A 144,179-nucleotide genomic window follows, 5' to 3' on the forward strand; every position below is an offset into this window, starting at 1 on the left:
AAATAGTGTGTGAATGTTATCAGTAGTCGATCGTTCCTAGGGAGGTATTGCAGACTCCCTGGTAGTCCAGGTTAAGGCGTCCGATCTGACTAGGGAGATTTCAGTTGACTTATCCTGGTAGGCCAACCAGTGTTAAATCCCGTTTACGAAACACACAATCCTGTCATAAGGGGTTAAATCATGACATACAGCCATCAAGGAAAGTTTTCATAGTTATGTATGTATATATATATATATATATAGATTTATAAAAAACAACAGTTATACCTATAGATACTAAAAGTATGATTATATGGAAAGTTCAGTAACAGTTGAATTTTAAAGCTACATAGGTGTGAGTTTTATTATATATTATGTTTCATGTTATCTCAGTTTCAGTTGATTAAAAATACATTGTTCATGTAAACTCAGTTGTCACACACTAGTAATAGCATATTTCGTCTTACTAAGAGTTGTCTCATCCAGTAAATTAACACATTTCAGGTAATCCAATTAGACAAGCAGATCAGGCTCGGAGATAGAAGGGACATTTGTACTGTCGTGTTTGAAGGGTAAGTGTTTTTTAGGGATGTATCTATTAGTAGTTTTTAGGAGATCTGGTGGAGGATTTTTGGGAAGATTTGTATGTTTATATATTTTGGAAGAATACTGAATTCTGGTATTGTAATTATGGTTATATGATTTTATATTTTCCGCTGCATAGGTGTCTAATCTTATGAACAGGAATTCCTCAGTGCCACTTTGGGATTTCGATGTTATAGTAGATTTTATCAGGGGTATCAGAGTAACATAGTTTTACAGCTTTTATATATATATATATACATATGAGGAAAAAATAGTATGAATTTTTGCGTCATTGCAGCTTATCTATCAACTTATGAGCTGGAGTCATCTATCGATTTATGAACAAGACTCATTTATCAATTTATGAGCAAAGGTCATCTCTCGCATATAAGTAGAGCTCGTCTATCAATTATGAGTAGACCTTATCTACTACTTATATGTCATAACTCATTTACCTATTATGAGTAGAGCTATTTTTATTTTTATTTTTTTAAGGAAAGCTCGTATATTACTTGTGAATAGAGTTCATCTGTTAATCCATCAGTGAAGCTTATAATTTGTCAAATTCGATTAGAGCTTAACTATTTGTTATGAATAAAATTCATTTGTCAATTTATGGGTAGAGTCCATATGTTGATCAAGAGAATTGATCATATGTTAGTTAATGAGCAGAGTTTATTTGTCAAGCACATGACTATTTTTTATTTGTACGATAAAAAATTTTGCAATGCACATGACATTATTGATTATAAAAAATAAATTTATTTTGAAGCTATTAATACTAGTTTTAAACTAATAATGTATTTATTTTTTGATACAAAAATATATTTTTTTAGTTTAGACAATTACATGAAATGAAATGTTAGTCTTTGACTAACTTGTTATTTAATTAGTTTAAGCAACAAAAAAGATTCATTAATCTTTTCATAATTTAAGACAGATAGTCACTAAACAATTAGTTGAGAAAATAATAAAATCATTGAATTTATTTCCCTACATATTCTTTGACTTAGCACAATCCTCAAAGCTCATTTGCTTAATTTTAAAACATTTTTTTTCATGAGCTATAGTATATAATAATAGGAAGTGATCTAGAAAAATAAAATGCGATTCAGATCAAAATGGAATTGTGAAGCCGAGATCTTGGGTAGAAATGGTTGATATTTTAGTAGGTAAATTAACACCTCAAATGGCGAAAGGATCTCGTGTGTACTAGAGATCAAAATGGAATGTGAACCCGAGATCTTGGGTAGAAATGGTTGATATTTTAGTAGGTAAATTAACACCTCAAATGGCGAAAGGATCTCGTGTGTACTAGAGGATAAATTATTTCGATTCATGCTGGGTATTCAGGCAACCATTTCAAAGGAAACTTGTTTAAAACTACTTATAAGTGGTAGAGATCGAGTTATTGACGTGAGATGTGCTAGCATCGAAGGAGCCCATAGGTGGGCTTGATACACATGGGTGAACACCAACTTGACCCAAAAGCTTAAGCCTATTGGGTCTTGGGCTCAACCATGTATATAAGCACTCATCATCCACTTAATTTTTTCAATGTGGGACAAACTCACAAGTGGAATCCTCAATAATATCCCCCTCACTTGTGAGTTCCAACTCCTCCCCCTTGAACGGAAATCATCTCCCTCATAGGACTAAGCCCAATTCCTCAAATGTTGTTCAAGTGGGGCTTACCACTAACACCTTACATGACTCGGATTGCATTCCACGTGCCTCCAAACCAATCCCACCTCCCATGCCTTGACCCTATTCGGATTCATCTCGAGCCTAGATGATCCTTTTTGGCTTCAGTCACACACTTGGTCCTTCAACTGTTAACATGTCAAGAGAATTAGTTTCACGTCTTGACTTTTACAATGTCGCTCACCCAGAGTTACGAATCATCGGCTCTAATACCACTTGTTAGCAAGCTTTTGGCTCAAGTTGGTATTCACTCATATGTATCAAGCCCACACATGGACTCCTCCGATGCTAACATGATAGAGTTAGAAAAATAAGGGTTCTAGTTATTTATCGTGGTTGTTACATAAATTTATTTTTTATTTGTTAATTGTGTAGAAATTTTTTTATTAACGACTATAATTTTTAATTTTTCAAATATAAAAAATTAGCATTGTGATTTTCTAGTTAAAGACAGACGCTTATTTTATTTTCACACATAAAACTAATAGAGACGCATATAATACGCAGGGTTTTGACATTATAAATTTTAAATGCAATTTCTTTGTTATTTTCTTATTTAACTAATGAAAGAGTTGATCGCTCAATTCAATTGAAATAATTAATATAAACTAGTAAATTTATGTTTGATCATATTATGGAACTAATAGTTCTTGTATTAGGAAAGTACAAGAATGTGAATGAAGAATAAAAATTAAATTAGTAGACTTAGGATAATGTTTGAGCAAATCTTGAAATTAATCTTTGAGTCAATCACTCAATTAATGAAAGTGTTTATATAGAAACCCGAACCAGGAAAATAAGGAAATTAAATAAGAAAAGGAAAAAGGGCATTTCAGCAAGCTTCGTCAACGAAGTCCATTTTCTCGTCGACGAAGGCCCTTATGTGGTTCATCGCCGAAATTCAGACCATCGTTGATGAAGAGATCCAGAACGACCGAAAATATCAGGCTTAGGGGTCGTCGATGAAGCCCTTCTTTCATCGACGAACGGCCTTCTATAGTTCATCGACGAAGGCGTCATTTCGTCGACAAAGCTGACCAGGTCAAGGGTTTATAAATAGATTTTCAATTGTTTCTTCATTAAGAAAATGAAATCTCTCTCTCTCTCTCTCTAACCAACGCCCATGCTCTCTCTTTCTTCGATCTTTCTCCAATCATTGCCCGTTTCAACAAATAGAAGTTACCACGAGGATCAAGGGGTGAATCTCTACAAGTCTAGTGAAGTAGATTCTTGAACTCGGGAAAAAGTTAGGATTCGGTTTTCGAGCGTCTTGGGTCGTTTTTCAAAAATAGGTAAAGGGAATAAGTTAATGCAACATTATAATGATTTTGAATCGATTGAAATATGATTTGAGTTTGTATATTATGTTTTTAGTTATCCTTTTAAAAATTGATCGTTCAAAATGAGTTTTTTTTCAAACCTAAGATATATGATAAGATATTTTGAGTAGAAATGAACGGTGGAAAGCTCAGTTTGATCCTACAAACCATTTATACAGTGTTCTTCTTGTTTGCCTATGGGCTATGTTTTAAGTGAATACTATTTTTGAGAGTTATGGTAATACCAGAAATGAGAATGTTCGTGAAATACTGAACTATTTGAGAAATGTATTGGAACTGTTTGAGAAATACAGGGATTTTTATGAAAGAGCCAAGGGCCGAGTTTAACCAGACCGCCAAGGGTTGAAGTTTTATTCAGCAGTTGAGAGCTGAGTTGTAACAAAGGGCCGAGGCTGAGTTTGTATTAAACGGTGCGAGGACGGGGTTTATAAAATGACATACTTAATGAGAAATGAGTTTAAAGTTCAGTTTTAATTACTTAAATTGCATGATATGCTTTAGGAACCTTGAGGATCCAGTTGTTATGCACATGGTACCATTGCTAAAGAGAGTTTCACCAATTGACCTTATGCACCCACATTGTACTCAAGAGTAGTGTTGGGTGGTCCAGCCGATTGACCTAGGTAGAGGTGTTACCTTCCCTAGAAGTATGTACCAAAAAGTGGTAAGGCAATCGGACCCACAAGCGAGTTGCGGACGCCTATAGACCTAGATAGCAGGGAGTGACTTGGTTTGGGTTGATCTCCCAAGTTTTAGTCCAGCCTTCGAGTAGCACAACCCTAACCATAGGGGTTTATACATGGCGTTTAGTTCCAGGGAGAGTCTTTTATGCATATCTGTATATTTATGTAAATGAGGTAATTGTTTTAAGTACTGATTTATACTGTGAGAAATGAACAATGAGTATACATACTATTTTCAATTAAAAGAGAGATGTATGTTCTATATGCACTGAAATACATATTGACCACATATTGTTATTAACTTAATCTTCCTTATTGAGAGGTGTCTCACCCCGTTATACAATGTATCCTTTTAGGGAATCCAAGAGATCGAGTTTAGCAGAACCAAGGGGTGGAAACTAATATAGTTTTTTTTTTTGGAGTTTCAAGAACTCAGATGTGAGTAGTTTATGTTATAAGCATCTGGGCTTGTATTATGGTCATATGGACCGAGTTAGTTGACTTGTTAGTTTGAGATGTAATATGAGAATGGAAAGACGGTTAAGGGGTTGACTAAAATAGCACCTCGGGCCCGCAAGGGGTTCGGGGCGTTATAGATGGTATCAAAGCCTAGGTTTGCTAGGTTCTACAGATTTAGACGGTTAAGGATTACCAGAGTGTAGGTTGAGATGAGATGAGGATAAAAGTCAGTAAGTTAGCTGGGTTTTAGTCTAGAGGTGGACTTCCTTCGACGGTCTTCAGTGCTTTTCCCATAATGACGATTTCAGGAAAACCATGGTAAATCCATCGATGGTTTCATTTCGGGGTTGAGGGGCTAACACTTGAAATCTAAGTTGAAACTTTAGGTTAAGTGAGTATGTAATTATCTCGGAGTAGGGATTAGAGAGATGGTTTGCGAATGGAAAACCATTGACGGTTTTGTGTTAGGATTGCTTGACTCATTCTTTAAAATTGAGAATTTACATGTTATGGTATTTCTTCATCAAATAATTGTGTTCCACATGATAAGAATGGAATATTGAGCTGGTTTCTATTCCATTTACTGGATGGACTCCAGGGGAAAAAATGTGGATGTTAGGGGAGATAACCATGTGGACACATCCAGTGAGGATGATGTCGATGCTTCGGTGGTGCTACACAGTATAGCGCGACAAGCTAGGAAGGAAACCCGGAGGGATTCCAAAGAGCAAGATCAGCTAGCGGCTGACAGGGGCTATATGTTCCAGTAGTTCACCCGAACGAATCCACCAGCATTTTTAGGAGGGCCGAACCCAATTGCAGTGAAGGATTGGGTTCAAGAGATGGAGGAGCTACTAGGGGTGCTAGAATGCACCGAGGAGCAGAAGGTTTGGTTTGCCACCTTCAAGCTAGTGGGGGAGGCAAAGAGGTGGTAGAGATCGGCTAGACTAGTGGAGGAATAGTGTTCAGGGTATGTATCTATTACCTGGAGTTGTTTTAGGGAAATCTTCTTCAGCAGGTACTTCCCCATTGTCACGCAGGAGGCGAAGGCTGAGGAGTTCTTACATCTGACCTAGGGGCCCATGACTGTACAGCAGTATACGACCCGATTTGTGGAGCTATCCCAATTCACTCCACATATGGTCCTGAATGAGCCAAAGAAGGCTCGAATGTTTGAGAGGAGGCTAAGACAAGCAATACGTGCGTAGGTGACGGCGCTATTGGCTCAAAGATTTACTAAACTAGTGGACAGTGTCATGGCAGTGGAAGACATCATTCAGGAGGGGGAGAGAAGGGAAAATCAAAAAAAGAGGCCCTTGCCTTGGAGTTTTCAGTTCAGTACTAGCCAGGGCTCATGGAAGTGACTTGGTAGTTTGTCAAGCCAGCAATAGGTGATGCAACCTCGAGCCCATCAGGGGAATTCTCAACGCTTTACCTGTCCCAAATGCTATAGGAAGCATGCGAGCGAGTCTAGGAGTGGTTTTACAAGCTACTACCAGTGCGGTAGTGCGGGACATCAAGTGCGAGATTGTCGTGCGGAATTGAACTACGCGCCTCCACAGCAGCATATGGGGGAGGTAGTCAGGCAACCAGAGGTGGTCACAAGGGGGCACCGCGCAGGCGCGAGTGTACTCATTGATGTCGGGTTATGTAGAGAACACCGACAATATGGTGATAGGTACAATTTCAATTATGTCACATAATGCCATTGTGTTATTTGACTCAAGTGCGACCCACTCGTTTGTATCTTGGGAGTTTGCTAGAGTATGCAGAGTTGAGACTTGATTGTTAGGGGTCAAGTTAGGTATGGTCACGCCGACAGGGTTGGTTATTGTATGCAGTAAGGTGGTTAGATACCACCCAGTGGAGATTCAGGGGAGGAGGTTTCCTGTTAGTCTAATTGTTCTTGATATGTAGGGATTTGATATTATTTTGGGGATGGATTGGTTAGCATTCAGCTATACAAGCATAGATTGCCGAAAAAAGAAAGTAGTGTTTAGACCTCCTAGAGAGTAAGTGTTTAAATTCATCGGGTCGTGTGTGCAATCTACACCATAGATCCTCTCAGCGATGCAAGCGAGAAGGTTACTCCTGGACGAATGCCCAGGATACCTGGCATGTGTGAAAATGATACCAAAGGAGGGGCTGAAGTTGAAGGACATTCCAGTGATATGGGAGTTTCCGGACGTGTTTCCCGAGGACTTACGAGGATTGCCTCTAGATCGTGAGGTGGAGTTCGCTATTGAGTTAGCACTAGGGACAGCACCAATCTGCAAGGCGCCTTACGGAATGGCTCCAGTAGAACTAGAAGAGCTAAAGGAATAGCTGCAAGAACTTCTTGATAAGCGGTTCATCAGACCGGGTGTATTACCATGGGGAGCGCCAGTATTGTTTGTAAAGAAGAAAGACGGGTTGATGAGGATGTGCATCGACTATAGGGAGATTAACAAGGTGATGATGAAGAATAAATACTCGTTACCTCGTATTGACCACCTGTTTGACCAACTGCAGGGCACCTAGGTTTTCTCTAAGATCGATCTGTGATCCGGATATCATCAGTTGAATGTGAAATCAGAGGATGTACCGAAGACAGCTTTCCAAACCCTATATAACCATTATGAATTCTTGGTTATGCCCTTCGGATTGATGAATGCACCTGCAACATTCATGGACCTGATGAACAAGGTGTTCTACGAGTACTTAGATAGGTTCGTGGTGGTATTCATTGATGACATCCTAATTTACTTGAGGAATTTTGCAGAGCATGAGACTCATTTGAGGCTGGTACTTCGGGTACTCAGAGAGGAGATATTTTTCTAAATTCAAGAAATACAAGTTTTGGCTGGATCAGGTTGCATTTCTAGGACATAGTCCAGGGAGGGAATATCAGTGGACTCGAGCAAGGTAGAGGCGGTAGTTAGTTGGGTAACACCAAAGAACATACATGAAATTAGAGGTTTTTTAGGTCTGGCAGCGTACTATCGCCAATTCATCGAGAGCTTTTCTAGGCTATTAGGTCTTTTGACACAATTTACAAAGAAGAACAGTAGGTTTGACTGAACTAATGAGTGTGAGCAAAGCTTCTTAAAGCAACATCTAGTCACAACCCTAGTGTTGACCATTCCATCACTGGATGGTGGTTTCGTGATCTACAGTGATGCATCCCAAAAAGGGTTCGGGTGTGTTTTGACACAACAGGGAAAGGTTATCGCTTATGCTTCTCGCCAACTCAAGGAGTACAAGAAGAACTACCCTAAGCATGACTTGGAGCTAGCAGTTGTGTTTTTTGCATTAAAGATCTGGAGGCACTACCTATACGGTGAAAGGTGCAAGATCTTTACAGACCATAAGAGCCTCAAATACTTCTTCACCCAGAAGGAGTTGAATATGAGGCATCGCAGATGGCTTGAGCTGATTAAGGACTACGACTGCACCATTAGTTACCACCCCAGGAAAAGCTAATGTTGTAGTTTATGCATTGAGTCGAAAGTCAGTGGGTGCATCGGTTTCAGCAGTTGTTGTACAGCATTAGATCATGATGGATCTGGAGAAGTTGGGAGTAGCGTTGGTGGACAGGGATCCACAGGCGTTCATATCTAGTTTAGTTATTCATCCAACATTACAAGAGAGAATCAAAGCTACTTAGATGAGAGACGCAGAGTTAATGAAAACCGTGGAAAAGGTGCGGAGTGAACTGCAGAAGAACTTAAAAGTTTCTGCGAATGGAGTTTTCAGATTTCACATCAAATTATGTGTTCCTGACAATGCAGAGATCAAGAGGACGATTCTGGAGGAAGCTCATCGCTCTCTCTATATTGTTCATCCAGGAAGTACGAAGATGTATAAATATTTGCGAGAATCGTTCTGGTGGAGTAACATGAAGAGGGAAATTGCTAGATTTGTGGAGCAGTATCTAACATGTCAACAGGTTAAGGTAGAGCACCAGAGGCGAGCAGGACCACTTCAGCCATTTGAAATCCCAAAGTGGAAGTGGGAGACCTTTGTAAAGGTCGAGCTTGTCAAAGAGAGGATCAGAGCAGCACAGAATTGGCAGAAGAGTTATGCAGATACTCGCCAACGGGAGTTAGAGTTCGAGGTTGGGAATATGATATTCCTGAAGGTCGCCCCAATGAAAGGGGTGATGAGGTTTGGGAAGAAGGGGAAGTTAAGCCCTCGATACATTGGGCCATTTGAGATCCTGGAAAGGATAGGTACAGTTGCTTATCGAGTGGCGTTTCCCCCAACACTATCCAGAGTTCATGACGTGTTTCACATATCAGTGCTGAGGAAGTACATGTCAGAGCCTTCACACGTGCTAAGTTATTAACCTCTAGAGATCGGGGATGCGTTAGCATACGAGGAAGTATTGGTTCAGAGTCTGGATCAGAAGTTACAGAAACTGCGTACTAAGGAAATACCATTAGTGAAAGTGTTATGGCAAAACCATGCAGTAGAAGATGCTTCATGAGAGTTGGAGACAGAGATACGTCAAGTATCCTCATCTTTTTAGAGACGCTTAGAGCTAGTCAGGTATGTAGATCAGCAAGTAAGTAGTTTTATGTATGTATAATGGTTAGAGTATTTGGTTATGATTTAGTGTATGTGGGGTCTTCGGGAGAGTTTTGTTTGGATATTGTAATCTCTCAAGTCATTATGTGTAACCACAGTATTCCTCCGCCATAAGTGAGGGCAGGTAATAAATTTGGGACGGGGCTGCTATGTGGGTGGACGTTGGCTCTTCCTATAGTCAAAGCAGTGATGGTTTAGATGATGTGATAGAAAACAGTTAGCAAATTTCAATAACGAAATTATTATAAGGAGGGGAAATTGTAGAGACCTAAACCGGGAAAGTAAGGAAATTAAATAAGAAAAGGAAAAAGGGGATTTCAGCAAGCTTCGTCGACGAAGTCCATGTTCTCGTCAATGAAAGCCCTTATGTGGTTCATCGCCAAAATTCAGAGCATCATCGATGAAGAGATCCAGAACGACCGAAAATATTAGGCTTAGGGTTCATCGACGAAGCCCTTCCTCTCCTCATCTGGCACCAAATATAGGGCAAACCGGAATAGGTCGATGAATTTGGCTGTATACTATTGTACCGTCATCGGCCCCTATGCTAAGTGCAAGAACTTTGCTGCCTTCGCACTCCTAATAGTAGCGAGGAAGCATCTCTCGAAAAAGATCCCCCTGAAGCGGCTCCATGTCAACGCTATAGGATCAGGTTTCTGCTCCTCTAATAATCTCGCTAATCTCCTCCAGCGTTTAGCTTCCCTAGTCAATTTGAATGTCGCAAATAGCACTTTCTGCTCATCTGTAAATGAGAGAATTGCCAACATTTCTGCTATATCCTGAACCCAATTCTCAGCTACTAGTGGGTCAAGTCCCCCGGAGAACGATGGGGGTCTCATATGCGTGAAACTTAAGCAAAAATTGGACCTACCCTTAATCTTGAAAAGGCTTCGACCGATCGAACTCAGGATGTTGAAAACATCTCGATCTACCGAATAAGTAAGAGTCAACAAAGTTAACTGTGGTCTGGGGGACCAAACCCAAAATGAACACACTATTCACTGTCGACCGAACCTAAGGGGTGTCACTTTTCACCTTCTCCGGGCGCCCAAACTCTAAGTTCAAATATACCCCGGGTGACCGAAGTATGACGTTCGGCAGACCAAACTGATAACCGGGCGACCGAACCTCAAGCGTTTGGAAAATCGCCTTGGCCCAGCCACCCAAACCTTCACTCGAACACCCGAAGTTAGAAAGTAAACTTTTCTAACTGTGTTTGTTGGGACAACCGACCCGAAGGACCAGACAAACGAAAGTCTTGAGTTGCCATATTTTTAACTGCGATAATTGGCTTTAAACCGGGGTTAATTGTTATATAAACTTTTCAAAAATTCTCTCTGTGTCGCTAACGTTCAAAAATTAAGAGAATTCTATATATACCCCTCACTTGTCTAGATTAGCAAATAATTAGCAACATAATTAGACAAAAATTCTCTCTGATTTTTCCTTAGCCTACATTGCATATTTTTCATATCTTCAAGCCTATACTTCATACTCTCATATATTTTTGCTTGAAAAATCTTTTCAAAACTAGAGAGTAATTTTTGCTTACTCCTTTCTTGCAAACTAATTGCAAGTTAGAGGGAATTTGATTTTCATTTGGTGTGTGCCTACACAGATTCGTTCCTAAAGCTCATTACTCTCATTTTCATGTATTGATTGATATTTTTCTTGGAGAGTAAAGTTAGGGTTCTTTCTCAATATATTTGATTGATAAATATCTTTTTCAGAAGAACCATTGTTAGCTTCTGAGTCTTGGCATCTTCATTGCCAGATTCAAAAGCTTGCTTGCATTTTCGATAAAATACTTTTGAGTAAACTTGAACCTTAATTTCGTCCGTGCTTATACTTGAAAAATATTGTGTTGAGATTTTCTCTTTAAGATTCTAAGTTCCTTTGATATATACTGATTTTATTTGTCTTGAATCAAAGGTAATTACTCTCACGTATACGCACATATATACATTGTTATTGAGAGCTGAGGTAGTGTTTTTGCAAATCTCACTTGAACATTAGATCTTATCATTTGTAAGTGCATATATTTTAGATCATAATATTGTACAAATCTGCTTGTGCTAGAAGCATTGAAATTGCACACAAAATTGTATTGATTATCTGTTGTATTTCAGGTGTGGTATGAGGGGGTGTTGATCTAACCCGTAAGGATTGGTTATAAAGGTTGAGGTCAGCCCTAGTAATTTGACCTGGTGTTGCATACAGTGTCGCTCCACCCGTTAAGTGAGTAATAGTGGAATCTTCGGGCTTGCGAGCTAGAGACGGGGACGTAGGCAGTATTGGCCAAACCCTGATAACATATCTTGTGTCTGCTCTTAAATTCCTACACTTTAATTTCCTGCACTTATTTGCTTATATTTAATTTATTATCAATATGTGCATGATTTAAATATTGTGAATGATTGGGATAAGTTGAGCCTGCTGTACTTGCTTTGATTATCTGCTTAGTTAAATTCTTGTTGAGCCTATTGGTATTTGTTTAGACAGACCCTAGGTTAAGCTATACTGTCCGTGATTTGGATTTGACCTAGGAAGGATAATTTTTTAAATACCCAATTCACCCCCTCTCTTGAGAATACATCAATTCCTATAGTTTAAGCTTATCAGTCATAACTAGATTTAATTAAGAAGCTACTAAATCAAGATAAAATTATGACTATTAAGATAATCAAAATTAAATTCAAACAGATCAAATCGTCCAGATTAAGGTCAAATAAATAATTTGAATTTTCTTAAGCTTGTTGCTCTACTGTTTAGAAGAATGTGCTTTCATTTTAGGTTTTCTCCTTCTTACCGACTTGGCAGCAAATCCGATCATTGATCATTTAGTGCCTTCTCAGAAGTTGTTGGAGCCCCGACAGGAAACTTTTATATTTAGATTCATGTGACGTATGAAGGCAATCAAATTACATACAATTTGAAGAAGAACAAAGTCAATCACCCTTTTCAGATCATCATTAAACTAAATTATACTTTTGATTCATGTTTCTAATTTGGTTCATCTTGTGAAAATTCCTCCTAGCTTAACTGTGATTCAAGTTGAAGCACTGTGAAAGTTGATAGGTTTGTGTTTTCTTTCTTATTTTGTAATTGAAGTGGATCTCTAAAGTGGACCAAGCTCGGGTGGCATGAATCCTTGACGGTGCATCAAGACAGTGAGCAAGTTGACTCAAGGGACGATTATCTATAAGAGTGAATCTCTTGCAGAAAATCCTAAAAAAAAACATAGTGAAATGTTCAAGTATATTGATTTAGAGAGTCGACGTACGCCAAGAGTCAAACCACTATAAATTGGGTATCGCACTTCTCTCTTTTGTTTTTTGTACTTTACTACACTCATATTACTCTTGAGACTATTAAGAAGGTATTTATGAGTATCGAATTACTAAAATTAGGTAAACATTTAAACTATTTAGAGTGAGTTTGATCCCTTTTTTTGTTTTGTCGTTTTTAAAAGATAAAGGTAGGTGTAACTTTTGGTATAATTTTTTTAGTTTTTAAAAATCAACTTTTAGTTTTTTTTAAGAAGCTTTTAGAAGTTACAAAATTAAAACTTGAAAAGCTAAAAGCTAATTTTCTTCACCAACAAATTATTTTTTTTGTTGTTGTCCCTAATTTTTTCTAATACTATAAAACGGTCAATGTATTAATTATATTTCCCAAATAGGCCATATTCATTTTAGTTATTATATACTTTTAAACACCTTACAACTTTTTTCATCAAATACTCAAATCTAACTTTTTTCTTTCTAACAGCTCCTTTTTTACAAGGAGACCAAACATTTTTAAAACGACTTCAATAAACTCATTCTTATCATATCTTTTTTAAAAGGTCAATTTAGAAGTTATTTGTTAAGAATTTATGTTTAAATTTTCATTGTATACATCAATAGAAGAAGCAAATTTATTATTCATAAAAACACCTAACTCACCCTCCCTCTTGGATGCCTACCAAAACCAACAATGATTTATGAATATCAAGGGTGAAATCTATAGACGCCCTTAGATTTTTTAAATATTAAACTGCAAAACAAGTCATTGCTGATTAATTTGACTTTATTACTCTTTTATTTATAACTAGTATTTCATTTTTAATTACTAGCGACTTTTTTGGTAAGATTTTATTTTAAAATCCTATGAACATACTAGATTGTGATCAGTAATATTTTTTAATAATATTTTTGCAAGTATTTATCATTTCACTTAAGTTGTAATTTAATATGGTAATGGAATTTGCACATTTTATCTTAAGATCTCTTAAAAAAAAAAAAAAAGGATCTTAACTTTTTTTCACTTTTGTCAACCAACAGCACTATATCTTACCCAATAAACTTAGAAGGTTGATAATGAAATATGAACATTGTAAAATAAAAAATCATGAGTAATATTAATTTTTTTTATAAGAACTTGTCTGATTGACTATCAACTGATGAAAGATTATATTTTTCACTAAATTATAATGCAATTGGGTTTTTTTTTTTTTTTTTTTTTTTTCATTGCAAGAAATTCAAGAGATGTACTATCATATTTATGTTTTTTTTTTTTAAATCATGAGATGCTTTCAAATTTTTTTTCCTTAGTTTTGTGCCTCAAGATGATGATGACCCACTAGATGCATGTCCTTATTCCAAATAATTAATTAAAATATATAATAAAATTCTAAGTATAATATTAGAAATATAAATGCAATAGGACAGAGATATCATTAAGAAATAGTCCAATTTGACTAAAATCATTCAAAAGTTGTTTCAAACTTCTCAGCTCAATAATAGATTAATTATTCACATGGTTTAAAACTTAGATCTAAAAATTCACAAAATAAATCCTAAAAATTGATTAGTACAATATAAATTGATTTGGCAATAGGAAACTTGGTTTAAAGTGAAGTATCTCTTTTCTCCCTTGCGTGTATTTATGGGAAGAAACTTAAATGTCGACTTTTTGACCGAGTCTTTTTTACCTTATCTTTTCAGACTCTTTTTTCAATTTTTTATAATAGGCAACTCCTTGACGGAAAAATATATATTTTGAAAATTAATAATAAATACAACTATTATAAATTTATAAATAATCCAAACTTTGCAAGATGCTAAATTTAGTAAAGGGAATGTAAAATGCTAAGATTCAATGAATAGAATGAGTTAGTAATAGACTTGCCTTTTTTTTTTTTTTTGTTAGTGTACAATATGCTGACTTTTAGAAAAGACAAATAGTATTATGGTAACACATTAGACTTGAGAAATAGTTGATTAAATTTATATAAAATTATTAGTTGATTAAATATGCATAAAATTATTTGAAGCGCAAGGAATCAAAAGAACTGCATAAGTCAAACATTTTCATGTAATGCGTATCTTTTGTAAAGCGACTTTTGAAGAATTCAATGTTTTGAACCATTTGAAGTATTCAACGTCTATAAGAACGCGTTTAGTAGTTGAAAATTACTTTAATTTTTTGTGATTTTCAACAAAATAAAAAGCTTTAAAAAAATATTTTTTATATAATTATTTATGAATTAATATATTATAATCATATATTTGTAGGTATAAGCACATTAAACATGCATCAACTAAGAAGATTATAGACTATAACTCTTTAAAGGCGGGCTTCTTGGCTATTATTATTATTATTATTATTACAAGATTAAAATATGATCCATACATAATGTTTGGCGACATATGCACTATGTAATCTCAAAAACTTTAGAGCTTCTAAAAATGAGTGGCTGTGACTCTTATGAGTGATTTAAGCGGTCGCAAATGTCAGTTGGTAGTTTAAAGTAGTTACAAATTTGATTCTAACCATTTTTCCCTTGGTTATACAATGATATTTAGTGAAGAAAAAAAATAGAAGAGAAACAAAAGGGAGAGACCAAAAGGGCAACAAAAACAAGCCATTATTATTATTATTATTATTGCTGCTGCTTTCCTTATACTATTATTCTATTAGATGCAATAAAATAAGTTAAAATGTTCTTAAGTATAATATGTAAAAGGCAGCAATATAACAAGAAAATGAATTTAGAAATTCATTTGGCATGTTACATTCTAAAGTTATTCTTAGAAATAAGATGAAATATAGTTTAAATTTCAGAAATCAAGAGAATAGTTATTCCTTATATATTCCTGATTATTTCATTCAACATGTAATAAAAAATGAGCCATGATACAATTTAAAAATAATTATTTTTTATCTATTCCTCATTATGAATTCATAAAATGTTTCACATTGTTATTTATTTTATAACAACAACATAATTTCTTATATAACTAATTATAATTAACTTACTAAAACTAATGTATTCCTGAAAACAGTCATTTCTTGAACCAAACATAACCTTAAATAGAATAAAACATAACCCAAAACTGCATTTCTTTTCTTTTTTTTCCCTTTATATGCATACACCATTATTTTTCATTTCAACACAGCATAAAAACTCCACATTAATAAACTACTCCCCACAACACACACACACACACACACACACACCAATATATTTGGATCATCAGTTATCACTATTAAAAATTAGAGAAATAAAAACCAAAATTTAGAAATAGAAATTAAAAACTAAGAACAATCTGTCTGGTTAACATTTATAAAATAAATATAAATTAGAAACTTAATTTAAAAAATAGACACTTTCATCTTTAAATCAAAATATTTATAAAAATATGATTAAAATAATAAAATTACAAATAATAATACACATTAAAAAATTACTATAATATAAATAAAATTTATTATATTTATTTTAGTTAATTGCACAACTTTCAAAATTTACTTTGCAATAAAAATTTTATTAAATATGAAATTTTAAAAATAGTAAAAGTATTTTGTAATTGTCTTTATACACTTTAAAAATTTATGTATATTTTTCTTTTAATTATGTTTAAATTCATATAATCATTTAATTTTAATTTTAATTTATAAATGTATAAAATAAACAATTTAATCTAAAAAATTATTTCTAAATATTAAAATTTCTGACAATTGATTATCAAAACAAATGAAAACCATAAAATTTGATTTTTAATTTTTTGACAAACAACTAAAAACCGATAATAGAACCATAAAACTGACAATAAAAACAAACTTTTATAATGGAGAAACAAAATAGAAGATAGAAACGGTACCAAACAAGGCCCTGAAATTGTTGGGAGTTTTATTTGGCTCTGGGTTTATAGTTCAAGGAGGAGTGAGTGTTAAGTAAGCGATTGAAAAGGTTGAGTGAGCTTGTGTGTGGCACCTCCTAGGTTTACATTGAGGTTTGTGATTGTCAACTCCACCATCAAAGATTGTCAAATCCACAATACCCACATGCACTGTATTGCAACCCTACTGCTGTTTTGAGTCTCCAGAAAACTAAAAGCCACAATTTCTCAATGCTAACAATTCCTGTTCAAGATCAGGAAAATCGTAGATGCGTGGGAGCTCTCTTCATGTGGATTCATAGAGATAAAAAGCCTCCATTTACTCCACAAACCAGCTTGATTACTACAATCCAAATGTGTAACCCTTCAAGCAACAACAAAAAAATCAAGTCTTAGTTTCACCAGGTGAGATCAGCTATATGAATCATTTTTCGCCAATTTATGTGTGATCATGGACCATCTCTTTTGATAGATTTAAGGATATTAAATCCTTACTATCTCCTTCCAAGTTATTTTAAGTCTACCCATACCCCTTCTACTGCACTGCACAACAACTAAGTCATTCTTCCTTACAAGTGCACTATATGACCCACATTACAAGTGTTCAGTCGTCCCTCGCTTATATTCTATAGGAGCTACACCTAACTTATCAGAAATATGTTCATTCGTTAATTTATCTTTCAATGTTATACCACTCATCCATTTAAGCATTCTCATCTCGGCAACTTTTACTTTTTGGATATTATGTTTCTTCGTCACCCAACATTTCAATCCATATAGCATAGCTGGTCTCATAGCTGATGTGTAACCCTTCAAGCATATTTTTAAACTAAAAATGAACATTATTTACCTCCATAGAATGCTAAAATTACCTTTATCTATTAACTTGCACATCTAATAGTTGAAAGAGTTGCACTAAGGCAACAAATCCATACAACTACGAAAAGTAACTAGAAAGTATTAGCAGCAAATTCCTACTCCTAAAGTTTTACAAAGAAAAAAAACCTGTTCCTTTTCATTTTTTAGGCTCTTTCAGCTTTTTTCCTCCTATGGAGCATTCACTATCTGTACAATGTGCTCAGCACCAGTCTCCTGATTAGTGACCAAAAAACCAAAGCATCAGCAGAAAATCCTACTCACCATTTTTGGTGGGCACTCCGTCTTCAGTTTTAGGCTTGCTGAATGACTTCTGTGTTTCCAAGACAGGCATGTAAGCCTCGGTTGTTTTCTTGAAAACATCAGCAGCTGATTTCTCAGATTCTCGGGGACTAACTAACTTCTTCTGAACATCTTCAAACTTGGCAGTTGCCCACGGTGCTGTTCCTACACTCCGGCCTGTGCTCGGCCCATCTATAGTCAATGTGGATGCCTCGTCTCTAGAAGCATACCAGATGTTACCGCAAGCAATACACTCCAACTGAGGTTGCAACAATCCACAATCACACCACCCCACCCCAACCCAGATAAAAAAACAAAAAATGTAAGTAGAAATCGTCAGCGACAACTCTCAAAACAAATGGATATAGCTAGGAATGTACCCAAATAATTCCTCACTATGATATACAAATGAGGCACTATTGTAAAATATGTTTTCTAAACATAACTGCATGAAACATGTACAGTAAAGATGACTATTCGAAAAAGTGGCAAAGCCATATTCAAATATTCAATACAGCATCTACCTTATTTAATACCATTTTTTAATCAAATCATAAACTATAATGTATTTTAAATTTTTTCAATCTTGTCACCCAATTTCTGTTGAATTTCAGGAACAAGTTTATCTGTCTTCTAAAATCCTCTTCTTTCGGGTTTTTTCTATTTTTAATGTTTTATTTTTTGTTCTTGTTTTGGTAGAACACTGTGCCATCCCATCCATATAAATGACTAATTTCCACACAACTGCCAAATATCCTGAATAAGATGAGAAGTCATTTTGGAGCCCAAGTGCTACAAATTCACAAATCATTATAAGAAAATGGTTAAAGTCTAAAACCAAACCCAAAATAAATGTGTTCAGTAATATTTCTAGGGATTCTTTTTATGATTTGCAATCATGACTACACTAATGTTCTTTAACCGCTATAAGTTTATTTAATTAAAAAAATTATCAAGAAACAACTAGAAGAATTCAACAAAAGAAGTAAAGTCCGACGCATAAATTGGGGTCATTTGGTATCACAATCAAAAATTAAGAAACGAAAAACTAAAAATTGAAAAAACAGCAACCTATTTATAAACTCATGCAAATTAAAAACTTGATTGAGCAAATGTTCATTTTTGTCCTTGGATCCAATAACAATTAAAAATTTAAAAATATATGATTTAAATAATTAAAATAAAAAATTACAAATTAAAAAAAAAATATATATATATATATATATATATATATATACACACACAATAAAATAGAAATTATTAATTTCTTTTATATTTCAAAACTTAATTTTTGGTTTTACAAGAGCAATTAAATGTACATGAAATCGAAAAATAGTAAAAAATAAATACATAAATGACTTGTTATATTTTTTAAAAAATAGATACTTCATGGATATTTTTATTTTAATTATATTTTAAGTCCAGACATTTTATTTTAATTGTAATTTTAAATTATGTATAAAATGAATCATTTAATCCACAAAAGTTAATTTTGCACATCAAAGCATAACAACGTCAAAACAACTGAACCAGATTTTTTTTTTTAAACATCAAAAAGGGAAACCTGGCACTCTAAACAAACAAATTTTCATAATTCGTTTCTTTACTGCACAGAAACCAAAAACAAACAAAATGGTACAAAATAGACCCTTAGCTTATCTATTTGTTTTCATCAATTGGAGGCCCACACTCAACTGCTACACAGAGGGAGTAACATATCTTCCATTCCACACCCCTTCCCACCCCATCAAGATTTAACATGGAAGTCCCAAGATTTTCCCAAGGGATTTTATTTCATAGACTACAATTCTAGAAATTATAAATTTTGAAAATTTATCATTTCTAGAATTGTAGTCTATAAACAGTGAATGATCAATCTATCTTGTTCAAAATAATCCTCATCAATTTAGAAAATAATTTGAGGACTATAAGCATTAACAAAAGAAAATGTGAGAACCTGATAGCGGTCTCCATGTCCTGCTTGGATAATGTCTATTAGACCTACTTTCTTCTCCATACATCTTGAGCACCGAGCATCTGTCATCTGTTGCAGAAGTTAAGCAATAAGCCTAGCAAGTGACTGCATCTAATGCATCACACATTTGAAGGAACCTTTATAACAAAACCCATTCCAATTTTACCCCCTACACTTTTCATTGATAGTTGGAAGAGAGAAAAAAAAAAAAAGGGAATGTAAAAGGCAAGTAAAAAGGTGGAGATGCAGAAACGACAGACCTGCATGCGCTCTGACTCATCTTTCTCCTCAGTTTCTGTTTCCTCTGCTGTTAAACCCTCCTGATGTGAAAATTATTAGTTAAAATATGTTTCTGACTAAACAGAAACTACTAAGAATAGACCAGAAAAAATTGCACATCTTTTTAGATAAAAAGAAATTTTCATTGAGGAGAAGGTACAAAAGCTAGAGGATAAGCTGTCCCCAGACAAATACAAAAATCACATTTACAAGAGAGCTGCCCCCAAATCTCCTTGCAAATCAATCAAAAAAATCCCCAAGACGCACATTGGGAGACAAAGAAGTACATGTTACAAATTTGTAGTAGGCTTGGTCAACAAAACATGAATTAAAACTATTTATCAATTTAAAAAAAAAAATCAGAATAAGAATTAAAACATGAATTTCATTTTTTGTTTTTTTCATAAGAGGGGAAGCAAGTAATGAATAAGCCAAATTACTATATAAAATATAAACTGAAAATTGGAGAACACTTCACCAGACTTTTTTCACTCAGCACCATGCTAAACGAGAAAAATTGAAACAATCAGGTAAGATGCAACGACTCTGATTGCCAAGCAGACTTCTATTAATTTGGTAGTATTATCATATGCCACTTGCAGTATGATAGGTTTTCCATCTGTTCCAGTAGTCAACTAAAATCATAATTTTGAATTGCTATGACTATTAAACAAAACATTGTCAGTATCTAACATGTAAAGTAGATACATTTCACTATTTGGCCTCTCTAAATTCTTACCCATGTGACACAATTCAAGTAATCAATTGATTTAAAATTTCTGGACAAGTTCATGCACTCTAAACACTCAAGGATAATCCCTCAACATCTGGTGGAGGTTTATGAACTCATAAAGCATAGGATGAGCAGTTGTGGAACAGGGCCAAAGTCAAAGCGGAAAGAGACGCTTACGATGAGGAACTGTCTCAAAGGCCTTAGCTCTGAATATGAAAATGATGAAGATGATTTAATTTCTTATGATTCTGGTGAAGAAGATATTTGGATTGACCAGTTTAGGAAAAAAGCGAAGGAGGTTTACGGTAGGCAGCTATGACAGAACTAAGAATGCAGATACTGTTGTTCTAGAGGAGAAAAAGGAAGTGGAGGTGGCTGAAATCTCTGAAAATTAACTTGGGGAAGACCAATGTTATCTAGAACGTGGAATGTTCCAATTTGTGGAAGGGGAACAGGATCATGGTATGGCAAATGCTCTTAAATGTAGAACTTAGGGCCAGGGGTATAATTGGTGAAAAATGTGTACTTTTGTAGTCTTAAGAGGATGTCGAGATGTTTCTAAATCAAGACACTATTTTCTTTTTTGAAATAGAATAATAATGACCAAAAATAGAATTACACTGTGATGTTTCCCCACTTCAACTGACACACACACACACACACACACATATATATATATGGGAAAAATATTGAATTAAAACTTTGGATCATTAGATTTAGTGTTTCGGAACAAAAAATGTACCTTGTTTTGGAACGTTCGTACCAATTTGTAGGCTTGCTAGGGTGTTAGCATTTTGTGGTAACTATGGGGGAGACAAAGCTGAAGGGGGGATTGCCTAAGTGACACATTCGGTAAAGTCTGGTATTGATGATGGGAAGACCAATAAGGCAGAAGGTCTCAAAAAAGGTCTTGGTTCTGAATATGAAATAAAGATTCATTTTTTCATGATGCTGATGAAGATAATATTTTGATTGACCAGTTTAGGCAAAAAGCGAAGGAGGTTCATGAGTGGGCAGCTGTGGCAGAAGTTAAGAATGCTGTCTCTTTCTAGAGGAGAAAAAGAAAGTGGAGGTGGCTAAAATCTCTGATAATCAACTTGCGGGAGACAGCTGAAAAAGGGGTTACCTAAGGTGATATGCCTCTGTAAAGTCTGGTATTAATGATGGGAATACCAGTAAAGCAGAAGGTGACCGTGAAATTGCAGAGAGAACAAGCCTCGCAAATTCATCTCAGGATTGGGTTCTATCTCAGATATCTGGTTCTTCTGTGGTACCTAGATCTTTTCTTCTGACATCTATGATTCAGAAGTATGGAGGTATTCAGTTGGAGGCTCAAATGAAAGATAACAATGCTGCAACATCTATCCTTCCCCTTCCGGCACTATTTATTACTAATTCCGAATTAGCTTTAAGCCAAGGGGAGTTTGTAGCTGAGGGGCAAGTCGTAACTGTTCACTCACTGGAACATGAGGGAGACAAACCAAATGCTCAATCCCTTTTGGATGAGTAAGGGCTTGGGTTAGTCCTCAAGGGTAGGAAATTCGGCCAGGGAAGGATTCTACATTGGATAGAAAGAGGATTAAGAAATGCAGGGACCTCATTAGATCGTCAACAGGCAGATTTGTGAGCAGTATCAAATCCACCTTTGTCACCCTGATTCCCAAGAAAACAGGGGCTTGCAACATCAGAGACTTGACCCATCAGCCTTGTGGGCAGCATTTATAAGATCCTATTTAGTCCTCGTTTTGAGGCTTAAGAAAGCAATTCTGGAAGTTATTGGCCAGCATCAGCATGCTTCTGTTGCAGGAAGGCAGGTTACGTATGCAGCCCTAATTGCAAATGAAGTGGAGGATGCCCACAGTAAGGAAAGGAATAGGAAAGCTTGATATGGAGAAAGCACTTGATAGTGTCAATTGGAACTTTCTCTATCATATTCTTATAAGAATGGCTTTTAAGGAGCTCTGATGCAGATGGATTCAGAAAAATGTATAACTATCCCAACTTTTTCTGTGCTCATTAACAACTGTCCTTCAGACATTTTCCACTCTTCTAGAGGTCTAAGTCAAGGAGATTCTCTCTCTCCTCTTTCGTTTATCTTGGTTATGGAAGTGTTGAGCCGTTTGATTAAAAAAGCCACCGAAGGAGGCTTTCTCAAAGTTCTCACTATCAGAAAGAACATCAGGGTCTTGGAAGTCTCCAGTATTCTTTTTGAGGATGATACCATCGTCTTGAGGGAAGAGGATCCTCAGAAATCCTCAACCCTCAGGTGTTTTCTCCTTAGTTTTGAAGCAGTCTCAGGTCGGAAAGTGAATTTGGGGAAAAGTAAGATTACTTCAGTGGGAATGGGTAAAGGTGGACCTCTCATTACAGGGCTTTTAGGTTGCAAACAATGGGCTTCCTATTACCCACCTTGGCCTCCCCATTGGAGTGAAAGTCAGAGATAAAATATTTTGAGACCCCACATTAAAAGAGCTGAAAGAAAATTGGCTGGTTGAAGAAGGAATTACCTCTCCAAAGCAGGGAGACTTACCCTCATCAAAAGCACAATTACCAAACTCCCAGTCTATGTTAGGTCCCGCTTCTCCATCCCTTGCTCAATTTCCAAATGGTTGGAAGAATTCAAAGGAGATTCTGACGGGTAGCTTAAGAAAGGATTTCAAATATCATCTTTGTTGAATAATTGGGTAAAATGGAAGACCTAACCTCAATGATAGGTCTCTCCCTCTATTTATAATATATGACAAGTACAATGAAAATGATGATAATACCATTACTAACTCACACTTACAAACATTAACACATACTAATAAATCTAAATGACTAAATAATCTTTACCACTCCCCCTCAAGTCGGAGCATACATATCATAAGCTCTTAGCTTGTTACAAATGAATTTCAGACGAGCACATCCCAAGGCTTTAGTGAACAAATCAACAAGCAAAAACTCAAGATTTCACATGAGTGGTTGTAATGAGTTTCTATACAAGTTTGTCATAAATAAAGTAGCAATCAACTTTAATGTGTTTTGTCTACTCATGGAAAACCATGTTGGAGGCAATATGAATAGCAGCTCGATTATCACACATCAACTCCAAAGGCTAAGAATGTGGAAAGCCTAGTTCTTCCAACATGTTCTCAACCAAACAAGTTCATGTGTAGTGTCTATCTACTCTAACTCAGCACTTGACCTAGCCATCACAGTTTGTTTATTACTCTTCCAAGACACCAAATTACCACCAACAAAGATAAAGTACTCAGTTGTTGATCTTTAGTCAAAAGGCGACCCGGCTCAATCTGCATCTATAAATCCCAAAATATGAGTGTGACCCTGATCCTAATATAAGAGACCTCTCCCTGGTGCACCTTTGAGATATCTCTAAGCGCAAATTACTACATCCCAGTGACTTATTCTCAGGGAATCAAGAACTAACTCAAAACACTTGTTGCAAAGGATATATCTTGTCAAGTAACTAAGATAATTCAACTTTCCAACTAGTCTCCTGACTATCCCAAGTTGGGCAACAAATCACCCATATCTGGCACTTACTATTGGGATCCATGAACGTATCAACAAGTTTGGATCCCAACAGCCTAGTCTCATCTAAAATACCAAGAACATGCTTCCTCTAGGACAAGACAGGTACTAGATCTCAATACTTCTACACCCAAGAAGTACTTCAATGGTCCCAAGTCTTTGGTCTTAAACTTACTCTATAGGGAAAGTTAAGTCTGAGATGCCTTTATTGCCACAAGTGATCACAATGTCATCCAAATACACAATAAGCAAAATCCTACAAGATGGAGTACGACGATAAAATACAATGTGATTTACTACAGACCATCGGAGGTCAAACTCAAGTACTACATCACTAAATCGACCAAACCATGCTCTGGGAGATTGTTTTAATCCCTATAATGATTTCTTAAGCCAACACATTGAGTCTAATTCTCCCTGAGCAACAAACCCAAGTGGTTGCTCCATATAGACCTCCTCTTGAAGATCACCATGTAGGAAAGCATTCTTCACATCTAATTGAAGTAAAGGTCAATGATAAGTAGTGACTAAAGAGATGAACGCATGTACTAAGGCAAGTTTAGCGACCGGAGAGAATGTGTCTAAATAATATAAACCATACATCTAAATACATCCCTTAGCAACAAGGTGAGCCTTCAAACAAGCCACATAACCATTAGGATTGACTTTCATATTGTATTCCCAATGACAACCAACTACAGAATTATCAAGAGGAAGAGGTACCAACTCCCAAGTATCATTATCATGTAGCACATGCATCTCTTCTACCATTGTAGTCCTCCACTCAGAGTGGGATAGGGCTTTAGAAATAGATTTTGGAAGAGCAATAGAAAACAGAGTACTAACAAAACAATAGTACGAGGGTAATAAATAATCATAACAAACAAAATTAAAGATTCGATGTTGGGTACTGTTTTTACGGTACTGTTTTTACATTTCTAAATAGCTATGTAATTTGCATTATTATGGTTTGTAGGAGCCTAAGAGCTCAAGATCCAAACGTGATCACAAATCAGCATAAAAGCTACTAAGCTAGTAGGAATTAGGAACAAAAAGAAAAGGTCCAACAAGACAAACAGGTTCTAAACTGTCTAAGCTATTTAACAGGTTCAATTTTGTTAAAATTATGAAATATTATGAAAAATTAAAATGTCCAATAGATTCTCAACAAACATTGTGAAAAACAATTGTTGAGCATTAAAAAAATCAGTTAAAAACTGAAAAAACCAAAATCAAACCGCCCAATGTTCGGTACTCTAGGGGATAATAAGTTTGGTTTGGTTTTGGTTTCAATTCGCCAAGATTAAAAACCGCAAAGTTCAGTTCGATTTTCAATTTGGCGCAAAACAGAACCATTATGAACCGATTACACCCCTAATAGGAATAGCCCAAAAAGATACATTTGATAGCACGAGGTCCAACTTATCCGTACTAGAGTTAACTGATGGACAAAGGACACGGTCAAATGTACAAGGAGGAAGGGTAAACAAAGGAGCCTCCGGGAAGATAACTAACATGGGATTTTACCACCAAGAACAGAGGATGGAATTTTATTGATAAGGGAGCAAATGGTGAGCACAGCATCACTTCAAAAAACTTAGGGCACACTCATTTGATACAATAGGGTACAAGTGACTTCAAGAATGTCTGTTTTTTCGCTCAACAATTCCATTTTGATGTGGACTACGAGTACAAAATGATTGATGGATCATATCAAAATTATTTATATAGATAATGAATCGGGTACTAAAGTACTCCTTAGCATTATCACAATGAAGTATTCTGACTGTCATATCAAATAGTCTTTATCTGAGAGCAGAAGGCACAAAATATATTAAACAACTCAAAATGATCTTTCGTTAAATACAACCAAGCCATCCTGGAGTAGTCATCAACAAATGTAACAAAATACCAAAACCCCAACTTCGAAATGACACGACTAGGACCCCAGACATCAAAATGGACTAGCATGAAAGGACTAACCACCCATTTGTCGACTTTGGAAGCAATGGGAGCACTATGAGGTTTTCCCAATAGAAAAGACTCACACTAAAGATTAGACACACAACTCGGTGTAGGAACTAGCTGTATTAACTTGTCCAAGGATGGATGACCAAGGCAACAATGGATTTGAAGTGGTGTAGCTGCCATTATACAAGCAATGGGAGGAGAAAGCAACTTAAAGTAGTAAAGCCCACAAGCCTCACATCATATGCCAATTGTCTTCCTTGTATTTAGATATGAACAACCACTGAATCAAGAAAGAAAGTGACAACAATTTAGAGAATTTGTAATCTTACTAATTGACATGAGATTGAAAGGGGATTTAGGAATGTACAAAACAGAAGAAAGAGAGATGGAAAAAGTGGGATCTATTGTTCCCATCCCCTTAACCACTACGTGGACCCATCAGCAAGGTAACTTGAGGTAGATTTTTGGGATACTAGAGAGCATAAAAGAAGTTGGTTGCACTTGTTATATAGTCAATAGCAGCAAAATTGATAATCCAAGGACAAGTGGAAAAGATACCAAATGACATATAAACCGTAGAATTACCTTTCTAGGAAAAAATGCAATGTGATAAGATGCTTATTGAGATGATTGATACTATAGAAACCACAAATACTCCTCCTCTGATATAGTCACAGTACACGGTTCACTCAAACAAGTGACTGACGAGGGAACCATACTTTAGGGATTTGAACTCCATCCCAACACTCACAAACTTAGATCAATGATAACAAGATTAGTTGCTGGAACAATCGAAACAACCACGAACAAGGTAATACACCATGAGCAAGTCACAAATAAATCAGTACAAGGCTGCCACAGCACCAAGAAACTTAGAAACAGCCCCAAGAAACCAACATAGAGCACTGGAACAATTGGAGCAACCACAAACAAGGTGAACCACTAAAACTACCACAGAAAAATCACCAGAAAACTTATATAACACTACCACGGCCTCACAAAAACAGCTTATGAACACTGCCACTGCTCCAAGAGACTCAACACTGGCCTTTACTAACACCAAACAAAACTAACAGATTACCACGAGTGCATGGTCGAAAAAGATTGGATCTTTGACCAAACCACATGCCCAACAGCTTGTTATTATGGTCTATGGAAGAATAAAAGATTGAATCAAAAACACCGAATACCACTGTTTCAGACCAATAAAGTCAATAATTATTGACAAACAGCTCCAGGAAGCATCAAACAGCCATTCCTTACGAGCCACATATGAGCAACTAAAAAAGGTGAGATCTTCGGGCAAAAAATATCACGAAAAACTCCTTTAATATATTTATAGATGGATTCGAGCACCGCTGGATTAATTCAGGCCAAAAAAATGCCTGAAAGTGACTTCAAGTGCCAGCGCATAGAGTCAGCCCTGGCAGCCTTCAACTGGCGCATGAGGGTGCGTCAGGTATAGTCTAGATATGGGATTTCAGTGGGGGACAGATCAGCAGTGTCTGTGGGAGACTATGTTGTTGTTTTTTTCAAAATCTACAGTAGATTGTGTTCCTGTACTGGCAGTGTCGTGCAGGAAATTTCAAGTGACTGGTCTTACTTCTGGCAGCTGCTGGCTGTTTTCTAGGGCTAGTGTTGCGGGAAATTCTTCTATGATGGTAGACATGCAGCAGATTTAGGGTTTTAGGCTTCAGTTTTGATGGTGGTAGTAACAATTTAGGTTTAGGTCTCAAAATCATGCTCTGATACCATGTTGAATAATTGGGTAAAATGGAAGACCTAACCTCAATGGAAGATCTCTCCCTCTATTTATAATATACGTCAAGTACAATGCCAATGACCATAATACCCTCACACTTATAACATAACTATAACACAAACTAATAATGCTAAATGACTGAATAACAATTAACAATCTCATTAAATGGGGGGTGATTAAAAACCTATTCAAAAAGAAGGCTTGGGGTTTAAATCTCTCTCGGCTTTCAACAAGTCCCTCCTTGGGAAATGGCTCTGGAGATTTGTGAAGGAGAAGGATCGTTATTGGAGGGAAATCATCGCCATTAATATGGTCTACACCGTAATGGTTGAGCCACAATTGAAGTGAGAGGTGCTTATGGCATTGGTGTTTAGAAATTTATCAGGAGTGACCGGGATAAATTCTTCTCCTATATCAAACTCCAAATGGAAATGGGGGAATGTGTTTTTTGGGCATGATGTTTGGTGTAGCAAGACTCCTCTCAGCACTAGTTTCTCTTTCCTTTTCAGTCTAGCCTGCAAGAATGGAACTTCAATCAGAAATCACCTTCAGTTTGCAGAGCTTGGTTCTCCCAGAATGTTACATTGGCGAGAAGTGCCTTTGGTTGGGGAATGGTCTCCCTCACAGAATTTTACAGCAGCTTGTACAAAACCTGATACCAGAACACTCCTAACAATACCAAGTAGATCTTGGATAATAATGATCATTTTACAGTCAGATCCTAATATCCTATTGCAAATTCTCACTCTTCCTTCAGCTACCAAGAGCAATTTTTCTTTGAAGCCTGTCTAGAAAATAGCAGCCCCCACAAAGGTCCTTTTTTTTGCACGGGAGGTAAGGCAACTCTTGGGAAGATTCTTACCATTAACAACTAGCAAAAAAGAGGTCTGGCCCTTGCCATCAGGTACCATTTGTGTTCAAATAATGTTGAATCAGTCGAGCACATCCTCTTGCACAGCTGCTGGACCAGACATTTTTGGGATCTGGCCACTTCTCTAATCAGGCAGCAGTGGGTTACTGCCAGACAGTCAAGGTGAATTATGGGCTTGGAAAGGAATCCACTCGAGCAAGTAAAGGAACAATGCTTTGTCGATCACCCCCCTTGCCATCTTTTGGGCTGTGTGGAAAGAAAGGAAGAAGAAACTTTCAAAGTAAAAGCTACCCCACTTCATGTTGTTAAATACTGGCTTGCTACTCTTACAAGTTGGCACCATGGTTCGGTTGTGATCAACACTTATGTCATGCTTGACTTTTTTGACAACCTGCAGTGGGGGAGATTTTCTTTCTTTCGTTTGTACTTGGGCAGCATCCCCTTGATGCCCTTTAACGAAGTCTTCTCTTCACTGATTTTTTTAAAAAATATAAACAAATAATAATACTAAATTTATTAAGAAAAAACTAAAGAGGGGATAGTAGAGTTCTAGTTCCTAATGGTGTTTTAAAATGAGAATTCTTTCCTGGAATGTCATGACTTGAGGGAGTAGAAATAAGAGGGTAATTTGTTTGGGCGTTGATGAATAGCATTTATCCAAATATTTGCTTTTTCAAGAGTATCAGGTTGCACGAGGATGACTTTTTTTAGCTAGAATCTCTGGGAGCAAAGTTTTTTTTTTCTTTCAGTGGATAGGAAAAAAAAAAATCATTAATAGAAACAAGGGAAAATTGAAAAGAGTAGAGGAAAAATAATCTTCGTCATACCAAAAAAATAAGTGAAAAAACAAACACAATTAGACGAAAGCGTCTTTCCAATCCCACCAATGATCTAATAACAAAATTCGTTGGGGGGAAAAAACAAAAATGAGCCAAAAAAGAAGCCAAAAAAATTAAATATATCCCAATAAGAATGTGTAAGGCATTTGTTTCGTCATTAAAATGCTTGGATACCTTTCAATCTGCATGGTCCAAAATAGAACAAAAAACCGCAAGGTTTAAGAATTGGGTTTTCATTCTTGGGGGGGTGAATAAGGAAGGACGAAGCTTTGTGGGATGATAGGTTAACTACTATTCATGAGCGTGTGTAAGAGTTAGCCTACTCTTGGTTTGTTTTCCCAGGTTGAAGGGCTTCGGGAGTGGTTAATCACACCCATTTACAGGCCAAAGTCTTCTTTGAGAGGTTTTTTTTTGTCAGATGAGTTTGGCCTTTGTAGTCTGATTTGGTGCTTGGCACATGATTGTAACATCATTTAGGACATCCAATAAAAAATTGGGAGTATCTCAGGCTACCTCTAGAATGAAGAGTTTTGAATTTTTTTTTTTCCTATTCCATTGTTGTGATGTGAGAGGTTTTCCTCTGTAATGGTCAATTCACTTGGACAGTGGCAGGATACAGGATGGTTTCAACTCTCATCGACAGGTTCTCATTTATGAATGAGAGGAGAAAGCACTGCCTGTTGTGGTCCAAGAAGCTTTGCCTAGGCCAGTTTCAGATCATCAGGCAATGCTGTTAAATTTAGCCCTGTTAAATGGGGCTGTACTCCATTTAAATTTTAAAACATGTATTTATCACATCATTCTTTTGGGTTAGTGCCGTGTCTTGGTGGAAAGTGTTTGATGTTTGGCTAGGAAGTATAACACTATAAGAAGGTAGAATTCATGAAAAAGATGATAAAATTTTTTAAGAAAGAAATATTTTATGGTCTTCAAGAAGATGAATAGCACATGTATCAATTGCAAATAATGGGAGGAGTAGTTTCTTCATTGCCAGGTTGCCAAAACACTTTGGTGTAATCTTTTCACCTTCACAGGTGAAATGTGGCCGTCTCCCCATGCTACGGATGCTTTTCTGAAGGTGAAGTTCAGGGGATTCAGCACTAGTAAGAATATGGAAAATATTGTGGCAACTCATTCGATATGCTATTTTTGGGTCTTTTGGATGGACAGAAAAGCTAGTATCTGTTAAAGTATTTGGTGAATTAAAAGACCTAATCACAGCGATAAATCTTGTAGATCTCTCCCTCTATTTATAATAAATGTCAAGTACATACAAACCACCATAATACCCTTACTAATCCATGCTCACCAACATTAGCACTAGCACATATTAATAATGTTACATGACCAAAATAACCATTAACACTCCCCCCTCAAGCTGGAGCATATATACCATATGCTCCTAGCTTGTTGCAAATGAATTTAACACGAGCATCCCCCAAGATTTTAGTGAAAAATCAGCAAGATGTAAATCACATTCGTGATTGTAATGAGCTTCTGCACAATTTTCTCCCAACAAAGTGGCAATCAACTTCAATGAATTGTTTAGTCCACTCGTGGAAGACCAGGTTGGAGACAATATGAATAGCAACTCGATTATCACACATCAACTCCATGGACTGAGAATGTCAAAAGCCCAATTCTTTCAACATGTTTTTCAACCAAACAAGTTCACATTTAGTGAGAGTCATGGCCCTATACTTAACTCAGCACTTCACCTAGCCACCACAGTTTGTTTTTTAATCTTTAAAGAAACCAAAATGCCATCAACAAAGATACAATACCGGATTTTGGATCTTCAGTTGGAAGGTGATCCAGCCCAATTTGCATCTATATATCCTTGAATATAAGTGTGAGCCCCAAATCCAGACATAAGGAACCTCTCCCAAGTGTGCTTTTGAGATATCTCAAGATGCAACTTAGTGCATCTCAGCAATTTGTTGTCAGAAAATCAAGAAACTGATTCACAACATTTGTTGCAAAAGATATATTTGGTGGAGTGACTATGAGATAATTCAACTTTCCAACAAGTCTCTAGTAACATCCTTAGGTTAGGCAAAAACTCGCCCATAATTGCATTTACTGTTGGGATCCATAGGTGTACGCCTCAATAGGTTTGGATCCCAACAGCCCATCTCATCTAAAAGATCAAGAACATACTTCCTGTGTGACAAGGCAGATCCCATGTGAGATCTCGATACTTATATACCCAAGAAGCACTTCAAAACAAGCATATTGAAGCTAGATTGACAAGTGGGGAGAATGTGTCTAAATAATCCAAACCATACACCTAAGTATATCTCTTAGCAACAAGGCAAGCATTCAAGTGAGCCACAAAACCATCTAGATTAACCAACTAGGCTCATCAAGAGGACGAGGTATCAACTCCCAAGTATCACTATCATATAGTGCATGCATATTTTCAATCATTGCATTCCTTTACCTAGAATGGGATAATGCTTCAAAAATAGATTTTGGAAGAGCAACCGAAGGCAAAGTACTAAAAAAAATAATCATATGAGTGACAAGAAATCATAACAAACAAGATTAGAGAATGGATGTTGGGTACAACTGCATTTACCTTTTTGAACAACAATAGGAAGATCAACATATTCGGAAATAGGATCATCTAACAAGGGAACTAGAGGTGTAGTAGAAGTGGAAGCCAGAGAAGGCTCTCCTCCTTTGAGCCACCATGCGTACAATTGAAAATTGGGATCATCCAAGTAATGACAAGGACTTCAACTAGATGAAGATGTAGGAGGACTAAGCAAAGATAATAGGTTAGGATCAGAAAGGCTAGGCAAAGGAAGGGGCTAATCAACTTCAACAAAACTCAAGGAATCAAAATAGTATGGTGTAGACTCAAAAAAGGTGACACCAGTGTTAGCCCCAAGTTTTCATTAACCTGATTTTGATGATAACAAACTATTGCGTACTAATGGCTTTGTGCTTTAAGTTGTTTTCAACAGGAAGTCATTGAAGTTGAATAATTGAGAGAAGATTTGAAGGGTTAAAATCCTATTTATTTATACTTTTATTCTCTTAGTTGTATTGTGTTTTATCTTGTAAAACTCTAAGAATATTAAAGACATGACACAAATAGATTAAGGCTATAAAATTGGCAAACAAAGGAGACCAAATCAGGCTTTGCAGCCAGGGGCAATCCAAAAGCCTAAGGAACGTTAGAGAAGATATTCGTACTAAATTTCCAAGTGCCCCAACTCTTTATTCTCTCTTAATCTCTCTTGTACTTAAAATGCTCACTTTTAGGAGAAACATCAAAACTCTTGTGCCATATTTTGAATATTCTTCAAGTGTTAGTTTTGAGCTTCATTTGCAAAATTATTCCTTGTAAGGAAACTTGTTTCCTAAGCTTTCTTGTATTTGATTTCCTTCCCTCCATTAAAGCAAGAGGTGTAATTGGTTGTCTTGTCCCCATAGAAAACCTGGGATTGTAATTAGTTTCGTTGGTCTCCAAAAAACAAGGGGAATAGTGGAACCTCAAGATGGTTTGCCTTGAGAGAGTGGATGTAAGTTGGTTGCCGAACTACTATAAAAAGAGTATGCATTTCTCCATCCCTGCTTTCCCTTACTTTAACCGCTTCAATATTTGTGCATTTACTTGTTTTGTTTAATTTTATTTAAATTGTGTAATCAAGTTCATTACAACCCCCCCCCCCCCTCTCTTGTTTCCTAAGCTTTCTTGTATTTGATTTCCTTCCCTCCATTAAAGCAAGAGGTGTAATTGGTTGTCTTGTCCCCATAGAAAACATGGGATTGTAATTAGTTTCCTTGGGTCTCCAAAAAACAAGGGGAATAGTGGAACCTCAAGATGGTTTGCCTTGAGAGAGTGGATATAAGTTGGTTGCCGAACTACTATAAAAAGAGTATGCATTTCTCCATCCCTGCTTTCCCTTACTTTAACCGCTTCAATATTTGTGCATTTACTTGTTTTGTTTAATTTTATTTAAATTGTGTAATCAAGTTCATTACAACCCCCCCCCCCCTCTCTTGTTTCCTAAGCTTTCTTGTATTTGATTTCCTTCCCTCCATTAAAGCAAGAGGTGTAATTGGTTGTCTTGTCCCCATAGAAAACATGGGATTGTAATTAGTTTCCTTGGGTCTCCAAAAAACAAGGGGAATAGTGGAACCTCAAGATGGTTTGCCTTGAGAGAGTGGATATAAGTTGGTTGCCGAACTACTATAAAAAGAGTATGCATTTCTCCATCCCTGCTTTCCCTTACTTTAACCGCTTCAATATTTGTGCATTTACTTGTTTTGTTTAATTTTATTTAAATTGTGTAATCAAGTTCATTACAACCCCCCCCCCCCCTTTCTCTTGGACTGCCACTTGGGCCAACAATCAACACAAACAAAGAATCGATGTCAAGCAAGGTGTCACGGTCCGGCTATTTTCACACCGTTGTGAAGGACCGTACGGCGCTAGCTAAAGCACTCTTGCTTAACTAGCCAGCCTATCATTTACCAACATACATCCACGAAGTACTTTCATTAACATTCATTTAGATAGCAACGGAAACAATAATCAATTCATGAAAGTCGTGGTAAGCAAGCAGTAAACATTGAAGCAAACGTAATTCATTAACAAATCCTCCATTGACATGGTGTACTTAGCGAGGGAGGCAAGTAAGCTAAGCACGTTGACAATTGCTAGTGAGTTTTACAATGACTGATGAACACTCACCCTCCCCTAAAGAGCTTTCTGGGCTATTCTCACTCTGGCACTAGGAAACATCAAAGTGACCGAGGAGTCATACTGCCTTATTTGGCTTACAATGAAATAAATACTGGAAAATAACCCTACACTAATATTTACATGATGGAAACCCATCCCAAACACACGAGGCAAGCGATCACAGGCAAGCATAATGCCCTGAACAAGCTTAGCTCGTGACACAAGGCTATAAGATTGATATCCCTTTTGAGTACAAGAATAGCCCAAAAATATACATTTGATAGCACACGGATCCAACTTATCTGTTCCTGGACTTACTTGATGGACAAAGGACACAGCCAAATATAAGATGAGCAAGTGAGAACAAAGGGGCCTAAGGGAAGATAGTTGAATAAGGGATTTTACCACTAAGGGCAGAGGATGGCGTTTTATTAATGACAGCGCAACGACTAAGCATGACATCAATCCAAAAAACTTTAGGTATATTCATTTGATACAATAACGCTAAAGTAGCTTCAAGAAAATGTCTATTTTTCTGCCTTGTAATTCCATTTTGTTGTGGAGTGTGGGCATAAAATGACTAATGGACCATGCCAAAGTTAGTTATATAGGTAGCCAATTGAGTACTGAAGTACTCCTTAGCATTATCACTATGAACTATCCCAATTGCCATATCAAACAAAGTCCTTATTTGAGAATAGAAGGCACAAAAATTATTAAACTCAGAACAATCTTTCATTAAATACAACTCAGTCATTGTGGAGTAGTCGTCAACAAATGTCGCAAAGTTGGAAAACCCAAACATCAAAATGGGCTAATATGAAAGCGCTAAAGGTCCGTTTATTGGCTCAAAAAGCAAAGGGAACATGATGATACTTTCCTAATTGACAAGACTCGCACTCAAGGTTAGATAGAACTCAACTTAGGAACTACCTGCTTTAACTTGTCCAATGACGAATGACCAAGGTGACAATGGATTTGATGTGGTATAGCAGGCTAGCAGCAACAGTGCAAGCAATAGGAGGAGGGAGCGACTCAAAGTAGTAAAGTCCACTTGCCTCACCTCCTATGCCAATCATCTTCCCTGTCTTCAGATCATGAATAATGACAAAATCAAGAAAAAGATTACAGAACAATTTAGTGACATTGTATTTTACTAACAGACATGAGATTGAAAGGAGATTTGGGAATGTACAAAATAAAGTAGGGTTTACTTTTCCTATCCCCTTAACTATAGTAATAGACCCATCAACATGAGTAACCTCTGGTAGACTTTTAGAATACTGTAGGGTAGAAAAGAAGTTGGTGACACCTGTCATATGGCCGGTAGGAGCAAAGTCAATAATCTAAGGACTAGTGCTAGTAGGAGAGATACCAAACGACATACAGAGTGTTGGGTTACCCTTCTAAGCAAAAGATGCAATGTGATGAGACGCTTGTTGGGATGATTGATACTATAGGAACCCTGAATATTCAACCTCTAAGATAGTTATAGTATGTTGTTCACCTAAACAAGAGCCTGACGAGGGGAACACACTTTCCGGATTTCAGGGTGCCATCCCAACACATACACAACCTACAGCACAAATCAGAAATACACAGCAGACAAAATGCTCTTGGAATTCTGAAAGTGAAGTTCCAAACCAACCGAAACAACCACAAACAAGTCAATCACTGATTCAGCCACGAACAAGCCTCCAATAAACGGACATAGCACTGCACACAGCCTCCCAAAAATTAGGTTACACACACTGCCACTGCCTAGGTGCAACAGTAAGTCACGGGTTCGAGGCATGGAAACAGCCTCTTGGAAAAAGGCAAGGTAAGGCTGCATTTTATAGAGCCATCAAGGTCCACCCCTTCCCCCGAACCTGCATAAGTATGCGTGATCTTTGTACACCAGGCTGCCCTTTTTTTTTTTTCTTTTACACTGCCACTGCCACAAGTCATCAACCGATCACCTTAATAAAACTGAAGAAGAACTAAAGAATGATCACAATTGAATGATCAAAAAAATTGAAACTTTGAACAAAAAACATGACCAACAGCTTGATATTATGGTCTATGAAGGAAATCAAAGCATTCTGGATAACAAAAAAACAAAGCCAAAAAACTTGCTCAAAATACTCTTGTGCGCTGGCATGTGGAGCCGGAGGAGCTGGCGTCCAGTCAACACAAGGCGACTCGTGGGACACTCTCTGGCTATGAAATTTCACGGATAAGTAGACTAGCAGGTTCTGTTTGTGTCTATGAGGTTATTTTTGCAAAATACAAAGGATTTCTTTGAGTTTCTGAGAAGGCAGCAGTGTCCAGGATTTCCAGCAGTTCCTGAACTTTGCTTCTGGTTTTTGGTGGGGTGAATAGTCCCTCTACAGCCGCAAGTTTGAGGTTTAGGGTTTGATTTTGGTGTGCACTTAGGGTTTACGTCGGATCTTGCTACAATACAATGTTGAAATATATTGTCAATTAAAAGACCTAATCACAGCAATAGATCTCTCCCTCTATCTATAATAAATGTCAAGTACATGCCAATTAGTTGTCAATGATCATAATACCCTTACTAACTCACACTAACCAACATAACACTTGCACATACTATTAATGCTAAATGACTAAAATAACCATTAACATTCAATGATCAAGCTACACCTTCCTACTATCTTTTTTTTGCTGGACAGCTACACATTGCTTGTTATGGGATACTCTTGCTTCTCTTAGGGCTTTGGCTTCTGGAGCATTTTAGGGTATTTCTTTGACAAAATTTACACCTTTATCCAGTTATAATACACACACACACACACACTTCTTCTTTTTTTCTTTTTTTCTTTTTTTTTTCCTTTTTTTTTGGAAAAAGAGGGAGGCATCTCCTATCTTTATTAGAAAACCTCTCACTTATGATGGATGATTACCGTGGTTCCAACCTTGAGACTTGGGGAAAACAAAATCAAACCCCAAGAATCTAAAACTGACTTAACCAACTAATTCAAAACCAATAAACCAATGACTAACAACCAAACAAATAAATAAGAACTAAACAACTATAAGTGGAAAACAAACAAAACTCCAGAAGATCTCAAGGAATAAACCAACCTCTCCAACCTTCACAAACACCAACACAAAGCATCAAGACCGCAAGGAAGGAAATCCCAACAAATCCAATCGAATCATTCCCCTGACTTGCTGTGGAAGCTCATCCTAGCAATTATATGATCGAGATATACCAAATTCACCCTACTTGACAAAGAAATCCGCACCTTGATTCGGCTCCCTATAAGCATGTGCGACTTTGTAATGTATGTCTCTCAATGCTAACACAAGCTCTTCCCACAATTCCCATAAGTTCCAAGTCAAACACTTCCCAGAATTGATCCACTGAACCAACAAAGCAAAGTCACAGGCAATCTCCACTTGATCAAATCTAAGATCTTTGTACAGATTAATCCCTATAATAATCGCTTTCAATTCAGTCATATTATTGGTTCCATAACACAGTAATGAGGAAAAAGCTGCTTTGAATAATCCTCTTTCATCTCTTATCACACCTCCACCACCACAATTACCAGGGTTACCTCTACAGCTAACATCCACATTCAACTTAACTCAACCTATCTCAGGTTTACACCATCTGACTACACGAGGAAGACGAACCCTCACATTTTTTACTTGAATATCCAAAGCACGAAGGATTGTAATACCCGTGCAAGAAGCAGGTGCACATTTAGTTAACTTGTCCAAAATGGATCTCAACCAATATTTAATATCAAGTCACACAATTCTCACCAAATCATGAATTGATTTCATCCTAACTCTACATCGATGAGTCCAAAGTCTCCAAATGATAAGACTAGGTATGAGACCTACCAAAATGCCTAACTGAGAGGCCCGTCTTGCACAACTAAACCAGAAATTAACTCTGGCTTTCCATGTATTCATTGCCAAACAACTAACACCCAACGCCACTATTGCTTGTTTCCATACCTCCTGAGCAAAAGATCCCGTGCAAAACACATGGCCTAGAGATTCAATCTTGGCATATGAACAACAATCACACCGAAAGGCCATCTGAACACCTACTTCTTGAATACGAGTATCAACTGGAAGACAAGCGAACCAAGACCTCCACATACAAATTGACACCCGTTTTGGCAACATAGGATGCCAAATCCATTTTGAAACTAAGAATTCCTCTTTATGCTCCCTTATAATTTCCCAAGCACTTGCCGTAGTAAATTTCCCATCTGTTGAAGGTTCCCAAATTATTGTATCTAGACCCTCCTTGTAAGAAATAGCAAAGTTCATTACTTCCTCAGCATGTTCTTCACCCAACAGATCCACTAATAAATCAACATTCCACCCATCTCTATCCCAACAATATCGTGTTCGTAGCTTATGATTTCTGATTTCTTGAACCTTGGCACAAAGGGGACCGGAGGCTAACCATTGATCAAACCAGAAAGTGGCCAACCCTTCTTTAATTTGAACAAGAACATGCTCTAATACTTCAGGTATCACATGAGCAATCGATCTCCAAAATCTGATTCCTTTATCTAGCTTTATTTCTCTCAAGTGGTGACTATTATTCAAATACTTGGCCTTAAAGAATTGAGTCCACAAATTATCGATAGTTAACAATCTCCACACAAACTTCATATGCAATGATTTTTTTACTTTCTCAAAATCCCTAATACTCAAACCACCCTCACAAACAGGCTTACATATATTAGGCCAGGAACACCATTTCCTTTTTCTTTTATCATTTACTCCACTCCAAAAAAAATTCGATAACATAGAATTTAACTATGTGAAGACAATATTTGGAATGTCAATTACCGCCAATTGATGAACCGCCATTGATGATAATACATGCTTAATTAAAACTAAGCGGCCCCCTTAAGATAAAAGCTTAAATTTCCAACCCGCTATCTTTTTCCTCAATTTAGCAACTAGAGGCTCTAAACTACGGGCCATAAGACAACCAGATACCAAAGGAACAACCAAGTATGTAGCACGGAACCCTCCTTCCGCAAAGCCAATCATCCTTAACAAGGATCGCTTCCCAGCATAAGCAATTCTCTTTGACAAAAAAAAACTTGAATTGTCTTTATTTGTCATTTGGCCAGACCAATCCTCATATTTCTTAAGAGTCTTGATAAGCATTCGAATGGAACTTCTCTTACCATTGGTAAAAATAAGAATGTCATCCGCATAAAGTAGGTGAGATACCAAAGGCGTCCCACGAGGATGATAGCAAGTCCCTATCTTATTCTCCATAAAATTTTTCTTTAGAAGCCGAGAAAGAACTTCCTGTAAAATAATAAACATATAAGGAGATAGAGGGTCTCCTTGGCAAAGCCCTCGAGAAGGTTTAAAGAAACTTTTATAAGTGTCATTCATCATAATGGAGAACCAAGGAGACAAAACACATTTCGCCACGAAACCACAGAATCTTTGGGAGAATCCAAAGCTTTTCAGAACCAAGTTTAAAAAATCCCAATCGACCCTATCATAAGTCTTAGCCACGTCTACTTTGATCATTACATTTCCACAATTAGACTTCTTATGCAGAGAATGAACCATTTCTTGTGCCAATGTAATATTTTCAAATATACTTCTACCGGGAATGAAAGATCCCTGCTCCAGAGAAATCAATGCAAACAATAAACCTGTCATCCTTGCAACAATAATTTTTGAAAAAATTTTGTAGATAACACTACAAAGACTAATAGGCTTGAACTTGTCAAAACTCTGGGGATTCTGAACTTTTGGGATTAAAACAATGTAAGATGCAGAATAAAATCTAAGAAGAGAAGACCCAGCAAAAAAATCTCTAACTGCATCGATTATCTCTTCTTTTACAATATCTCAACAATCATGGAAAAAAACCGAACCAAAGCCATCCAGACTTGAGCTACTATCTCTCGGGATAGAAAGAATAACATCCCTTACCTCCACCTCGGACGGAGCACGACAAAGAGCAATACTCTCCTCTTCATAAACCATTGGAGATATAATATCATCAAGGTAAGTTGTTCAACTGGGTCCTGCACCTTTTAAGAAAGTTTGAAAATACCTTACTGCACCCTCATGAACAGCTTCCATAGAATCCAACACTTCTCCATTCGAAAGCTTCAAAGAATGAATCATAGCATTCTTTCTCTTTTGGTTCACAAATGCATGAAAGAACTTCGTATTATTATCCCTCGCCTCCAACCACTTCTTTTTGGCTAGCTGAGAAATACGAATCTCCTCCCTCTTTTCCCAAGCTTCCAACTCGAGTTTAGAAAGGAAGAAATCTTCCTCAATTCCTGGTGAATACCCTTCCTGAAGCTGAGCCTCTAGAACCTCCATACTTTCCTCCAGTTTTTTAATGATCTGATGCACAAGTCCAAATACCTGCTTGTTCCAATTTCGGATTACAACTTTTGTATGCTTCAATTTAGCAGCAAATCTAACTAAACTCGTGCCATGGGATTCCTCCCTCTAAGCTTCCTCCACGCAAAACTTAAAAAACAGATGAGTGCTCCACATATTTTGATACTTGAAGGGAGAAGGACCATACCGATGCAAATTTCTATAAAACCGAATAATCAATGAATTATGATCTGAAGTCCTCCTATTTCCATACTCAAAATAAATATTTAGTAAAGATTGAAGAAGAGTCGAATTATAGAGGACCCTATCCAATTTTGCCCAACTCCGAGAATTTCCATTGTAACCATTACACCGAGACATGTTGCTACCAGTAACAACCAAATCCATAAGACCACAGTTGTCCAAACAAGTATTAAATTCCTCCATAACCGATAACGGTCTCGTATGACCACCAATACGTTCCATATATGAGCAAATGATATTAAAATCTCCTGCCACTAACCAAGGGAAAGAAATCATCCCTCTTTACAAACTCCAAATCATTCCAAAGTTCCCGCCGATCTGTTTGACAACATTTAGCATAAACAAATGAAGCCAAGAAATTCTGGTCCACAAAACTAAAAATACTCGAAATAACTTGATCAGGCATATGTTGTAACTCAAAGTGCACTTCTTCTTCCCAAAACATCCAAAGTTTACCCCCCACCGATCCAAGCTCTTCAAGAAATAAGCACAACATACCACAAAAATCACCCAACTGTATGACCATGTAAACCAAAGAATCAAATACCTTTGAATGTCTAGTCTCTTCATATTTCTCAATAAGTCCTTGCTACAGAGTTTGTGAACATGTCCAAACTATTAGGAAATGTTTGATTGCTCATAGGGTTGCGTTTGGTATGCGGAAAGTTTAACCAGAGAATGGAATGATAATATACAGAAAAAGGCGTCTGAAAGGAAAGAATATTAAAGGGAAGGAGAAAAAAGTAATGGAAAAATATGTCAAAGGATGAAAGTGTCACTAGCAAATTTGCATCTGATGACAATCTATTAATGGATGAAATTCAGGACCAATAGGGGCATATGTCTGATTCATCTTATTTACCTGGGGATCTATCAAATGCGCCACCATCTCCAATGGAGCAATTGGAGGGAGTTCCTATTTTGATAAAAATGGTCTCCGAAAAGAGCAATGGTGTGTGGATGGGATTTTGCCATTAAATTCCTATGGAGGAATTTAACGGGAAGGTTGTAGAAGCCCAAAAAATTTTGTACAAGACGGAAGTATGGTTGTCTGGTTTAGGAAGAAAAGAAGTTCGTTTGAATCGTGGTGCTAGAAAGGTGAAGAAAGCCAATGGAAATTAGCAAACTTGAAGCCTTCCGTTAATTATGATGGCAAGGGATTAAAGAGGGTTTCTTTTTAATTAGGTTCTGTTAGTGTCTTTCCCTCTTTTCCTTTTTGTTTTTCCCTTGTTATGGCTTTTTTTTTTTTTTTTTGGAAGATTTCTTGTCCTCCCTTACATAATAATTTCTCTTTTCTTCTTCCATAAAATACTTCTTTGCCTACTAAGGAAAAAAAGATGATAGTTTACACCCAAAAAAATTGTTATCATAAAGCAAACAACAATGTAAAAGTTCTTATGAATCCATAACAAGGAATCAACAAGGAATGATGAAACAAAGGTATATATGCTTCCATCAAAGATGTGGGAGAGACCGATGGGAAGGGATTTTTTTTAATAATCGATGACCTAAAACCAGCAGGAATGGAAATTTCTTAAAAAAGAGATTCTGCAGGGAATTTTTTTTTTTGAAGAATCTCAATGCTACTCTCAGTCAGTCTTTAAAGAAGGACAAAGGGAAAATCAGTTTGAAAAGGAAAGCAAATGGGGTGACAATTCAGGCAATGACAGTGAGTGTGCCTGTGATTGTGAACTATGGTTCTTTTCTCATCGGTAAGAAGGGCATCAACGGAATGCCAAACTGTAATAGAAGAAATCAATCACCCTGTAGGGTGTCACAAAAATCAAAAATTACATTAAACTCATTTGCAACAATCCACTATGCCAACGAGTAAACGCAGTAAGCCACTGCTCTTTGCTGAACAGAAGCTTCGAGATTGAATTTTTGAAAACGATTTTGATCCTCTTTTTCCAACACAGCAGAAAATTGCGAAAGGAATGAAAGACAATTGTGATAGTGGACTATTGTTGGATGAATTCAATGATCAATTTGGTCATGATTCAGATTCTTATGAATTTCTGAGGATCTTTCTTATGTGCCCCCTCCACTGGAACGTTTGAAGGATGTTTCTATATTTGAGAAGGGGAGTTTGGGTAATGATTTGATAGGGAGTAATCAATGTAGGGTCAGAATTCTCCCTAACCATTGAGGAGTTTAAAGGAAAGGATGTAGAAGTTTCAAAGTCACTGGATAGGATGAATCTGAGTTTGGTTGATCCTGAAGGTAATGAGGTTCGTTTGGATAATGCTAAAAGAAAATTTGAAGAAAGGTCAGCGTGAATTGGCAACTTTATAGAGTTCTGTCAATTATGATGAGAAGGGCCTGAAGAGGGGTTTTTTGATTTACAGTTTGCTAGGTTTAGTGTTGTTCTTATTTTCTTCTCTTTTTTCCTTTTTGTTTTTTCTTTTCTAACTATGACGATTTCTTATCCTCTCCTAAGCTCTACTTTTTCTCTTCTATTTCTTAATAAATTTCTTCGTCATCAAAAAAAAAATTACTATTCCTAAATTTTTGCACAGGAATGTCTATTCCTATCCCATTCCATGCTGGATGGAATAACACAAACTCTTTCATTGGTGACTCCTTTCTAAATTAGCATATCCCTCTACAATATTTATTACATTCCATCATATTCATAGGAATAGGTATTCCACCAACCAAACATACCATCAATGAGTGAAACTTGTCCCATTTGGCAATGACTCTAAATAAGCTCTGACCACCTCTAAATTAGTATATCCCTCCCTCAATCCCTTCCTCTCTCACTCTCTGCGTGCATGCACACACGATACGACCCCATTCTCTCTCCCCCGCTCTACGGATAACGACTGCTATCTCCATATTGGATGGCTCTTCCTCTGTCTTATAAATCTGCATTTTTTTACAATTGATCTGTAATATGATTGATTTTTTTCTCACAAAACCTTATTTGTGTGTGTTAATTTTATCTATAATTAAAATTCATTTTTATTTTTGTGATCAGTATATTTTATCTAAAAAGTAAAAATTGCATGAAAATTTATTTTTGTGATATGAAAATTTCTATGGTTTTATTTTCTATAGTTCTTTATATTCTTAATAAAAAACATATTCAAATGTTTGCCAAACAACTTAAGCTGTTCAGTGTTCATCAGTTCAAACAGACTCTTGGGGGTTTCTTTCCACCAAAAAAAAATATTATTTTTAAAATGGCTGCGCAGTGAGTGGCACAGAATGGGGGTTAAAGTTGTAGACTAACAAGAGTTCCAACAACTATGAGAGAATGTAGTTAAAAATTAAAAAACAATCTCAGTCCCTTAAAGAAAAGAAAAAAAAAATTGGTAAATTAGCAAAAGTTAACCCACCATAATTTCAGTTCAAACACAAAATTAGGATTTTCATCACATTGCATGCAGGCCAAACAAAAAGACTAAAATGTTTGCAGACCAAACCAAATTAACTTTGAAGGATTCAGGTAATAATAAAACAAATGCCAGGAAATTAGATGAGATGCTTATTGGTTTGAGTCATGAGATTACCAAGAAGTTTGATAATTTTAGAAACATACAGACAAATCAGTGGCACGACCATGTCAATTTCCATTTAGAAAAAGTCAATAAATTGTGCATGTCCAGGACATAATTCAGTCCCTTGGGCAAACTTGCAGCCATTTACGTTAAATACAATTGAAGCATATAGGCATAAGATTAACACTTTTTCTGTTAAAGAAAAACAGGTGATAGTATTATAGTTGTCCAAGTAATGAATCATGTCCTTGGCCATTAAACAAAGCTAAGCAAAAGGATAGAACTTAAATGAGTAACAATTCACACCTAAGATTCAGCAAAATATTTGCCATAAAAAATAGCAAAAGCACAATAGAAGCCATACCTTTAACTCACTGGGAGACATGTTCAGTATTTTTGAAGGCTCCAACTCTCCGTTTAGCATACGCCTGGCTAATAGTGCACTGTTCTGCCAAATATTTATTTTTGAAAAAAATTTATTAGAGTTGGACCCTATGCGTTTGTGTTCATACAAGCATATATAAAAGCAGTTCGCACTGACGGTAGAACATTGTTAATTTGTTATCCTACATTTTTATATCAACTGGGGACACTGGTTTAAGGAGCTATTTTTGGAAATATACTTACATTTAATGCATTGGTCTGACCTTTAATATGACAACTGAAAATGCAATAAATGCAAAGAGTATCAAAGTATTAATATTTTTTCAGGAGATCGCAAGAGAAATATATTAAAATAGTAACATTAACCAAAAGTAGTCACAAGAGCCTTTTTTTTTTTTGGCTTGGGAGGCAATACTATCAGGTCATCAGCCAACAGCCTAAGGAAGAGAGGTGTGGTGTTGGCAGACAATTGCTTTCTATGCAAGAAGGTGAGACCCCTTTGGGACATTCTGCTCCACTACAAGTTTAGTGGGTACTGGGGTAATCTGGAGTTTTTATTTTCATTTTTTATTTTAGGCAATGACTGAAAGTCATCTGGTCATGCCACAGAACATTCATCATTTTTCTTATCAGCTGGTTATTCAGGGATACTATCATATCAGGTCATCAGGTAACAGTCTACGGAAGAGAAGTGTAGTTGGCAAACAGGTGCTTTCCGTGCAAGAAGTTGAGAAGTCATGTTTCATTCCGCTTCACTGTGAGTTTAGTGAGGACTGGGGAGATATGGAAAAGGAAAGGTTGGGGCAGGAGGGAGACAGAGACAGAGAGTACAACAACAACAACAAAACCAAGCCTTAGTCCCACTAGGTGGGGTCGGCTATATGAATACTTTTTCACCAATTTATGCGATCATGGACCATCTCTTTTGATAGATTCAAGAATATTAAATCCTTACTCACTATCTCCTCCCAAGTTATTTTAGGTCTACCCCTACCCCTTCTACTACCCCACACAGTAACTAATTCACTCTTCCTCACAAGTGCACTATGGGCCTACGTTGCAGGTGTTCATACCATCCAAGTCATCCCTCCCTTATCTTATCTTTTATAGGAGCTACACCTAACTTACCACGAATATGTTCAATCCTTAATTTATCTTTCAATGTTATACTACTCATCCATCTAAGCATTCTCATCTCGGTAACTTTTACCTTTTGGATATTATGTTTCTTCATCGTCCAACATTCCGTTCCATATAGCATAGCTGGTCTTATAGCTGTCCTATAAAATTTCCCTTTCAATTGTAAGGGTATTCTACGATCACAAAACACACTTAAAGTACTTCTCTATTTTACCCAACCTGCTTTAACCTTATGCATTACATCATCTTCAATTTCTCATTCAACTTGCATGATATTAATACAATATCATCTGCAAACAACATACACCATGGAACCTCCTTTTGAATACTCTTAGTCAATTGGTCCATCACTAAAGCAAAAAGATAAGGACTCAAAGTAGATCCTTGATGTACACCTATGATGATTGGGAATTCTCTAGTTTCTTCATCTATAGTCCTTACATTAGTCATTACTTCATCGTACATATCCTTAATGACATCGGTATACCTACTACATACACCCTTTTTTTCTAAAACCCACCATAGAACTTTCCTAGGTATCCTATCATAGGCTTTCTCAAAGTCAATAAAAATATCATTTGCAAGTCCCTCTTCTTTTCCCTAAACTTTTCCATTAATCTTCTTAAAAGATAAATAGCTTTTCTGGTAGATCTCTTAGGCATAAAACCAAATTGATTTTTTGAGACCTTCGTTTCTAACCTTAATCTTCGTTCAACTACCCTTTCCTATAGTTTCATCATATGACTCATAAGTTTAATTCCACAATAGTTATTACAATTTTGAATATCTCCTTTATTTTTGTATATAGGTATTAAATAAATTAGTTAACCATATAATTCCGTTATTACCTAAGCATTTTTAAACTTCAATTGGGATGTTATCTGGTCCCATAGCTTTCCCATTTTTATCTTTTTTAGTGCAAACTTAACTTCGTTAACTCTAATTTTGTGAATGAATCTCATATTTTTAATCTTTTCCCCATTTGACAATTCTAAGTTTAAGCCTTCTATTTGGTTCTCATTAAACAACTTACTAAAGTAACTTCGCCATTTTTCTTTAATGTCTTCGTCCTTAACTAAAACAATATCATCCTCACATTTTATACATTTTACATTTCCTAAGTTCTTACTCTTCCTTTCTCTAACTTTAGCAAGTTTAAATATATCTCTTTCCCCTTCTTTTGTACCTAATCTATCATACAAACTATTAAATGATCTATATTTAGCTTCACTAACGGTCTTTTTTGCATCTTTTCTTGCCTCCTTATATTTTCCAAAGCTATCTCTGTTTCTACATTTTTGCCATGTTTTATACCAAATTATTTTTGTCTTTATGATTTTTTGCACATTTTTATCCCACCACCAACTCTCTTTGCTATTCAAAAATCTTCCCCTTGATTCGCCTAAAATCTCTTTTGCTATCTTTTTAATAGAGCTAATTAATTTATTCCAAAGAGTATTTGTATCTATCCCATCCTCTATGGCCCAATCCCCATCTTTGATCATTTTATCTTTAAATTTTATTATATTTTCTCCTTTTAGGTTCCACCATCTAGTTCTCTTACACTGGTTTATTTTATCATTTTTCTTCCATTTTTTAATACATATATCTAACACTAAGACTCTATGTTGTGTGGTTAGGCTTTCACTTGGACTAACTTTACAATCCTTGCATGATAAACGATCTACCCTCCTAGTTAAAAAAAAATCTATATGACTTCTATTTTGTCCACTTTTAAAGGTTATTAAGTGTTCTTCTCTCTTCTTAAAGCAAGGATTCATTATACTAAAATCATACGACATAGCGAACTCTAATATCATCTCCCCAGACTCATTTTTGTCTCCATATCCATATCCTCCATGTATCCTCTCATAATTTTTATTATCTTTTCCAACGTGTCCATTTAGATTTCCTCCTATAAATATTTTCTCAGTCCCTACTATGCCTTGTATAATACCATCCATATCTTCCCAAAATTGTCTCTTAAGATTTTCTGCTAAGCCGACTTAAGGAACATAAGCACTAATAATATTCATTATTTCTTGTCCTAATTCCATCTTGATTTTTATAATTCTATCCCCTACTCTAGTCACATCCACAACGCTATCTTTTAAACTTTTGTCTATAATAATGCCTACTCTATTCTTATGTTTTTATTTCAAATGTACCAAAGTTTAAATCCTAATTTATCAATTTCTCTAGCTCTCTCTCCCACCCACTTAGTTTCTTGAAGGCAAATTACATTAATTCTTCTTCTAATCATTATATCCACAATTTCCATACTTTTACTCGTAAGTGTCCCTATATTCCAAGTTGCTAATCTAATCCTATTTTCCTGAACTAACGTCTTTACTTACCTATGTCCAGAATGAAGCAGGAACCCTCACATATTTGACACCATATCCGGGCACCGACACGGCACGTCGCTTCGGGGCGACGACCTAGCCCACCCTCGCCCACTTTTTGCTACACCCGGGTGGTTCAAGTGCAACGCGTCACTCATAAGGGACGCCCCAGCAAATATTCGGGAAGGATTCATATCATAGTGATCTGACAAATTTTACGCTGGCTGTCAACTACCTAACGCAACCCTCCTCCTTTACCCAGGCTTGGGATCGGCTGTGTGTGAAAAATTAGGATACTAAGTGCATCACAGGCGAAGTTAGAGAGAGACAAAGAGTGAGCGATAAGAAACAAGGGCTTTAAAGTGCAAAGTAGGAAGCATACAAATTTTTAAAATTTTTATCCAGAGGCCTGGGGATTTTGCACTAGACCTTGCTGATTGATGGAGTTTCTAGTTCTTGATCTATACTTGTTTTTTTTTTTTTTTTTTATTACACACACAAACATATATATATATATATATATATATATATGAATAGTGTAAATCATTTTCAAGTCCTTAGTTTTATCTAAAATGGCACACAACATTTTTTTATTAGTAGACTTGATGGCTTTTAAGTTTTATCTAAGCCACATCCAAACTAGGAGAAAGTAAAAGTAATTTAATTGTGAATCAGCTTTTACTACATTTCTAACATTTAGCTAATTTAATTTCTTGAGAATAGAAATTTATATAGATTAGTACTAAATCTTTTTCAATTCAAATATCATTGACTTTTTCCTTAATGATGTAACATTTATCTTATAAATGGACCAAACAACCACTAAATTTTATCTAATCTATAAAGTAAATTAACTCCAAATAGACTCTTATTACATTCCTAATGTTCGATTAGTTTGATTCACTATACTAAAAATAATCACATGCAATATATTTTTTTAGTTGGATTAAAGTTAAGAAATTTAAATTTGTACAAATGATTGAAGTTTTACATCATCTATATTAATATTAAATATTTAAATTTCATTTTTTTCACATCCAACACAAAACATAATAAAATAATTTAATCCCCTACAGAACTCTAATAACCATATATCTAATCTTTTGTGAATTTAATCATTGCTTAATTTAGTTAATTTATTTTTTACTAATATGTTTAATTCCCTACATACTGCACGTTTGGTACATAGGGATGAAAAAAATTTTACTTGATTTCGTCATGCTTCCCATACAAATTTTCATTCCATTCCATTAACCAAACATGCCGATATAGGATTTTGTGTACTGATGTATTATTTTTTATTTGTTTTTAGTGGAAAATGTTAGCCTTCACAAAGCCTCCTAATAAGCCTCCTTTTAGTATATCTAACTCATTCATCTTACTGTTTAATGTTATCATGCATCAAAATTTTCACATGTAACAGAGAAGCTTTTCTGACATGTAAAAAAATAATAATTTTGACCAATGCTCAAGGGGTATTCCTTAATAGGACCCTTAATAAAAGAGCCATGTGGAAAGTACATGCATGTTGTGCATATTATGCAATAATAGAACAACCTAGCTCCAAAAATATCCTCAAAATATGACTTCATGTTCAGTCTCTCAATGTCGCCATCATAATCACCACCACCACCACGACCATCATCATCACTATATAAAATGAAAAGGGAATCTTGCACAATCACAGATATATTTTCATAATATTTTCTTAGTGTTTATATGTTACCAAAATAAAGGCAAAAAAAATAATTTTTAGACAGCCCCAAATCAGTCATAAGTTAACAAGCCTTTCATGTTAACATTTGACATTGCATCTTTTATTCCTTTTTTCTTCAGATAATTACACTACATAATAACTATCAAATAGTTTAGGAAGAAAAAGACTTAGGAGAAATAGTAACATAGGATACAATTAATGCAAGCAAGAGAGAGAATAGGGTTTTATAGATCCAATGCCTAGGCCCCTAGAATGTGGAGGTGGTTGTGACTTGAAGACGTAATTTTTAACCACTATGTTTCACATTTAGTCAGCTTGATGTTACAAAACAATAAATTCACACTGGACTGTAAGGACAGATGGCCTTCTAACCTTGAGATTGAACACCAGTTGTCGCATCTTTTGATTGTACTTCTGAAAATCCAGGGAAAAAGCATCATGTGAGGCTTTCTCCAGAGCAGTTACTGCTGGAACAGCAGAATCTGGCCAGCAAAAAGATCCTTCACCCTGGGAAAGGCAACTGATTCAAACATCTCCACCATAAAATACAGTAAAACACTTGGTCCTCTAATTCCAATGGCCACCACAGACTAAAAAATATTTCTTTAATATTTACCATGATATCAAGTCTTTCCATGCCATGTAAAAATATAAAAAAATATATACATATATACAGTCTGCACCTTTAAGCGCTTCTCTTGAGATCTGTTTGCACTTTCTGGGCCAGTATTATCTCCTGCATTGGCAATGCTACTAGATCCACCCTTTTCTTGACCCTCCCCCTGCACGTTGTCTGTGGAAGTGCACACAAACTGAATTCCTTGGAGAAGCTTCTCCAACCATTTGTCGCGTTGTGTTTCTCCGGTTAATGCATTAAAGTTTACTAAAATGGTATAGTATTCCGAGGCATTACTTGTACAGCTACCAGGTGTTTCTGCTTTGAGATGCTGATCAGACCTGGTAGCTGCTTCCTCATCCCTTGAAACATCAATAGGTGACATGTTCTTTTTTCTAAGGAATTTTTTATTCTTCGATGAATCTTCTGGCTCAACTGCAGCATCATCAATCTCAATGTCAGCAAGCTCCCCCAAACGTGCCCGAGTTTTCTGAACAAGAAGATCAATTTCATGTTGTTTACTATCTTCATAGTCTTTATCAGTTAGTCTCCAAAGTTTTCGTTCCACAGTATCATACACCTTTTGCACTATAAAACCAGGATGCTGTTTTCGATTTGGAAGCTGCTTGTCTAAAGGTATAAAATGCACAACACACTTGTGCATCACAGATTCTGCTGGAACCTCATCACGGTGAAAACTATAGAACAACTCCCTTGTGTCACGTGATTGCCAGCTTCCACCTCCTCTTCTCTCCGCTTCCTCAGGACGATAAAACCACTGTCCACTTACCATCAAGCTCCCATCTCTGGTCTGACTAATATCCTAACAAACAAAGAACATCATAGGTTCAAGAAAAGCACACAAACAAATGAACAAATAGTAGAAATTCTTCAAAGAAGCGCATCTAAAGTCCATCCCTAGATGGAGCTTTCACAATTTCTCAATCAAAAAAGGAATCCCAGACAAGTGCAATGCATAACTCAAAGTAGTAATAACTATGACTAATTAATAACAAGATCATAGGCACAGGATGAAATGAAGGTTTAGTTGAAAATCAATCTGTTCTCGACATAAAATAAGATTAAATTTCTTGAGAATGATTTTGTCTTTTGACATTTTAGCCAGCAGAAGCTGCCAACATCTCAATCATTAAGTCATTATATGATCATTTGCAGAATATCCTAATACGATAAGCATTTTTTTAATGGAACTTAAAAAATGACCAATTATACACAGTTCATTCAAAGGCAGAAGCATAAGTTTGAAGGAAGGAAAGTTTCTTCCTTAATAAATTCATTTGTTAATTGAGAAAAAAAAAGTTCTTGGGGAGTACAGGGGAAGAATATAGTAAAGTGTCAGGAAAATTGTTGTGAGCATGATGTAGAACAGGTCGAACATCACACCTTGATCAGAAGGATTGCAAGAAGCTTCCTGCAAGAGGTAGTATATCAAGGTCATAACTTTTGATACAGGAAGAGTTAGACAGCAGATGCACTGAAAGCCCTAGACAAGCCCCATGCATGGTTAGTTTCATTTACAAGATCCGGGTCCATTTTGAGCCTTAAATATGGTAGTTTCAACAGCTTACTGGCATTTTTTTTTTTTTCTATTTTAAGCAATTTTCTATTTTGGATTATTTTCATTTCATATCAAAATGATGTCAAATTTTTTGAAATTTTACTAGTAACTATATTTTGTAATTTTACACTTAATTTCATTTTTTTGGGGATCTTATGAGTTGTCTAGAGGGGCATTGACTTTATAGGTTTTGGAAACTAAAATAGTCTTGTAAGGCCACCGCTGTCTTAACCACTTGATTGATAAAATTCAGTTTTCCTTTATCCCCATTCGCAGAAAATGCTGAAATTGATCTAGGACAGGATTAAACTCCTCTGCTGTTAATAATCTAGACCCTATGCTTTCATCCTACGCTAGACCAGCTTTAGGGGCTCGTGCAAAAAGGCCACAATTGAAGGATGAAGCTATATAAGCATTAAAAGGCTTCCTCAATATATATTTCCAATTCATACATAATTCAAACTACCAACAAGTTTCAAAATAAAACTTCTAAATTTTTTGAAGAGAAACTTTTATTTGGATCCCCTCAGATGGTGAAATTGTAGTATAGCAATCAAACCAAACCTTCCTCAAGAATTGGAGTGCAATTCTGTGCTAGCATGAGATGCATTTATTCTACTCAAGTGATAAGTCAAGAATACAAAAAGTAATACAAGCGTTTTGATAATGCAATCACCTTGATAATTGCAACATAAGGCTTCTGATTTGTATCCTCTGGAACTAAAAGCACAGGATCCTCCTGCACATCAGCCTCGTGAATAAATACCAGAACAAACGAGAAGTACAAGTAAACTGGAATGTGAAATCATGTAATATATTTTGATGCATAAAGTAATAGGAGAAATTCAAATTTAAACCCAAGGGATTTACTTATGCATTCTAGAGTATTCAGTAATCAGACACAGATGCAAAATACCTTAATCCAACCCCTCAAAAGGTGTTAACTAGAAAGAACTAAAAAGAAAAAATAAAGGCAATGAGTTAAATGTGTGAGCAAAAATGATAGAGGAATTTTCATTAAATAGATCTTTATATTTCCAATGACAAAAGAATAAGAAATAACACCTTTTTTTCCTAATTGCACTGAAAACAGTCGGTCAATAAAGAAACAAAATGCATTCAGAATCAGAGAAGTGTCTGGGAAAATAAAGGCATTCCATTGGACCTTGGTTCTAAACTAATGCTAATGGCGTGTTGCAGTTGAAGATGCCTAACGATGTGCTCCATCCAGACACTTGTGTCATGTGTCATGCATCAAATGAGATAGCGAACATTGTTACTTCATCATCTTACAGCGATTCAACTCCCTTGTAGGCTGTTTGAATAATTTTCCTTTTGCAATAGGTCAGTGAGTCTGTTTTGTAGGAGAGATTTTGTGCAGGTGAAATCCAACATTTTAGTAAAAGTAAGAAGAGGTGTTACAACCATATGCTTCGTTTGCTGTCCTTGGGTTTGGGGTTCTACAGGATGGGAAAATTCACAGAATCTCTGAGGACCGACTCTGATAGAGTGATTTTCCTGACATCTCTTTGGGCTGTTGCTCATAATATATTTTGAGATATTTCCCGAGTGACTTGCAAAATGATTGGAGAGCATCACATGTGTGGTTTAAATTTTGCATTTGTTTGTATGATTCCTTTTTCTCCCTATTCTGTAGTCAAGTGCTTTTCCTTTTCATTTTTCCAGGAAGGAAAAAAATTGCAATGAATGCATGTGAAATACCACATGAATCCATAATATTCACACAACTCTTATCAAAATCAAGCTTGAAGTAGAAAAACATGCATAAAAGAGAAAAAGAATAAAAATAAAAATTCTGAAACTACACTTATCTGACTCTAGTGCAACTACACCATTCAGTTGTGCTTCCCAATTTTCATTCGAAAATATCATAACACTTTGTTTGGATTGAATAGTTTGGAGAGAAGAAAAGAAAGGAAACACTTCCTTTTCTTAAACTGAATGGAGAGAAATGAAGTTAAAAGGGGAGGACTGCACGTTTTTGAATCTCTCCAAAAGTGAAGAGATTTGGAGAGAAAAAATCAGCTTTGTAATGCTTTTCTTAAAATGTCAACAATGCCCCATTCAAAACAAAATATATGTAATTACTTCTATAGCCCAGGGCTTTTATTTATTAATTCCATTCCCTCCCATATCAAATGAATCCCTCCAGAAACCACAGTGTCTTCCTTCAAAAGAGCAGTTCTTATCTCCCTCACAGCACATCCTCTCTGTGCACAGCACATCATCTCTCTCCCCACAGCACATCATCTGCATCCTTGTTCACAGGTATGCCAATGTGTTTATGAGATGCTGGGCTATTGCATGAATCCACGAACATGCATGAATGATGAATCAATTAATTGGTGTGTGTGTGTGTGTGTGTTATAATATGATATATATCCTGGTGTGTCTAATTCTTGTTTACAAACACACACACACACACACACGCGCACGCACACACACACACACACACACATATATATATATATATATATATGTATGTATACATATATATATTTTTTATTTGTAGACATTATCTATATATAATTATATATGAATCCATGAATCTGTTATATGAACCTGCGGCCGCATATATTCTATACATGTGTGTATAAATTTGTTATATGCATTTGTTATGTTGATCTGCTATGATTATGTGAGTTCAATGAAAAAGGAATGTGATGTATATATATATATATATATATATGGATGGGCATAAAAAATAAACCTTTTAGCAGAGTGGGATTGAACACAATGATTTGCCCCTGCTCAAGTTATTTGTTCTGCGAGTATTGGTAGTTTAGTCATAAAAAAAATAAAAAATAAAATGAGAGATGAACTGATGGAACAAATAAAGAATGAAAGTAGTTGTCCTAACATATCCAAATAGGACCTGAAGCATTTTTAAGTTTGTGAGATACAGGAAAATAATGGGTCTCCGACCTATAAAACGGTGACCATTGGAGACGAAGTGGTGGAGTTTCTTCACATATTGTCACATAATGTAAACTTGTAAAGAATGGTACAATGATATTTTTCTCCCGTCGCTTTGGGGGGTCCACATTTTCGTAGAGTTTTATAAGTAATAATCTCATGGGAGGACCAATTTCTTCACCAACCTAGTGGATTGGAAATCCCTCCAGAAATTAAAAATAGTTATAGGTGCCATCCATGTTTACAAGTTTAACTTCTTAGCTAAATTTAGTCGTAAAAGGTTGCATAGCATGAATACACATTTGACAAGAATGCATAGGGGCACTTTATGGAGCATATGCTCGCGTAAAAGTGTCTAACAAGGATGCACCAAGGAATTATGATAGGAAAGGTTATCCAACACAAAATGTTCTGGCAGAAAGTTCCTTTGATTTAAAATTCACCTATGCTTTACGTGGATGGGAAGGTATAATAAAAAATGCACTTGCAAGAGAAGATAGTCTCAAGATTCCTCCAGGTATTTTTCAAAAAAATAACATTTAAATGCATTTTGATCATTTACAATTTTACATAAATGATCACGATTTTTAACAGGTAAATATTATCTTGTCCCACGAAGTATATGCTTTGGAGTTATCTTGTCGCTCCTTATAGAGAGTCTGCTACCATTTGAAAGAGAACTCAAATCAACCACCATAAAATCCTCGTGAACTATTTAATCTTCGTCATTCTTCTTTAATAAATGCAATTGAGAGAGCTTTTAGTGTACTAAAGAAGCAATTTCCTATCATTGGTTGCACTCAGCCATATTGCTCTCTTAACACACAAACAAAGAGCATCCCAGCATGTTGTATCCTGTTCTGTTTTTGTAACTTGTTATTCGAATTTTTTTTTAGTTTATTTATTATTATAAAAAAAATGGTCATGTTTGTGTTTTATGACTCCAACTTATTATATCTATCTCACATTAAGTTACATGTTTTATTTTTTTTCATAACTAATTGTTTTTTATATATTGGTAAATGTCTCATTGTGTGGATATAAATGGGTAAACCAGAAAGATGTTCATGAAAACTTCAAATGGATGATGCTTTCATTGATGTGTTTTATCTCTACTATTAATTATAGAAAGCCTGATCAGTTTTCAATCATCTTTCCAAAAACATCCTAAATTTACAAGTTCTCTTATAATTACAGTATTTACAAATTATGGACATATAAGTAAATTTAATATAAAATTTTATTTTAAAATTTTTTAAAAAAAAATCTTTTTAACTTCCCACTATATTTTTAACTCCCATTATCCCCTAAAAAATAATAAAGTGAGGCACACATTTAAAATTAAAGTAAATATTTTTAACTTCCTATTATCTACTACACCGACACAACAACAACAGCAAGCCTTAAGTCCCACTTGGTGGGGTCGACTACATAAATCCTTTTCCGCCAATTCACCCGATCCAAAACATTTTCCTCCATTAGATTAAAGGCTATTAAATCCTTCGTCACTACCTCATTCCAAGTAATTTTAGGCCTACTCCTACCCCTTTTCATGCCAAAAGCCATAACTAACTCACTCCTCCTCACAGGTGCTCTACTAGGCTTGCGTTTAAATGCCCAAACCATTTAAGTTGTCCCTCCGTTATCTTGTTTTCAACCGGTACTATGCCTAAATTTTTGTGTATATGTTCATTTCTTACTTTATCTTTTAATGTTAAACCACACATCCACTCAGCATACGCACCTCAACAACTTTCATTCTTTGTATATGTTGTTTCTTAGTTGCCCATCATTTTGAACCATAAAGCATAGTTGGCCTTATAGTCGTCTTATAAAACTTTCCTTTTAATTTTAAAGATATTCTACAGTCACACAACACACCTGACGCACTCCTCCAATTTACCCAACCTGTCTTAATTCTATGTAATACATCTTCTTCAATTTCCCCTTCACCTTGCATAATAAATCCAAGATCACAAATCTATCAGTGTTATTAGTCTCTTGATTATCTAGGTTAATCTTCTCTCTCTTGCTACTCCTTACATTACTAAAATTACATTTCATATATTCAATCTTATTCCTACTTATCCTAAACCCTTTAGACTCTAATATGGCTCTCCAAAGTTCTAACTTAGATTCCACTCTGCTCCTACTATCATCAATCAACATGATATTATCTACAAACAACATACACTAAGGGATCTCATCTTGGATATTCCTAGTAATTTCATTAATTACTAAAGTAAAAAGATAAGGACTCAAAGTAAAACCTTGATGAACACCTATTGGGAAATGGGAACTCTCTAGACTCTCCTCCTACAGTCCTGACACAAGTCACTACTCTATCATACAAATCCTTAATAACCTCCGTATATCTACTGCAAACTCCCTTCTTTTCTAATACCCACCAAAGCACTTCCCTAGGTACTCTATCATAAGCTTTCTCTAGATTAATAAAAACCAAATGCAAGTCCTTTTTCTTTTCCCTAAACTTTTCCACTAAACTTCTTAAAAGATAAATAGTTTCTATTGTTGATCTCCCAGGCATAAAACCAAATTGATTTTCTAAAATCCTCATTTCTAATCTTATTCTATGTTCAATTATCTTTTCCCATAATTTCATCGTATGGCTCATAATCTTAATTCCACGATAATTATTACAATTTTGAGTGTCGCTTTGTTTTTATACAAAGGTACTAACGTACTCTTACTCCATTCTTCAGGCATTTCCTTGATTTTTATAGTATTATTGAGTAGATTCGTTAACCAAATAATTCCTTTATCCCCTAAACATTTCCAGACTTCAATTGGTATTTTATTCGGTCCTATATATTTCCCACATTTCATCTTTTTTAATGTCATCTTAACTGCAAGGACTCTAATTTTACGAATAAATCTCCTATTTTTAATCTTCTCTTCATTTGTCACTTCCAAGTTCAATCTTTCATTTTGGTTTTCATTGAACAACTTATCAAAGTATTCCGCTACCTTTCTTTTATGTCTTCTTCTCTAATTAAGACATTATCATTCTCATCTTTTATACATTTTACAAAACCTAAATCTTTGCATTTTCTTTCTCTAACTCTAGCAAGTCTATAAATGTCTTTTTCTCCCTCTTTTGTATCTAGCTTAGTATATAAAGTATCATAAGCTCTATGTTTAGCTTCATGATAGTCATTTTTGAATTTTTTCTCGCTTCTTTATATTTTTCAAGATTTTTTATATTTCTACAATTTTGTCATATCTTATACCAATTTCTTTTCATCTTAAAGGTTTTTTATGCTTCTTGATTCCACCACCAACTTTCTTTACTACCCAAGCATCTACCTATAGACTAGCCTAAAACCTCTTTTGCTATCCTTACGATAGAATTCGCCATTTTATTCCAAACAATATTTGCATCAGCCTTTTTCCCTATTGTCCAATCACACTCTTTGTTTATTTTATCTTTGAATTTTACTATATTATCTCCCTTCAAGTTCCACCATCTAGTCCTCTTGTGTTGATTTATGCTACTGCTTCTCTTCCATTCTTTAATATGTATATCTAATACTACGATTCTATGATGTGTAGTCAAACTTTTACAATCCTTAAAATAGACAATCCTTCCTCTTAGTTAAAAAGAAATCTATTTGGCTTTTATTGTACCCACTCTTGAAAGTTATTACGTGTTCTTCTCCTTTTATAAAGCAATTATTCAATAGAATCAAATCGTAAGATATGGAAAAATCTAAGATTGTATCACCGGACTCATTTTTCTCTTCATATCCATGGTCTGCCTCCATGTATCCTCTAATACTCTATAAATCCTTCCCAATGTGACCATTCAAATCAGCTCCTATGAATTTCTTTTTAGACATCGAAATCCCTCGTAAAATACTATTCATATCTTCCCAAAATTGCCTTTTCAAATTTTCTGCTAAGCCTATTTGGGGAGCATATGCACTAATGGCGTTCACTATCTCTAGGCCTAAAACTAACTTGACTGTAATGATCCTATCCCCTATTCTTTTAACATGTGCTACATTTTCTTTTAGGTCTCTATCTACAATAATACCCACCCCATTTTTATGTTTCTCTTTGCCAGTGTACCAAAGTTTAAATCCTAATTTTTCAATTTCCCTAACTTTCTCTCCTGCCCATTTTGTCTCTTGAAGGCAGACTAAATTAATTGTCCTTCTAAACATTATTTCCACCATTTCCGTACTTTTTTCCAATAAAAGTCCCTATATTCCAAGTAGCTAATCTTACCTTAGTTTCTTGTACTAACTTATTAACCCTCTCCCCTTTATACCGACTCGCTCGCTCTATTCCCTTGATTTAGGTTATTTTTTTCTTAGAATTCATGATAAAAAGATCTGACAAAGTTTTACGTTGGCAGTCAGCTACCTAACACAACCCTGCTCCTTTATCGGGGCTTGCGACCGGCTATGTGTACAAAGACTTTGTGTTGCACAAGTGAAGTACAAGTTTGCGTTTTTTTATTTTTTAGCAAACTTATTTCACAAAGACAGTCTTCTAAGTTGCACCCTACAATTAATAGAAACTACTCACACAATACAATGCATTAAAAAAATTTTAAGAGTGCGCATAAGCTGGACTTAATCCATGCAATATAAAAAATTGTTATATTCCAAGACTTGCAAATGAAAACGCAAAAACACAAAAAACAAATATTAAGCCTACAAATCCTAGAAACAAAATCACCACAGCTAACCAACTATTGGAAAAAATAAATTAATAAAAATAATAAGAAAAGAAATAACAAGAGAGAAGACGATCTCACCGGTGGCTAAAACTAAAAAAGGTCAACACAACTGCTTGAAAAATACCCTTTGATGCAAAAAAAATTGATGTTGGTAATGAGAATCAATTGAAGAATATTTACGCAACAAGGAATTGCAAGAATTCTTCAATCTGCCCAAATAGGAGTTGGGTCAGTGGCTTTGACTGCTATATCATAGGAAATTTGATGCTGCTAACGAAGAAAAAGAAGAAGAAGAAAAAGAAGAAAGAAAATTGATGTTGGTAAAGAAAATCAATTGAAGAATATTTAAGCAACAATGAGAAGAACAAATAAAGGAAAGAACAGAATAGAACAGAACAGAACAGAGGTAAAAGGCAGAATCTGAAGAGAAAAGAGAAGGAAGAAGGAGAGGAGAGGAGAGGAGGAGGAGGAGGAGAAGAAGAAGAAGAAGAAGAAGAAGAAAAATAAAATATTTTAACAAGGCAGGCACACATGTAATGTGTGCCCATGACTAGTAACCAACAAGTAGAGGCAGGTTGAAGGATTTTTCAGTCCACTAGCCTATGAAAAAGTCAAGTGGCGTGAAAAAGCAATTATATAATGCGAGCCAAATTTAGTAACTACACATGCATATGCACACATAGCACTCTATATAATTCAACCCATATCACTCCTCACCCCTCTCTCTCTCTCTCTCTCTCTCTCTCTCTCTCTCTCTCTCTCTTTCTCTTTCCTGCAGAATTGTCTGTCACCACTCCCTTAGTGACCAATAGTACCAAATAGAAGACCTCAAACGGTTATTAAAGCCCCATCTACTTTGATCATTTTAATGAGTGCTTTGATCTATTCTATTACCAAGGTCCGCTTAGATCCTAATTGCCCACACATTTACTGTTGAACCTGGAGTTAGGAAGGAATTGATAGTGATGATTTTTTATTATTGTGTGGATCTTGATCACCGCATATTTACTGCTAAACCTGAAAATTGGAAGGAATTGGTTGTGGTATGATTTTTAATTATTGCGTGGAAATTATTCGCAGTGCTACTCAGTTAAGTTAAAATTTGCAGGCCACAAACAATTACGATAAGTTGGTTGAACTTTTTTGCCTTAGAAAGTGATCATATGCTTAATTCAACCTTGACATTGACCAACTAGTGTACCAGAATGATGTAACTTTTTGGAAAGCTTCAGTTATGGAGATGATGATACTCAGATGGTTTCTCCAATTATCCTGAAGAAACTCAAAGCAAAACATCTTCCAAAGGCAAAAAAATTAAAATTTTCATATGTTAATACTTTAAAGTCTGCAATTTTTGACATTGCAGCAGCTATAACAGAGGGAGACCTTACCATGGCACTGGTGGCGGATCTAGGAATCACCACAGGGGAGGCAAAAGTACACAAGTAAAATTTTTAATTTAGTTTACAAAAAAATAAAATAAATATTTTTTTTTTTTCTTCCCCCTATGTTTCTCGCTCAACAGTTAGATCGGTGTCGTAATCCTACTCCTATTATGCTCCGCTTGAATTGAAACCAAGATGCACCAGTGTCTAACAATGCCTTATAAATTTTAGTGGCGGTGTTTTGTATTTTTGTATAATACGCATTTCAAAGCAGCCACCAAGGCGCTATAATTGTGATTCTCCTTTCAAAATATTAACAATTAAAAAAGAAGAATTCCTTACTTGCTTGGTTTTCTTGTGACTACGTAGTATGCCTAAAGTAACTAGAAGTCTTGAAACTAAACTTAGTTTAGTTAGTGGAATAATTATTCAAATCCAATGAGAAAGTTGAGAGAAGGAGGGAACAGTTATCCCTTATATATTACTTATTATTTCATCTTGTCTGTAATAAGAAAGAAATAGACCTTCCCATGATGAAATTTAAAAATAGTTATTTCTTTCCTATACCTTATTATGGATTAATAAAAAAAAAATCATTTCAAAAACTTAATTTTTTGTGTAATTAATTGCAACTAACTTCTTATAATTAATTTATTCTTATTAATAGGCATCCTGCAGACTAAACTAACCTAAAACTTATTTATTTAATGCAATTCACATATCTATGCAAGAAGTCAGGAGAGAAACAAAATGTAGAGTTTCAAATTTAAAATCACAAAAATTCTCTGATTTAAACTAGGAAAAAAATACAATAGGAATTTATGGGGGAGCAAAAGGCGAAGTATTTTGGGGGAAGCGAGGCGAGCAAGACCTGAGTTGATGGAGGAATATTTTGAAAAACCAAAGGATAAACATCCTTACCCTTTTTTATCGGACATATCCTAAGCGAAGGTGGCTTTTTTATCGTTAATTTGGATAGTCCTGAGCTCGTTTATTATAGCCTTCAATTTGTGAGAAATAATAAGTGAATGGTTGAAAAAAAATCTTGTTGCCAAGAAACAAGAATCAATTTATTGGATGGAAAACTAACTTTTCAAGAAATTCAGGAAAAAGAAAGAAAGAGAAGTAATAAATGGAGACTCAACTAATTTAGCCAACAAGATCGATTTGGTAGAACAATATTAAATCTTTTCTCTTCTCTCCTATTATCCAAAGGGAGATATCATTCACCTCTCTTTTCTCTTCTCACATCCAAACAGCACAGGAAAAAAATTGCACACTTTCGATTTTATTTTCTCTTCATTAAAGAACCACTATCATTTCTTTCTTTACACTCCTAATCGTCCAAACAAAGTGTAAACCATATAACTCGGAATTTTAACGTGCCTTCCCTCGTTGTTTCTAAAAAGAACAAAAATGAGAGCAGACGACTTCAAGTTCTCGTCCCCAAACCTAACAAGAAGATTAAAAACACAAAGACACACACAAAACCTAATCAAAAGTTCAAGCACCACGCAAGTTCAAGTACCTATGAAATTTCAAGTCTAGCCAAACAAACATAACCTGTAAGGCTCCACGAAATCAAAATTAAGGAAATTTAAACGACAAAAGAAAGGTAGATGTACAGCCAAAACTCACGAGATCGAAGTGGTTGCCATCGAACTCAAAGGCCGCATAGTGGCTCCTCCTGCCGCGGCCTTTGCCAGAAACCTTAACGACGTCGCCGATAGGTTTGGCATCCTCGGGGACGGCGTCTTCGCCGCTGTTCGAGGACTTGGCCTCTTCTTCCTCTTCTTCCTCCTCCTGAAGCTTTACCTTTTTCCTCTTCCTCAGCTTGGGCAGTTGGTGGTCTTCCCCGTTCGAGGAGTGGGAGGGTCGCGGAGCCTCCTCCTCGTCGTCGCTGGTAGGGATACGCGCTAATCGCCTGTTCCTCATTTCCTTCTCCCTCCCTTTCTCGCGCTCTCTCTTCCCCGTCTCTCTTCGTCTCCCTGGCCTGTTTGTTAGAGCTGTGCGCCTGTGCCTGTGAATCGAGCCCGCCCAAGACAAAATACGATAAGAATGCTCTAAATGAAATTGTGTCGAATATTATCTTTTAACGATTATAGAACATTGTAGATAAAATTTTAACAAAAACATATATGTTCTTTATTCTTTTTTATTTTATTTGTTTAAATTATATTTTTAAAATATAAATATATATTTTTTATATAATAAATTTAATATAAAATAAATAAATGGGCGAACTCTTGATTTATCTAAATAAATTATATAAATATTCTTTTTTAATTTTGATTTTACTTTCTTTAGAAGTGTTATGTTTTACTTTTAGAGTATAAGGAAATTTTTATCATTAAATGTTCCCTCCAAAAGCTTTATTTTATAGAAATTGTTAGGTTTTGCTAATTAACATCATCACATTATAGGTAATTAATCAATATTTTTTTAAAATTTTGAGTAATTATTAAAAAATAACTATAAACTAAAAAATACACAAAAATCAAATATTTGATTGGCTGTTATTGGCACTTATTTTAGTTTTTGAAAAGAAAAAAAAATAAAAATAAGTCAGTTTTTCAAAGAGTTTTAGGTTCAAAAATACAATTGTAAATAGGGAAAGTAATCTCTTGATTCTTTTTAAGAGGAACTGTTAAAGATATTAATGCCCTAAAATACTTATTTTATGTGTGGTTACTACTCTTGTCATGTATGTGTCCCTTTAAAAAAATCAATTTTTTAGAGTAGATATATAAAAAATATATATGAAAAAAATAGATATAGCATGGACTGGTTGACTGAACTTTGCTTCTTGATAAGGCCGATGGACCTTCCACTAAAGGGCAGTCAATCACTTGCTAAGGACAAACTCTCCTTTTTTATTTTTCCTAACAAATGTTATACAATAACAAAATCAAACCTTAAGTCCCACTAGGTGGGGTCGGCTATATGAATCCTTTTCTGCCAATTTATGCGATCATGAACAATTTCTTTTGACAAATTCAAGGATATTAAATTCTTACTCACTATCTCCTTCCATGTTATTTTAAGTTTACCCCTATCCCTTCTAATGTCCCCCACAGTAACTAACTCACTTTTCCTCAATAGTTTTGTAAGGCCTTGAACCCGTAAGTGAGGTCTAGGGTGTTATTTCTCTATACTATACTATCTCTGATACCACCTATAGTGCCCTGAACCCCGTAAGTGGGGTCCAGGGTGTTATTTCTCTATACTATACTATCTCTGATACCAAAATTATCAATAAAAGCAGCGGAAATAGTTCATACATCTCATATGCATTACCAGAGTTCTATACTACACAAATATAAGTATCTCCATACAACGTTATTACAACCCAAAGGTTAAAATAAAACATAAAAAGTTTCATATCTTACAACCACTCACAACTACAAAAAACTAAACCCTTCCCAAAGCTTCCTAAGCTCGATCTCCTGCAAGTCCTGAAAATTTTAATAATTTGCTAGGGTGAGACACCTCTTAGTAAAAATGAATATATTATCATCAATGTGTGGCTAGCATGAGTTTTCGTGTAGACAAAATATAACCTTTACTTTAACTTTACGAAACACTGCTTTTAAAATTGTAACTCTCGCCTATATAAATAGGTAAATATACTTTCCATTTTATTTATAACATAATTCTATCATATACTTTCAACCCAGTCATAACATAATTCTATCATTATACATAGAAGAATTTTTCTGTCTGGCAATCATGTAATATCATGAATTCACCCCGCATGATCGGGTTATGCAGCCCGAAGGCTAGACTTTGTCCAAGTGATCAATCCAAAGCTAAACCAATAAAGTCTTGTCTGTAAGTACGACTTGCCACCCCATGCTAACTCGTATATCGGGAGGATAAAAATCCCATGCTGATTTGCATATAATAAGAGGGTAACCCCATGTTGTCCCGTACAGGGAGGATACGATCCCATACTGACCCGCGTATACCGGGAGGGTACTCTACTCTTCTTAGGCCAAGTCGACTATCTCATACCAACACTTTTACCGCACAGAGTAGCTGCACTATACTTCCTCTAGTAGCCTGAGTATCAAGCTTTCACGTGATCCGTACATCACCATATCCATTTATCCTCATGCTAACCTATATATAGAGGAATAATCCCATGCTAACCCGTACGTCCATTCATAACATTTATCATTTCAATATCTATGGATTATTTTTAACAGTTCTAGTAAAACAATATGATATTATACATTTACAGTACATCCTTCTGAAAATCACAACTTCTTTATTAATATAATAAATCTCATGTCATACGATTTGAATGTCATAACATAACATAATAATTTTGACCGGAGAAATCATATCATATGATACTCAATATACTTTAATGAAAACCAGGGTATAATCACCTCTACCATTTTATCTTAACTCAAAATATATAATTTACAAGAAAACGAAGATAAAGAGCCCTACTCACTTTGATCATTCTTAATATACGTCGATAAACCATAGTTCTCATTTCTACATGCCTAATTCATTCTTAAAATTATATGTAGTATTCTTGTAATCACATACTCCATATTAAACAGTTCAATTTATGAAATAAACTGATATAATCCAATTTCTTTATTTATACTCAACTTTAACCGATTAATTTTCAAAAATATAACTATCATAATATTCATATATCCATATATGGTAGTTTAATTGGTTCAATTTAGAAAACAAGCTGACATAATATATTCCCCTTACTTGTTCATGAAAATATGCCTATTATACTCGGAAGATGGAAACCCTAGCTTTTTGAAACCACCGCAAAAAGTAAGCCGACGAGCCGAGAGAGAAGAGAGAGAGATGATCGAAGAGCGAGAGTGGATCTCGGGGAGCCTTAGGAGCGAGAAAAACCCGTGAAGGATGAGAGGAACTGAAACCCTTGCTTTTAGAGAGAGATAGAATATGGATTTTTTTAAAAAAATAACCTAACTTCTATTTATAGGCAAGCTACCCCCACACGAAACTGTCGATAGTTTCAAGAAAACCATTGACGATTTGGCCCTGTGATATAAACACTCTCGGTAGTTTAAACTGTCAACGATTTTCTGAGACTTTCTCAAACCGTCGATAGTTTGACTTGTTCCAAACCCATTTCCTTCTTTTCTTTTCCTCTTTTTTTCTTTTCATTTATTTCCATTCATTTATCTTTTCTTTTATTTATTTATCTTGGTTCGAGTCTCTACAATCTCCCCCCCCCCCCAACCCACCTTATAGAAATTTCATCCTCGAAATTTTCTAACGATGACTCCATGTAAAATCCGTCATGAATCCGACAGGTTTAAGTTAGACTCGTAAACATCTCAAATCAAATCTTATAACTAACGCGAACCCTTGAATCAATCTTCCAGCTCTAATATCTCCTACTATAATCTCAATTACTCAATTTCAAAGTCAACACCAAAACTAAGGTATCACGACCTTTCACTATACTACATTACCTCCCCAAAATTTTGGAACTACCAAAATTGACACAACTGTAAGATAAAGTAACATTCCTACATGCAATGTTACAGGATCAATGCCCAACCACTTTGATTTCCAATCACAATTCTCTCGAAACTAATATATATGACCTTCATAGATTTATATTTGGAAATGATACACTAATATTAGAAAACCTACTTAAGCAAAAAAAATCATATCAGTTTCTTTAACAACCGAAAATCTTGCTCCCTAAACAATAGTATTCTGAACCCTTATGATTTGATCACCATACAAACACCATAAATAAACAACCAAGATATTATGTAATTGCAGTCTTTGAAAATATAAAAGTATTACCTGTCTCTTCGTCACCCGCATCTCCTAAACCTCTTGGGATAAAGGAGAAAACCCGCATCAGGGCGGTGTTCCTCTGATAATTGCCTCGGGGTGCCGGATTGTTCCCCTGGTACTGATTAGGAGTGGGTGCGTTCTTTTGCGGCCCACGATAATCTCGTGCCAAGTGACCAGGCCTACTGCACCAATAGCGGTTAGCACTTCTAGCCTGAAATTCACCCCGATGCCACTTATTACATATAGGACATAGAGGGCGTGATGGATTACCTTGATAGGGTTGACTCTCTATTTCCTGCCTCTGACCCACATCACTATCATACCTCTTCCACGGCCCTGACTGGCATCAACGTGAAAATCTAGAGGCACGCGCCTCTTCTGTTGATCCGACAACTTTGCACCTCTCTGTAGGCTTTTCTCTAGTACCATCGCTTTATCCACCAATTTTAGGAAGTTTTGAACTTGAAATCGCACTACCTGCGCATAGATTCTCAGACTCAGACCCCTCACAAATCTCCACGCTTTCTAGGGCTCATTAGAAACCATATACGGCGCGAACCAAGACAACTCGATAAACTTAGTCGCATACTATCGAACAGTAAAGTTTCCCTGGGTTAGATTCGTAAACTCCTCCGATTTTGCATCCTTGGTGGTAGCAGGGAAGTACCTATCAAAGAAAAACTCCTTGAAACGGCTCAAGGTCAGAGTCGCGGGTCTTGGCCTCTGATCTTCTAAACATTTTACTGATCTCCACCATCGCTTAGCCTCTCTAGTAATTTTAAAGGTGGCATACATCACCTTCTGTTCATCTATGTAGCACGGCACTGCCAGCAGCTCCTCTATTTCCTAAATCAAATTCTCTACCACAAACGGATCAGCTCTGCCCGCAAACGTGGGGGGATTCATCCGGATAAACTACTCAATAAAGCAGCTGATTACGAGTCAAAGTTACGTAATTAGGCGTTTAAAATCATGCATTAAAGATTATAATTTTAATTAAATGCCTAGTTATGTTCAGTATTTCAGCATTGAGATTATTTGAGATAATTATCTTATTTTTGTCGTGAAGTTACAGATATTCGTGTTTTATTATTGCAGGATAATTTCTAAAATTAAAGTCGAGCAATGCACGTAAGGAGAGGTCGGGTACATGAGTCATGTGCGTGTGAGAAGGAATCAAGTCATGCATGCGTGAGCTTGAGCTTGCAAAGAAGCCATGCAATCCGTGAACATCAAATGAGTTTACACACCAAAGGCTCTCTTGGACATTTAAAGAAAAATAAAAAAGAAATATATATATATATATATATATATGTATGTATATTGTGCTTCCGGCCTAGGCTTCAAAATTCAAGCCGGTCGTGAGAGTGCAAGGAGGAGGGCTTTAATATTGAGCTAGGCCTTAAAAAAAATGCATGGACGTGACCACGTGGTGATGGGCTGCATAGCCCTTGCATTGGGGAGCCTCAAGACCGAATTGAGGTGTGCATACTTTCGTTTGGTATTTACTTTTAGTTAAGCCTTGTTGAGTTAATCATTTTTATTGAAGCTATTGATGAGAATTATTTTTGTTTTAGTTATTTTTTAGTTGAGTTATGTCATCTGTGTGGGTTATTTTTATTGTTAAGTTCAAGTTACTTTTATTTAAAGTTCCTCTTATTGTCATTTAATTGTTTTATTTCACTTTAATGTCATTTTTATATATATTGTTGGGACTTTGTTGTTTATTATTTCACTTTAATGTCATTATATCTTATGGGAATTCTTTAGTGGTTTAAGTTTAGTTATGTTTATTTAAGATTTTGTTGGGCTTATTTATTATTTAGTTTAATTTACTTTCACTTAGTTGAGTCATTGTTAAATCTAGCTTATTCTTAGATATTATTGGATCTTTTTTTTTATTTAAGTTATTAAGGTGTTGAGTTTGTTTGAAATTGTTAAGTTTAGTTTGCCTTTGTTTGATACTGATTAGTGAGGTTCTTGCTTTTGATTTATTATGTGAAGTGTTTAATTAGTGAGTTGTTTGGTTAGTTTATGCGTGTTAGGTTCATAGTTTAGATTTCGCTTGTTTTAATTTCGTCACAAATCCCATATTCAGTAAAATTGTTTTCTTATTTTCTTTTTCCTGTTTTGCGCTAGTTTCTGGCTTGTTTGAGCTAATTATTATACTACGTAACTCATATACTTGGGATAGCCTTTGCACTGCTCATTTTTAGAGTGAGTCAGTAGCCCTGGTCTGTGGGTGGCCCATCCTGACCTCTAAAGTCTCGCCTCATCTCCGCCCTATCTTGTCGGGCTAAACCTCACAGCAATGTGGACGTATTGATGTCATCCTCGTTGGAAGCCCCTAAGTTATTATCCCCTCTAGCATCCACATCCTTACCTCTGGGATCTATCTTGAAGATAGGATAAAAATCTATTTAGAATTCTAATGTCATAACACAATTGGCAAAAATATCACACTGAGAATTTAGAAGATATTCAACACACTATACAAGATTACATAGACTCCCTTTCAGAGACTTCTCCCTCACAAATCAATCCTTTTAACTGTCAAGTGCAACTTTTCGAGTTTCTGTCTCACTGCTTAGAAACAAAACCGTCTATGGTTTGCCATGACTTTTTTGAAATTGTCGACTACTTCAGAAAAATCACAGAAGTCATTGATGGATTTCTGCTTCCAAGCCACGAAACAACATTCAAAACCTTCCAACTTAACCTACCCATTCCTATCCTCTTCATCATTTATGCCTATACTCTTGTAATGATCATTCCCAAAGTTTACAAAACCTAACAACCTAAAGCTCTGGTACCACCTATAACGCCCTGAACCCATAAGTGGGGTCTATGGTGTTATTTCTCTATACTATACTATCTCTGATACCACCTATAATGCCCTAAACATGTAAGTGGGGTCCAAGGTGTTATTTCTCTATACTATACTATCTCTGATACCAAAATTATCAATAAAAGCAGCGACAATAGTTCATACATATCAGATGCGTTACCAGATTTCTATACTACACAAATATAAGTATCTCCATATAACGTTATTACAACCCAAAGGTTAAAATAAGACATAAAAAGTTTCATATCTTACAACCACTCACAACTACAAAAAACTAGACCCTTCCTAAAGCTTTCTAAGCTTGATCCCCTACAAGTTATGAAAAATTTAATAATTTGCTAGGGTGAGACACCTCTCAGTAAGAAAGAATATATTATCATCAATGTGTGATTAACATGAGTTTTTGTGTAGAAAAAATATAACCTTTACTTTAACTTCATGAAACACTGCATTTAAAACTATAACTCACGCCTATATTGATAGGTAAACATACTTTCCATTTCATTTATAACATAGTTCAATCATATACTTTCAACCCAATCATAACATAATTCTATCATTATACATAGAAGAATCTTTCTGTCTGACAATCATGTAATATTATGAATTCACCCCGCATGATCAGGTTGTGCAGCCCGAAGGTTGGACCTAGGCCAAGTGATCAACCCAAAGCAAAATCAATAAAGTCCTGTTTGTAAGTATGCTCATAAGTTAACTTAAATATTTGAGTTATATATAAATTGAACCTATTAGGTTATTCGACATCAATTGTAAAAGAGGCTGGTGGTCAATTATTAAACGAGAGGGAACACACAAGAAGTGTGTGTATATGAGAATGTTAGTGTGTATTGAGTTGAGTGTGTTGTAATCCTCCTCCTTGATTGTATATCCATGTATATATTAATCCTCTCCTGTGGATGCAGGCTAAATTGGCCAAACAACGTAAACTCTGATACCACTCGTTGGGCCCCACATTACCTGTTAGGTAAATTTGGTAAGTCCAAGAAGTTAAATAAAATGGGTAGATAAATAGTAAATAAAGACATCAAAATTTTACATGGAAACCCCTCCAATGAGAAGGTAAAAATCACAGGGTGCACCAAACAAAAAATTCCACTATAATAAAAGGCTTACAAGAAATAATATATAGTGAATTTACTCTTATACCACTTATTGGGCCTCATAGTACCTACTAGGTAAATTAGGTAACTTCATGAAGATAAATAAAATGGGTAAAATAAGTAGTAAATAAGGACATTGAAATTTTACGTGGAAAACCCTCTAATGAGAAGATAAAACCACAAGGCGCACCAAGTAAAAAACTCCACTATAATAAAGGGGCTTACAAGAAATAATATATAGTGAAATTACTTCTCTCTTGTGGACATAGGCTAAATTAGCCAAACCACATAACATTCTAATACCACTTATTAGGCCCCACAGTACCCACTAGGTAAATTAGGTAACTTCAAGAAGGTAAATAAAATGGGTAAATAAATATTAAATAAGGACACCAAAATTTTACGTGGAAAACTCTCAAATGAGAAGGTAAAAACCACAGGGCGCACCAAGCAAAAAAACTCCACTATAATAAAGAAGCTTACAAGAAATAGCAATCCCAAAATTTTGCCCAAAATTTGAGACACCCAACAAACAAGAGAGGTATAAGGAACTTCTGGATAAATCTCAAACTCAAAAAGTTACCCTCATAATTTTTACATCACACTCACAAGATATGAAACACCTACTACAAACACACCCCTAATAGTGCTCAGATAAATTCTCATGCTACAACTCTCCTATATGTTGTTCTCTTTTGTGATCTCTTCTTTCAGTGTGTTGACCCTATGGGTCATTCTCGGTTTTGATAATGACAAATACTTTTTGTATTTGATGACTTTCAAGTTTGTGTGCAAGATCATACTAACTGGATTACATTTATAACATGCAGCAACTTGAAGAATTATAAAGATCCAACATATATATATATATATATATATATATATATATATATATATATATATATATATATCATTTGTTGTAATAATATTGGGTCTATGATAATTTAAGTTCAAGGGTTTGTAATAATTAATGTCTTACCTGCATGGTAGGATAGTAAGCTTAAGACCATAGATGAACCATAGGGATGTCGACCGACGCAATATTTTTAGGATATATACTCAAAGGCCTTAGATCGACTATATGACCTACAATATTACATGAAAATGACTCCCATAATCTCAATGTTGAGTATCATGTGAATAGGGGTAACTTTATAAGAAGAAAAAGATCGAAATGCACAAAAAAGACATGTTCGGTCGACTGAACTTCTACACACAGAACTCTTCGGTCGACTGAACCTCCATCGGGTCAACATTTTGACCTTTTGGTCGACTAACTAGAAATGAACTCCAACGCCCTAGTCGACCGAACCTCCCTAGGGTTAACAAATGACTCTTCCGTCGACTGACCAGAAAATGAACTCCAATGCTCTAGTCGACCGAACATCCTCGAGAGATGCCCCAACCGCCCGGTCGACCGAACCTCTTAGTTCAAATTGATCCAGTCAACCGAACCACGTGGATTTGAAAAATCGCCTTTGAAACCTTAAGTACGGTAAACCATATTTCTAGTTCAAAATTCTCCCGGTTGACTGAACCGAGACATTTGGTCAACTTAACCTTAAGTACGGTCGACCGGTGCTCTCAGGTTGACGAAAATTATCGAGGTTAAAACACTATTATTTTTTAATTAACCTCATTTAAACATTTCAAAAAAATGACAAAAAGGTCACAAATAGTAAAAAATTCAGGGTGGTCTATATGTACCCCCTCATTTGCAAAAATTAGTGGATGATTAGCAAAACAATTAGCAAATTTTCTTTAATTTTCAAAAGCTTTATTTCTCACATTCAAGCTTCATTTATTCATTCTTACTCATCCCCATTGCAAACCTTACTAAGTAAGAGTGTTATTGTGAGTTTCTAACTAAGCTTACACTCTCGTTAGTTCTAATTGATTGAGATATATTTTTATCTGAGAGTAAGCTTGAGTTTTTCTAGGAGACTTCATTAATAAGTCTTCCGTAGGAAAACTTCGTAGAACTTGTGAGTTTTACATCATCATTGCCATACCCAAGAGTTTGTATTACTTTTTGTTTGTGAAATAAATTTTTTTACGAACTGTTTTCAAATATCCCTTGTGCTTATTTTTAAGAAAAATACTTTTTGGATATTTGCTTGTATTGTGAAGATATTTGTTGTTGTACCTTTTGTTTGATAATATCATCTTGACACAAAGATCAAATAATTTTTACAAACCATTTTTGAATATCTCTTGTGGTTTATTTTAAGAAAAATATTTGTTGGGATATTTGAAGTGTGCTTGAGATTTTTGTTGTTGCACTATGATTGATACTGTTATTTTGATACAAAGATATTTTCACATACACTCTCACGAACTAATTGTCATATTTGCATTAATCTTTAAGAGTAGACATTAAAACTACACTGAACTTATCGTATCTTATCATTCGATAGCGCGCATTGATTTGTGATATTGTGCATAGTGGTACATATCTACTTATATAAGAAGCATTTCCTTGTACGCAAAATTTTCATATTCGTTGTATTTCAGCACGGGCCCGAAGAGGGAGACTAGTCCTGTTGAATAGTCCCAGATTGGCTTAGATCCAAATAGGAAAGTTAAGCGCACCATCTTGATAAGGTGTAGGTTAAGGTCAGCCTCGCTAATTGACCTAGTTGTAAATGGTATCGCTCCACCCATTAAGTGAGCTTATAGTGTAATCCTCATGTGGGTGTGCCAAGGCGGGGACGTTGGGCAGTATTGGCCGAACTCCGATAACATATCTGGTGTTGATTTTATTTTCCGTAATTTACATTCTATACCTGTATGTTTATGTTTATTATTTAAATATTTGTTTGGGATTGTGAATACGTAGAAAGACCCTGGGTTTGTGAAATACTGCCTGTTGGATTAACTAAACCTAGGAAGAATTTTTAAATACCAATACGTCCCCCCTTTTGGGATTGCACCAAAGCTAACACAGTGCATCCAGACTCAAGCAGAATACCTCTATTTATAGAGACGTTAAGCCCACAAAGTGATAAACTAAGCTTTGCTTTCACAGGGAGTATACTTTTCTTCTTCATCCATGTGCTTCTCATTTAATGCTTTTATTCAGCAAAAGTCTACGAGCTGTTGCTATCATCACCCAATCATGCTGGCCATGTGCCAACCTCCTTTTCTGAAATTTGCCCAATCATTAAATGGGCATGGGATAAATATTTGTCTACTATAATGGGATGGATTCCAAAAACAGACAAAAATATGATGATGTTTCAGCTTTTGTCTATTATAATTGTGAAGACCCGAAAATTTCACTACTCTGATACCATCCACATTAAATATTTTCATATAGCAGAAGACCTCAAATAGAAATTACTAGAGTACTAATGTACCTCATCATGACAATAATATTTTCTAGTAGTACAATTAATATCCCTAAAATTATAGACTCATCAAAACATAATTTATTTAATATCTATTCTAAATAGAACTTTCTATCTAACCCACACTTCTGCTGCGCTACTCTTACTTCGGCTAATCTTCTCATGGCATCTGAAAAATGTTACGTAATCATGGGGTGAGACACTTCTCAGTAAGACAGAATAAATTATTATCAGTATATGACTAACATGAATTTTAGTGTAAACAAAATAGAACCATTAATTAATTAACCTTGACTGAGAAATCATGTAAAATTGTACTCACACCTATATATTTGAAAACATATATTTCCTTCTCAAAACAAGTTTTGGTTCAATAAATTTCTCTGTTTACATAAATCTATATATATACATAAAAGAACCTCCTTGATTGGACAATCAAATACCATTATGTATTAACCCCACAAGATCGGGTTGTGCGGTCCGAAAATTGGACCTAGCAATCTACCCGGCCGACCACTGTTAGGTCAACATAACATGCTTTGAAGTACGATTTGTCTACCCCATGCTGGCCCATCTACCGGGAGGGTACGACCCCATGCTGGCCTATATACCAGGAGGGTACAACAACTCTTCGCGGCCAAATCAACTATCCATACACCAACCCAACACTCTCAGAACAATGTGGCTGCACTAACTCATTCACTAACTACATTACCGAGCTCTCAACATATCTGATCCATCAAGGTTCTTAAATCATATAATGCAATTTATATAATAAAAATAATAACATGATCTCATTTTCACAGTTTGGTATAAAACTGTCATATTTTCTCAAATCAGTATAAAACCTGTCATATTCATAAATTGGTATAAATTCGTCATATCCACAATATCAGCATTATTCCCAATTTAATTATAGAAATCAGTATAATACCATAAAAGTTTCAACTGGTTTAATTATACAATAAAAACAAATAAATCTTTCTCATGTAACTCAATTTATATAATAATTATGATTTCATAAAGTACCCGATAAATTTTCACAAACATAGATTTAGTAAATTTAAATAAAAATGCGCGTATGATCAATTTCATATATTTAATTTAATTTCATTAAATCCCCAAAAAACTCTGATATAATCAAATCCCTGCAGTTTGATTTAATTCAAAAATATTCCAAAAAATATGATATAATCAAATATTTACAGTTTAGTTTAATTTCAAAGTATTCCTAAAAATTTGATATAATCAAATCCTTACAGTTTGATTTATTTCCAAAATATTCCCAATAATCTGATATAATCAAATCCCTTCAGTTTAGTTTAATTCCAAAATATTCAAAAAAATATGATATAATCAAATCTCTACAGTTTAGTTTAATTCAAAAGTATTTCCAAAAAATCTAATATAGTCAAATCCCTGCAGTTTAATTTAATTCAAACATATTTTTAAAATAAAATCTGAACATAGATATAATTAATTTCACATACTCAATTTAAATCGGGCATATTTTAATTAACATAAATCTAATTAAATTCATGTACTCAAATTTAATCAGGAATATTTTAAAATAAACTTGACATAATCTATTCCCCTTACCTTAACTCTGTAGTGGTGCCTACGACGCCCAAGCGATGAAATCATTCTGGTTAAAACGTTCAAGTGTGGAACAGAAACTCGAAAATGGTGATCGTTTTTTAATTTGAATGAAGGATGAAGGAAAAATATAGAGAAAGAAAGAAAGAGTTTGAGGAGAGAGAGAAAGAGAGAGAGAGGGGGAATTCGGCCACCGGGGGAATTGATTTATGTTTCCTTCAAGTTTTAGGATTCATTAGTTATATATTATTATATTATTATTATTTTTAATACAAGCATGTATATTATTTTTGGATCGTTACAATAATGGATTGGACCCTAACAGGAATCTATGATTATTTGGTAAAGTCATTTTTTTATTGGCTTGGACCCCAAGAGAACCCAATGAACACACTATTTAGTCAATTTAAATCTTACCAATTCAATTTAGGCAATTTAAGCGAGTCTTTGAACAGCTAAAGTAAATAAAATCAAAATTTTCACAATTAATTTCTTAATACTTTTCATCCAAATATTTTATTTCATTGCATTATTATCCGTTTTAATTCTCAAATGAAATTTCTAGAGTTTTTTACCAAAATATTAAAAAGAAAAATCAAACAACATAAATATGAAGGAAATTAAAAAAATTATACAAATGTGGTACAACCAACTTTCCAAAAGTCGGTTTGGGCTTTAAAAAAAAAAAAAAAAAAGTTAGCCACAATTTTTGACTGTCGAAATAAAATAAAAAATAAAAATTAAGAACTAACTTTCCAAAAGTCGGTTTGGGCTTTAAATTAAAAAAAAAAAAAACGTTAGCCACAATTCTTAAATGCCAAAATAAAAATAAAAAATAAAAATTAAGAACCGACCTTTCAAAAGTCACCCCCCAAAAACCCAATCCCAACCCCCCACCCAAAATAAAATAATAAAATATATATTATTTTTAATTTAAATAATAATAAAATATTTATTATTTTTCAAATTTTAAGATTTAAATAAAAATTTGTAAATAAAAAAAATATTTTAAGTGTCATTTAATATAAAAAATATTTTCTAATTTTTATTTATTTTTCAAATGAATTAAAAGAAGTAAATTAATTTTTTAATTTCAAAGTATTATATAAAAATGAATACAATAACAAAAAAAATGAAATAATTTACTTTTGAAAATAATAAGACAAAAATGACATCTTACTTCCTAATTACATAAAAAAATTATTTAAAAAAACTAACTTTCATTTTTTTCCCAAAATAAAAAATTTGTCTCTAATTTTAATTAATTTTTCCTTTCCCCGCTATTCTACTTTTCTTTCAAACGAAATAGGACTAATGTATTACAATGAAATCTATATCATCTCTTCTACTAGTACAATCCGAAGAGAGTTGTGTGGAGTAGCATCATTTGGGCTCACTCTATCTCTAAGGACCTCATCAATTAGGTCGCCCTTGACTCGACCATATACCCGTCAAAGCCCTTCGACATAAATGAGTGTTGGTCCAGATCTGCCACCATCCTCCCGGGTAATAAACCCGTCATCCTCTACACCAAACTCGACCCCCAGAACAGGCAGGTTCAGAACTACGCCGTACCCGCTAACCTATTCGACCTGTATCTCTGTGAATGGATCAAACCCGACAACAACCTCCTTGTGATTCCTACCTTGAACATGAACACAAGCGCGTTCTCTAACCCGACCACGGGCTGGATCGGGCGAGACGAGCATCGGAGAATGGTCGTTAATAGCTGAAGGAAGTATCGAGGAATGACCTACTTGTACCAAACTAGAGATTTTGTGAATTGGGTTAGGCAAAACACTCACTCCACTCTACTCTGAAAATCAGAATGTGAGAATGCCCGAATTTTTACCCAGTTGCGGTGCGCGGGCGGCACGGGTTGGACATATCGGTGATGGGAGAACACATAAAGCACGTGTTATAATTTTTTTATTTCATTACATTTTTCTTCCATTCCATTAGTTCATTCTAATTGTTTTTTGTGCCTAAATTTTTGTACAAGTTTTTTGTTTTGTTTTATTTTTTTTAATCAAAACCGACTTTTAAAAAGTCGGTTAGGTAAGAAATATTAAATTTAAAAATTTTCCTACATAAAATGATATGTTAAATAATTTTTCCATTCTTAAATGTATATTAAATAATTTTTTTATGTAATTAGGAAGTAAAATGTCATTTTTTGTCTTAATATTCACAAAAGTAAATTATTTCAAAAATTTTTATTATTGTATTCATTTTTATATAAATTTTTGAAATTAAAAAATTAAATTACTTTTTTTAATTCATTTGAAAAATAAATAAAATGTAAAAAATATTTTTGTATTAAACGACACTTAAAAATATATTTTTTATTTATAACTTTTTATTTAAATATTAAAATTTTAAAAATGATATATATATTTTATTATTTGGTTTTGGATGGGGGGTTGGAATTTGGTTTTTGGGGGTGACTTTTGAAAAGTCGGTTCTTAATTTTTATTTTGATAGTAAAAAATTGTAGCTGACTTTTTTTTATTTTTAATTTTAAAGCCCAAACCGACTTTTGAAAAGTCGGTTCTCAATTTTTATTTTTTTTATTTTGGCAATCAAGAATTGCGGCTAACCTTTTTTTTTAAGCCCAAATCGAAAATTTTCAATTGGGTACATTTGTGTAAATTTTCCCCCTTCGTATTTGTGTTTTTTGATTTTTTTTTTTAAATATTTTGATAAAAAAACTCGAAATTTCTAGTGTGACGATGTGAGATGCTCTTGCCATGTGGCTTGGCTTGGCCGCGATGCAACCTCTGTCGTACCAAGCAAGGCATGCTAAAGGAGCAGACAGGAATCCGGACCTTCTGGAACCTGAACAGATGGAGTGATCTCCTTGATTCTAAGCGGGGCCCACGTGAGCTGGGATTACCTGCATCGCACCACCTTGCAACTTCTCCATGTTTTGGTGGGATGTACGCACGCAATACACTCTTCGGGGCGCACCAAGGAGGGCGCGTGCAATCTTAAAGTGTTCTCAAGATCACGATAAGCAAAGTGCTTTTGTGAAATCTCGTGCACGGGTTGACCATTTGACCCATTCAACGGATGTATTTTAATTATAATTTTATATTTATGTTTTATATATTATTGTGTTGATTATTTATATAAAATATAAATATAAATCGTTCTAACAATAAAATCTACAAAGAATACACATACTCCTTTGAATATTTTGAATAATAATAATAATAATAATAGGTTATTAATATATATTTTTTAATAAAAAATTGCATGTATGCTTATGAATTTATTTTTAATCAATTTTACTGATTTAGCAATCTATTTTAATAATTTTTTCACTAACTTAAGTTCTGTAAATTAAAGAAATGTTTGGTTTTTGACGCTTAATCATTTCAATTTTTAAAGTATTTTCTATTTAAATATTTATATCATTATTCATTTCAATTTTCAATTTTATTTATGTCTTCTTAATAATACGTATGGACTCAAACTTTAGTCTAGCCATTTGTCAATTGACCCCCTTCAAGGAGGTCCGAGGTTTGAAGCCCCTTCGTGGGGATCCTCCCAAATTTCAGATTGGGAGGGGGAACGTTGGGGTAGGGGTAGTAGGGGGAGTTAGGGTTTGGGGTGAGGGGGGAAGGTTTGTTTGCTAATGATATCTCGTACCAATGTTCTTATATTAAAGAAAACAAAATAATCACCTATATAACAAACCGCTTTAAAAATATATATAGTTTAATATTTACAAACTTGTACCACAGGAGTTGTGAGATAGGTTTTTCTCTCAATGATATATGATACCAAACTAAAACTAAATGCAGATAATAGTCTAGAAGATAACCTGTGTTAACTTATAGAATTGTCAAAATTACAAGAAGCAGGAGCTCTCGTAACCTTGAGTTTTCTTTCGTAGAAAAATAGAAATTTTGTTGGAGGAAGAGATATGTATACAAATATTTCGTAAAAAATGAGGGAAAAGAGAAAGTGATCTATTGACATTGATTAGAGATCTTTACCAAATTCAATATGTCTTATCTTATGATTTGTCTTCCTTTAAATAGAGGGGATCAATAAACTCTAGAGTGTCTTCAGTTGTCAATAAGCAATAATGAAGATCCTTTTATATTCTCTTCTTATGATAATAGAGCATATTCTCAAAGCAACTATTAAAGTAGGCTTTGTTAAAAAACCTTTTTATCTTGTTAAAGAACCTTTCATTTTTTTAAACATTCTTTTGCTTTTTAGTTTTTTGAGTTTACCCATTTTCTGTCTTCTTGTGCCGATTAGTTTTCTTCACCGTCTTGTAAACTGAACTAGGAAAGTCGTGATATTCTTTAGCATCAATTTGATATTTTGAAAGCAAACTTGAATAATCTATTTTGATGTTGAAGAGAATTGTCATAGAGAGATTATTTTGAATATTTAGTAAAGCATTTTTGGAAATGGTATTCTACAACTAATTCGTAGTTATGGAATTCTTTGTGAAATAAATCTTACGTAATTGCAGTAGTTCTCTAATATTTGATTTGACTTCTAATTAGTTTATGACAAGGTCAAGCTTATTCACTACAAAGGCTTATTTGAAATTGTATTATTGGAGATAATAATTATGTCAGGTTATTCACAAAGAACCATCCTTGAATATATATATATATATATATATATATATATATATATATATATATATTCAATGTGAGGAGAGAGAAAGAAATGATGGTTGGAAAATTAATAATTTTATGCAATAATAAATAAAATTAGCCTTTTAATTTTACATATTTGTTTATATATATTTTTATTTTATTTCACCCCTAATATATTTCATTTCAACATATTAAATGCCGTATAAGGGATTGCATAATTGCAAAAAAAAAAATATTTTTTTATTTTTAGAAATGTATAAAAATGTAATTTTAATTTAAAAAATTTTCAATTTATATAAAAATTGAAAATCATTAAATATATATTTTCTATTTTTTTCTAAAAAATTTGAAAAAAATTGACAACAAAGTGGCATTTTTGTTGTTCTTTAAAAAATTAAAAATGAAAAACAAAATTATTATTTAGACCCTAAATAGTGTAGACAAGGAAAAAATTAAATCAGAGTAATTTGTAAATAAAAAATAATAATTTAGGTATTAAGGTCTTGATCACGATTAGAATGACAAGATGTTGCATCATCATTATTTTATTATCATAGTTTTTTTTTAAAATTATAAAATTAATGACATATAGAATTAAAAACAAATTATTGATGTATACCATATATTTTTGTTACTTTTTATATTAAATTTTATTTTTAATATTTGTCACATCAATTTTCGAGTACCTTTATTGCTCGTTACATTCAAATGGATTTGAGGTTGAATTATATCATTTCTTTTAATTCAATCATATCATTTCTCTTAATTCATTCTTTCAATACAAAGGTGGAAGAAAAAAGAGAAATATTTTTTTACTTAGAAAAGGAAACTCTTCGGAAGAGCCTCTTTTCTTTGACTTTGGCTCCACATTCATATCCCAAAATAATTCGTCTAAGTATTTTGGACACCATTATTAAAGTTACAAATGTATCATTAATGAATTGTTTGATTTTGAAAAGAATTTTATTTCTTATTATTTATTTGGTAAAATATTATAAATTAAAATATCAAAAAGATACACTTATTTAAAAATTGAGAAAAAAAATTAAATATATAGCAAAGCAGAAAGTCTTATAACTCATAACACTTTTTTTTTCTTTTACATATACAGAACTAAAATTTACTTTCTTAATTATTAATCATATAACCATGTTCAATTGTTGGAAGATTATTCTTTTATTATTTTTTTAAAATTTTAAATAATTACAAAAGGTCACTTTTTTATTTTTTTATATATTTTCGAACATTTATATAAGAAATTTGGAAGACTACTTTTTATTAGTTTTCAACTTTTATTTACAAATATTAATTGGGAAACAATGTCAAAATTTTGTAATTATTTGGAAATTGAAAATAAAAAATGAAAATTATTAGCTTGTGAAAATAAAAAACCATTTATTAACATTGAACATCCTCTAAACAAGTCTATATTTTCATATTTATAACAAGAAATGTGAGTAAAGAAATAATATATAATTAATGATTATTTGAATTTTTACACATCATTTGATTATATGACTACAAAAACAAAATCTTAGTTCTTTATACAGAGAGATAATATAATTTTTAAAGATAGATATATCTGATTTTCTATCCCTTTTCCTTTTTTAAAAAAAAATATTTGATCCAAACATAATCTTAACATATTTTTTAGGGAGAGTAATTAATTATGTGTTACACCCCTAAGTAGTATGGTGATAAAATGGAAATATTGGAGATGATAATCATTCATTTTCTTTTTTACACTCACTAGCTAAATGTTCTAAAATTTGATTGTTTGATTTAATACAAGTATCGAGTTTGAATTTTGAATTTGGATAAAATGTTATTGTTACTGTATGGAAATGTCGAGTGACCTCCAACGAACTTTTTGATCACGATCGCTTGAAAAAAAAAAAAAATGAGGGTGGCTTGGAGGACCCGGGGTGTACTCCGGGGGATCACTCTAATGTCTAAGTAAGGCATTGCTGAGAGAGGTTGTAAGAACCAGTAAATATGGGTTAAGAATGAGATACCTTTACCTCTTCGCAATACCCCTTTTTATATTGGCGAGGTTTGACCCTTAGGGAATTTGCCATTATGGCGCTCGGTGTGGATCACTCCGGTCATTACAGTGTCGGCGTGGATCACTCTGGTAATTATTAAGTTAGCACCAATTACTCTATTCCAAGCAATTGACTTGGGCGGTAACTGCCCTCATCAATGCTGGGATTTAATCTCCCTTACTCTTGGTGGTTGATATTTTTGGGGGTATATTAGTTGCCCCCCTTCAATTTAAAATTTTTGGAGCTTGTTTCCAAAGTTTGAAAAGTGCATTTTTTTTTTCTTTTTAGTTGTCTTTTGATACACAGCCCGTCGAGCTGTAGTCGTTGAGTGATCGGCTCGTTCGAGCTGATATCTCCGCATGTGTGGCTTGCCGAGTAGATACTTGCCTCGAGCCATTTTTTCGGACTGATGTTTGCCTCGTGTTTCTTTGCCGAGCCAAACACGTTGTGTTGGCGGCTCGTCTGAGCCGATATCCACACGTGTGGGGCTTGCCGAGCCGATACCCACCCCGAGCTACTTTTCCGAGCCAATGTATGACTCGCGTTTCTTTGCCGAGCCGAACATGTTGCATTGCAGGCTTGTCCGAGCCGATATTTACACGTGCGTGGCTTCCCGAGCCAATACTCGCCTCGAGCTACTTTTCCGAGCCAATGTATGACTTCACGTTTCTTTGATGAGCCGAGTCCGTTGCGCGATCGGCTCATCTAAATCGATGCTACTTTGTGTGCGTCTTGGCGAGCTAGATTTGTTGACATGCTAGCTCATCCAAGTCAATGCCTTTGTGTTCTTGACATGCCGAACCGGGTTTGCTACCTTGTTGGCTCATCCGAGTCGATAATGCTACATGTGCAGTTTTGCTAAGCCGATGTTTTATCTCTTGATCTGAGTAGCTTTTCACGGTAATATTCATCGTCCCATCTTTTTTATGCCAATTGATGCTGGCATAGTTGGCAACTAGCCAGTCCATTTCCAAAATCATATCGAATCCATGCATGTCAAATACTATAAGATTGGTTGGTAGCATTTTCCCCAGAATATCCACTAAACAGTCTTTAAGCACCCTTCTGCATATCACTACTAATCCCATTGGTGTGGTTAATGATAACTCGGTGTCTAGCATCTAAGTTTTTATCCCACATAACTTGATGTACCCTAGAGATATAAAAGAGTGGGTGACCCCTAAATCAAACAAAACGACAACTTTATTTGAAAACATAGAAATGATACCTGTCACCACGTCGTCGGCCGCCTCTGCATCTCCCGGTGTCAGTGCATAAACCCGCGCCGGGACAGTATTCCTCTGCTGGCCACCTCAGGGTGCTTGGTTGTTTCCCTGGTGACGATTTGGAGCAGGAACATTGTTCAATGGCTCATGACATACCCGTGCAGTCGGTCTGGGTCTACCCTACCGATAACTGACATTCTCTCCAACTCGGCATTCCCACACAAGTCTCCGACTGCACCTAGTACAAATAAGGGGTGCTGGATCACCCTAAGGGGCTCAACGCCCCACTACCTGTCGCTGACCCCCATCATATCTCCTCCTCTGACCCTAACTAGTGCTTGTTCGGAAATCAACAGGCATAGGCCTCTTCCTTGGAATCTGTACTCTGACACCTCTCTATAGGCTGGTCTCTATCACTGTAACTTTATCCACTAGCTTTGAAAAAGTCCGCACCTGGAATGCCACGACCTGCTCATAAATACTCTGTCTTAGGCCTTCCTCAAATCTCCTCACCTTTTTTTCCTTATTTGGCACCATGTATGGGACAAATCGGGACAACTCTACAAATCTGACTTCAAACTGCTAGACCGTCAGGTGCCCCTGAGTCAAATTCAGAAATTTCGTTGCTTTAACATTTCTAGTAGTAGTAGGGAAATACCGCTCGAAGAATATCTCCTTGAAGCTGCTCTAAGTCAAAGCTGTGGGCACCGACCTTTGCTCCTCCAGCAATTTCACTTACCTCCACCATCATTTAGCCTCCTCGGTCAACTTAAAAGTAGTGAATGATACTCTCTGTTCCTTGGTGTAAGGGAAAACTGATAACGTCTCCTCAATCTCCTGGACCCAATTCTCTACCACGAATGGGTTGGCTCCTCCTAAAAATGACGGGGGATTCATTCGAGTGAACTGCTCGATCTTGCAGCCTTGATAAGCTGGTTGGCAGCCCTACTCTTCTAAATTTCTTGCTATCTCTTTCATCATTTGTTGGGTGACCCTGTGTAATACCGCATCAGAATCACTGCTGTCCATGCTGGAAGGCCCTACATTGTCATTACCACCGGCATTCGTATTGTCATTCCCAGGGTCTATCATGAAAATTGAACGAAATAGTTTGAGAATCCTAACTTCATAACACAACTAATACATTAATCTAACTATGAACCATAAAATATTCTTTTACCACCAATCAACTTAACATCCTTATCCCTAATTTAATGTTTAGGCTTACTACTTAGAAACAAGACCGACGATAGCTTACCATGACTTTCCTAAAATCGTCATTCTAGGAATATCACAGAAACCGTCACGGAATTCTTGCCTCTAGGCTGTGAGACAAAACCCTAAATCCTCATCTTAACCCCCAACAATGACTCACTAAAAATTTGATCTACCCATTTCTTGTCCTCATCAAGATCCATTCCTAAACTCTGGTGTTGCTTCCCGCTGTGCACTAAAGTTTATAGAATCTAACAACCTAGGCTCTGATACCAAACTGTAACGACCCGAAAATTTTGCTATATATATTTTATTTTTTTTATTATAATATGTTTGCTCTGATACCAAACTGCGATGCCCTGTGCAATACTCCATCCACAATATCTATATAAAATACACTATAGTACCCTGTAATGCCCAAAGTGGCAAACATAACCTACTACATAGCGGAAGCATATATATACATACAAACATACATCCAAAAACAATACTAGAGTTCTAATCATCCATCAACACATAACTATACATATATCCCCAAAACTCATCATACGTCCTAGGGATTTTTACAAAACATATCGCCTAGCTCAAGTACTTAACCTGAATCTAAGACTGTACCAATTTCTCCTTCTCTACCTCGGAGCTCGCTCCGCTTGTCTGTCTGGATCTCCTAAAATATTTGAATTCTTGGGTGAGACACTTCTCAATAAGTGGGAATAAGTTAATATCAGTGTGTGGCACATGAGTTTTATATAATCAAAACATAGCTATTAATTCAACTGTAACTGAAAAGACATCTTTACACACACACACACACACACATATATATATATATAAAACATAACTCACACCTATATCATTTAAGATACACATTTTCTATTTGAACATACTTTTAATTATGATAAATCATTCTGCATTCATAAATTTATGTGTGTATATATATATATATAAAACTGTGAAAAATTCCCTGGATAAATAATTGTAATCATGAATTAACCTCGCATGATCGGGTTATGCGGCCCATAGGCTGGACTTAACCGTGATTGGCCTACCAGGCTAAGTCAACTGTATCTGTATCTGTATCTGTAACAGTAACTATGAGTATGATTGGCCTACCCAGCCTGGTCCAGACTCCAAGGGGTCCTCTACTCTCCTCTGGCCTAATCGATCGATTTACCAACACTTTATCTGAAAGTGTGGTTGCACTACTATAACTGTATAGCAATAATACCGTGCTCTCTATAAATCTTTGATCCATCAGGGTTCTGATACTATATAATACTATTTATAAATATTACTGTGTTACCATGATTTTATATAAACTGTAATACCATTGTCGCGACGTCCCGGGAGCGCGTGTGCCCCAAGCAGCGAAATAAAGATTAATTTTTAATTTTCAAGGAAAAATATGGAATGTCGGAGTCGCCACTAACCTTTTAGTGTGGTTAAAACACATGATTACTGCTCCGTTAGGGGTAGAATGGGTCTACGTTACCAGAGTTAGGCTCGGGAGTTCGGTTACGCGAGGGGAAGGTATAAGCACCCCCTACGCGCCCGTTCTTACGAACGGTACCTAATTAATTTGAAATTATCCCTAAGTTAATCTAATAAGTCTTTACATTACTCCTTTTTATGAATTTATAAATACACATGAAAAATAAATAAATAAATAAATAAATATAATATATATACATATATTCCCTCAGAGCTTAAGGTACGTGATGCCCGAAGGCTTATACCCCCGTAATAAAATCATAGGGATTAAAAATCAATAAAATATCTAAGAAAATGCACTCCCAAATTTTAGAATTGTATATAAAATTTTTATAGGAAAATACTAGTATGAGAGGTTTTAATATATATTAATAAAATAATAAGTTAAAATATTAAATTATCACAATGCATATAAAAATAGTAACGATAATAAGCATATCTGTTAAAATATTACAACTGTCAAAATAGGCAATAGAATACCATATATATATATATTAAAACACTCAAGATACTATACAAGGTAGTACCATCTATATAAAAAAAAAAATGCCTTAAAAAGTGAAACTAAATAATAATTATACCATAATATTCCATACAATATCATACCAAATATAGTGGCAAAACGTATACCAAATCTCTAAACTTCCCATAATGATTGATACCTTTATATGTAAACATAATGAAATATTAGAATACTACTACTAACTATCCTAAAATATTAATATGAGTATACATAACATATATAATAAAGAAAACCCTAAATAATTAAAACTGGACATACATTAATGATGAAAACCCTAAATAGTCCTAAACATATGGATATTAAAGACACTCTTAAGTAAATAATTATGATACCTATTCTAACTACGTATTAAACATGCAATAATAATATGGACTACTCGACGAATAAAATGAAATTAAAATTTAAATGTCCAAACAAATTCCAACTATAAAAATTTCTATACTCAAGAAAATTAACTTATATGAATAATATAATCAAAACTTACCCTGAGTACCAAAAATTTAAATAACTATAAAAATCATAAAAAACCTATATACCTGCATACGTAAAGAAAAAAACAAAAATCAAGACATTAGATATTAGGACAAACCAAAACTAGCAAAAATAATAATAATAATAATAATAATATTAACTAAATACTACAACAAATATTATATTAACATACACACATACATAGCCTAGATATAAACATTAACTAAATATTACAGCAAATAATGTATTAATATACATATACTCATAGCCTAGATATAAATATTTCTAAATACTACAACAAATATTATATTAATATACGCACACTAAATACCACAATAGATATCATTTTAATAAGTACCACATGCAAATAAAAGAAAAGAGAAAAAATAAAAATAGAAACTTGAACTTTAAGACTTAAAATAAAACCAATATACGTATGTATATATATATATATATATAAACCCAATTAGATGTATAAAAAAAATTTAAACTTTACATGTACATGTATATATATATATATATATGTGTGTGCATGTGTGTGTGGGTCAGTACAGTGTGTGTGCGTGTGTATTTACTGGGGCTTACAGAGGGCAGCAGGTTGGCAGCGGGGGGGGGGGGGGGGGGGGGGGGGGGGGGGGGGGGGGGGGGGGGGGGGGGGGGGGGGGGGGGGGGGGGGGGGGGGGGGGGGGGGGGGGGGGGCAGCGGAGGCTGGCCGCTGGTTTGGCTGTGTGTAGTTGATGGTGCTGGAGGCTCTCGATGGTGCTGGGTTCAGAGGGAAACTGGTGGAAGCTGCTCTGTTGGTGTGGCTCGTGGCGGATGGAGAGTGACTCGCCGGAGTTGATGCTGCAGAGGGTTGAAACTGGTGGTGGTCGTGGCTGGAGAAGGCAGGAGCTGCTGCAGGGAGGTTCGCCGGAGCTTGCAGTAGGTTGAGTGGTCCGTGGGCTGTTGCTGCAGGCTGGAGGCTGCGATGGAGGTTGGAGTTGGAAGGATGCGCCGGAAGAAGAAGAAGAAGAAGAAAAGAAAATTTTTTGCTCCGGGCTTCGGTTTCTCTGTGCGCCTCGGCTGTGCGCTGCGCCCCCCAATTGGTTCCGTGAACGTGCCTTTAAATAGGCATCTCCCCAAAAACCCTAATGAAAACTTTCCCTTTTTTGTTTTTTGTTTTTATTTTTTATAATAATAATAATAATAAGAATGGTAAGACAATAATAATAATAATAATCATAATAGTAATACTAATAATAATAATACTAATAAATACCAATAGTAATAATAATAATAATAATAATCATAATAATAATAAAACAAAAATAATAATGATTGCAAAAATAACAAAAATAATAATAATAATAATAGCAAAATAATAGTAAAGTACTAATAACATAGGAAAATAATAATAATAATAATAAAGTATCAATTTCGAATAAAATAATAATAATAATAATAATAATAATAATAATAATAATAATAATGAGGTAATAATAAGTAAAAATAATAGTGGTAATAACAATAAGAATAGTAATAATCCAAAATAATTATAGTAAATTAATAATAACAATAATAATAATAAATAATAAAAATAATTATAAGAAAGTAATAATAAAAATACTAATAATAATAATAAAATAATAAAAGGGAACCCCTTGTTCTATTTGGTTAGAGCAAAAATAGGGTGTCTACAACCATGATTCTGTATAAACTGTAATACCATGATTTTGTATAAATTTGTAATATCATGGTTCAGTATAAATCTGTAGCATCATGGTTCGGTATAAAACTGCAATACTATGAATCTGTATAAAACTGTAATACTATGAATCTATATAAATTATATATCATGGTTCTAAATAAACTGTAATTTCATGGCTCTGTAAAATACTATATATAAATTTTGTATTTAAAACTATCATTTCTCATGCCACACAATTTGAGTGATATTCATAATATAATAATCTATATGGGAAAATCGTATTTCTCTGCTGTATGGAATAATCTATAATTCTCTACTGTAAAATAACAATATACTCATCTCTAGGGTTTATCTGAATCCCAAATACCAGGCTTTTACCCAAATACGTATATATACGTAAAACTATAATTTCCATACCCATAACTTTCATACTTTGTATCATCCAAACATTCATACTCTATAATCTTGTAATCGTATGCTATATTTTAATCGGTACAATTTTCTAAAATAATTGAGATAACTTATTCCCCTTACCTATTTCCTGGAGCTATGCCTACATGGATCCCAAAACTATACTTGCGGCACTCACACAAACCCTGTATCCATATTCCCTAACTCAATTAGCTCAACCCCTGAATGTTTACCATTTTAAATACTCCTAAACCCATATATTCCAATAACTAATTAAACATGAAAAACAACTTCCTTACCCCACTTTTGGAGTGGTGCCTGGAAAGCCTCAACAGCGAAATCACTCCGATTAAACTGCAGAGAATCGTTGCCAGGATCCCGAAATGATGTTTATCCTTTGATTCGGATTGAAATTGGACGAGAAAACGAAGGGAGAGAGAGAGAGAGAGAGGTCCGCAGCTTAGAGAGAAAGAGAGTGAGTGTGTATGTGTGTGTGTGTGTGTGTGTGTGAGAGAGAGAGAGAGAAAGAGAGAGAGCGAGAGAGAGAGAGAGAGAGAGAGAGAGAGAGAGAGAGAGAGAGAGAGAGAGAGAGAGAGAAAGGAGAGAGTTTTGATTTTCTTTAAGAAAATGAGCTGCAGAATCCTTATATATAAGTTACTGCCAGACAAAACCATCAACGGTTTTGTTTTTAACGAAACCCCTTTTCACTGTTTTACCCTTACCTGGCTGCGGTAACTCAAAACCATTAACGATTTTCTGTGCCCTATCAAAACCGTCGACAATTTGGCCTGTGCCAAACCAAATTTTCCTCTTTTATTTATTATTTTATTACTTACTATTTTTCGGGTCTCTACATTCTCCCCTCATAAAAAATTTCGTCCTTGAAATTTGCTATCAAGTACTTTTGTACTCATTTAAAAGAAACCATTGAAATTTTATTAATCACCCTCACTTATGGCGGAGGAATACCATGTTTACATATACGACTCTGGGAGATTACAATAAACCAAATCAAAACTCTCCCAAAATCCATTCAAAATACAAAAACTATTACATGAAAATCTATCATTAAACACATATGAATTTACACAAAGCATACTTACATACCATTGATTTCTTGCCTGGGCTAATATGAAATTTGTCTAACTCTGAGTCCTGTTGAACAAATGTGGGTACCTCTGATGCATTTCCTCCTTTAGCTCCCATGATCCTGCCGGTCTTTGATGTTTAGCCTTCACCTGTTGATAGGTCAAACATTGCACCACATATTAGGCAATTTCTCTTTTTATATTGGTCCACCAGAAAGATACCTGCAAATCCCTGTACATTTTTGTGGTTCCTGGATGTACCGCATACAAGGAACAATGTGTTTCTTCCAAAATGGTCTTTTTAATTTCAGCGTCATTGGGCACGCACAACCTACTATGAAACCTCAGAGTTCTGTCACTTGAAATATTAAAATCGGCTCCCTGTCCACTCTACATTGTATCTCTAATCCTTACTAATTCTGCATCTTGCATCTGAGCAGTTTTAATTTTCTTTAGTAAAGTCGACTGAAATACCAGATTAGCGATGAACATTTGATGACTACCTTCTACTAGTTCCACACCAAGTCTTTCCAAATCCATTCTAATCTGATGTTGCTCTACCATTGCTGATACTGAGGCACTTCTTGACTCTCAACTCAAAGCATCAACTACCACATTAGCCTTTCCTGGGTGGTAACTAATGGTGTAGTCGTAATCCTTTATCAATTCCAGCCATCTCCTTTGCCTTATATTTAACTCCTTCTGCGTGATGATATACTTCAAACTCTTATGATCTATAAGTATTTCACACTTCCCACCATACAGATAATGCCTCCAGATTTTCAATGCATACACCACTGCAGCTAACTCCAAATCATGTGTTGGGTAGTTCTTATCATACTTTTTAAGTTGCCGAGAAGCGTATGCAATGACCTTCTTCTGCTGTATCAAGACACACTCGAGTCCCTTCTGAGACGTGTTACTGTATATCACAAATCCACCATCTCCTGATGGAATAAAGTGTAGTGATGAGTCACTGCTTCAATTCCTGGAAACTTTGCTCACAATTATCGGTCCACTCGACAACCGTGTCATAGGACCCGACAATGTAGAAAAACCCTCCCCAAACCGCCAGTAGTATCCTGCCAGACCCAAGAAACTCATGATCTTCTGAACATTCTTTGGTCTCGCCCAATTCACTACCGCTTATATTTTACTTAGATCTACTGAAATACTGTCCTCAGAGATCACGTGTCCAAGGAATGTAACTTCCTTCAGTTAGAATTCACATTTCTTGAATTTAGCGTACAACTTTTTTTCTCTCAACACTTGTAGTACCATCCTCAAATGATCTTCTTGCTCCTCAGATTTTTTCGAATAAATCAGAATATCATCAATGAAAATCACTACAAACTGATCTAGATACTGATGGAAGACCATATTCATTAGGTCAAGGAATGCAGTAGGAGAATTCGTCAATCTGAATGGCATAACCAAAAACTCATAATGGCCATACCGAGTTTGGAACGTTGTCTTCGAAACATCCTCTGCTTTGACCTTCACTTGATGGTACTCGGATCGAAGATCAATCTTTGAGTAAACACGTGTTCCCTGGAGTTGATCAAACAAATCATCAATACGGGGGAGAGGATACTTGTTCTTAACTGTCACTTTATATAATCTATGTAGTCAATACACATCCTCATCATCCCGTCTTTCTTCTTTACAAACAAAACTGGTGCTTCCCAGAGCGATACACTAGGTTTGATAAACCTCTTATCTTGTAATTCCTGCAACTGTTCTTTTAACTCTCTCAACTCTGCTGGAGTCATTCTATAGGGAGCTTTAGATATCGACGCCATCCCTAGAAGTAGATCAATAACAAATTCAATCTCATGGTAGAGAGGCAATCCTGGTAAATCTTCTAGGAAGACAATTGAGAACTCCCTTACTATTGGAATATCAATAAGTTTCAATCCCTTTTCTAGAACTTCCTTTATACAAGCTAAGTATCCTTGGCAGCCATCCAGCAGTAGCCTCCTCGCTTGCATAGCCGACAATAACTATGGTGAGGAGTGCACACACGACCCCACAAATCTATATTCGTGCTCCCTAGGAGGTCTGAATACCACTTCTTTCTTATGATAGTTGATGCTGGCATAGTTGGCAGCTAGCCAGTCCATTCCCAAAATCTTATCGAATCCATACATGTCAAATACTATAAGATTGGCTGGTAGCATTTCCCCTGAATATCCACTAGATAGTCTTTAAGCACCTTTTTGCATATCACTATTGATCCCGTCGGTGTGGCTACTGATAATTCCGTGTTTAGCATCCGAGTTTCTATCTCACATAACTTGATGTACCCTAGAGATATAAAATATTGGGTGGCCCTTGAATCAAACAAAAGAATAGCTTTATTTGAAAACATAGAAATGATACCTGTCACCACATCATCGTCTACCTTTGCGTCTCCTTATGTCAGTGCATAAATTGGCGTTGGGGCGGTATTTCTCTACTGGCCACCTTGGGGTGCTTGGTTGTTTCCCCGGTGACGGTTTGAAGTAGGTACATTGTTCAACGTCCGATGACAAACCCGTGCAATATGTCCGGGTCTACCGCATCGATAACAGACATTCTCTCCAACCCGGCATTCCCCCACATGCCTCTAGCCACACCTAGTACAAATAGGTCATGCTGGATCACCCTGAGGGGCTCGACGTCCCATTACCTGTCACTAGACCCCATCATATCTCCTCCTCCGACCCTAACTGGTGCTTGCTCTTAAATCAAGAGGCATAGGCCTCTTCCTCTGACTCTGTACTCTGACAGCTCTCTGTAGGTTGGTCTATATCATTGTGGCTTTATCCACTAGCTTTGAAAAAGTCTGCACCTGGAATGCCATGACCTACTCATAAATATTCTGTCTTAGACCCTCCTCAAATCTCCTCGCCTTCTTTTCCTCATCCAGCACCATGTATGGGGCAAATCGGGATAACTCTACAAATCTGGCTACGTACTGCTGGACCATCAAGTGCCCCTGAGTCAAATTCAGAAATTCCGTTACTTTAGCATTTCTAGTAGTAGTAGGAAAATACCACTCGAAGAATATCTCCTTGAAGCGGTTCCAGGTCAAAGTCATAGGCACCGACCTCTGCTCCTCCAGCAATTTCACTGACCTCTACCATCGTTTAGCCTCTCCAATCAACTTAAAAGTAGTGAATGATACTCTCTATTCCTCGGTGTAATGGAGAACTGACAGCGTCTCCTCAATCTCTTAGACCCAGTTCTCTGCCATGAAAGGGCTGGCTCCTCTTGAAAATGATGGGAGATTTATTCGAGTGAACTGCTCGATCTTGCAGCCTTGATGAACTGGTGGGTAGCTCTGCTCTCCTAAATTTCTTGCTATCTCTGTCATCACTTGTTAGGTGACACTATGTAATACTGCATTAGAATCATTGCCGCCCATACTGGAAGGCCCTGCATCGTCACCACCACCATCATTCATATTGTCATTCCCAGGGTCCATCCTGAAAATAGAACAACATAGTCTGAGAATCCTAACTTCATAACACAACTAATACATTAATATAACTATGAACCAAAAAATATTCTTTTACCACCAATCAACTTAACATCCTTATCCCTAATTTAAGGTTCATTCTTACCACTCAAAAATAAGACCAACGATAGTTTACCATGACTTTCCTGAAATCGTTAATTACGCGTCTGAATTGCGTAATTAGTTGTTTAAATTCATGCATTAAGGTTTCTATTTTTAATTAAATACCTAATTATGCTCAATATTTTAACATTGTGCTCTATCTATAATATTTGGGTTTTAGTCAATAATTTATGAATTTTGGTATTTTATTATTGCAGGGTAAGTTATGGACATGAAAGCCGATGGTACTTCGTAATTTGGGCATAATTCCCCTATCCGAGTTGTGAACGAGGTGATTCAAAATTCTACGAGAAATCAAGAAAATGTTCTACAACTTTTGTGTTTTGATCTTTGAAAGTTACGGGCTTTAGGGTGGCTGAAATCGGGCTTGTGCGCTGGGAAACACAAAAAGGAAAAAAGGGAAGAAACAAATAAAGAATATATATATGGTTGATTTGACCTGGCCATGCAGTTGGGTCCTCTTCCTTGGTGCGCTGGGCATGTAGGGTTGAGGGGAGTTTTAAATTATTATTTTTTTCTCGCAGCCTCACGCTGAAACGCGACCCCCTCTCCACTCTTACTCTCTTCTCCTTCTCTTTCAATTTCTCCTTTCCCTTCTCTCCCTCTTCCTTCCTCTCCCTCAGCTTCCTCACTCTTCCCCTCTCTCCCTCTCTTCTCTCTCCCTCTCAGCCTCCCTATTCTCTCCTCTCGTCATCTCTTCCCTTCTCTTTCTTCTCTCCCCTTCTGCTGCATTTTGCCACGCTCCTCTGTTGTAGCTGCTCCTCCTCCTCCTTTAAACCTCCGCCCCTGCTACCCTCTGCTGCTACTGCTGCCATAGCTGAAGACCCGAAGCTCCTCCATTGCTGTTGTTGTTCTTCTTCTCCATGGCCAGCCACAACTTGCTCTTTCTCTCTTTCTCTTCCTCTTTCTTCTCTTTTCCCTTAGCTTTCCTTTGTTCTTGCTTTTAAAATATTTGAATAACTGTTATTTTTTAGTAGAATTTTATTTAAAGTTTTAATTTTAAAATATTGTTTGGCTGTTATTATTAAAATTTATTATTTTATTTCTCTCTTAATTAATATTAGCATTAGATTTAATTTTTGTTTGAGCTATTTTTTTTAATTGGTTAAAGTTCGGTTTAATCTCTAAAAAAAAAAAGAAAAAAATATATTTTATGTAGGAATTAAAATGGTTGCCTTCCCTAGAATTTAACTTTTGTTGGGTTTTAATTATGTTTAATTTCAGTTTAATTAAAGTTTGAATTTTTATCGTCTTTCTGTTCATAGTTTAATTGTTAAATATTTAATTTTGGTTCGCTTTATTGATTGCATTGAAATTTTTTTTTTTTTTGGAGTTTGTGATTGATTGAGTTCTTTTTTAGAGTTGCATGCTTACGTTCTTGCTTCAAGTTATCATCTTTAGTTTTTGTCTGAAGTTCAAACGTGGGTTTTAATTCTTGCCTGGTTAATTAAACATAGGATTTTTGTTTTTTGTTGTTAATTTAGTGCGCGTTAGGGTTCATAATTTAAATTGCATGTACTTTTAATTCATCAAAAATAAAATCTCAAACATCTCGAAAAACCTGAATCTGAATTGTGTTCAGTGACCCTTTTGTTTCTTGTTTTCAATTGGAATTACGTAAAATTTGGAATTAAACTGCATTCCCTGAGGAGACGATCTGGCCTTTGGGCTAAGTATTACACGACTGAACTCCTACACTTATGATAGCTTTCGACCTGCTCATTTTTTGAGTGAGTCAATCGTCATTCCAGGAAAATCATAGAAACCGTCACAGAATTCCTGCTTCCAGACTATGAGACAAAACGCTAAATCCTCATCTTAACCTCCAACAATGAATCACTAAAAATCTGATCTACCCATTTCTTGTCCTCATAAAGATTCATTCCTATACTCTAGTATTGCTTCCCGCTGTGCACTAAAGTCTACAGAACGTAGCAACCTAGGCTCTGATACCAAACTATAACAACTCGAAAATTCTGTTATTTTTTTTTTTAATATAATATGTCTGCTCTAATACCAAAGTGTGATGCCCTATGCAATACTCCATCCACAATATATATATAAAATACACTATAGTACCCTGTAATGCCCAAAGTGGACCATGTACAATAGTCCTCAAACATAACCTACTACACAACGGAAGCGTATATATATGCATACATCCAACAACAATACCAGTGTTCTAATCATCCATCAACACATAACTATACATATATCCCCAAAAGTCATCATACCTTCTAGGGATTTATACAAAACATATCTCCCAGCTAAAGTACTTACCTTGAATCTAAGACTGTACCAATATCGCCTTCTCTACCTCGAAGGTGACTCCGCCCGTCTGTCTGGATCTCCTGAAATGTTTGAATTCTTAGGATAAGACACCTCTTAGTAAGTGGGAATAAGTTAATATCAGTGTGTGGTAGATGAGTTTTATATAATCAAAACATAGCTATTAATTCAACTGTAACTGAAAAGGCATCTCTCTATATATAAATAACATAACTCACACCTATATCATTTAAGATACACATTTTCTATTTGAACATACTTTTAGTTATGATAAATAATTTTTCTTTCGTAAATTTATGTATATATGTATATATATATATATATATATATATATATAACTGTGAAAACTTCCGTGGATGAATAACTGTAATCATGAATTAACCCTACATGATCGAGTTGTGCGGCCCGTAGGCTGGACTTAATCGTGGCTGGCCCACCAGGCTAAGTCTACTATATCTGTAACTGTAACTGTAACTATGAGTACGATTGGCCTACCTAGCCTGGTCCGGACTCTAGGGGGATCCTCTACTCTCCTTTGGCCCAATCGACTGATTTACCAACACTTTATCTGAAAGTGTGCCTGCACTACTATAACTGCATAGTAACGGTACCGTGCTCTCTATAAATCTCTGATCCATCAGGGTTTTGATATTATATAATACTATTTATAAATATTACTGTGTTACCATGATTCTGTATAAACTATAATACCATGATTTTGTATAAACTGTAATACTGTGATTCTATATAAACTATTGTACCATGATTCTGTATAAACTATAATACCATGATTTTGTATAAATTTGTAATATCATGGTTCAATATAAATCTGTAGTATCATTGTTCGGTATAAAACTGCAATACTATGAATTTGTATAAAATTGTAATACTATGAATCTGTATAAACTGTGTATCATGGTCCTGAATAAACTGTAATTTCATGGCTCTGTAAAATATTGTATATAAATTCTGTATTTAAAACTATCATTTCTCATACCACACAATTTGAGTGATATTCATAATATAATAATCTATATGGGAAAACTGTATTTCCCTACTATATGGGATAAACTATAATTCTCTGCACTAAAATAATAATATACTCATCTCTAGGGTTTATCTGAATCTTAAATACCCAACTTTTCCCCAAAATACGTATATATATATATATATATATATATATATATGTAAAACTATAATTTCCATACCCATAACTTTCATACTTTGAATCATCCAGACATTCATACTCTATAATCTTGTAATCGCATGCTATATTTTAATCGGTACAATTTTCTAAAATAACTGACATGACTTATTCCCCTTACCTGTTTCCTGGAGCTATATCTGTAGGGATCCCAAAACTATGCCTGCGGCGCTCACATAGACCTCGTATCCATATTCCCTAACTCAATCAACTCAACCCCATATTGTTTACCATTTTAAATACTCTTAAGCCCATATATTCCAATAACTAATTAAACCTTAAAAACAACTTCTTTACCCCTGTTTTGGAGTGGTGCTTGGAAAGCCTTAACAGCGAAATCGCTTCGGTTAAACTATGGAGAATTGCTGTCGGGATCTTGAAATGATGTTTATCTTTTGATTCGGGCTGAAATCGGGTGAGAAATCAAAGAGAGAGAGAGAGAGAGAGAGAGAGAGAGAGAGAGAGAGAGAGAGAGAGTGAGAGAGAGAGAGAGAGAGAGAGAGAGAGATTGGATTTAATTTAAGAAAATGAGCTACATGATCCTCATATATAAGCTACTGCTAGAAAAAACTGTTGACGATTTGGTTTTTAACCAAACTTCTTTTCACTGTTTTACTCTTACCTGGCCGCGGTAACTCAAAACCTTTGATGGTTTTCTGAGCCCTATCGGAACCGTCAATGGTTGGGCCTGTGCCATACCAAATTTTCCTCTTTTCTTTATTATTTTATGATTTACTATATCCCGGGTCTCTACATATACTATGTGACGAGTAGCTCTTTGAGACATGTTTTGTGCCAAGCAGTACTTCGTGGGGCACTTTGTGCCAACCAGCTCTTCGTGAGGTATTTTGTGTTGAGCAAGTCTTTGCGAGGCATTTTGTGCTGAGCAGCTCTTCACGGGGCACTTTGTGCTGAGTAGCTCTTTGTTGGGCACTTTGTGGCGAGCAACTCTTTATGAGGCATTTTGTGCCGAGCCGCTCTTCACGGGGCATTTTATATCGAGCAACTTTTTATGGAGCATTTTGTGTCAAGCAGCTCTTTGTGGGGCATTTTATGTTGAGCAACTCTTTATAGGGTATTTTGTGTCGAATAACTCCTTGTGGGGCACTTTGTGACAAGCATCTCTTCGTGGGGCACTTTGTGTCGAGTAGCTCTTTGTGGGGTATTTTATGTCGAGCAGCTCTTCATGGGGCATTTTGTGTCGTGTAGTTCTTCATTGGGCATTTTATGCTGAGTAGTTCTTCGTAGGGCATTTTATACCGAGAAGCTCCTCTTTGGGGCTTGTTTTTCTTTGCCTAATTAACTGTACTCATCTTTTGGGCCGTCTTTTGGCCTAATGAGTTGTACTCATCTTTTGGGCTGATTTTACTTTGCCTAATGAGTTGTGCTCATATTTTGGGCTGTCTTCGGGCCTAATGAGCTGTGCTCATCTTTTGGGCCGATTTTACTTTGCCTAATGAGCCATGCTCATCTTTGTTTTCAAAACCTCTGGTAAGGGACTTCTAATTTGGACGCACTTCTCCTGATTGCTGTTTATTGGGATGCTCATGAGATCTTCGTCCATCATGCTGATTTGCATATATTCTCCCATTTCCTCCAAATCCTTGGCGGTCAAGGTCTCCTGTGCCTTTTTCTTATCTTTCAATGCCATCATGTAGCAATTCTAAGTCTCCGTCTGATCCCCTTTGACCATTCCAACCCCGTGGGGAAGGAGGGGTAGGGAATTTCACGATCAAATGGTAGGTGAAGGTTATGGCTCTGGCTACATTGAGCGTCGGGCGGCCCAATATGATTTTGTAAATTGATGGCCGATCGACTACAAGGAAGTCCATCATTAAGGTGACTTCCTGCAGAGATGTCCCCATTGTCACGGGGAGCGTTATTGTACCCATTGGATGGACCATGTCTCCTCCAAACCCAACCAATGGGGTGGAAATAGATTTTAGGCATTCTTTCCCCACTTTCATCTCTTGTAGCACCGACCAGAATATTATGTCAGCCAAGCTCCCATTGTTTATCAAAACTCTTCTTATTTCATAGTTGGCCACCAGTAGTGACCACTAGGGCATCATCATGAGGTTGCTGTACACCCTTCTCGTCTTTCCTATTGAAGGTGATGGCCTCTTCCTGCCTTTGTTTCTTGTAGTTTGGCTCTTTTCCTTGCGTTAAGAGCACCTGTTTGGCATACCTTTTTTAGGCACTTCTGTGGTCTCCTCCACTGGTAGGTCCTCCAAAGATTATAGTAATTTCTCCGAAAATCTGTTCTCTCTTATGTTCTTCCTCAGGTATTCTTTGTTCACGAACCTCCATTCGACAGTCTCCTATTTTTACAAACCCCGATAGATGCCCTTTTTAATTAGGGCCTCGATTTCGTTTTTGAGGTGAATGCACTCCTCCTTATCATGCCCTTGATCCCTATGGAATTTACAAAATTTTGACATATTTTGCTTATGCAAGGGTGTATGCATAGGCTCAGGCCGAGAGACATATCCCTTCTCTCTTATATGCATTAGCATGTTTGTTCGGGGTTTGTTTAGGGGAGTATAGGATTGAAACTTACTCGTATGTCCTAACCACCTGGAGCTGTTCTGTAATTTGCTACTCTTATGCCTTTTCCCTATTTTGGAAGCTTCGCCGATGTCTCCCTAACTCTTTATTTTGAACTTGGCTCGGTCTTTCTTTGTGTTCATCACTTCCTTTAAGTTGATATATTTCTATGCCCTTGCCATCAACTCTCCCATGTCGGCCGGAGGCCTCTTTCCTAGCGAGTATAGGAAACTCCAGGTTGGAGGGCAATAGTTAAGGTTGCCAGCGTCACCCCATGTCCAAGTTACGAATCTCTAGGGTTGCCATGACAAAATGATGAATAAACTTTTCCAATGTCTCCCTTTCTCCTTGAATCAGACTCATCTTATGGGCTGAGGTTTTAGCGATCTTGTAGCTGCTGATGAAGTGCCTGGTAAATTACTATTCCATATCTCAGAGAAGGAGTTGATGGATCCAGGTTTCAAGGTCTGGTACCACGCCTTGACATTACCTTTAAGGGTAGTGGTAAACGCTAGGAAAATGATGGCATTAGGTGCGCCTTGCAATTGTATCAACACCTTGAAGGTATCCAGGTGATCAACTGGGTTGGTCAAGCCTTCATACCTTTCGAAGGTTGGCATTTTGAACTTACTTGGCAGTGGGACCTCCATCACTTCTTTGGTGAAGGGAGGATTTGAAGACTTCAAAGAGGTTTCCCCACAATATGGGTTGGTTCAAGCCTCCTTCTTCATATTTTCTATTTGGTCAATCTTCTTAATCTTCTCCTCCAGCTCACTCGATGGTTGCTCATTGATCCCTATGCTGTTCACGTCTTCCACCTTTTTGGCGGGGTTGGTTTTTCCATTGCTCTCCTTTGGGTTCACCACTTTTTTCGTGTGATTTAGGGATTTACTAGTTGATGGTGGGGAACAAGTTCTCTATGAACCCTTTGCTGTAGGATCATGTTGAACATGTCCTGCATCTTTTCCTGGGAAGCTGCCATGTCCTCTATTCTCTTTTGGAAGGCAAGGAACCCTTGTCACTCCCGAATGATCTCCGGGCTTAAAGTGAATGGATTGGGGTAATTGATCACCTGCAGCAGACTCTGACATTGAATTGTTGGTTATTGTAATGACTTAAGGATCGAGGATTGGAAATAAGATGAAAACCTCTCAGAAGCGTTCCTACAGACAGCGCCAATTGTTGCTATATGGAAATGTCGAGTGACCTCCGACAAACTTTCCGATCACGATCCCCTAAAAAGGAAAGAAATGAGGGTGGCTAGGAGGACTCGGGGTGTACTCCGGGGGATCACTCCGATGCCTAAGTAAAGGACTGCTGAGAGAGGTTGTAAGCAACAATAAAGATGGGTTAAGAATGAGATACCTTTGCCTCTCTGCAATACCCCCTTTTATATTGGCGAGGTTTGACCCTTGGGGGATTTGCCATTATGGCGCTTGGCGTGGATCACTCTAGACATCACAGTGCTAGCGTGGATCACTCTATTCATTATTGGGTTGGCACCAATTACTTTGCTTTAAGTAATTGACTTGGGCATTAACCGTAACGACTTGCTTAATTTCCACATATTTTTTTTTATATCATAGTATAATTAAACCAATATCACAAAACTCAGTAGATCATAATCCACCTGAACCTGTGGGTACCAGGGATATAACAGTAACACAATGCGGAAGCTTAAGTAGCAGGAAACATAAAATCATAATTAGCTCATAATACCATATACAATACCATCCATCACAATACCAGAGTTACTATGTCCACTGTATTTACATATACAAACCACCCAAAAGAGTTCTATGGTTATTTCTCACAAAAATCCATCTAACCCTATCACAAAATACATACCCTTCAGAGAGGGCAAATCTGCCGTAACTATCTCAGCGGAGCTTTATCCGCTCTTCTATCTGGGGCTCCAATTTAGGGGTGAGACACCTCTTAGTAAGGAAAAATAAACTAATACTAGTGTGTGGCAATATGAGTATTTCCGTGTTCTATATAAAATCATACATAAACATATCAATATAATTGTCTGTATCATATTTAGGAAACATATAGTCTCATATCATGGCAGAACATACATGATTTTCATAAAAATAGTTCATCTCATATAATATAATATGAAAACAACCCTGGTAGGTTAGCTGACTATTGTCATGTATTACCTCCACATGACTGGGTTATGTGGCCTGAAGGCGGGAACTGATAATGGTTGGCCGACCACTGCCAAGTCAAAAGTACAGTCTGTAAATCCGTTGGGTCTGCCAGACCTGGTTCGTACACCAGGGGTGCTCACACTTCTTAAAACTACATTGACCATCCAACCTCACGCTACTCCGTATAGCAGCGTTAACACAAATATCACGATGGATTATGAACACAGAGCAGCGGTACCGTGCAAGTGCTAGCCTAAACCAAGCCAATCAGGTTCTGATGACATATAACATATAATGAAATTGTGATACATGGATATTTCATACTATTAATTACCAAATCAATATCATCATATCGTTTTGCATATATACGTATATCATGAAAATCATCAGCCCGTATGCCGGTATTTCATATTTTACTATAGCTCTGCCCGTACGCCGGCAAATTATATCCATAGCTCGGCCTGTACGCCAGCAAATCATATCCATAGCTCAGCTTGTACGCCGGCAAACATATCCATAACTCGGCCTATACGTCGGCAAATCATATCCATAGCTCGGCCTGTACACCAACAAAACATATCCATAGTTCGGCCCGTACGTCGACAAATTATATAAAATTCTTGGCCCGTACATCGATTTTATTATAAAAATCCACATCATTATCATATTCCCAGGAAAACAATATTTCATTATAAATTCTACTCATGCCACACGAAACAGGTTTTATACATATTTAAATAAATCATCTTTTACAGCAGTTTTTCCCAAACATAAAGCATATATAAATATATATTTATTTTCCTGAAATCAGATGCTGTAATAACATACCTACATTTTCATAAAATAATTAGTTTAGTTTATCCCCTTACCTGATTCTTGAAAAAGCCCCCTAAGAACACAATCTTGTACCCGCAGGGTTTCCCATTCAACACCTTGAAAATGACATTCCCCATAACTAAACTTTAGTTTTTCTATGCGTACTACGCTTTCTACAATTATCAAAAAGTCAAATATTGAGTAGAAAGCCTGACCCTGAATTTGGAATGGATTCCGAACTAGCCCCACCAATGATCCACTCCAGCAGATATGTAGAGAACTTCCCCAGGAGTGTTGTGGTCGCTTCAAATTGTCAAACCGGCAAAAGATCGGCCTGAAATCTTAGAAAGAAGTGAGGGGAACCGAAGGAGGAGAGAGAGAAAGTTTCTGCGGCCAAATTAAGCTGAAAAATCATGTTTAACACTATTTATACATTGGCCTTCGTCGATGAGCCATGTCACCTCATCGATGAGGTCATGAAGACAACTCATCGACGAACTCACTTGTTGTCGACGAAATTTAGAATTACCCAAAACCTCTCTCATTATTTTCTCGTCGACGAATCACACCCTTATCGACGAGCCCAATATGCAACGTCATCGATGAACGCAAAGCGTTCGTCGACGAAGACCTACTTTTGCCTCTTTTAATTTCCTTTTCTCCATTCCTTTTATTATTTAAATATTACAATTCCTTTGGGTCACTATATTCTCCTCTCCTTATAAAAATTTCGTCCTCGAAATTTACTGTTCATGTAACTTATCATCCTTTAAAAGAAAAAGGGTTTATTTATTTTATTACTTACCCTCACTTATAGCGGAGGAATACCGTGGTTACATTCCAAGTCTTGGGAGATTACATATACAAAAGAAAAATTTCCCCAAAAACTAAAATACCACTTACTAATTAAACTATTATATGCACCTACAAAAGAAACGTTACCTAACTACTTACATTTTGCCCTGGTTAAACTTCTTGGAATAAGTGCGGATACTTCTGCTTCATCTGCTCCTCAAACTCCCAAGAAGCCTCTTCAATTGTGTGATTCCTCCAAAAAACTTTTACCAGAGGAATCTTCTTGTTACGTAACTCCTGTACTTTCCTATCCAGAATCTATACTGGTACCTCTTCATATACTAGTGAATCACTGAGCTCTAATTCACCATAGCTGATTATATGAGAAGGGTCTGGGATGTACTCCTCAACATGGAAACGTGGAATACGTCATGAATTCTGGATAACACAGGTGGCAAAGCTAGCCTGTAGGCCACCTGCCCCACTTTCTCTAGGATCTCAAATGGACCGATAAACCTAGGGCTAAGTTTATCCTTCCTCCCGAACCTCATAACTCTTTTCAAAGGAGCTATCTTAAAAAATACATGTTCGCTAATATCAAATTCTAAATTCCTGCGGCGATTATCAATATAACTCTTCTGTCGGCTCTTAGCTGCACTGATTCTCTCTCTGATGAGTTAAACCTTATCACATGTTTGCTGAATGAGCTCTGGTCCCACAACTTGCCGCTTACCCACTTCATCCCAAAATAAAGGAGAACGACATCTCCTACCATACAATGCTTCAAACGGTGTCATGCCAATGCTGGCCTGATAATTGTTATTATACGCAAATTCTACTAACTGTATGAGTTGAGTCCAACTACCCCCAAAATCTAATACACACGCTCAAAGCATATCTTCCAATATCTATATCGTCCTTTCAGTTTGCCTGCCCGACTGAGGATGGAATGTCGTACTAAAAGACAATTGAGACCCTAAAGCTTCCTGCAAGATCCTCTAGAAACATGACGTACAACGCGAGTCTCGACTTGACACAATCGATGCTGGCACCTTATGAGAATAAACTATATCCTGAATGTAGATCTCCGCTAAACGGTTAAGGGAGTAGCTGATCTTGATAGGCAAAAAGTGGGCGATCTTAGTCAAACGATCAATAATCACCTAGATGGCATTCTGGCCGTGCAACGCCGTCAGCAGTCTTGACACAAAATCTATAGATATATGATCCCACTTCCATTCTAGGATAAATAATGGCTGCAATTGACCTGCTAGCCTCTAGTGCTCAGCTTTTATCTGCTACCACGTTAAACACTGGGCTACATACTCGGCGATTTCTTGCTTCATACCACTCCACCAGTACGACTCTCATAAATCCCTATACATTTTCGTACTACCCGGATGAACTGTATACAAAGATCTGTGAGCCTCCTCTATAACGGTCCTCCTAATATCCACATCGGCAAGAACACATAATCTAGAATGGAACCGCAAAGCTCTGTCATCTGCAACACTGAATTCCTCCCCTTGACCACTCTGCACTCTGTCCATCACCTCTACTAATTCTGGGTCTTCTCTCTGAGTAGCTTTAATCCTCTTCTATAGAGTAGACTGCACCACTAAACTGGCAATGTGAGCTTGAGAATCACTTTCAACTAATTCAATGCTGAGTCTCTCCAGATCCATCATGATCGGGTACTGGATTTCCATAGCCGCTAACACTGATTCCCTAGATTTCCTGCTCAACGCATCAGCTACCACATTTGCTTTCCCCGGGTGATAACTGATGGTATAATCGAAATCCTTAATTAGCTCCAACCATCTTCTTTGCCTCATATTCAATTCCTTTTGCGTGAAAAAGTACTTCAAACTCTTGTGGTCAGAAAAGATCTCACACCACTCGCCATATAGGTAATTCCTCCAAATCTTCAATGCATGTACTACTGCAGCCAATTCAAGATCATGGGTAGGGTACTTCTTTTCATATTCTTTCAACTGCTTGGAAGTATACGCACCACTCTGCCATACTGCATCAATACACAGCCAGGTCATTTCAAGGATGCATCACTATAAATGACATAACCTTCACCTCCTGACGGGATGATCAATACTGGTGCTGTGACTAGTCTCTGCTTCAATTCTTGGAAACTCTACTCATAGCTGTCGTCCCACTCAAATCTGACATTCTTTCTAGTCAGTCATGTCAGAGGCCCTAATAGTGCTGAGAATCCCTTTACGAAATGACGGTAATACCCAGCTAACCTCAAGAAACTCCTGATCTCCTGGACGTTCCTCGGTCTAGCCTAATTCACCACCGCCTCAACCTTACTGGGATCCATAGAAATTCCGTCTTTTGAGATACATGCCCCAAAAACACGTCTTTCTCAAACCAGAATTCACATTTACTGAACTTGGAGTATAACTTCTTTTCCCGTAGTGTCTGTAGAACCTGTCTCAAGTGCGCTTCATGCTCCTCATAACTCCTCGAATAGACTAGTACATCATCAACAAACACAACAACCAACTGATCTAAATATGAATGAAAAATTCTATTCATCAAATCCATAAATATAGCAGGAGCATTCATCAGACCAAATGACATAACAAGGAACTCATAATGGTTGTACCTGGTCCTGAAGGCTGTCTTCGAGACATCTTTTGCTTTCACTTTTACCTAATGATAGCCAGATCTGAGGTTAATCTTCGAATACACCCGTGTACCCTGGAGTTGGTCAAACAAATCATCTATACGAGATAGAGGATACTTGTTATTGATAGTCACTTTATTAATCTCCCTATAATCTATACACATCCTTATCGACCCATCTTTCTTCTTTATAAACAAAATTGTGCTCCCCATGGAGATACACTGGGTCGTATAAAGCCCTTATCAAGCAAATCTTACAACCGATTCTTCAATTCTGCAAACTCTGCTGGCGCCATTCGGTAAGGTACTTTAGAAATCGGCGCTGTACCTGAAAGTATATCAATAGGGAAATCTACCTCACGATTGGGTGGCAAGCCTGATAACTCATTTGGGAAAACATCTGTAAATTCTTTTACTATAGGCATAATAGTAAGTTTTAATTCATTCTCTGATATTTCCTTTACAAATGCCACAAACCCCTGACAACCACTTAGTAGTAGTCTCCTGACCTGGATAGCTAAAACTAGCTGAGGCGAGGATTGCACTCGCGACCCTACGAATTTGAATTCTGCTCATCCCGGAGGTCTGAATAGCACGTCTCGTGAATGGCACTCTATGCTGGAAAAATTAGCTGCTAGCCAATCCATACCAAAAATTACATCGAGTCCATGCATAACCAGCACTATTAAATCAGTAGACAAGATTTCCCTTTGAATATCAACTGGGCAATCCCGGAGTACCCTACTACACCTCACTACTAACCCAGTTGGTGTAGATACCCACAATTCAGTATTCAACAACTGTGTTTTTGCCCTACATAGTCTAGTGCACCCCAAGGACACAAACGAGTGTGTAGCTCTTGAATCAAAAAATGCAATAACTTTAAAAGAAAGCATACTAACCATATCTGTCACCACGTCACCGGCTGTCTCAGCATCACCCGGCATCAAAGCGAACACTCTAGATGGAGCCATATTCTGCTAGCCCCCACGTGGCGCTTGATAACCTCCCTGGTATGGTCTGGGAGCAGGAGCCGCATTTGGTGGTGTAGGGCAGCCTTGCACCATGTGCCTCGGTCTACCGCAGCGATAGCAGACAACCCCACTTGCTTGACACTCTCCCCAGTGTCTCCTACCACAAGTCTGACGGACAGGACGACATTGTACTGCCTCAACCTCGCGTCCTCCAGTCTCCTGCCTTCATCCTCTACCATGGTTTCCTCTCCTCCACTGATTCTGTCTAGGACCCTGCTGGTAGCCCGTAGATGCAGATCTTTTGCTCTGTCCTTGTTCCTCTACATCCAGACATTTACCAACCTCTTCCAAGGCTGCTCTATCAACTAACTCAACTTCCTGGATCCGTAGCACTACCACTTGTTTGAATATACTTTGCCTCAAGCCTCTTTCAAACTGTCTCTCTTTCTTCACCTCATCTTGCACGATATACGGAACAAAGCGAGAAAGCTCTATAAATCATGTCGCATACTGCTGGATTGATAACTGTCCCTACTTCGGACTCAAGAACTCCTCCACTTTAGCCTCCCTAACAGTAGTTGGAAAATATCTATCAAAGAACAATTCCTTAAACCGATCCCAAGTCAGCTATCGACGTAGTCCTCTGCTGCTCCATAAGCCTCACAACAATCCACCATCTCTCGACCTCTCTTGTCAGTTTATAGGTGGCGAAGAGGACCCTCTGTTCTTCAGTACACTGCAATATGGCCAAGACCTTCTCGATCTCCTGCATCTAGTTCTTAGCAGCTATAGGATTAACTCCCCCCGAGAATGCTGAAGGCTTCATATTTATAAACATTTCTATAGTTCATCCATGGCCTGCAGATGGACCACCCTGCTCCCTAGTGCTCCTAACGATCTCAGCCATAACTTGTTGAGCCACGTTACGTAATATTGCGTCAGAGTCAGTCCCACTTGCACCTGATGGCTGTGCTCCATCACTGCCACTCGCATGGGCACTAGCTCCTCCTGGATCCATCCTGAAAAATAACAAATGCAACTCAGTAATCCTATCCTTATAATTTACCCACTTAACTTAACCTCTTATCTCAACACTCTCACCTTATTTCAAACCCCAGTCCTACATTCTAAGAACATAACCCGACAATAGCTTACTATCGTTTTCCTGAAATCGTCACCCTAGGAAAAACACAGAAATCACCACGGAAGTCCTGCCTCTAGACTATAAAAAAAATTCTTATATCATTTCCTATACTCTGGTATTGTTTCCGCTGCATTCTAAAGTCTACAGAACCTAACAACCTAAGCTCTGATACCAAACTGTAACGACCTGCTTAATTTTCACATATTTTTTTTATATCACAGTATAATTATCACAAATCTCAGCAAATCATAATCCACCTGAACCCATGGGTACCAGGGATATAACAGTAACACAATGCGGAAGTCTAAGCAATAGGAAACATAAAATCATAATTAACTCATAATACCATATACAATACCATCTATCACAATACCAGAGTTCCTATGTCCACTGTATTTATATATACAAACTACCCAAAAGAGTCATAGGGTCATTTCTCACAAAAATCCATTTGACCCTATCACAAAATACATACCCTTTAGAGAGGGCAAATCTGCCGTAACTATCTCAGCGGAGCTTTATCTGCTCTTCTATCCGGGGCTCCTGAAATGTTTATGAAATTTAGAGGTGAGACACCTCTCAGTAAGGGAAAATAAACTAATACTAGTGTATGACAACATGAGTATTTTCGTGTTCTATATAGAATCATACATAAACATATCAGTATAATTGTCTGTATCATATTTGGGAAACATATAGTCTCATATCATGGCAGAACATACATGATTTTAATAAACATAATTCATCTTATATAATATAATATGAAAACAACCCTGGTAGGTTAGCTAGTTGCTGTCATGTATTACCCCCACATGACTGGGTTATGTAACCCGAAGGTGGGACCTGACAATGGTTAGCCGACCACTGCCAAGTCAAAAGTACAATCTGTAAGTTCGATGGGTCTGCTAGACCTGGTCCGTACACCAGGGGTGTTCATACTTCTTAAAACCACATTGACCATCCAACCTCACGCTATTCCATACAATAGCGTTAACACATATATCATGATGAATTAACACATAGCAGCGGTACCGTACAAGTGTTAGCCTAAATCAAGCCAACCAGGTTCTGATAACATATAACATATAATGAAATTGTGATACATAGATATTTCATACCATTAATTACCAAATCAATATCATCATATCGCTTTGCATATATATATATATATATATATATATATATGTATATCATGAAAATCATCGGCCTGTATGCCGGTATTTCATATTTTACCATAGCTCGGCTCGTACGCCGGTAAATCATATCCATAGCTCGGCCCGTATGCCGGTAAACATATCCATAACTCAGCCCGTACGTTGGCAAATCATATCCATAGCTCGGCCCGTACGCCGGAAAAATATATCCATAGCTCGGTTCGTACGCCGGCAAATCATATAAAATTCTCGGCTTGTACGCCGATTTTATTATAAAAATTCACATCATTATCATATTCCTAAAAAAACAGTATTTCATTATAAATTCTACTTATGCCACACAAAACAGGTTTTATACATATTTAAACATGTAATCTTTTACAGCAGTATTTCCCAAACATAAAGCATATATAAATATATATTTATTTTCCTGAAATCAGATACTGTAATAACATACCTACATTTTCATAAAATAACTAACTTAGTTTATCCCCTTACCCGATTCCTGAAAATGCCCCCTAAGAACACAATCCTGTACCCGTAGGGTTTCCCGTTCAACACCCTAAAAATGACATTCCCGAGAACTAAACTTTAGTTTTTCTACGCATACTACGCTTTCTACAACTGTCAAAAAGCCAAATACTGAACAAAAAGCGTTACCTTGAATTTGAAATGGATTCCGAACTAGCCCCACCAACGATCCACTTCAGCAGATATGCAGAGAATTTCCCTAGGAGTGTCGTGGTTGCTTCAGAACATCGAACCAGCAAAAGATTGGCCCAAAATCTTAGAGAGAAGTGAGGGTAACCGAAGGAGGAGAGAGAGAAAGTTTTTGCGGCCAAATTAAGCTGAAAAATTGCATTTAACACTATTTATACACTGGCCTTCGTTGATGAACTCTCTCCTCGTCAACGAAGACCTGCTTTTGCCCCTTTTAATTTCCTTTTCTTCATTCCTTTTATTATTTAAATATTATAATTTCTCTGGGTCACTACATTAATTGCCCTCATCAATGTTGAACTTTAATCTCCCATACTCTTTGTGGTTGATATTTTTGGGGGTATATCAGTTATATAAAATTCTATTGAATTTCGTTCAGATGCATACACATCCAAATTTGAAACTTAAGATCCATGATACCAAATACGATTGTAATTAAGATTGAGTTTTATTTTCAAAATAAGAAAATATATTTAAAAAGTTAAAATTTACGAGACTTTTAAAAATGAACTTTTAAAAAGTAATTGATTGAAAGGATTAATAGAGATTTTATAAAAATTGTTTCTCTCCTTTCTGAAAATAAGTTATTAGAGAAGAATAATAAGATGCATGAAAATACTTAAAATGACTAAAATATATACACATTTATTAGGAAATATAATTAATATATTGAGAATTTTGTAATGTTTAAAAAAAAAAAGACACGCATAAAATATAATAATGTATTTGCAAGTTTGTCTTTAAAGTTTTGAATTTGTATTTGTATGAATTTACATAAATTTAGTACAAAATTACATAAAAATTATTTAAATTTTGTTCGCACAACCAAATTTAAAGCCCCAAATTCATGCTATTAAACATTATCTTAAAGTTTTATAAGAAAAATTAAAATAAAAAGCCATTTTATCAATAATAAATAAAAATAAAGTCAAATTATTACGAAATAGACCTTTCAAATGATGAGCAAGTCTGGATGCATTCATTCATAGAAAGTGGTATTAGCCTTCCATTGCGTATTGGTACTTACCGGGTATAAAATAGATCTGCTTCTCTTTGTTTCTACGAACATAATTATTTCATTATTACTAACAGAATAGGCTACCAACAAAAAAAAAAAAAAAAAATCACTTTTGCTTCGAGATAATCCCCTGAAAAGGGGAAATGTAATATTTTTAATTTTCATTTTTGAAAAGAAAATTCAGTGAGGAAGAGAAAACTAAACTCATCCTAAATAAAATTAAAATGTAAGATGTTAACTATGACAATAATTATTAAATGCCAAATACTTGTTGATGAGGATAAAAAAGAAAAATAAAAAAATAGAAAAGAAAGAAAGAAGTAGAGGAAAAATTTTACAAGTGGAATGTGAAGGAGAAGGAAAAGAAAAGGTTTACTTAATTAAAATGTAATGATTTTATAGTTTGTGCATGAAATTTGCGCAAACTGAAATAGATTAAATCACTTTAAGTTTTTTGTAATATCTTCCTATTTGGTTGGATAATGTCGAAAGTACTATTTCTAAATTCCTTTCTACCAATTATATAATTTTTTTAGTCTTATTTGACTTGTCATGACTACAAAACACCTTTACTTTTTTTATTTAAATAAAAAATGGTATTGAGTTTTTGAGGTTTGACAAAAAATATTGATTTTTTTTTTTAGGTTTCAAAAAATCTCACTTTATGGTTTGAGAGGATTTGAATTTAGATTTGTATTAAATTTAGATAAAATGTAATATAAAATAATTTTAAACCAACTCAATTTCAAATTTAAGATCTAAAATTCATAGTCTCAAACATAACATTAGAGATTTCTAATGAGGTTTAAAAAATTCTACAAACTTTTCTCGAGATTTGCTAAGTGGACACAAACGTCCCCTTATATTTTAGAAAAGAACAAATATTTCGATTAGTGTAAGTGTCTCAAATATCAAATGTAAGGGAAAGTCTATGAAAATTTCAAAATTTCTGAAAAGTTTTTTTATGATTTTTTGCATGAAAAAAATTAAATCCATTATTTGCAAAGTCCATTCTAGGAATATTCAAATATTGTTTGACTCATGCATAACTTATGATCCAATAATTCAAGTTAAGACCTCAATAAATGCATGCACACAAAATTATTATTATTATTATTATTATTATTATTATTATTATTATTATTATTATTATTTTGAAGATTGCTTTGTAGAGGCAATGTGCAAAGTCAAAATAAGATAATTATTTTATCCCACTTGCAATTACATAGAGCTTATCATGTCCCCTAACAAGGCACATCCTTGAATTAAAGTTAATAGCTTCCAAATTATAAATTTTATGTTTATTATTATTATTATTATTATTATTATTATTATTATTTTTTTTTTTAATTTTTTTTGAGGATTGCTTTGTAAGGCAATGTGCAAAGTCAAATAAGATAATTATTTTATCCGGCACTTGCAATTACATAGAGCTTATCATGTCCCCTAATAGCTTCCAAATTAGAAATTTTATGTTAGATTTTGAAAAGGGTAGAAAGAGGTTTGGATAAAACATGAATTACTATTTAGTGCACGGTCAAAATTAATTTAAATCTTATGGATAAAAAATACAAAGTATTTAGCCACTAATCAGAACACCTTACAAACAATTACTTATTATAAACAGTACTTAAATTAAGTATTTATCTCAATAAGTAATGTTTAATTTATACATAAAATAAGTATTTATTTCAAAAAGTATTTTTTCCAAACAATTTTTTAAAAAGAAAATAAGCATTTTTTTTTTGGAAAAAATTATGAAAAAAATAATTATTTGAAAAAATATTTATAATAAGTAACTATAGACTACTTTTAAATAAGTACTTTTTCAGAAAAGTACTTTTCTATAAGTGATTTTAAAAATTTACATATTGCTTCATGCCCACAAATTTTCAATAATCGAATACCAATGAATAAAAAGTATATTATTTTCTTCAATAAGAAAATTTAATTTAATTTTTTTAATTTTTCAATTCATCCAAAAAGCGAAAACCAAACTCATTCTAAATAGTGTTAAAATATAAAAAGTCAACTTTGGCAGTAACCATTAAATACCAAATTACTTATCTATTCAGGATCACAAAGAGATAGAGAAGATGAGGAATTTTCGTTTTTGGAAACGATACTGTGTGAGCCTTTTTAGACACTTGACTAACCCACCTGGATAATGAATTTTCTCCCTTACCTTTCTTTACTTAAATACCTTATTTCAAATGAAAAGTTAAAGCCCTTGATACTCAAACCCTAATATTTTATTCATAAAAGTTTTAAATTCACTACTTGAGTCACCCTTAGAGCAAAGACCAAAAAAAAAAGCATTTACAAGTGAAATATGATGGAGAAGGGAAAAAAAATTGTTGTTGTAACATTGTTATGATTTTACAACACATGGATGAAATTTGTGAGAATTGTAATAGATTAAATCACTTCAAATTTCTTTCAACATTTTTTTATTTGGATGGATAATGTCGAAAATATTACTTCTAAATTCCTTTTTTAACAATTATATAAATTCCTCAGTTTCACTTGGCTTGTCATGACTACAACACATCCATCATTGTCCTCTATTTATTTTTTAGTTATTTTATATTTGCCAAACGCGGTAAGGTCCATGTTATGTAAATGAAATTAGCCTATTCTTTTTACATATACCTCTTTTCTTAAGTCTCAAAATCAAAGTTACGTACTCTATTTTTAATCTTATAAGCATGTTTATCTTCTAAGGAAATTCATAGGAGTGCGTTGGACAAATGGACACTAAAATTAAAAACCCACTTCAAAGTAAAAAGGATGAATGATTTTAAACTAAAAAAATTGGTTGGTGGAAGAGAGGTAAATTAATTTATTGAATCACTTTGTCTCTCTACCATGTATATAAAAGAAAGATCACCTTAATTGTCATTATAAAATACAAACTTTGAAAGTTTAATTAAATTTATTTTACTTTTTTCTACAACAAATTCAATGATAATAATTAATCAAAACTTAACATTTTAACAAACTTATTATAGGAGAAAAAGTAGTGCATCCACAATTCATGAAGTTAGAGGAATATTCAAGTGTTATTTGACCAATACATATGTATGTTCTAAGTAATTCAAGTTAGGAGCACAATAAATGTTTGCACATAATACTTTTTTTTTTTTTGGAGGGTTGCACTATAAAAACAACCTGCAAAATCAAAATAAATAGTTATTACCCCACTTGCAATTATATTTATCTCTTAGATAAAGTTTACAATTTTTGTGTTGTAGGTTTTATGTTTAAATCCTGAAGAATAGGAAGAGACATGGATGATGAGTTACTTTCCTATAAGGTTTGATAAGAAGACAGAAATCACATATGACGTTTCAAAAATATTATAAATCTCCCCTGAGATTTAAAAATGTCATACATCTTTACGGAGGTTTGCTAAAAAGACATGGATCTCCTTTCGAAAAACTTATCTTATTACAAAATATAAAAAGAGATTTGTATCTTTTTGACAAACCTCAAGAAGGGTCCTTGGAATTCTTAAAATTTCATAAGAGATTTCTGAAATTTTTGAAATCTTAAGAGATATCATTGTCGTTTTACCAAACCTCAAGAAAAGTTAATGTCTCTCGCTCAAAAAAATATTTAGTTTATATTTTCAGCAAAAAATAAACAGTATACATTGCTTCATGCACGTAAATTTTCATTAACGTGATAGTGTAGAGTAAGAATTAATTTTTTCCTTCAAACAAAAGTGATTAAAATCACTAAATTTTAAAGTATGATTTAACATAAAGCATTAAGTGGTTGGATAATTTATTAAAAAATTCTCTCATCAACTGCATATTCTCACGACAAGTATATCATAAGCAATCTAGCAATAAGTGATAAATCACATCATATGCAAAATCTTGTTCTTTTCTTATATATTCTCATGACAAGTATATCATAACCAATCTAACAATAAGTTATAAATCACATCAAGATTTATATATTAATATAATATTTATCACACATTATTAAATTAGTTATGATAAACACGTATCATATGCATATTTAAGAACATAACAGTCAACTATTTTTTGCAAAAAAAAAGAAAAGAAAAATCTTTAAATACGTAATTTAACCAAATAAATTTTCATTTATGCTTAACATTGACGTTCAAATTAAATGAACCAAATAACTCATCCTAACTAAGGAATACATCAAAACTAACTCCTCTTAACTAAATATTGTGCCTAAAATAAGATATGATTTATAGAATTTACCTCTTAAGACACAAAACAAAAATAATCTATCTACTATTTTATTAAATAAAAATTAAAGTTTACTATTATATTTTCCATTTTATATTATTTACAAAACGTATTATTTAGAACATTTAAAATATAAGTGAAGACATTCACAGTGAAAGTCTGAGCAGAACCAAAAAAATAAATAAAAATTGGACAGATTTTATTAATAGTGATCTTTAATTATTTTTATGTAAATATAAAATTATTTTTTACATTTTTTGCTACAAAAAATGTCAATTTGACCTCCAGCAAGTTTTCCGATCTCGATAACCTAAAAAGGACAAAAACACACGCGGCTTGGAGGACCCGGGGTGTACTCCAGAGGATCTCTCCGATGCCTAAGTAAGGGAGTGCTGTAGCGCCCCGACCCACCACATGGGCCCGAGGTGCCACTTAAGTGACGTCTATATACCTGGTACCATAATCATTATATAACTACAGCGGAAATAAATGAAATAGCCTCCATCATCATTTACCAGAGTTCTATGCTATTAGTATACATCAAAGCATCTCTGAACTCATAATACAAATCATAGTACAATATAAGAACTAACTCAGTAGATAAACCCATAATACATACTTCGGGCTTCAACTCAACTTAATTACAAAAGTGTTCCGACTAACACTCACAAAAATCTAACTGGCTATCGACCACCCCGGAGTTCAGTAACCTCGTCCTCGAGATGACCTTGAAAAAATAATTTGTATAATGGGGTGAGACACCTCTCAGTAAAGAAGATTGAGTTAACGTCAATGTGTGGTCAGCATAATACCGTGTTTACAGAAAACATTCATTTTTCATTTAATTGAAAATAGTATTTATACATTATATTCATTCTATACTGCTGAAAATATTTATCTCATTTTCATGGCAAAAAAAGATTAGTAATTAAATAATATCATTTACATATTTCCTCTCATCAACTGCATATTTTCACGACAAGTACATCATAAGCAATCTAACAATAAGTGATAAATCACATCATATGCACAATCTTGTTCTTTTCTTATATATTCTCATGACAAGTATATCATAACCAATCTAACAATAAGTTATAAATCACATCAAGATTTATATATTAATATAATATTTATCACTAATAATTAAATTAGTTATGATAAACACGTATCATATGCATATTTACGAACATAACAATCTACTATTTTTTGCAAAAAAACAAAAGAAAATCTTTAAATACGTAATTTAACCAAATAAATTTTCATTTATACTTAACATTGACGTTCAAATTAAATGAACCAAATAACTCATCCTAGCTAAGGAATACATCAAAACTAACTCCTCTTAACTAAATATTGTGCCTAAAATAAGATATGATTTATAAGAATTTACCTCTTAAGACACAAAATAAAAATAATCTAGCTACTATTTTATTAAATAAAAATTAAAGTTTGCTATTATATTTTCCATTTTATATTATTCACACAACGTATTATTTAGAACATTTAAAATATAAGTGAAGACATTCATAGTGAAAGTCTGAGCAGAACCAAAAAAAAAAAAAAAATTGGACAGATTTTATCAATAGTGATTTTAATTATTTTTATGTAAATATAAAATTATTTTTTACATTTTTTGCTGCCAAAAATGTCAATCTGAAGCAAGCTTTCCGATCTCGATAACCTGAAAAGGACAAAAACACACGCGACTTGGAGGACCCGGGGTATACTCCAGAGGATCTCTCCGATGCCTAAGTAAGGGAGTGCTGTAGCGCCCCGACCCACCACGTGGGCCCGGGGTGCCACTTAAGTGACGTCTGTATACCTGATACCATAATCATTATAAATAGTGGAAATAAATGAAATAACCTCCATAATCATTTACCAGAGTTCTATGCTATTAGTATACATCAAAGCCTCTCTAAACTCATAATACAAACCATAGTACAATATAAGAACTAACTTAGTAGATACACCCATAATACATACTTCGGGCTTCAACTCAACTTAATTACAAAAGTGTTCCTACTAACACTTACAAAAATCTAATTGGCTATCGACCATCCCGGAGTTCAGTAACCTTGTCCTCGAGATGACTTTGAAAAGATAATTTGTATAATGGGGTGAGACACCTCTCAGTAAGGAAGATTAAGTTAATGTCAATGTGTGGTTAGCATGCTACCATGTTTACAGAAAACATTCATTTTTCATTTAATTGAAAATAGCATTTATACATTATATTCATTCTATACCGTTGAAAATATTTATCTCATTTTCATGGAAAGAAAAGATTAGTAATTAAATAATATCATTTACATAAATCTACAGATATGTATAAAAGACACTCCCTGAGACTAACGCCATTTACTTCCCCTATGTCACGGGTTGTGCAGCCCGAAGGCTGGACTTATGCCCTGGGGGATATCAACCCAGATTAAGTCAAAACATACATCTGCATCTAATCTCTGACTACGTAGGCATCCGCAACTTGCTTGCGGGAATCCGATTGCCCTACCACATCCTGAAAGTCCGGACTTCCAAGGAAGGTACCCCCTATTGAGACCACCCAACACCTCCTTGCAATCAGTGTGGGCGCACATGGTCTAATACTAAAACTTTGGTAATGGTACCGTGCATATGACATAACTGGTCCTCAAGGTTCTTAAAGCATATCATGCAATTTAAGTAATAAAAACTATATTTCAAGTCATTTCATATAAAACCAGTCATATTACAAAACTCGGCCCTTGCGGCCATCATATAAAACTAGGCCCTCGCAGCCATCATATAAAACTAGACCCTCGCGACCATCATATGAAATTAGGCCCTCGCGGCCATCATATAAAACTAGCCCCTCGCGACCATCATATAGAGGTTCTTGCATTTTCACAAACAATTCTAGTATTTCACAACCAATTAATCCATCTGCCACACAATTTTTCCACATACAATATATCCTATTTAGAACGTCAAACAATACTTCCCACCATTCATTTTTACTGAAAAATATCATATCATATATCTTAGGTTTGAAAAGACCATTTGAACAGATGGTTTTCAAAATAACAACTGAAAACATAAATATACATATATAACATTTTATCAGGTTTAACTTTGAACAAACTTATGACTTGACTTAATCCCCTTACTTGGCTTACAGGAAAACCTTCTGACACCCTTAATCCACGTCCTACAACGTTTAAAGCTCAAAACCATGAAACATATTTTCCCCAAATTAATCATCCCAACCCACATAATACTTCACATTAAATGTTCCCTAGGCCTCATATACTCCAAAACAACCATGAAACTCCAAAATACCTACTACCCTAGTTCTGGAGTGGTGTCTGAAAAGACCCCATTTAAGAATCTATTCCGCTAGACTTGTAGAGAATTTCCCCCTGATCCTCGTAGTAGCTTCCGATTGTCGAACTGGGCGATGAACGACGAAGAAATCGAAGAGAGAGAGAGGGTGAGGTGCCGGCTCAAAAGAGAAAGAGAGTTAAAATATGATTTCTTAACTCTTAAGCAACTAAAGTTGTATTTATAGGCCGTTGACTTGGCCTACTTCGTTGACGAGTTGCGCCTTTGTCGACGAATTGTAGAAGGGCATTCATCGCCAAACGAAGGGTTTCGTCGACAGACCTTAAACCTGAGATCTCAGTTGTTCGGGATCTCTTCGTCGACGATGCTCTGAACTTAGTTGACGAACCATAGAAGAACGTTTGTAGACGAAAATAAGGGATTTATTGACGAACCTCTCTAAAATTCCCTTTTTAAAATTTTTTTATTTTTCTGGGTTCGAGTTTCTACAAGTGCTTTAAAGAGGTTGTAAGAAACAGTGAAATTGGGTTAGAATGAGATACCTTAACCTCTTCATAGTACCTCTTTTATATTGGCCAAGTTTGACCCTAGTAGATATGTTATTTATAGTGCTTGACATAGATCATTCTGAATCTCTGATCATTATAGTGCGGGCGTGGATTACTCCGGTCAATATATGACCGACATTAATGGCTCTGATCGAGCGATTGATTTTGTAGGTGATTTCTCCCATTAATGGTAGGCACATGCCTTCTCTTTAGGATAAATGATATATTTGGGGTATATCAACATTTTATTTGAAAAATTAAGTTAAATAAATCCAAGTAGCGACATAGAGGAATTTAAGACCACAAGTCTGCCGATTTTCTTCCCATTCTAATTTTATTATTTAATAAAATATTAAATAATGCTTTGTTTTGAAAATGATTTCCCATTTTAAGGCTTACTTAATTTCGCAGGGACCCGCAAGATTTAAACGGCCCGCGGAAATTGTGTGCTCACGCATGGCAGCAGGATGGTCATGTGACATTTGCATGGGAATTCCTCATGCTTCCTTCAGCCTCTGTTCTTCCCTCTGCCTCTATAAGCTCAACAAATACTCCAACCCAATAGCCTGTCCCCGTCGGAGTCTGCCAACCTCATCGCCGCCTCCGCCTCCTCCTCCGATAGGTCACCGCCCCACGTAGTGCAGCAGCTTTGCCGCCGATATCTTCCCATCGCCATTGCTGTCGATGCAGCGGAACACGCTTTGCTTGAATTTGATTTGAGGCCAGCAGATTACTTTGGGAATCTCGGTGGTAACTTTTGGAGAAGTTCAAGAAGTTCAACAGAAGAAGAGCACGATAAGGTAGCTGTAAACCCAAGGTAAAAACAAATTAAAGAAGATCAAAGGCTAACAAAAAATTTGCATTAGAAAGTCACCCTTCGCCTGATAGGAGAAGCAACCAAGGGAACTTGAGAAATGAAACATAATATAAGATTGAATAAAAACCATATAAGAAAGAACATTTGAAAGAAAAACAAAGCAAAATAACTATAAACCAGTAAGAAATTCCCCCTGAAAGCTGATGACCCCATTAAGCCAAAAAAAAAAGAAAAGAAGTTTCCTTTAAAGTTTGGAAAATTTCCAATGCTCTGTTATTTAATAGAATGACCTCTTTACGTTCTCGGGAAGGATGAGAGAATGATCGCCGGAGAAAAGCTGCTTCGCCCATCTCTTTGGAGAGCACATGCAAGAAGAACCCAGAAGAAGCCAAGTCTAAGATAGATATGAGTCTCACTAGCCGAGCTAGACGCGTACAAGGGAGAGTCTTGGAGGATCCAATGGCAGACATGTATCCGTAATTTTTGTTTAAAATAGTTTTTTTTTTTTTAATAAAAAAATATACATTTCAGGAAAATTAGAAAATCCAACTCCCGCTCACGTTGTCGCCGCCGAGCCATTACGTCGGAATCATGGATTCCACGGCGAAGTGGCACTTGCAGACGGACTCAAATCCTTCACCCTCTGGAATGTTGAAGCCATTGATCACCGGTGGAATCAGCACGAGACATCGTTGGGTGATTTGGGTCCTCATATTTTGTGTTGCCGCTACTGCTTCTTCTTCTTCTTCTTCTTTTGGATTCTGTTCTCCGTCCTTTGCGTGCGGCTGTGCTTGTGCAGGGGAATCGTTCATTTGCTTTGTTCCGAATGAGATTTTTGATTTGACGAGGCAAAGATTCATGGCGGAGATGGATTTGCTACAATGGCGACGAGGATTTGACGAGGACTCACGGTGGCTAGGGCTCACGGCAGCGGCGACGACCCACGACAAAAAACACGTTGCCGGGGAAGTGTCGCATGCAATTCTGATTTTTCAAAAAAAATTACTAAATCTCGCAGCACCAACTCGTGAGTTTTGTTAAATCTCGCATCTCCAACTTGCGCTAGCTTGAGATTGCGTAAGCCTTCAAATGACACATTTTTTCTCAAATAAAATATTATTTAATATTTTATTAAATAATGAAATTAAAATGAAAAAACTCCAAGCCCGCCGCTCACCACGTCAAGACGTGACGCGGTGGTCGAACCGTAAAAAGCACCTTAAATCCGGGGCAAACTCTAGGAAGCAATCACCACGAGAACAAGGTGGAATAGCCTGGCGCCACCGGCACGTGTACTTCTAGCCGGTTGTCTCCGCCGACCAGAACCGGTTGAAAAATCATCGTAGGCTTCTTCCACCGCCTGAAGCCTATAAACCACAAAACCTGTTTGGAGTGCGAAGATTCGTTGGCCTGCCATTTTTGAAGATTCTAATCTCTCTCCCTCTCTCTCTATAGGCCGTCTGATCTTTAATCAACTGTTGCCTTCGCCCCAGGTTCTTCTTCATCTTTTCCTTTTATTTCCCTTTCTGTAAATATTTATATATGTAGTTTTAATTTGTAGTTTGGGGCTGCAATTTGTCTGAATTTCGGTTGTAAAGATTTTACTTTTTTTTTTTTTTATTTGTTGGGATTTTCAATTGGGCTCGGACTCGATGTTAATCGTGGTGCTTTGAATGATAAAGTTGTACTTTTTAGTGTATTGTTGACGTATTCGAAGGAGTTGTACAGTTTTCTCGCCAAAAAGAAAAAAGAAAAGAGAAAAAAAAAAAACGAGATGGGTTCTCTCGACCAATTTTAGATTGTGGGAATATATTGCTGTGTGGATTGGGGATTCTTCCGTGAAGTGTTGAATTGCGATTGAGAATCCCCAATTAGGTAGGTTTTGTTGGATTTGATTGAAGTAGTCTGAATTGGGCTGATTTTTTTTAGTTTAAATCAACAAGAGCTGAAAAGGGTTTGTGACATAACGGAAATTTGTGAAGCTAAGATTCTTGGAAGGATTTAGCCATTTTGTATTGCGGAAGTAAGAAAAAATGGTGGATTCAATTGCTGCAACATCTCTTCTAGGGCATAGACCTTTCTGCGGAGTTTCTCCTATTAAGGATGTCTCAGCCAGACGGAGACTCTCCGGCTCGTGTCGGGGACCGTCGATGGAATTCCTTGGTCGGAAGTTCACCATCACTTCCCCTTCTTTTCCAGGATGGGGAGGTGATGGTTCCACGGTTTCTTCAATTAAGGCACTGGCAATGGAGCTCACAAAAGAAGCATGTGCATATAGAGAAGAGAGAATACGTCAGGATTTGAGATATGGGTTCGATACTGTTATTGATAGGAAACCAGGGTTGTGGCCGCCTGAGAATAAGGCAGATAACCCTTCGCTGCACAATCCCCTGCTTCGGCAAGAAAGGATGGGTTGTGGGTGGCTGGGCGCCATATTCGAGTGGGAAGGAGTTATAATTGAAGACAATCCTGATCTTGGAAAGCAAGCTTGGTTGGCTTTATCCCGAGAAGAAGGAAGGTCTCCTCCCCCGGCTTTCATCCTTGGAAGAATAGAGGGGATGAAGAATGAACAAGCAATATCCGAAGTCCTGTGCTGGTCGAGAGACCCAGCGCAGCTGAAGAGAATGGCTTCTAGAAGGGAGGAGATTTACCAAGCTTTGCAGGGTGGGATATACAGATTACGAAATGGGTCTCAAGAGTTTGTCAACGTTTTGATGAATTACAATATACCAGTGGCATTGGTTTCAACCCGTCCGAGAAAAACACTTGAAACAGCCATCGGACTGATCGGGATTGAAGGGTTCTTCAGTGCAATTGTTGCAGCAGAGGATGTTTACAGGGGGAAGCCAGATCCGGAGATGTTTGTGTATGCAGCACAACTTCTAAATTTCATACCAGACAGATGTATTGTGTTTGGGAACTCAAATCAAACAGTGGAGGCTGCCCATGATGCTGGTATGAAGTGTGTCGCTGTTGCTAGCAAGCATCCTGTCTACGAGCTCAGGGCTGCAGACTTGGTGGTGAGCCACCTAGATGAGCTTTCAGTGGTTGATCTGAAGAACCTTGCTGACGTTGAATCATCTGAATTTGGGTCTGGAGAGCCAGAGTTGGATATGGAGGAGGAAGAAGAGAATGATCCTTACCCATCCAGATCAGCACTAGGGGATGATAGTTTCTGGTAACCCCTTAAAAATGTACAGTTCCATTATGCTTCATCTTATTGGTCTTACTGTGTATAAGTAAATAAGAGAAAGAAAACAGCAAAAACACACTAAAAAGGAGGTCTATATTGGGCTGCCTTGATGTTTATTGTCTGTATTGTCTATACAATTTATGCATATGTATGGTACTTCCAGTGCATAATGGTATTTCTGTGTGTGTTGCGCGTATAGCTTTTAATATAATATCATAATTTCAGATGAAATGAGCCCAGAATCTTTTACCAGTGCTAAAAAATGGTACTTAAAAAAAAACGAACATCATCTGTGGAAGGCGATTTAGCTATATGTCTGGAAGCATTTTGAACAGGGATCATATCCGCTTCTATAGCATTATATATACTTGCAACTTAAGATCTAGCTATATCAATGGACAGGCTTGAAGTGGGGGAGTCAAAGCACCTAAACCTCCTAGTGTTTAGAACAGTGTGTGTGGCTCCAACCTCAAAACTCCCTTCTCCCCTTTTTGCAGGATCCTTTTGATAGTTCAACTTGAATCTGTTCATGAAACTTAATCTGGCCTTTGGCACGGAGGAAGTTTACTATGATGCTCAACATCAAACATTCTTCCTTCAAATGATCCTGATTTCTTAAAAATACTGGTGCTTGTGTTTTTGATACTTTTGAAACTGTTAAAGAGTTCCTTGTTGATTTCATGTTAGGCTGTTAAATTTTTTTCTGGAGTAAGGTTTGTGAACATTGCTTGCTGATCATTGAATCCAGGTAAAAAATCTTCCCAAATGAAAAAAGAAAATCTCATTGCAGCCTTAAAGTTGGTTGATTCTATTTCTCTTCCACTCCACAGGAATGTAACCATTGTATTCTTGTCTGTTGCGATTCTGGGAGAGGTGGGAATGTTAGCCACCGTGAGAAATGGGAATCTAACTTTTTTGGGCATCTGTGATGGAGCCATTGCAAGAATATATCCAAGTTGAATATGAAGAATTCTAGGGCAGTTTAATTGTCACACGTTCTTTAGTATTTTAAAGAATAACTAGAATGTCACTTGCTCTTTAATTTTTGAATATTTATTTTCAAAGCTTAAAAGAAACACATACAAGGATCTTTCTCAAGTTTTCTATACAAATGTTGAAAAATGAAGAAATAAAGTGGCATTTTTGTAATTCCATGGAGAACTTATTTTTTAAAATTAAATTATTTTTTAAGACTTTTAAATCAAAAAATAAGAATATTATTTTATGTAGTTATGTTTTTAGTTTTCTTATTTTTTAAAATGTGAATGACTTTTTATTGGTGGGTTTTGGGGTTTCAGGGTTTTATGGACATGTGTAATGTATGCTATCATTTAGGTTCTACGGCTCAAGCATGACACAATCATTTTTAAAGTTTAAACAACTTAATTTGATTTTTTATTTAAATTTATATTTGAAACTTAAAATCTTATATGAATATGAGCATGTTCGTGGGCTCCTGGTCGTAATCACAGCTTGGAGTGGACTTCATGGAGGTGTTAGGGTGAGCTCTACCTCTTAGAGCTACATATTGTCTAGCCTAGGCTCAATACTATTGATTAAACTCGGGATTGACTTATTTAAGACCAAAAAATGAAAAGACACCGGGTCAATGAAAATGAGATAACATCTATTAATTAAAGTAAGGGGTTAGCACAACAATCTTTGCTTCCTAGTAATATATTCATAGTCAAATTGTAATCCCTATGATCCAAATAAATATTAATTAGTAGGGAGGTGATATCCCAAATGTCTATAAAATGGATCCCCTAAAGAAGGTAAGACGAGCATCTCATTATTACTCACTTCTTTACTATTGTGATCATATAATTCTTCCATTTTTCTGACTTAGGCATTGGAGTAGTTTCCTGGAGTGCACTCTGGGTCTTCCAAGTTATTTTTCTTTCATTCTTGATAGGTAATCAAAGTTGTGATTGATCTAAATTCTCCTAAACAAATTTTGGCAGTAACAGCTAGCGCCATCTATGGGGAATTTGGAAGAGTTTCTTTTTAAAACTCAATTATGGCCATATCACGCAATTTTGAGTTTGAACTCATTGTTGAGAATCAAATCGTCCCAATCGATTCACTTTCCACCACCACCACAAATTGTGTCTTAATACCAATTTCTAACCTTTCAAAGAAGGGTGGAAGATATGTTTAGCATGATCTTACAACATTAGGAAAAGATCCTATAGAATATGGTCTAGGGGTTGTTCAAGCAGAAATGACACCTAAAGGTAAGGCGGTGGTACCACATGAAGCTATCTTAAAAATTTCAGATCCAAAAAGAGAGTAGAAGGAGCCAACAATGTGGGCTTTAATGAGAAACAGTCCCAACAATTGAAGAAAAGTTAGTAAAAGAAGTTTGCAACCAACCCTTACTAGGGGAAACATCAACTAAATTTTCTGATCCCCCCTTTACCAAGGAAATAATGGAGATCCCTCTGCCCAATAAATTCAAGATGCACAATGTAGAAGGATATGACGAGGTTGTCAGATCTCTCAGACCACCTCGATACCTTCACAATATTGATGCAATTGTAAGGTGCACTTGATGCTATTGTGTGCCGAGCTTTTGCAGAAACATTGAAAAGGAATGCTAGAGCATGGTATTGGACATTGAAGCCTAATGGGTCTTTCTCTGAAAATGAAGCAGTAGTTTTTGGGGCATTTCGTCAACAGTCGAAAAATGAAGAAGACTTCGTCCCACCTTAAAAGCCTTGTTTAAGGAGAGGAAGTGACACTAAAAGAGTTCATGCTCCCTTTTATCAATGCAACTTTAGAGATAAAAAAACCTAGACCATTGAGTAATAGTAGCCGCCTTGACAACAACTCTGTTATCTTGTGACTTCCTAAATTCTATATGGAAGAAACCCTTGACCAATATAGGAGAGATAATGATACAAACCTATAAATATATCAACATGGAGGAGGCTATCACCACAAAAAGAAGCAAATCATATTTGGAGAGAAAACATACTAAAGACATTGTGAAATCATCGAGGGAGGAGTTAGGAAACATACTTCTAATAATACTTCCCTTCCAAGCATGGAGAATAAAAGAAAGGGAGAGATACTATTTATAGGGAAAAAAGAGGTAGCATGGGCCACGAGGCTTTGTGAGATATGAATAATGTTCGAAAAATCTACTTAGAAAATGTGTCACGCCCCGAACCCGAAAATGGAACCGGGGGTGAAAATTGTAACCTAACTTATCCCTATATCATACAAATCATCAAGAGATATAGTACAATGGATGAGGGTCCGACCCCGTGGGGTTCCCAGGCACCTTAAACGCATCCAAACATAATCATATATGCAGTGGAAAAGTCATTCTATATATATATACATATGCAGTATCATACCAGAGTCTATACTAGAGCAGAACATGACTCTAACAAAAACATACAACCGGGTGCCCAGATATAATCCCAAAATGGCAACCCAACAAATCTACAGTCCTAGCACTTACCCAAGCGCTACGCAGTACACCGGCCTCCTATGCTCCCTATACCAGGACGCTAATTTCGGTTACTCGAAGGACCTGTAAAAATGTACGTACAGTAGGGGTGAGACACCTCTCAGTAAGGAAGAACACATGTTATATCACTGTGTGGCATTTGAGTGTTATCATGACAAAACATACACGCAGTTGAATGCAATCCAGTACTAATTCACACAGTGCCTACAAGCACACATAACATATGATTTAGTAACCCGGTTACCAGAACTGGCGATCCCATCAGCTCAGCTCTCTCAATACACCACTCACAAGAACAGGCGATCACATCCGCTCAGTTCCATCATATACACACACATGATCAGTACACAGTGTCGTCACACTCATCGGCCTGAAACCGGTCCTGCATTTTGGCGTTGGCCCATAGCCAACCCGCGAAGCACGGCACCACCAGCACATGGCAAGTCCTCGACTCCCATGGCATCGTATCGGCGCTCAAGTGGTGAATCCACACCCTGCGGCCTGATCTGTCGGATAGGCTTATGCCCTCGAATATAGAGCCAGACACTCTTGCCAATCTATGGCCAGCGATTTCATACGCCCTCGGATATAGAGCCGGACACTCTCGGTACCTGGAATAATTTCGGAACCGCGTTCCTACTAGCATTTCAACATATCACACACACATGCATGCTCATATAACCAAAAAAACCACACCCACTTGGTAATCTAAAACATGGTTTTCCAAACAAATACAGTTTATACAAAGTCAAGGCATGGCCATCTCAATCACGCAGTATAAATTAACATATACATAGGTTTTCATCAAAACCAAGGATGCAGCCCGTCGCCCCCTTTTTCCCAAAAACTGTAATAATGAAAAACCCATATTTTCCCCGTTAAATCCCCCCAAATGAGTAACCAAAACACACACAAGACCGTGGACCATAGTTCCACCAACTCTGATTTCAAAAATAACGAATATAAACATAATTCCCCTTACCTCAACCCCATAAGCAAAACCCGAACTCCAAGGCTCCTAAGCAGCGAACCAAGTTCCAAAACCTACAATTCCCAATACAGAATATACTCACGAGACCATCCTCTACAAAACTACCAGATCAGAAATGAAAATCGAGCCTTACCTCGATTTTATGCCAAAACCCGAAAAATCTCCGAAACAAGATTCTGATTCACAGAAGTTGTAGAGAATCCTTCCACGATCCTCGTGGTAACCTCGGATTTTCGATTCTATCGACGACCAGCGAGGAAATCTGGAGAGAGAGAGAGAGAGCGAGAGAGAGAGAGTTTAGAGAGATAAAGTAGAGAGAGAGAGATTAGAATACTTAATGAAGAAGAAGCAAAATTTTCCTTTTATACCCCTTTGACCCACCCAGTTTTCGTCGACGAAAAGTCGAGCATTTCGTCGCTGATGTCAGCCACCTCGTTGACGAAGTCTAATATTTCAATTTCTCCAGACCTCTCGGCTTCTCTTCGTCGACGAACCCTCTGAATTTCGTCGACGAAAAGTCTTCTGCCTTCGTCGACGAAATCTGCAGAAATCCATTTTTAAATATTTCAGGTTCTTACAAAATGGGCACTGCTCAGAAAAAAATTGATCCATTTGATGAGTACCGCTCATAAGGCAACAAGAGATGAGTATTGTTAGGTAAAAAATTGGCCCATCTGATGAACGTTGCTCTTGAGGTAACAAGAGACGAACACTGCTAGATAAAAAAATTGGTCCATATGATGACCAAGACTCATGAGACCCAAAAATGTCTCCATTGGACAAGTATTGTTCATAAGGCAACAAAAAATGAACACTATTTGACAAAGTATTGACACATCTAATGAGTATCACCCTTAAGGCCCAAAGATGCCCATTTGATGACTTAATCTAAATGTCGTGATAATAAAAGAACTTATAGTAAATGCAATATACTCTTGAGCCAAAAAAGGTAACTCTAGGATTCAAGAGTAGGGGGATAGCCAATACAACCTAAAAGAGATCCTGACATTGAACTCGATATTAACTTATGTAAGACCAAAAAAATGTAAAGACATCAAATCAATGGAAAGGAGGTTAATGTCCATTAATTAAATTAAGGGATTAGCATACTAATCTTTACTCCCCAATAACATATCCATAGTCAAAGTTTAACCCATGTGATTCAAATAAAAATCCGTTAGTAGGAAAATCAATAAAGAGGTATCCCGAATATTTATAAAAAGTATCTCCTAAGGAAGGTGAGACACTTCATTTCATTCTTACTTACTTCTTTACTATTGCGATCATATAATGCTTCTAAACTCCCTGACTTAGCCATCAAAATGGTCCTCCAGAGTACACCTCGAGTCCTCTAATCCGTTTTTCTTTCATTCTTGGTAGGTGATCGAAGTTATGTTTGATTCAAATTCTCCCAAACAAATTTTGGCACAACACCTACCTTATTGGGCTTAAGTATGGCTTATAAACTTGTTAAACAACTTAAACAATATAAATTTTCATTTAACCAAAAAAATATTTGTATTTTTCTAATAATTTGCGCTAAATCCTTATTTTTACACTTAGGCCCAACAATCATCATTTATTAGTTTCCAACTAGTTGCTTTTCTAGTACAATCTTTTTAAATTAGGATATTATTTAAAGTCATCAACCGAAAATTTTACACTTGTTTCATATGGTATATGAAAAAATAATTGATAGAAAAAAAAACATTTTTCAAGAAAAATAAAAAAATTTTTGTTAATTTTTTTAATTTGAGATAATATTTTTCCCCAAAGTTGTGTTACTTAAATTGAAAATATTTTCTATTAGATATAGCTTTCTCCTTTTTTGCATCTTAACAAACAAATAAAAATAAAAACAAAAATTAAAAATTTTCAGGAAAGATAAATAATTTTCCCTTAGCTAAATGATGCAAAAGTGCCTTGCAATTGACCTTGAGACACCTGCAAAATGCCATTAAAAGTTTCTTCAGCATTTATTTGAAAATTTTGAAAAAAAAAAAATTTAAATATGCTCTTGCAATTTAACTTTAATCTTCATGCTTCTTACACAACTTATTTTCTTCCTAAATGTTCTCTATTTGCTTTTGATTTTTCAATTCTCTATTTTTTTTTCATTATTTTTTTTTTCATGATTTTTTTTTTCAATTCCTAAATAACATTCTTTTTTTTTTTTTGAAAATTTTCAAAGAAACTTCAAGAAATGTAGATTAATAAATTTGGAAACATTTTGATTAAGCTATTTACATGGCCAGCACAATTTCTAAGTATGGGAAATTAATTTGAAGCAATCTAATAACTTAAATCAACTGACTAGTTTTAGAAATTTTCACAAAAATCTTCTCTAAGATGAGAAAATAAAGAAAGCATATTAAAGTTTTTAAGTTTCAATATTATTTGGAGGGCTCAAAATAGAAAATTTGAGGGTGTAAAGAGGTTGATGATAAAGAAGGAAATATAGCTAATAGGAAATGAAATCAAAGAAAAAATATTTCTAAAATATGAACAATAAATATGGCTTTCAAAATTTCCAAGTATCCCTAGTATATATAAGTGCTATATTGGGTTGTATCCAATTTCATCTTGTGAGTGAAAAGGTAAGGCCAAGAATCCGTGTCTAATAGTTTGTAAACGAGATAAGGCGAGACAGAAATGAGTTTGATTGCTGAGACGTTGAAGTTCGTGATGTCGATGGTAGATGGCTCATTGCTACTCAAAGATTTCAAGCACAAAGATTTTTTTTTAATTACATAGGAACTCCAACCACCAACGAGTCATTTGGATCCCCTGGTACGACATCAAATTTATGGATTAGTGTTCTTTGCCCCCAAAGTCTCGCTGATTAGGGCAAAATCCAGAATGCGGACACGACTTCTGTGCATCAGTTGTATGAAAAGAAGGTCTTTACTCATGACATGTTGATAAATAGCATATAACAATACCAACCGTACATTGTTAGACTCTTTTGAGTATTAGTATTTTTTGTATAGTATGTCCCTTTTGTTATATGTGGAGTTTGATTTCTAGTATATGAAATATTGCATGAGCAATATTCTAAATGTGACTTTTATTAGTATTGACCTACATCCTCACGTTAAATGTACTATTCTCGATTTGAGAAAAAATTGTTGAACATGAGGATAAATGCTTGTACTTAAAACTGAATAGTGGAGTCGATGACCTAATTTGACTTCAAGGACATATGTAGACAAATTGCCGAATCTCGTAAATCTTGTATTCTTTATGGACACTTGCATTAAACGTGAGTAAATATTTTTTTTTAGAGTAATTTTCAATAAAATATATTATTTTGTAGGAAGCTTTTGTCGTAAAAATATTATCCTTCTTTCAAAAAACAAGAACCAAAAATTCATTCCTCGAACACAATCTAAAAGAAACTAAGTAATAGAAATTGAAAATAATGGAAGATTAAAAATAATAATAATAAGAATAGGTAATAGAAAACCTCTTTTTCATTGATAAAGACAAAATGTACTTGAATTTAAAAATAAAATAAAATATATTCAAGTACAAACGTTTTTCAATAAAAAATTAAACAAATTAAAGTATAGTTTTTTAGAATGCATCAATGGGATAAAAGAACCATGAAAGTTTAAAATGAGATCATAGGGAATAGAAAAACTAAGAGAATAATGTTAGACCAGTGGGATGGAAGGACAAGACAAAGTTAAGGCATTAACTTGAAAAATTTTCTAAAAAATTATCCTAAAATTTTTGAAATTTATTCTATACATTCTGACATGTGCTAATGTTATACATTAAGTAGAAAAAGAATGCATCACTATTGATTTTGACATTGCTAGGAAAAAAAACGATTTGTGGTAAAACAATTAGTTGTTGCGACTCTATGACTATTGTAGCCGCACTTCTTTTGAAAGTTTTCATTGGAAATTACTTTTTTAACCAATATATTTATGGAAGAAGGAGAGACCTCATTTATGGTTGGGTGGGTGACTATTCAAATTCTTAGGATACTATAAAAATTACTTTTTGAACCAATATATTTTAAAAGACATTATGGATATATAAAATTTGTCACATGAGGACTACCATGAAAATAACTTTTAGATTTTATGAGTTGTTCAATAGCAACAATATGTAGAATGCTACAATTGTAGTGTTTTACGACCGCCCGTGGCAATGTGTCGTAGAGGAGGAGGGAGAAAATGAATAATAGGGATGTAGCGAAGGAGAGGGAAAATTTGAAAGTGATCTTCTAAATATTGAGTAGTTGGGAAGTGTTTAGGAGGCACATGTAGAATTTTTGAAAGACAAGAGGGAATGGAAAATAATTGCTTATTATGCTAAGGAAGGATAATAAAATATATATATATATATATATATTTATCTATAAATGATAAATTATATTGATGAAATGAAATATGTATAGAAAACTCTGGACATACACCGAGAGGGGGGAACCAAGTCCCCAACACAATTGCAAAGCAATACAATCAAAAGATCAGCTAAAAAGGCCACCTACCTGAATTTATCCTCCCTTTGGAGTTGTGAGATCAACTTCAAGGGGCGTATAATTAGTCACGTGAACCGTAAAACGGACATGTGGATATCGGATGCGTAATCTAAAAAAAAAAAAGTAACACAAAAGTTACATAAAAACCTAGGCATTCCCAAGGGCGCAAGGTTAATCCAAAAAGAAACATTCAAATCTGGGCATACCCAAGGAACAACTCCATACAAATTCAAAACAAAATGGGAAAAGAACAGATAGAAGGAGGCTGAGTGCCCTTGTTCTTTTTCTTACTCTTCGTAGGTGTGGTCACGACAAGTACACTCTGTCCCTGCATCTTCTTCCTACATTCGGTTTGGCTACCCACTCCATGATTCAGGTCACTCCTAGTGCTAACAAGAGGAGCTTTTCCTGGCTGTGTACTCTTAACCATATCTGCCTTAGTGACTTCAGATTCACTAACCTTCTGTCCCTGTGCAGCACTCGGATTAATCTGAACAGCTCTCTTTGCCTCGATATGATCTCCCTGCCCATGAAATTCTTTACTCTGCATTGTCTTGGCATTGCAGGAAGGAGAATCAACAGGAATGACACTTGCTTGTTCTTCATACATCTTGCTCTGAACTTGTTCATTAGCCGTATAGTTCTGTTCAATGTGGCCCAGACTCGAACAAATTCTGCAGAAACTGGACATCTGCTTGTAAATAACCTCCTAAGAAATTTCATGTTCATTAGGAAGCATGATCTTGACGCATCTTTTAATCTCTTTGGCCACATCAATCTCAACCAAGACTCTAGCAAAAGATAACCTCTCCATATTAGTGGTGAGTTTGTCGGCGCACACCGGCCTTCCCAACTCAGAACAGATCTTCCCCAAAGCATATGGAGATCATAGTTCAAGAGGGGCAGATCTTTAAGCTTAATCCAAATTGGACAAACACTAAAACTCTCTTTTCCCTTCCAAACTAATGTGCTTGGGAGTTGATGTCTTAAAACAAAATCATATCATAAACAAACTTTTTTTAAGAAAATTTAAGATGAGATATTATTTACAATCCTTGAGAAGAGGAAGGGAAAAAACATGGTTTTAAAATCCGAGCCAGACCCACCAGTCCGACTGGAATTGGTCTCTTGCCAAATCGAAAATGAAAGAACCCGGTGAAGAACTGGATGACTCGGTGAGAACCGGTCTAAATCGAAGTCATGTATGAATTGAACCGGTATAACATAAAAACCTTTCCAATTTCATCTCTTCAATCGTGGAGGCCTTGATCGCCGGCATGACCTTGTCAGGGTTTGCCTATGTTGCCATGGAAGAGGGTCAGCGCCGCCGTCAACAATTTCCGACCACTCTTGGTACGAAGTTGACGCTGATATCAGCTTTAGGTGTGTGCAGCTTGCCGTGGAAGATTCACTCCCCCAACCCCCGATCCTACTGTTATTGTGCCGTGTTATCTCTTGATTTTAGTCCGAGGGAGACTCAAACAGAAAGGAGGAGAAGGAGATGAAAAACGAGAAGATCGAATGGAGGGATTTGTCTTGAGTTTTTTTTTTTTTTTTTTGTTCTTTTTAAATTTATTTAAATTTCTGAATTTAATATTATTTTAATAAAAATCACTTAAAAACAGTTTGAATAAAACTTTATTTCTCAAATTGATGCGTTAAAAAAAATACTGGTTCGTCTAGCGTTTTTTAATTTGGGAGACAACCGCACAGGTGACATGTAACCATTAAAAGACACTAATAGCATTTTTAGCTAAAAACACGCTTGAGTTAAATTTCATCTTCTTTCTTCATCTCTATCTGCATTCGAAGAGGAGAAGGAGAGCCGAGAGGGAGGGGGACGTGAAGTCAACAAAGCCGGTGGTGGGATTTTGAGGTATGTTCTCCCACATTCAACATTGTTGAAAATCCTAACTTCTTGTAATATGAAATTTGAGTTAAAATTCTAAAAAGTTTTAGTTAGTTTGAAGTAGAAATTGATATTTTGTATCTTGAATTGACTTGAATTGAAGTCAATTTGGTAAATTGTGAAACTCTCAAATTTGAATGTTTAATTTGTAATGTGTAAATTGTTAGGGTTAGAATTATCAAAACAACTCTTTGAGCCAAGAGAGTTAGAACTCACTCAAGCTTGACCACTTTGGCCATTTCATCAACAAAGTCTTGCGAATGTGAAAGGCAGAGTCAACACAAAACTTCTTATTTTGCATGCAAGCAATCAAATAAAGACATTTTGTATAATGATTTATGTGCTTAGATGAACTTATGTAACATGTCACAAGTAGAGATCTCCTTCTTAGATGAACTTATGTAACATGTCACAAGTAGAGATTTCCTTCTTATTCTTCAACTTCAACCCAAAATCCTTATGATAGAAATCTTTTAGAATTCCATTGAAGTCAAGAACTTCAAAAGCTAGGTAAAATCATTTTCTTGCTATTCACTTCCTAAAACAAAAAATGTATATGAGCATGAATTTGAATATCTTGTACTTTTTATATAGTTGGAGACTCGGAGTAGAAGATTTGAAAACCAAATTTATTATTATTAAACTTACAAAAATATTTCTATAATTGCCACATACCATATAAGTAGCCATATATTCTTCTTATTTGGATTATTGTCGAATATTACTATCTTAAGACATTATGATGTTAGAAGGTTTTAATAAACATTAATGCTCTTAAATTTGAAAAGATTTCTATGAAAACATACTAATTAAAATCGGCCAGTAATTCTTGTTGATGTACATAAATCAAAGAAGAATTTTTGATATTAAACAAATACATTTTGTCAGGCGAATATGGATAGGCAACAAAAGGATACACTTTTAGAATGTTAGTGTAGTGATTCCAAAAATCATAATAATTAAATAAATAATAAATATTTAAATAATATTATATAATAATATATTAATATAATATAATATAATGTAATATAATATATAAATGGTTGATTTTGATTTTAAATGGAAGAACCCCCTCCTCAACGTAGCCTCTCTCTCTCTCCTCAACTCACTTTCTCTCTCCTCAATTTCTCGGTGAAATCGGCGCCGATTGAAGAACAGAAAATATCCCCGGGTTTCAAATTCAACCACCAACATTTCAATCGGAATGAATTCGTCATATGGGCGTCGTAAGCACCAATCGTGAGATAAGGTAAGGAGAATGGATCATGTCAGGTATATTTTAAAATATTCCCGATTAAATCTGAATATATGAATTTAATTATATTTATGTGATTTAAATATATGTCTGTGCTTGGAAATATTTTGGAATTAGATTAAACTGCGGGGATTTGATCATATTGATATTTTTAAATATGTTAGAAATTAAATTTAAATATGGGAAGTGAATCATACCTGCGTTTATGTTAGAATTTAACTGGTTAACGGGAGCGTGTGAGCCTAAGGATGTTAGGATAGTAATTATTTCGGGATTTAATTGATTAAGCTAAAATATATGAATAATACAAGGATTTGTGCGAACGTCACAGACACTGCTTTAGTATCCCTACATGTATTTCTCTAAGAATCAGATAAGAGAATATATTATATCAGATATTTTTAGAAAATTCACCGATTAATTCGTAGTATTTAATTACAAAAATGATATATATAATTTTTCAAAATATTCACACATATGAGAATTATGATTATGAGTTATTATATTTTTGGGAAATCAGTTGTTTGAGTTTAGTAAACTCTAAAAGTTGATTTAATATTATTTTTCAATAAAATATATTCTTCCCAGACAATTAGCATATTATAGAATAATACTCAAATTATGTGACATGAGTATAAATATTTTACTGCTGATATTAGCACGTCAGATTATTTTATGATTACACAGAACAAACATGATTTGATAACGATTTTTAGAAAAACTATAAAGAGTACACAAATTATGATATTTTTCAGTATATCGTGACAATTCAATTTTAGCCGGCATAGTGCCGTGACAATTCAATTTTAGCCGGTCTAGTGTTGTGACAATTTAATTTTAGCCGGTCTAGTGCCGTGAAAATTCAGTTTTAGCCGACCTAGTACTGTGACAATTCAGTTTTAACCAGCCTAGCGGTGTGACAAATTCAGTTTTAACCGGCCTAGTGCCGTGATCAATTTTAATATGACAATTTATTCAGAAATCATGGAATGACAGATTTTATACAGAAACATGTATACGCCATATTTTACTTAGATGTATGAAAATGATATTTATGTACAAAAACATTATGTGGAATGTACTATATGGTAGCAGAACCTTGATGGATCTTCCAGACTCAGAGCATGGTACCGTTGCTATTCAAATTAGACATCCAGTACAACCACACTATTAGATATTGAGGTGGATGGCAGTCGATTGTGCTTCATAGAAGAGTAGAGTATCCGCCTGGCTATCCGGACCATGTTGGGTAGGCCAATCGTACTTCAGTTTCAGTTTCAGTTTAGTTTGACTTAGCCTGGTAGGCCAGCCATGGTTAAGTCCAGCCCTCGGGCCGCACAACCCGAATCATGTGGGGTTAATTCATGACTTAGCCTCCTATCCAGGGAAAAATTTCAGAATTATACAGATATAGTAGATGATTTACATGTATATAAAAATTTATTATGACTCAATATGCTTATATTAAAAAATATGATTCTATCCGATTTTTATAATTATGAGTACATATTTACATGATTTATTAGTTATAGTTAATTACTTACAGTATATGTTTATAACACACCAAAACTCATGTTCCCACACACTAATAATAATCTATCCCATCTTACTGAGAGGTGTCTCACCCAAGAATTTAAACATTTTAGGAAATCTAGACAGTCGAACGGAGCGAGCTCCGAGGTAGAGGAGGTTTTGGTACTATAGTTTCGGGGTAAGTGTTTGGAGTTGGGAGATATGTTTTTTGTAATCATTAGGATATTTTATGTATTTTTTAGGATGTATATGTATATTTATGGAGACAGTATAACTCTGGTATTGTATATAAGATCCAAGTGTTTTATGTTTTCCGCTGCTTAGTTAGAATGTATTTATGGACAGGTATATCCCCGTTACCCCACTTCGAGATCGGGAGAGTATAGTTTGGTACCAGAAAAAACTTATAAAATTTTTTTTCGGGTTGTTACAATTGTGGTATTAGAGCTTAGGTTGCTAGGTTCTGTAGACTTTAACAGACAGTGGATAACAATACCAGAGTATTGGAATGGACTTGGTAAAGGTAGAAAATGGGTAGATCGGGATTTTAGTAAGTCATTGTTGGAGGTCAAAGAAGAATTTAGGGTTTTTTCTCGCAACCTGGAGACAAGAATTCCGTTGTAGTTTCTGTGATTTTCTTGAGACAACGGTTTCAGGAAAGTTATGGTAGACTAACGTCGGTTCTTGTTTCTGAGTGGTAAAATGAAATCTTAAATTGGGGATAAGGATGTTAGGTTGATTGGGTGTATGAGCATATCATATGATTCTTAATTAGATAAATGCATTAGTCGAATTACGAAGATAGGATCCTCAAACTATTTTTGTTCTCTCTTCAAGATGGACCCTGGGAGTAGCAATGCAAATGCTGGAGGAGGTAGCAACTTGGGAAAATACAGTGTGGATGATAGTGATTCAAATCCAGTGCTATGTGGTATAGCCCAACAGTTTATGGCAGAGATTGCACGGAACTTTAGGGGACAAAACTGCCCACCAACTTATCAAGGCTGCACCATCAAGCAATTTACCAACATAAATCCCTCAACGTTCATAGGAGGAGCTGATCCAATCATTGCGAAGGATTGGATCCAGGAGATGGAGGAAATATTGGCAAGTCTCTGCTGTGCAGACAAGCATAGGGTTCTGTATGCCGTTTTTAAGATAACTGGGAAGGCCAAGCGTTGGTGGATTTCGGTGAAGCTACTTGAAGAACAAAGGCCAGAACCAGCAACCCTGACATGGAACTATTTTAAGGAAATTTTATATGATTGATACATTCCCTCTTCCACCAGAGATGTCAAGGTAGAGGAGTTTATGAACTTGAACCAGAGGAAGAGGCCCACACCTCTTGATTTTCAAGTAGGTACCAATCAGGGTCAGTGGAGAAGGAACATAAATAGTGGGGATTAGAGAAAATAGATGGGAAGTCAAGTGTACTAGGGTAATTTATCATACCCTACTTTCCCCAGATGTAACATGAGGCATCGAGGGGATTGTTGAGTTGAGATGAATGCCTGCTATCAGTGTGGTAGGCTCGACTATAGGGCACGATACTGTTGTGCACCGCCAAGTAATGCGCCCACTCCTAACCGATTCTAGGGAGATAACCAGGCACCCCGAGGTAACCAGCAGAGGAGCACCGCCCAGGTGCAGGTTCATGCACTTACACCAAGAGAGGCGGAAAATGCTGATGACATGGTGACAGGTAACGTTTTCATATTTTCGAAGAAAGCAATAGTTTTATTTAATTCTGGAATAACTCATTCATTTATATCTCTAGAGTATAGTAAAATTGTGTGGGGTGGGAACTTAACTATTAGATGCAAATTTGTCTGTAGCTACACCGATAGGAACAGTAGGGGTATGTAGGAAGGTGCTTAAAGGCTATCTAGTGGATATTCAGGGGAGAGTGCTACCAGCTGATCTCGTAGTGTTGGATATGCATGGGTTTGACATGATTCTGGGGATGGACTGGCTAGCCGCTAACTACGCTAGCATCGATTGTCATAAGAAAGAGGTAGTATTTAGACCTCCCGGGGAACAAGAGTACAGATTTGTGGGGTCATGTGTGCGTTCCTTACCACAAATATTGTCAGCTATACAGGCAGAGAGGCTACTTTTGGAGGGATGCTAGGGGTACCTAGCTTGTGTAAGGGAAGCACTAGAGGGAGAACTAAAGGGTGAAAATATTCTAGTGGTGAGGGAGTTCATTGATGTATTTCCAGAGAATTTTTACTTGGGTTGCCTCCTGATCGTGAAATTGAGGTTACTGTAGACTTATTGCCAGGGATGACACCAAATTCTGAGGCTGTTTACAAAATGGTACCAATAGAATTGAAAGAAATAAAGGAGCAATTATAGGAATTAGTGGACAAGAGGTTTATTAGGCCTAGTGTGTCACCCTGGGGAGCACCAATGTTATTTGTTAAAAAGAAAGATGGGTAATGAGGATGTGTATAGATAACCGAGAGATAAACAAAGTGAGTTAAAATTAAGTATCCTCTTCCCCACATTGATGATTTTTTTGACCAACTCCAGGGAACACATGTTTACTCTAAGATTGATCTCCGATTAGGGTATCATCAGGTCAAAATCAGGGTAGAGGATGTTCCAAAGACGGCATTCCGAATGAGGTATGACCGCTATGTGTTCTTGGTTATGCCGTTCAGATTGACTAATGCTTCTGCTGCATTCATAGACTCGATGAACAAGGTTTTCCATGAATATTTGGATCGATTTGCAGTAGTGTTCATTGATGATATTCTAGTCTATTTGAGGAGTCTTAAGGAGCATAAAAATCATATGAGGCTAATACTTCAATTGCTAAAGGAAAAGAAGCTTTACGATAAACTCAAGAAATGTGAATTCTGGCTGGAGAAAGTTGCATTCCTTGGACACGAAGTATCTAGGGACGGTATTTCAGTGGACCTGAGCAAGATAGAGGCGGTAGTTAATTAGGCGAGATCAAGGAGTGTTCAAAAGATCAGGAGTTTCTTGGGTCTGGCAAGATGCTACCGATGATTTGTAGAAGGTTTTTCCGAACTATCGGGTCCTCCAACATGGTTAACGAGAAAAAATGTGAAGTTTGAATGGATCGATGATTGTGAGTAGAGTTTCCAGGAATTGAAGCAGCGACTTGTCACTGCACCGGTTCTGTCTATTCCATCAAAAGATGAGGGATTTGTGATATACAGTGACGCGTCTCAGAAGGGACTCAGGTATGTCTTGATGCAGCAGGGGAAGGTCATTGCATACGCTTCTCGGTAACTTAAGGAGTATGAGAAGAACTACCTTACGCATGATTTGAAGTTAGCTGTAATGGTGTATGCATTGAAAATTTGGAGGCATTATCTGTGTGGTAGAAAGTGTGAAATATTTACAGATCATAAAAGTTTAAAATATTTCTTCACGCAGAAGGATTTGAATATGAGGCAGATGAGGTGGCTGGAATTGATAAAGGATTACGACTGTACCATTAGTTACCACCCAGGGAAGGCTAATGTGGTAGCTGATTCCTTGAGTCGAAAGTCGTGCCTTAGTATCAGTAGTGATGGCGCAACATCAGATCAGAATGAATTTAGAAAGACTTAAGGTAGAGCTGGTAGAGGGAAATCACCAGACATTTATTGCTAATTTGGTACTTCAGCCCACTTTACTGGAGAGGATTAAGATTGCTTAGATGAAAGATACAAAGTTAATAAATATTTTGGATAAAGTACATAGTGGGATGGACACCGATTTTAATATTTCAGATGACAGAGCTTTAAGATTTCATGGTAGGTAATGTGTACCTGATAACACTGAAATTAAAAGGATTATTTTAGAAGAGGCGCATAGTTCCCTGTATACTGTACATCGAGGAAGCACAAAAATGTATAGGGATTTGCATGTATCATTCTGGTGGGGCAATATGAAGAGAGAAATTGCCCAATATGTAAAGTAATGTTTGACATGTCAGCAAGTAAAGGTTGAGCATCAGAAACCGGCGGGATCGTTGCAACCACTTCACATCCCTAAATGGAAGTGGGAGCACATTTCTATGGATTTCTTCACAAGGTTACCGCTAGCACTTCATGGGTAGGACGCCATCTGGGTAGTCATTAATCAATTGACGAAAATTGCCCATTTTCTTCCTATCGGAGTTAACAACACCGTGGGTAGATTGATAGAACTATATATACAGGAGATAGTCAGACTACATGGCGTACCAGTGTCCATTGTGTCAGATCGAGACCCTTTGCACGTGATTAGTCATGAATCACTAGAGCTTAGAGATACCTTGTCATATGAAAAAGTGTCAGTTCAAATTTTGGATCAGAAGGAACAAGAATTGCACACTAAAAAGATTCCACTTGTAAAAGTACTCTGTAGTCGAAGAGGCTTTAAATGAACTAGAAGAATATATGTGCCAGAGCTACCTACATTTGTTTAGTGGGGCTTAGAGTTAGACAAATAATATAATAGTTCAGGTGAGAACTGTAATAACCCCAAAAATGGTTATACAAGATTAGTGGGGTGATTCCAAAAATAAAAAATAATAAATAAATAAATAAATAAATAATTAAATTAAAATTTTAAAAAAGGAAAAAATAACCCCGAATCATGCGTGTTTAATTCATGACTTAGCCTTCCATCTAGGGAAAAATTTCATAATTATATAGATATAGCAAATGATTTACATGTATATAAAAATTTATTATGACTCAGTATGCTTATATTGAAAAATATGATTCTATCATATTTTTATAATTATGAGTATAGATTTACATGATTTATTAGTTATAGTTAATTCAGTTATAGTTAATTACTTACAGTATATTTTATAACACACCAGAACTCATGTTACCACACACTGATAATAATCTATCTCATCTTACTGAGAGGTATCTCACCCAAGAATCTAAACATTTTAGGAAATCTAGACAGTCGAATGGAGCGAGCTCCAAGGTAGAGGAGGTTTTGGTACTGTAGTTTCAGGGTAAGTGTTTGGTGTTGGGAGATATATTTTGTATAATCCCTAGAATATTCTATGTATTTTTTGGGACGTATATGTATATTTGTGGAAACAATAGAACTCTGGTATTGTGTATGAGATCCAGATGTTTTATGTTTTCCGTTGCTTAGTTAAAATGGATTTATGGACACGTATATCCCCGTTACCCCACTTTAGGATTGTGACAATATAGTTTGGTATCAAAAAAGACTTGTTTTATATGAACTATATACAAAAAATTTTTGGGTTGTTACAGTTAGTGTTTAGAAGTTTCCTTTTGTATTGTGTTGTAGACACCCCATTTTGTTAAATGGCTAAATATAACAAAAGAGTATACTTCTTTTATTCTCATTACAGTGTGTATATAAATACAATAGAGAAAGTACAACAAAAAAGGGAATAAAACAGAGAAAAATACAAAAAATGAAATACAAGATAGCAAAATAAGAAATAAATGCAAAAAAAAGGAGGAGAAGACAGGAGTCTTGGAACAACGCTTGCACCTGCATGCTTGCACACCTGCACAGAGAAAATTGGTGGCAGTTGTTAATAGATGGTTAGTTGTTGAGAATTAAATGCATTCGTGGGCCTATAATTTGAGCTTCATAGGGAGAGATAGATAGATAAGGAGTTACAATCATAACAATATTAAGCAATCCACAAAGACAGACAATTCACAGAGCAGAGCAATTCACAAGCATAGAGGTTTTGATACTCAGAAGCATACGATTAAAAAGGGCATCCGTATTCTATTTAAAGATTGAAAGAGTGGAAGACATCAGGTAGGTATTTTGAATTATTTTGAATGATTCTTTGTCATTTATTCAATATTTATTCAAAAACAGGAACAAAAGCACTCTGAAATCAATCGGATTCGACTTGTGGGTTCGAATCTAACCCATTGACCCGATCTGAGGGTTGAACTGACCCGTTGACTCGACCCGTGGATTGACCCGACCCTTTGACCTGACTCGTTGACCTGAGCTCCCCTAGAACCTAGGTTTATCTAGACTTAGGTCCATTGACCCATTGATCCATTGACCTATTGACTAAGTCCAACCCAAGTCCCCTAGCCCACTACTCATTTTTAAAAGGCACATGGCCCAATTTGTAAAATTTATTGTCTTCAAAATAATGGGCCCCATGCACATTTCTTATAATTAAGCCCTCAACTTATTTTCAAATAAATAATGGCCCAAGGCCTATATTTTAAAAACCAGAACCCACTTAAAAAAAAAAAATTTAATGGGCCCCAGACTCATTTCTTTTAATTCAGCTACTGTCCATTTTAAAAAATAAAAGGGGTTAGTTCCCAAATTTTTAACCTACGTTTTTTTAAAATGCAAGGCCTTAGACCCACTTTTTAAAACCAATCCAGGCCCAATTTTTAAACCCAAGGGCTTTAGGCCTATTTTTTAAACCCAAAGACACATACCCAATTTTTAAACTCAAATCCCCTAAGCCCTACATTGGGTTGAGGCTCAATAACCCAATCCAATGGGTTGACTCACCAAAGCCCAACCTAGTGGGTTGACTCACCCTTAAGTCAACCTGAGCTCAGTTTGGTGAGTTGATTG

The 144,179-nt window shown here is 35.7% G+C and overlaps 3 protein-coding genes across 4 annotated transcripts; 1 reads left to right on the forward strand and 2 right to left on the reverse strand.

Moving 5' to 3' along the window:
* Nucleotides 1-17,345: 17,345 nt before the first annotated feature.
* LOC131164830 (uncharacterized) lies at nt 17,346-63,306 on the reverse strand. Its single transcript, XM_058122326.1, has 8 exons — nt 62,877-63,306; nt 52,885-52,947; nt 50,697-51,452; nt 50,386-50,520; nt 44,792-44,875; nt 19,879-19,938; nt 19,601-19,687; nt 17,346-17,902 (listed from the first exon to the last, which is right to left on the reverse strand). The coding sequence occupies exons 1-8, from the start codon at nt 63,171-63,173 to the stop codon at nt 17,618-17,620; spliced, it is 1,767 nt and encodes a 588-aa protein (XP_057978309.1). The 5' UTR covers nt 63,174-63,306; the 3' UTR covers nt 17,346-17,617.
* Nucleotides 63,307-122,518: 59,212 nt separating this feature from the next.
* LOC131164831 (5-amino-6-(5-phospho-D-ribitylamino)uracil phosphatase, chloroplastic) lies at nt 122,519-124,179 on the forward strand. Its single transcript, XM_058122327.1, has one exon. It carries the CDS (start codon nt 122,789-122,791, stop codon nt 123,935-123,937), a length of 1,149 nt encoding a protein of 382 aa, XP_057978310.1. The 5' UTR covers nt 122,519-122,788; the 3' UTR covers nt 123,938-124,179.
* An 8,605-nt stretch (nt 124,180-132,784) lies between these two features.
* On the reverse strand, nt 132,785-134,453 carry LOC131164832 (uncharacterized). Of its 2 annotated transcripts, none has more exons than XM_058122329.1 (2): nt 133,207-134,429; nt 132,785-133,024 (listed from the first exon to the last, which is right to left on the reverse strand). In XM_058122329.1, the coding sequence occupies exons 1-2, from the start codon at nt 133,604-133,606 to the stop codon at nt 132,981-132,983; spliced, it is 444 nt and encodes a 147-aa protein (XP_057978312.1). In that variant the 5' UTR covers nt 133,607-134,429; the 3' UTR covers nt 132,785-132,980. The 2 variants fall into 2 exon arrangements, with proteins under 2 accessions (XP_057978312.1, XP_057978311.1); XM_058122328.1 differs by having other exon boundaries at nt 132,924-133,598; nt 134,148-134,453.
* Nucleotides 134,454-144,179: the final 9,726 nt, after the last annotated feature.

Source organism: Malania oleifera, chromosome 9 (genome assembly GCF_029873635.1).
Source record: "Malania oleifera isolate guangnan ecotype guangnan chromosome 9, ASM2987363v1, whole genome shotgun sequence".
Classification (NCBI taxonomy): domain Eukaryota; kingdom Viridiplantae; phylum Streptophyta; class Magnoliopsida; order Santalales; family Ximeniaceae; genus Malania; species Malania oleifera.

Bases quoted from the DNA above. Each gene is read 5' to 3' on its own strand.
- LOC131164830 (XM_058122326.1), bottom strand. From the start codon at position 63,173: ATGAGGAACAGGCGATTAGCGCGTATCCCTACCAGCGACGACGAGGAG. The intron at 51,453-52,884 runs GTGATTGCATTA...TTTGTTTGTTAG, and splicing joins CTTATGTTGCAATTATCAAG to GATATTAGTCAGACCAGAGA. The intron at 17,903-19,600 runs GTTCTCACATTT...TTGCAACCTCAG, and splicing joins GACATGGAGACCGCTATCAG to TTGGAGTGTATTGCTTGCGG.
- LOC131164831 (XM_058122327.1), top strand. From the start codon at position 122,789: ATGGTGGATTCAATTGCTGCAACATCTCTTCTAGGGCATAGACCTTTC.
- LOC131164832 (XM_058122328.1), bottom strand. From the start codon at position 134,194: ATGCCGGCGATCAAGGCCTCCACGATTGAAGAGATGAAATTGGAAAG. The intron at 133,599-134,147 runs GTTTTTATGTTA...GCAGATGTCCAG, and splicing joins GAAGAGATGAAATTGGAAAG to TTTCTGCAGAATTTGTTCGA.